At 36.4% G+C, this 144179-nt stretch overlaps 1 protein-coding gene across 4 annotated transcripts; it reads right to left on the minus strand.

Annotated features, from left to right (window-relative positions):
* Positions 1 to 27999: 27999 nt before the first annotated feature.
* LOC131064628 (3-dehydrosphinganine reductase TSC10A) lies at positions 28000 to 89916 on the minus strand. Of its 4 annotated transcripts, none has more exons than XM_057998820.2 (4): positions 89225 to 89916; positions 87735 to 87882; positions 86865 to 87156; positions 28000 to 28345 (listed from the first exon to the last, which is right to left on the minus strand). In XM_057998820.2, the coding sequence occupies exons 1-4, from the start codon at positions 89753 to 89755 to the stop codon at positions 28342 to 28344; spliced, it is 975 nt and encodes a 324-aa protein (XP_057854803.1). In that variant the 5' UTR covers positions 89756 to 89916; the 3' UTR covers positions 28000 to 28341. The 4 variants fall into 4 exon arrangements, with proteins under 4 accessions (XP_057854803.1, XP_057854802.1, XP_057854801.1 ...); XM_057998819.2 differs by lacking the exon at positions 28000 to 28345 and adding an exon at positions 28539 to 28694; XM_057998818.2 differs by lacking the exon at positions 28000 to 28345 and adding an exon at positions 29028 to 29450.
* Between the last annotated feature and the right edge of the window lie 54263 nt (positions 89917 to 144179).

Genomic DNA, 144179 nt, shown 5'->3' on the forward strand with positions numbered 1-144179 from the left:
CGACTCAAGTTTTGACTTCTAGAGTGGATGAAGATGATCTTTGCCACCTTGGCTAGTATCCAATGTTCCTAAGAGAAAGAAGAAAGCCACCTCTCCTGATGACTTTGATTTCAGTCAACTGGTACTAGTTTAGCCCAAGGTCACAAAGAAAGCTAAGACTTTATCCAAGTTGAGGATAGACCCATCCAAAGACAAATATATATAAATGGTCATTCCGCCTCCTAACACAGATTTGGACAAAGTACATGATACTAATTATGTCATCAAGAGGATTGATTTGGGCAAGCAAACACATCAAGGTACAATTGAAGATGATCAAACTTCATTCCAACATATTGTGGCAATGTTCAATGAGGAGGAAGAGAAAAAATATAAGCTAAAGAAACATGTAGATTAGCTTACAAAGGTCCTAATTAAGATTACCAAATTGTCAGAGGTAGTCGAGCCGGTCACTTCTTCAATGGATGAACAAATTTGCAAACAAGTTGAACATATGAATACTCGTGGGAGAACAGTTGGTGAATGGATGGATAGACTGTTGAGTCAAGGAACACATCTCTTATGTTCAACAGTTACTCTAGTCAGCAATCTGGAGGAGGTAAAGATCAAAATTGATAAAAAAATTTGAATTTGTTTTCTAATGAATTAGAAGCACATGAGAAGGACTTTGACTCCTGGTTGAAGTTAGAAGATTTTCAGTTGGATGTTCTAGTTGATAATGGAGTGATCCCTTCAAGGGATATGTATATTAAACAAAGAGAAATTCTAGAACACCAAATGAACACAAGTGAGGTCCTTATCAAAGATTTGAGAAAGACACTAAAGAATTGCAATGACAAAGGGAAATACATCATTGATAAAATATCATCTCTTCCTTGTACTTTCCTTGATGAGAATCAGAAGCCTCTTCATGAAGACATCATCATCAAAGAATTCAATTTGCTAATTGGTGAATAGGTCGACAAACAAGATTTCTCACTATCTAGCTTATGTTGATAAGATGGTAGATATCCAAGTGAATTTGGATGATCTAACCTCACTTCTAAATAAACACAAGAAATATTGCATGAGCCTTGTAGATTCTATCACCAAGATCAAGGTTATCACAAGCCATACCAAAGGACCTGACCAGGAACAAATGAAAGTAGCTCTGCAAAAGTTTAAGGATTTCATGAAGCGAGATCAAAATGGAGTGTCTCATGAAACTTAGTAGTTTTCATAAGTAGATACATTTTTTAATAAGACATTGACACCTTCAGTGTCAATTTTATATTTAGTTTTTGCATGTAGGCAATGCATGAGTCCAAAGTCAACTAGGAGTCTTCTTTGAATTAGTCATAGTTTTTCCTAGATGTTCTCATCATCTCTCTCCTATATATATGAGGTTGCTTTTTGTAATGCATATCTACTATTTTTAATATATATGGTGAAACTCTATCGAAGTGAAGAGAAAAAGTGAAACTTTGTGTTCCTCTTGTGATTTTACAAATTTGATGAAATAAGAAGAAAGATTTTGGCGTCCAGACTTTGTGTTGGATCTATTTGTGTCTATGGTGAGAGTATTCTTATGTCATTTTCATTATAAATTCTTATTTACTCAAGTAAAGGTGTGTTGAGAGAATATCATTAAAGTGTAGAGGCAATTGTTAACTTGTGAAATTTATGTCATATCTTGACTATTGTTGTTAGAATTAGGAATTGGTGATCATATTATCATTTTGAAGACTTTGTGCTTCATTTTGGTATTTTAAGTAGAAATATCTGATAGCCTATACATGTATATTAAGGTTTCACTTTGAAGACTTCAGGCTTGATTGTGTTATCTCAGAAAAGAACAATAACTTGAAGACTTTGAGCTTCATATTACTACTTCAACAAAAGTTTTATCAAAGGTGAAGTTAGGAATCATTTTGAAGACTTTGAGCTTTATTTTGGTTTTCATAGTTAACTCTTTTGGTTACAGAATAAATTACAAAAAAGGTTGATAGGACAATAGTGAATTCAAGACTTTGAGCTTGAGTATTCTTTCCCGTCCCAGAGAAGCAACAGAGGAATTTGTGCCTTTATGGACACTTTGCTTCTTTTCTTATCTATATTATATTGTTCTTGCTTTCCAAGTTAATTTGTAACAAAGAAATTGTAAGAACTATTGATGCTCTATGTTGTAAATTCTTTCTTGAAAAAAGGGGGAAAGAATAACATTTGTCTTAAAAAAAAGAGGATAAGAAGATGTACTGCCCATATTAGGATAGGAGTTAGAACTTTGTTACTTATTTTAGTAGAATAGTATAGTGAATCATACGGGGAGCCTTCCCTTAATAATTAGGAGAGATTAAATATCATTTTGTTGTGGTTGAAACCACAATTTTGTAAACTCTTCTCAAGTTGACAAAAAATTTCACCAACAAAATAAATACATAACACCACATCCTCTTCATTGTTTGGGGGAGAACAAATTACAAAGGTCATTATAGGCACAATTTAAAACATTCAAATCCTTCCCACAAGGGGAACCTATTGAAGTTCGAATGTAAATTAAAAATGCTTCTACTACTGCTCCTACTGAAACTAACTATTTACTCCTAAAAAATTGATTGAGAACCAACTCAAGAAAAAGACTATTTCTTATGAGTTGAAAATAAATATACATAGGTTAGGCCTATCCTTCAATGGAGGGATCTCAAGGAAACAAAATCATTGTCCACCACTTGGACATGTAGCTCCATGATATAAATCATTACAATCATCTCATTGCATGCATTTCCAAACAACGCTTCCCATAAAAAGACAAAAGTGTTTTACTAAAAGACAAAAAATTGTCTTATTTAAAAGGTAATGAAATGATGTGATCAATGTATGAAGAGTTACAGTTTGGATAAGACAAAAGTTTTTAAGAGATAACAAAGAGGTGCAATTAGGTTTAGAGGTGCAATCTAAAAGCGTATTTATTTGTAGTGAAAATATGTGTCTATAAGATGGATCAACTCCCTTGAGAAGAGATAAAAAGAGAGAAGAGTGTATGAATTAAAAAAATGAATAAGATATATTTCTTATATAGAGTAGACATAGGGAAAATAATTATGAAGAGTCCTCCAGACTTGTATTAAAGAATATGTGCAGTTCATCTATGAGGAATAAGTGCAGAATATGTGTACAATGTAGTGTGTGAGAGATGAATAGGTACAATATCACACAAAGGTGGAAGTTGTGGAGCATTAAGTAGATCTTGAAGAATCAGATTTGATTAAAGTTGATTATTTGCAGATGTGATTAACACAAATTTGTTAGTGAAAAACATTATTTTTCAAATGGTTGTATTCAGACTAGATTGTTTAAAATGTCGAGTGTTTTCTTTTGTGTAAGACAAGGGTAGATATACACCGGATTGAGAATAGACATTGTATAAGAATTTCATTTTAGAATTGAGAAACAAATTGTGAAGTAAGTTTTGAGGCAGACTCAAAGGTAATATAAGAGCAAATTTATAACATAATTTGAGAAGATCAAGATCATCCATCATCCATTGTAGAAACAACATAAACAAGGTGGAAATTTGAACTGGTAAAGTCAGTGCTTCATATTGGTGAGGTTGGTACCTCATATTGCTGAATTTGGTGCTTCATAATTGGTAAGGGGTTGGTGCCTCTAGTGGATCTGTGTTGATGAAGTGAATGTAGGGGTTGGTGCCTACAAACATTGTAAAAGAAGAATTATATAAAAGCATTGATTTTTTGTGGTTTTATCCTATTAGATTTTCCACGTAAACATTGTGTTATTGTATTCTTATGTGCATGATTATTGGAAATGGAAAATAACACTATTGTTGTTTATAAAGTTTAAATTTGTAAAAATCATTGTTATACCGATTCACCCTCCCTCCTCAATATAAACATGTTCTCTTCACACAATTGTAACAATATTAATAAATTGAAGTGTTAATACTTGCTCTTCAAAACATGCATCTTCATTTACAAGTACTTGGTTCACATTTATGCTTATATTGTTGCTTACACATAAATATTTGAACTTGAGAAAATTAGAACTTTTGTTTTCTTTGTTGCAAAATAATACTTCAAACCTAGTTACATTTAATCCATTTCCTGCATAACCCATAATAGAAAAGCATGCATACAATCTTACAAAATCACCATTATGAAAAGATCAAATAGACAAGCCACAAGATAACACAAGATATACCCTAGGAAAACCCTCATGAGGGAAAATTTCAGCCTCTAAAAGCATCCATACTCTATCATATTATTCAATAATAAAGAAATACAATGCACTTATGGAGTTACAATGAATAATCTTATCATCAAGCCCTCCAATACATTATCCATGTGTACAAGCACGACTCCACGCATACCATATCATGCTTCACATATGCAACCTTCAAAAAGACTCAATATAACGACAACCCAAAACCACTATCCAACCTCAACCATTAAACATGTGATTGCTTTTATAGAATCAAGCTCACACAAAATACAAATAGTGGTAATGTAAAACCATGTGAATGCAACACCATTGACCCCTCATTTAATAGTGGGTAATGATTTTTCACTTTATTAAATATCTTTCACCAATATTAAATTAATACAATATGATATCCCAATGTTACAATACAACTAATCAGGTGGCCTTGAGAATGGAATCTCTAAGTAATGCACATTCATCTCGGTTCCCCTAGGTGCAACACACATAATAATAAAGTATCAATACAACTATAAATATTATGCAAAGTGTACAACATCTTATCTCAACATTCTACCACTTATTGTATGCATTGCATAAGGGTCAATCAAAGAAATACTTCATCATTTCCATACATGAAACCACATGAATCTCCAACATGCTTTCATGCTCCATCAAGATACCTGCAATAAAACCAAGTGACCACCATCTCAAGCAAGAATTTATCTCATCCTCCAACATGCCACGTATGGAAGAAAAGGAACAAGCCAAAGTGAAGATGCATCAATCCAAGAACACAAGAATCAAATCCAATATGGTAACAAAGGCTCCAAGTTGTTGACATAAAAGAAAAAACCCACATGATCAAAAAAGACATCCACAACACATGCCAATACATCGAACCATATATAACTCCTAGGTATAAACAGCATTAGTAAACTCATGCCAACATCATATCAACTTAGAAATCACAATTGAGCTGCCTATATCAAACCTATAAATGAAGAACATATATATCCAAAAACACCCACTGCATGGGTAATAAAACTATGAAATGAAGCTCAAAGCATGCCAAGTCTACCAATCAATGCTCATATCAAGGTGTGATAAGTAAATCAAACCATGAAGTACCAAGAATAATAACAGTGATCCACACATAATACAAAAGTTGCATACTCTCCAACAATATATCACCATCCTCCCAAATCATATAAACATGAATCACATGGAAGAAAACATAGAATGAAGACAAAAAACTTGTAAATCTTAACTTGTCCTTCTACCAACACTTCAAAGAATCAACTATGTGTAAATTATGATCTCGTCAACAACATCCCAAATGAAAATCTCTAACAACACCCAAAACCTCGTTCAATATCTTAGATAAAACAAACATATTTATCATTTAATGCCAACATGGATGTAAGTCTCTCATAACCAAGAAGATAAAACTCAATATACCATTCCCAAGGAAGGAAATAAGCCCAATAAACCATCTCCTAATATCCTAATTATGAATCATAATACCAAATCAAATGCACAAGGAGATAATCAATGTCAAACAAATCTCTCAAATTGAATAATCCATAACTAACCATCTATCCATAACTCAAGATCTGTATATGTGAAAGATAAGCATAAACATAATGCACTTAAAAAGAACAGTGCGCAATACCTCTCAAGTAGTAAATCATCAAGTAGACCAAGAGTAGGGAATGAGAATGCTCCTCTAGGATAACCAGGTCATCATGACTCACTCCAAGAACAATCTCCTCTCAAGTCCGTACCAAGTGAAATATCCTCAGTCTTGTTGAAACCATTAACCATCTCAACACATGTCTCTCATCACAAGAGAACTCTAGCCTCACCTAAGTCCCCAAGTACCCACGAGCATCTATAACCAATCAATCCATGCCAAACTCCAATTGCTACATAGCACCATCATGAAGTAATCAAGCAAATGATAATGCACTCAATACAAAGAGAAACCACAAAGATCAATGTCAAAGATCCAATCCTAGAATCAGGAACATAAACATGACAATGTGTTCTTACCATCTCTTCCTATGAGATCGCATTCTCAAAGTGAACATAACATAGTCCCAAGAATAATGTCATTCCAAAACTCTAGAATCTAGAATCAAACATGCACCATGACATAATAACAATCATCTTCACTAACTAATAGAAAACATGGGAAAGTCAAGAAGTCAAATAGAAAATTTTACACACAATAATCATATACTCGTACATTCATTCAAATAAATGATACATATTTATAGGATTTTCATATCCTATTATTTAGGAAACTCTCACAACAACTCTACTAAATATATTGAGTTGTTTTAACAACTCAATTCAAACACATGCATACCACTAACATATTACCTATATAAAAAACTATAACAAACATAATAAATAATTATCATGTGTCTCCTAATAATAATATTAATTTGTTTGTTAACAACTTAATATCATTCATAACACTAGAACTCTAATATATAACACCTATGTGAACACTAATTCCCAATACCCCCCATTAGTGTGAACATGTGGTGAAAGTGCAACACAATACTACACTTAGTAGCTCACCAAAATACTATACGATAAGAGTAGGGACAAACACGTCTACTCGTGACAAGCAATAGTGGAACTAGCCTCACTACGCTTAGTACTTTCATCCAAAGATAAGGACAAACGCATCTACCCATGGATCCAAGGATAGGGACTAACACATCTATCCAAGGTCTTACATCAATTTTGGATAGGGACAAACACATCTACCCAAAACAAGGTCATGAACAAGGACATACACTTCTGTTCACAACAATTATGATTGGGGACAAACACATCCAATCATAATCACCAACTCTTATGACTGGGGACAAACACATCTAGTCATCTTGTGAATGGGGAAAAACACATCCATTCACAAACAACCAACAATAGTGATTGGGGAGAAACACATCCAACCACTTACATCATCTTGTGAATGGAAACGAACATGTATCCATCCACAACTTACAAAGCTTGAGAACCAAGTCTTTGTTATCGCGTATGCAACCACCATTTGAGATCATTGCCACTCTAATCACAAATGATATGAGACGGTTGTCGATGTCACTTGGAAACCAATCTTGGCTTTAGTCATTTTGGCACAAGTTGTTTTGTCACTAATGCAGTTTCATGACCCCGTCGCTAGTGACTAATGAGAGGTCGCCAAATTTCCTCCAGCCTCCTATGCCTTCAACCTCTAATAGATTTGCTACTTAATTAGCAAATTTGTCTTTTGAGGCTCATTTCATCACTTGTGAAGAAAGAATATTCATCCCCTCTTGTTGTGATTTTCTCAGGAGTGTCAAGTACCACCGATCATGCACTCCAATTACAATTGAGATAGTTTTTATTTTTTGACACTTTGAATTTTTGACATAGATTTTTTGATGACAATTAATGACTCATACATTTAAGAGGAAAAAATAGACCCTAATCTAAAAATAATGATACAACTTGACTTTGAGTTGTCGATGCACAAGAACCCGACCAACTAGAGATGTGAGCCTACAAGTTATCAATGTTGGCTTGACTAAATTGACAACTTTATTGTACAATATGATCCTCGAGCTCAAAGAATAATGGTACGAGAACTGCTATCCAAATAGTGATCCATGCACGAACCGATGAACACCAATCTTCCCTAAGTAAAAAAAAATAGTCATCGAGATATGCCCAATCTCAAAGCTTAGTAAGAAATTCACCAAAGAAGATCACAACCATTACCAAGCAATACTACAATGTGGAAGTGCCACACATGACAAACCACAAGAAGATGTAAACTTGCAATTTCAGGATCTGCTAAACAAATGATGCTATAACCTCCATAAAAATAGTGGATGTGATTCCAATCATAAATTGAAGAACCAACAATAACAATGCGTCAGATAATAGGAAAATCATCACAGGTAACCTCCAATTAAAATACTTTGGTTGTAATATGGAAACCACCAATCAAATAGTCTGATCACATGACAAGTAATGAGCTCATAGATAATGTGGAAGCCACAAACAATATGCAACTTAACCCGTCCGATCAAGGCAAAAATCGAGCCAACAGAGATAGCCCCGACCAATATATAAAGAGCTCAATCAATCTGATCTAAGAGTTTTGAGTGATCTACTTGAAGAAACTGGTCCTTGGAAGCCACAAGTTGAGTTGTGCATTGCGGGTATGTGAAGGTTCGATCACCAATGTGTAATCAAAATATTGAATGCCTATCTATAAGTCATCACGTCCTTTTGCGCAATAGCAGCTAAAATAAGGCTCAACTTGCAGTGATGAGAAAATATTGTTGTAAATCCAATAATCGACCAGATTCTCACGTGCCTACATTGCCTCTCAACACAGGTCATATAATACACTACACATATGTGAAAGTCTCGGATGAAACTCCCTTATAGCAACCTCTAATGCACCAATCAAATATATCACATAATGCGGCACAAAAAATGACTCCCATCAATAGTGCCTACTCTCATAATACCACCCTCAACTACAATAGGAAAAATCCCACGATATTCTCTACCTTGATTTCATGATAGAAAATATGGGATAGAAAATTTTACACACAATAATCATATACTCATAGATTCAAATAAAGGCTACATATTTATAGGATTTCCATATCCTATTATTTAGGAAACTATCACAACAACTCTATTAAATATATTGAGTTGTTAACTCAATTCAAACACATATATACCACTAACCTATTACCTATATAACAAACTACAACAAACATAATAAATAATTATAATGTTTCCTAACAATAAACAATAGAGAAGTAGTGAACATCTTTTGACCCCCGCAATGTCTCCCACCCAGGCAATTTTGAATTCCCCTCTCAACGACTCCCTTGCAGCATTGGACCCTGTGTTGGGCATTGCTTCTGTTGTTGTCATGGCCGTGGGTAGTGGTAGTGCTACTGCAGACATAAATGGTGATGGACTTTTGTGGCCCTCGGCTTCGCTCGACTCTCTCTCGTTATCCCCTGCTGGCGGCCCTGCCTCCTCCCTGGTGGGTGATGTGGATGCTTCGTCTCGCCCCTCTGCCTCTGTCGCTGGTGGTTTGCAAGGTGTGCATTTTTCTGGTCTCCCTCCCCCTGTGGTTGTTGATGGTAGGTCTCTTCCATCTTCACCCATGCCCTTTGTGCGGGAGTTTCAGGTTGGATCCCCCATGGCTGGTGTCTTTGACCCAGTTTTGGATTTGGAGGCCCTTGCTACTGCTACTGGTGATGCTCAGGGTGAAGATGCTTTGCCCAGGCCCTTTGCTGGAAAGTGTAGCTTTGCCCGTGTGACTAAATTTGCTTCCCAGCCTTCTAAGGGAGTTCGTCCTCTCCCTTGTGCCAAGACCTCTCTTGTTGTGGTCTATGGCCGAGAGGTTATGGAGAATGTTGACTTCTATCAATGCAGCGCTCTGATTTGTAGATTTACTGGGTTTTGGCCTTCCCTCCCGAACCTTCATCGCTAGGTGAGTGATTCTTGGAAGCCCCTTGTTTCTTATGGCATTGAGCTTTTCCCTTGTGCTAAGGGGTTTTTTGTGGCCTCCTTTACCTCTACTCATGAACGTGATTTGATTTTGGGTAAGCTATGGACTTGGGGGGATCACTCCCTCTCTATCAAGCCCTGGACTCCTTCTTTCAACCCTCTTACGGAATCCCTCTATGTTCGTCCGGTTTGGGTCCGCCTCCCCAATCTCCCCCTCCATTTCTGGGAACATTCTTGTTTTGAGGCTATCGGTAACTCCATTGGCAGCTTTTTGAAGGTTGATGATGTCACATTCTCCATGGGTCATTCTACCTTTGTTCACCTTTTAATTGATGTTGACATATCTCTAGCCCTCCCTAGGGATATGGTTCTTATGGTTGGAGATAGGCCTTGGACCCAACTGTTGGATTATGAGGGCCTCCCTTTTTGTTGTCGAAGGTGCTTCTCAATGGGTCACCTTGCTTCTGATTGTTCTCTCTCATCACAAAGGTGCTACTACTTGGTGGAAGGATACTACAGAAGACCACTTGACGATTAATGCTTCAGATTTTGTTTCGGTTGATTCATCTCATGATGAGGTGCCTCTTACTATTGATGAAGGCCTAGTTGATGTTACTATTGCGGCGGACCCTTCCCCCTTGGTTCCTGCACCTGTTGCTCCTGCTCCTCACCTTCACTCTTCTCTTGGTGTCTGTTCTCTTGTTGTTGCTCCGCTGCAACAACCTGTTGTCACTCTGCAACAGCAGTCTGGCAGTGACCCTGCAGGATCTTCCCCGCTCAATTCTTCTTTGAAAGTTTCTAATGATAGTTGCCTAGACGGTTGTTTGTCGTAGGTGGAAAGGAAAATCTAACCCCCTTTCCCAAGCCCCCTGGTCAAGTTCTAGGTTTTTCTCCCCCCTCTTGATTTGGGTTGGGTTGTTGATGGTTTGACAAGTCAGTTTGGCCTGTCTGACTTTGTTCTTTTGGGATTTGCACCCCTACTTGGTCTTTTTAATTTTGATAGCCTTTGGCTTTGTAAAGGGCCAGTGCCCTAATTAATGTTGCTTTTTTAATCAAAAACAATAATATTAAGTTGTTTGTTAACAACTTAATATCATTCATAACACTAGAACTCTAATATATAACACCTATATGAACACTAATTCCCAACACTAACAAGAATAACATGTCAAATGAATGCATAAACCACATCTCAACCAAAGACTCCATGAGTCCTCCATGGCTCCAAGATGTCAACATCCCCAAACAACATGAATATAACCATCTCCTATTAGTGAACTTGCAAATGTGAAAGAACCTTTTGCAGCAATAGGATGTAAGGACTCTTCCAAACATTTGCAACACTAGAGAAGATCATCCAATATCAAATGGTAAATCTAAATCATTGCCAACAACTCTCTCTAAACTGTGACATCGAGTCACATATGGCATCGTGAAAACCATCTCCTAAATGAAGGTTGTCTAGGTCTACACACATACAACTAAAAATTCAATAACATCAAGTGTAATCATGATCTCCAAGCCAAGAAGATACATACAATCACCAATTAACCAAAAATCAAGAATCAATCCCACACCACCAATACATTTCTATAAAAAGCTCCCACTAAAAACTGTAACCAATGAATAACCAAGATACCATGACATTGTGATAAAACCACATGCTACAAGTCCCAATCAACCAACTATACATGTACTAAAAACATTGTCCATCCTCTCATCTCAAAGAAAACATACCAATGTACAAATGATGACTAACAAGGCCAACTAACAAAGTCTACATCAACACCGAATCAATCACATGGATATAGTCAGTCCACAACGAGTCGTCCAACTACAAGTGAATGGGTAGCTAATCCACAACTTGTATAACTCAAAGATCTAAGCAATGAAACATGTAAACTCATCATCACATCAATAACTTGCAAACCGAGATATTAAAGAAAATATTCATGTAGACCAAATGACTCAAATACCAAATCAACATCTGATCTAAATTTACAAACATGTCCACATCCAAGTACCATAGTCAAGGAACCAAATAAGCATCCAGGAGATAAGAAACAACCTCCTAGCTTAAAACCAAATCACCACCAAAACATCACAAACATGATCATGTCATGCCAATGCAAAAATTGTACCCGCATAATCATGACACCATAATCATTAGCAATGTTGTACCTACACTCAACTATCATCCATACAAGACTATAAGTCTCAAACCATGTCCAACCATGTCCTCAAAACAAAGACAAACTATGTACCAATCACCATCACAGTCCAACTCTAAAAAACACCTATAAAGATATACTAGGAAGCACCAAATTGTAGAAGTTGGTGATCAACCATAGGAGCCAAAAATAATTTGCAAGCAAAACACCTATCACACCAAAGAGATCAAGCAAAGATAATATGCTCTATAACAAGCAGAGAATTCTATATTATGCATAAAGAATGATTGAAGATACAATATTAAAGATATGCAATATTAGAGGTACAATTATAATGAATGAATGAATCCTTATAAACGATGAATGAAACCCTAGGTGCAAAACCTAAAACTAAAATTATGAGAACTAAACCAATGCAAAGTAGGAGCTAAATTAAGCTCATCTACATCTAGAACTAAAAATAGAAAAACAAACTATAGATAATAAAAGGCACCTAAGTTTATCTTAATGGAAAAAGAAATTAAAGGAACTAATTAATAAATAATTAGATAATTAACCTAAAATTACTCCAACACCTCGCGTTAAGATTAACTTGGGGATAAGCTAAAGAGTTGGTGATGAATGCAAAATGCATGCATGACGGAGTCCTAACAACTAGGCTTCATTGGGTACTCATGTAAAAACCAATACAAAGAAATGCAACTCACACTAATGAGGCCTCTCTAAATGGAGAAAAGGAGAAAAACCACATGGGAGAAAGCCCCTCTTCAAAAGTGAGAGATGCAATGAAATGAAAAAGGTACTAAATGTGACTACGATGAAGGACTCCAAGTGGCTCCCCAAGTACCGAATCGCTCACATAAGTATAATCAATATTTCCCCCATAGGACAGAAAAGAAGAGACAATGTATCCCCCCAATAATGAAGAAGCTCCAATGTTGAAGATGAAGGCTTGAGGATGAATACTAAAGATGATCAAAGAGCGGAAAACCACATGTCTCATTACTCCTTCCATCTCCATTCGTGGAGTCTCAATATGAGGAGTGAGAACTGAGAGACAAACCTCAAATCCATTTGGACATTAAAGACTCGTCATATACTCCAACATCTCAAAAGTACCACTATAATAGGGTATATGATCTATATGTGCAAGGGGAATGACACAATCTACTGCAAGATCCTCTAAAAATGGAGAGATGTGAGGGTCTCCAAAGATCTCCTAAAGGCGAGTCCAAAGTGTGTGGGGACATTCAATGTCAATCAAAGCACATGACATAGTATCAAGATCAACACTAGAACCAATCACTCCTACAAAATGGTCATTAATGATCCTCCAAGCATACTGACCCCTCTTTGAATCTGGTTGAGGGACAAGTCCATAGAGATAGGGCAAAAAATCAAGCCACCAAAGATGTATTAGGATGTCCTTTTCCTAAGACACATAATTGCCCTTTGTCGGGCTAATAACAAAAGGGTGAATATAAAGGCCCATGATACCCCCTCAAATGAAAATATCGAACCCCGAGAATCTCAGAACATGTAGAGAACATCAAATACAACCCTCTCCAACAAACAGATCCATCCTAAGTACAAAAGCATTCAAGTAATTGATCAAATAGTGAAAACAAAAATTTGAATAAAATGTACCTAGAGTAGAATTTAGAAAAATGGACCTAATATATAGATAGGGGACTCTAAGAAATTTCTGACAATATTTGGTTTTTGAAAAATGGAGTTTGGATGTGCAAGATATGACTCCCAAAGCACAAAACTTTAGCCTAACTTTGGAGGCCTGGTATGAAAATTGGTTTAAAATCTAATCATACCACATGCAGAATTGGATTGATGCTAGAATCAGCTTTCCAACGATATCTCGTTTGCTCAATTTTAATTTTCTATGGTGAAGTTATGGGCAAAAAACCAACTGTTACTTTTTATGATATGGAAGGCTTAAAGGGTTCCTAAAATTGGGAAATTTTTGAAAATAGAAAGTTTTCAAAAATAGTAAGTTTTGAAAAAAAGAAACTTTTTGAAATAGAAAATTTTGAAAACTTTTTGAAATAGAAAACTTGCTAAAAACAAACACATGTCGAAAACGAAAACTTTTAAAAAATGGAAACTTTCTGAAAATTTTTACAAGAATTCCCCAATCTCTAATTTCGACAAATTGACAGGCGATTTAGGGTTCTTAGGCCTCTTGAGCACGATGGTGACCTCTATTTTGCACGAAAGTGGCTTGATTTTTCAGCTATCCCCAATTTTTGCCTCAATTTTTTGTGCTCATAATTTGACCTACTTTTTCAACTGCTCTAATTTTGATGAAATGAAACTCAATCTTAGGTGTTTTGATGCTATGAACCTCTGTTTTGCACGAAAGTGGCTTGATTTTTCAACTACCCCCAATTTTTGCCTTGATTTTTTGTGCTCATAGCTAATTTGACCTACTTTTTAAACTACTCTAATTTTTTATGAAACAAAACTCAATCTTAGGTGTTTTGATGCTATGGGCGTAATGGCAACCTTCGTTTGAACTCAATCTACACAAAAAAATTACCTTGGGTTGGATCTGTCAAGCATGCAGACAAGAACTTGACAAATTTGATGCTTTGATACCATGTAGAAGTTGATGATCAAACACATGAGCCAAGAATCATCTGCAAGAAAAACACCTATCACACAAAAGAGATCAAGCAAAGAAAATATTCTCTATAACAACCAGATAATTATATATTATGCACAAATAATGATTGGATACAATATTGGAGTACGCAATATTAGAGGTACAATTACAATGAATGAATGAATCCTTATAAAGGATGAATGAAACCCTAGGTGCAAACCTAATGCTAAAATTAGGAGAACTAAAGCAATGCAAAGTAGGAGCTAAATTAAGCTCAACTACATCTAGAACTAAAACTAGAAAAGCAAACTCTAGATAATAAAAAGCACCTAAATTTAGCTTAAGTTAAAAATAGTTAAAGGACCAAATTAATAAATAATTAGATAATTGTCATAAAATTACTCCAACACAAATTTGATAATCAATTATAGCATTATAAATATCTCATAAAAACATTCACTCCCTCAAGGTTTTGCCTCTCAACTCATCCAGATGCTCACACAATCACACCCCAAATCATAGGAACCTAAAATTGATCAAACAATTACACACCTCTCCATACTCATCAAACTAATAAAATAACACTCTCTCCAATGCATATTTGAGATCAAAAATTAAGTTTCATATGCAAAAGTTATTACCAAAACCGTGTAAAGGAGAAAAAAATGGCTTCTACGCACCCAAAACTTATCAAAACAACAAAATAATGAGACCAAACTTATATCTTCATAGTGCTTAGAACCAACTTTCCAACAAGCCTAAGAAGTCCAAAATTTGACATCTCGGGTGAAAGTTATACCAATTGGAAGAAAATGTCCAATTTCGCTATATAGGGCACATTTTGTGGATTTAAATTTTTTCTCCAATTGAACTTAAATTCTGATTCTAAAGTTTTAAAAATAAAAATTAAAGAGGGGTTCTAGCCCAGATTTGACCTCTTATACATTCCAACATGATCACATTTGAAGATCTTTACCCAAAAAAGTGATTTTAAATTAATAATATAAGTAGTGAGATTCAGTATTATTATGAAAATTATGCTAGTTTGAAAAAAACAACCAGTTTTACTATATGGGCAAATTCAAAGTGGGCCCCACTAACATTAAAAAGAAATTAAATTTTCCAATAAATTCAAAATTTCCCAAAAGGACCCAATTACCTTTTCAAATTTCATCAATTTTACAAATATTAAAGTTTCCTTTAAAAAAGGTGGTGCTTATTTTTTTTAAGGTAAGTGCTATCATTATGGTGATAGCTCCCTCTATTAAGATCAAAAGTACAAATTACATAGCACTTTGTAAAGTAAGATCCATCCCTAACAATCACTCAACTATCCAAACACCTAAAAAGATTATTGAAGACAACTACAAAAGTAAGCAAAGCCCATTCCCAACTTCAAGATTCTAGTGCAGTGTTCTCGCAAAAGGGAGATGAATCTGCTTCCAAAATCTTGGTCACCTACAAAATCAATATCATTCACTCCTTCCTAGAATGCGCCCATGCTGCCATCACATGATCCTCCTCCATTCTTCCCTTATTTTCCTCCTCTTCAAACTCCTCTCCATTGTATTCATGTTCCTCTTCTAAAATAACTTCATGAAAATAGATGGAAAGAGGTATAGACAGTATCCCCACGTAAATATCAAAGATAATGTTGGCACTGTTGGCTAGTTGTAATCCACCACAAAACCATCCCCTATTTGAAATCCTTTCTCGTGAGACCCCATTGTCTAGACAATCGAGTTAAAAAAGGCTTAGTAAATATGCCCATCATTAATATGATCCTCCTCACCAAAGCTGCTATTCAGAATTGATTTGATCCCCTTCATGACACTTTCATCCTCTATCTTGAATAACCTATGGCACTATTCTTCCCTTGATTCCTCTCTACACAAACACAAAGTTCCAAAGCAATACGACATCACAACTCTAAATGGATGCCTTCTACGCAAAACTTCCCTTTCGGCTTGAACTTATGAAGATTCCAACGTGCACCTAATCTTTCCCCTTCTCATCAAGATAGATAACACAATCTTGGTAAAGTCTCAAAAATTTTGTTCAATCGTCCTAAATCCTAGAATATGCAAGCATTGGTTCCCAGATTTCAACTTCCTCAAATCAGTTCCCTACACCAAATCTGCATAGGACTACATATTTAATTTTTCTGTCCTATAATAATTATTAACATTCTGCTCAATGCTAATATACCTCTCTTGACATCGCTTAGAAGTGACAGTTCCAAACCCATGCCCAATACTTTGAAACATGACTACTCTTTTATCCAATACCCATGCACTGAAAACTTGGAACTTCTCTATTGTCATAATCCACAATTACTTTCAACTCTGGCAATATACTCGATGCATCTACAATGCTTTCATCGGTTCTATTGTCCACCCCCTATTAGCTAGGCAATTTTGCTGCCCTATTTGACTCTCTGAACACATGAGATATGTTGTATTCTAAAAGCATCTCCAGCTAGTGCATGATTCTTGGAGTCCACTGCTTTAATTACCAATTTGTTATATGTCCCTTGCTAATAGCATTTATAGAAATTTGAGAGTCTCCCTCGATGTCCACTTTCATAAAGCCTTTATTTACACACAATCTTAATTACCTTGTCAATTCTTCCATCTCCATCTTATTGTTCGTAACCTCCCCAAAATAGTTGTAAGAATCCCAAATATATTTCCCTTAATTATTATAAATAATGCATCCAACTCTAGCCTCTCCCAAGTTGCCTTTAGCAGCCCCATCAAAATTAAGCTTGACCTGATCCACCTCAAGTGAAATCCAAAGGGCATCCTTCCTCTTGTTTAATTTTTTAGACCCATCCCCAATCAAAGGTTTTAAGGAAGTCCATAGTGCTTGCATGCTCCTATCCAAATTTGAACAATGGGATACACTCTTGTGTAATATTTTAGTGTTAATTACCTCACCAATATTGTACTTAATATCGACGATTATATGTTCTAAAGCCATTTCCTTTTCACAAAATATCCTCGGATTCCTCTCTTTCCATATTGAGTAGGTCACCATAAAAGGACCAGCCATCCAAATATCTCCCCACAGAGATTTCCTACCTACAATCGGTCATCCACACAGAAAGTCAATCAAACCTTCGTTCCTAACTGGTTGTCATCCAATTGATTCCATGAACCATTCCCAACAAGCTACATCTAATGGACACCAAAAAAGAAGATGGTTCATGGTTTCCTCATTATTTAAACACAAAGGACGGATGTTAGGGCCTTTGATTCCTATAATTTTGTGCCTATCCCCAGTCAATACACGACCATGGAGAGAAACCTATAGGAAAGCCCCTACGCAAGGGGCAATGCTCTTGTGCCAACATAGCATCATTAGCCACTCTATATTTCCAATGCTTTTTCATTGCATTTTATATCCCAAACTTGACACTATATTCACTAGATTCAGCAGTGCACCATACAATAACATCCTCCTCTTGCAAAAGCAAAATCTTATGCTTGCTAAGGTCATCTTTGAGGGCCAACCCATCCATGTGTAAAGGTACACATTCCTCTATCGATCTCCATTTGAATACAAACTTCTCCCTATATGGCATAATCATATAATTTGTGACAAAGATCCCATACTTCCTTTCAACTTCCTCCAACCAATCTAGATTTTCAAATTTGTGTGCCAAAGTTATTTCTTGGTTCTAAGAATCTCTCCAAAATGTCCCCTTTCTTCCATTGCCTACTTTCCATGTTAGATGATTGGTGACGATACCATGACACTCCCAAATGAATCTCCATATTGCATACCCTCCTTCTGAATTGGCCAATGTGAGTATTCTCGTAGGATCATCAAAATCTATATATTTTTTGTGCATCATTCTACATAATGGCTTATTAGGGAACTTGAACATTTTCCATGTTAATTTGGCATGCAGGGCTAGATTTTGTAGTTCCATTCTTCTTAAGCGCACACCTCCTTCTACCTTAGAAAGACATACAGTTTCCCAATTAATTAACAGGATCTTCCTATCCTCATTGGCTCTGGCCCACAAAAATTTATTCAAAAACTTTTTAAAGAGGATATAACCTTGCGAGATAACTTGAAACAAGATATCACATAGATAGGGGCTGCCAACAAAACCGATTTAATCATGAGGATTCTACCAGCCTGTGACAACCATTTGTTTTTAAAGGACACTGCTTTGGAATGACATCTATTAATAACCTCTTACCAATGAATAGATCTGCTTGGTCCCCCCACAAAAAGAGGGGCCCCTAAGTATTTGGAAGGGGGATTGGAAATCTGAAAACCTAGTACCTTAGCTATCCTCCTTTGAACAATTTTATTGGTGTTGAAGAAAAAGAATTATAACTTTTCATTTTGCATCCTTTGCCTCGAGACTGCTGCATATTCCTCCAAAGTGCTTTTTATAACCTCGGCTTCTTTGATCGAAGCCTCTCCAAACAGGATAGTGTCATCTGCGAAGTGGGAGTGGGAAATTGGACCTATCCCTTCATCCACCACAATGTCTTTCTAGATTCTCGATTCCCTTCTAGATATGATTTGCCTACTTAAAACTTCAAGCATAATGACAACTAAAAAGGGAGAGATCGAATCCCCTTGACGGAGACCATTGGAAGCTTCAAAGAAACCAAAAAGTGAACCATTCACCACAATAGAATACCTCGGAGATGAAATACAAGATCGGATCCTAACAAACATTGTCATATGCTTTTTACACGTCTAATTTAATGACCATGCCTTTTAGATGATCTACTTTAATCAAATGGATGGTTTTTGAAACAAGAATGATGCTATCCACTATGTCTCGCCCTGGAGTGAACCCATTATGTTCTTCAGAGATTAATTTATCCAAAAACCTTTTTAGCTTGTTCACTAATGCCTTTGAAACAATTTTATAAATAGAATTGCATATTGAAATTGGCCTAAAGTCTCTCATAGTTTCACACACATCTTTTTTTTGGAATGAGTACAATCACAATGTTATTCATATCATGCACAAATCTACGCCCTTTTCTAATATATTCTACCAACCATAAAACATGCTTACCAATGAAATGCCAACAACACTGATAAAATTTAGCTAGAATTTCATTTGGGCCTGGTCCTTTATTAGGGTGAAGCTGAAAAGAAGCCACCTTCATTTCTTCTAGATAAAAAGGTTCAATCAACATTTCATTATCTTCTTCTGGAACAATTGAATGGATCACATTCAAAATATCCCCCCATTTTGTACTATCTAGGTAATCAACATTGCCCAGAATAGATGGAAAATAATGAGCGACCTCCTCACCAATGTTGTCTTTGTCTTCGCACCATCCACCCTCAACCATTTTTACTCTCTCAATATGGTTCAAATCTCTTCTCGCTTTCACAAAGGCATGGAAAAATTTTGAGTTTGTGTCTCCATCCCTAATCCAAACTTCCCTTGCCTTATCCTTCCAATACAACTCCTCTCTTGCCAATAATTCAAACAACTTATCTTTCAACTCCCTCTCTTTCAAATAATCTTCTTTAAACATATCACTCATAATAATTTCTTCATAAAGTTCTGATTCCACTAAAAAATTTCTATGCAAAAATATTTTTAGAACACTCCTTATTCCAAACTTTCAACTTCTTTTTAACCTAGCTCAACCTCTGCATAAAACATAAACTTATTGCACATCCGAAGACATCACTTTCCTTCTACCACTTTTCCAATTTACCTATGAGTGAATCATCTCTCCACCACATAGATTCAAATTTAAAATAACTTTTATTTGATTTTTTATTTATACCAATTTCCAGAAGCACCAAAAAGTGATCAGAGAGAGAGATAGGTAAAATGGAAGAAACAAGGGCAAAATTATTTACCATCCAAGATTGTCCTATTAAAAAGTAATCCAATCTTTCAACAATATCAGTGAACCCAATCCTCCTATTCATCTAGGTAAACTACCCATTTTTAGGAACAATATCTATAAGCTTGCTTGAATCCACAAAGTCACCAATATTTGTCATAATTTTATTGATCTTATTGACGCTACCACTCTTTTCCCTTGAATTCAGGATAGCATTAAAATCCCCTTCTAATATGATCTTATTTTTCTCCTCTTTGTTCACTTTCTCTTTAAAAATGGCTCATAATTCAGCTTTCTTCTTTGTACGTGTGGGACCATAAATATTGATGATCTAGAAATCCAAATTTGAATCCCAACACCAAACTGTACACATTATCCAATAATTATGTGATTCTTCTAATAAAACTTTAACATCGTTAGGATTCCATAGAACACCCAAGCCCCTCGATTAGCCACACACATCCTAGAAATATCCATCCCATCTTCTGCTATATTTTAGGAAAAGATTAATAGCCTCCTGGTTGCTCTTGGTCTCTTGTGAAATTGTAACTTATGCACCTTCCTTTTCTAGATAGCGCTTGACCAAATGTGTTTTGTCAGGGGCCAAAAGGCCCCTGCCATTCCATGTTATGACCTTCATTGAGCACCAAGGGAGGCGCTAGCTCCCTTGGTCTTCTTCAGAAAGTCAATAACATTGATTGTACCCTTTCTCAGAAGCTTATTCTTCCCTCTTCTGAGGGATATATTTTCTACCCTTGCTTGTCTTGGATTTCCCTAGGAGTTTAGTCATTGATTGACTTAAAAAACAAGGATCAACAATGTCCAATTCATCTTCTCCAAAAAAATCTTCCTCGGAAGACAAAACATTGTCCATTTGATCTTCTAATACATTCATTTAAACAATCCCTTCCCCCACCTGAATCGCCTTCTCCTTTGTATTCTCTATCACTTCCCTCATTGTCACTTGAGGGAATCTTAGTACCTTAGCCTTGTCCACTAACCCCCTGCCAAAATTTTTGACATCAATCTCTTTCCCCATCATAGAGCTCCCCTTTAGACAAGAATTAGTTTTGTTCTCATTTTCTGCCTCCTTGCATCCCTGACCATCTTGTATATTCACAGTTTCTAAAATATTTGTTGGTAAAGAACCAAAACATTCCCCCTCTTTATTCAATAATGTCAAGACACTTTTGTTCTTTCCCATAACTATCACATTTGTAACTTATTTTCTTTTACCCAGGCTAGTATCCAGATTACCTTTCTTTAGAATCCATCTCTATTCCTTTCTCAAACTCCACTTGCAATCAAGTTCTCTATGGTCCCTACGACAACATCTCAAACAATAAAAAGTTTCTTCCTCGACATCAATTTGTTGGATCCAATGTTTTATCTGCATGCATAACCTAATCTCCTTGGGAACTTCTCTGATTGATGCAAATCTTAATTCTGGCATAGAAATAAGTGTCTCCATTTGCAAGTTTTGCATCAGAATCTATTATATCGCCTAACCATCTTCCATTATTCTCCAGGAACTCTTCCAACCAATGTTCTATAGGTAAATTATATAGCCCAATCCACACTACAGATTCATATGGATTCAAGTTGACCGGATTAAAGTTAGGTTACCACTTTTGCATGTATAAAGGATCTTCTTTCATCATCCATAAACCTCCTTGCAAAATATTTTCCCTCTCTTCTTCATTGGCAAATATTACCATAAAAAAAAAATTAAGCATGAATTTCAAAATAAATTTTGTTCTCCATGATTCTTTAATCCATTTCCTAATTGTTTCTCTATCCTTCTTTGCTCCTATGAACCTGCAAAAACTATCAAGTCCTTCAATAATTCTTTGTCTATCGAAACTTCCTTCGATAGGTCTATGGTTTGTATGCCTTTATGATCTTCTTCATCACAGCGTTCCTCCTCTTCCATATTGTTTTTGTCATCTTTAGAATTTTCTTTTCCTTCTGTGAATTCCTTCCACTCTGTAACTTCCCTTCTGTCATTATCCCTTTATTTTGGATGTTATCATTAAAGGTGGTGCTTATTATTTAATAAAGAGGGGGGACTTTTTTATTTAATTTTTTAAGAACATTATAATTTTTTTTTCAAAGTTCTTCAAACAAACTCTAGTCGGCCTTTTAATTTAATATTCAAAGTTTTTAATAGATCTTCATACAGTTAAAAACAATGGCAGTGACATGGGTGGTATGAGCCCACAATGTTTGAAGTGCGATTAGGGAAGGTCTATAGACCACCTTGGCCCTCGCCTACATTTTTACTATATGTTTTATTTTTTTGAAACAATAAAATCACCTCAATAAGCTTTTTTCATTTGCTTTAATTTTTTAAAAAAAATCTACAAACTAAATTTGACGATCGTTGGGTCGTCTACATAAAAATTTTGCATTTTTTTAATTGTGGCCAAAATAGATCGAATTATATATCAAAATTCATTGTTTGTCCAACTTAGATCCAATGGTGAAGTCTTTTTTTTTAGGAGGTCATCTCTGAAAACTCCCCCAAAAAACCCATTTGACCCAAATTTTTCCAAATTTCAAATCTACAAACAACCCATCACAATAGAGAACGCAAAACCCTCGGATCTGCATTAAAACAACCTACAAGTGTATTTCATACCTTGTAATGTCCCAAATCTTTTTGTGCATAGCCATGGCTCCAACTTCACACCTTCTCCACTCAAACTAGGGTTATAACTCCAAATCCAACCATGAAAACTTTGATACCACTTATTAGGAAACAACGCTTCAAACCCAGATACATTTAATTCATTTTTCACATAAATCATGAGAGAAAAGCATGCATACAAACTTACATAATTATCGTTATGAAAAGATCAAATAAACAAGCCACAAGATAACACGAGATATACCTTGGAAAACCCTCGTGAGGGAAAAACTCAACCTCCAAAAGCATCCATACTCCATCATAGTATTAAGCAATAAATCAATACAATGTACTTATGCAATTACAATGAATACTCCTAAATAATCAAGCCCCCCAATGCATTCTATGTGTGTTCAAGTATAAATCCACACATGTCATGCCATGCTTCACATATACAACCTTCTAAAAGACTCAATACAATGATAGCCCATAACCATGAGCCAACCATAACCACTAAACATGTGCTTGTTTTTATAGAACCAAGGTGACATAACATACAACTAGTGGTAAAGAAAAATCAAATGCCACAAAACCATGTGAACACAAAACCATTGCCCCTCATTTAACATTGGGTACTAAGTTTTCACTTTATTAAATGTCTTTCCCCAATATTAAATAAATACAATATATTGTCTCAATGTTACAATATAGTTCATCTAGTGGCCCTAAGAATGGAATTTCAATGCAATGCACATCCATCTAGGTTCCCCTAGGTCCAACACACATAATAATAAAATAATACAATTATAAACATTATGCAAGGTGTACAACTCCTTATCCCAACATTCTTCATGTTTAAAATCTATTATCCTAAATTGCGAACATATATCTATCCAAATAAGTTTGTCCAATCCATCAAAAATATGAGCATAAGACATTGAAAGTTTGGTTATAATTCTAAGGAAGAGAAAGTTTGATGACTAGGAGCACTCAATTTTAATGTTGATTTGGGGCCCATTTTTTCTCAAAAGGATAAAGATTCTTATTTTTCAACTAAATGCAAAGTCTGTAGCCATTTTAAAAGATTGAATCCTATTTCTTCACATATGGATGGGATTTCTCGGTTATGATCAAATTCAAAAGTCTTTTATTCAATAATCAAGAGCAATTGAGCATGGAAAATTTGAATACAAAAATATCAACTCTACTAAAATACAGTTATCATAAATTTAGCTTCAAAATGAAAATGAAGAAAGCTAAAATTTATATTAAGAAAAGATCTACATAATTAAGAAAATGTGGGCTTAATGTTTGACCTCTCACTCTAGTGATCAATGGAGCTACAACTTTGATAATAAATAGGTTACACTCTATTTAACATTTTTTTCTATTAATATAGGTCTAAGTTGCCAATTATGATATGAGAATGGATATGGGTTCAAGGATCGGCTATATAACATTTCTTTTAGTACAAGTTATAAAGGTAATACTCAATATAACTATAGTTTATATATTATCAATATAACTATAGTTTATATATTAAAATATATATATAAATAATAACAATCATTGTTATCAATAAATAGAATACCTCATAACTTGTAAAAAATGAATACTCATAACTTCACAATTCATTGATTTATACAAAATAAAAATTATAAGTAATAATCTTCAAATTGTTTTTCATCAAGAGAATGAAAGTTAGCATTTAGTTCATTTGAACCACAAAGCTACAATGTCACTACCACGAGCCATGACATACGTAAGAGTTGTATCATTTAAAGAAAAAGAGACAAGATGTGCAACAATATCGTTTAGGGAGCAAACTCAAAAGTTAAATCCCAATTTCTCCTTACCCCTTGTTCATTATCAAGTTTACTATGTGATAGGAGATGAATAAGAGTCCACCTAGATAAAATCAACTTTATTGTGCACACAATCGAGTGTGCTTAATTAAATGAATAAGAGCATGTATTTCAATTCTGCTCACTAGGAAAACTTGCAACCTATTGAAATTTCATACAAATTAAATTATAAAACACAAATCATAACTATATAGCAATTTTAAAAAGTGAGTTAGTTAAAAAATATAAGTGTGCATATTTGAGATATATTTATTATTACAAGAGAACAATTAAATAGAATCTTGGCCATGTATGTGCTACCATTCATAAGTATTTTTCTTGTAGTCATCTTGAACAAGGCAAACATTATGTTTCTTTCAAGATAAAAAGTGTGATCATCTTGTTCCAACAATCTGCAATGATCTTTTTGCACTCTTGAAAAATATTTCTATGTTGTCATATTTTTTAGTTTAGAACCCACACATCATAAATTTCATTGAAACATGATCGATTCATATCAATAGACCTAAACAAAGCCACGACCTAGACCATTTGGTGGGTTCGTTCCGGTTACTAAGGCCATATCTCTAAAAGATGATACGACAGAAGAAATTGTTTATAATGCTTCTATCCTCTCTTTACATGGTGCTATCTACCGCTTTAGGGGGTTTTTGGCCTTCTCTTCCTCTTGGATATCTGAACACTGGGAGCCTCTTATCACGAGTAAAGTTCATATTTTCCCCATGGCTAAGGGGGTTTTCGTTGCAAAGTTTGATAATGCCCAGGACAGAGACAAAATTTCATGTGATCACTTTTTTAGCTGGGAGCATAATTTTTTGTTGATGATTAAGCCTTGGCACTTTGATTTTAACCCTTCTACTGAAATGTTTAATAAGATTTCGACCTGGGTTCGGCTTCCTAATCTCCCACTTCATTTATGGAATGATTCTCTTTTAGAGGAAGTGGGAGATGCCCTTGGTGATTTTCTGATGGTAAATGTTGAATCCTCTAATATTTTCCACTCCACATTTGCCCGCATACTTGTTGACCTGGATATCTCAAATGGGTTGTCAGCTGAAATTTTACTTAATTCTTCAAAAGGTTCTTGGGTCCAATCTTTGGACTATGAAGGGATTCCCTTTCGCTGCAACTAAGGCTACATGGTGGAAAGGTGCATCGATACAACATTATACAGTGTCGAAGTTACCCAATCAACCTAGGAGTTTTTCTGAGGTGGTTGCTTTGGAACCACGGGATCCTGAGGCATCCCCTTTGGTTGTCTCTCTTGGTGGGTTTGTTGAAACTGTGCATGTGTCTCCTAATGTCTCCCGTGTGAAGGAGACTCGGGAGGCTTCTTCTGGTGATAATGATTTGGCTAGTACTCTTGATTTTACCAAATCTGTTGACTTGCCTGTTGATGTTGGGGTTTTGTCATTTGCTAGTTTTGGTGAGGCTATGTCTGTCGGATTGCAGCGGACCGGTGATGTTGGGGTTTTGCCTTTGTTGTCTGTTGGTTCTGGTGAGGCTGAGACAATGGTTGTTGGCTCTCTCTCTCAAAATTTTGGTGCGTTGGATTGGCATGTTAAGGCAACGCAAGTGGAAGAGGGATGGAGTTCTATTAAAGGCAAAAAAGCTAAGTCCTTTAAGCCTTCTTTCGATATGATCCTCTAATCCCATAAGAGCAGTTCTAAATGTAAACCTTGATGGTTCTTGGGTAGGGGATGGTTTTTGGTTGGCTGTAGGTTGTTCTTTCTACAGCTTTGTTGTTTTTGGTGATGGGTGTCTTTTTTACCCATTGTTCTTTGGTGCTTTCCTGTTCCTTTTATTCGAACAACTTTTTGGTTGAGGTTTCCAGATCCTATCTTTTTCTAGTTGTAAAGGGTTTCGGGTCCCTTCAAAACCTGTTTTTCCCCTAATCAAAAACACAGACATGATTGGCTAAATAAAAAACAAAGCATATTCCACACAAACCCACCTCTCATCACCTAAGATCAATGCTTTGACTTTCTAAACTCTATATTTTTTATTTCGTTCATAGAGACCATTGTGCTCAACTTCAAAAGTCATCCCACAACAATTGTTTGCAATACAAATTCAATCTAAGTAACCTAACAAGATGTAAAAAATTATAATACATTAAAATATTAAAATATATTCAATATATCAAAAGAAGAAAAATGTAAAAATAAATTAAAAAATTACTTAAAACAACTCCAAGTTAGATGTGATCCTAAAAATGGCTTGTCACGTGATGATTTGCCATAGACATTTAAATATCCTCAAACTCCATGTTACAATATCAAGTTGACGAAAAGGACAACACGTGTTCAAAACAATGCTCATAAATACTTTCCACTGTTGAACCAATCATCTTGCAATTTTTAGTGTTGAAAATTATGACTTGGCAACATTTTTGTAGCCCACCAGATCAATGGATTCTATGAAGATATTGGCAATAAAGGTTGCATCTTTCACTTCCCCCTCACAATCAATTGCCTTTAAAAACAGCATTCATTTAAGAGACATTAACAAAGGCATTAATTAATGGTCTTTTTCTACAATCCTCCCATCCATCAAAATCAATAAACACTCATGTTTTGAATCATGTATCCTTGATTGCCACTAATGATGTTTGTACGAAAGTTTTTTTCTTGGCCAATAAAATGATGTGCACCTTTTCCTACCTAAGATTATTGTAATCAACAAGAGCGAGCATTGACAAAATTGAAAGGAACTCCATTGCTATAAAAGCAACAAGAAATGCTCTCACATGCAACCTCCCTCACCTTATTTTTGAAGGCCTTTTCTAATGGACTTCTTTTAGGAGAGAAAAAAGAGGTATCAACTTTTTGAAGAGACTATATTAAAATGAAAGATATGAAACAATCATTATTAAGCCACTTGGTAGTTTTTGTTATCTTATATCAAAAGACAAGATGTATTATTTCCTCTATTATATACTATACAGTATAAAACATCCTATTGATCTTCGATAAATCCCATAATTTATTCTAAAAAGACATTTTTTTGAATTAAAAATAAAAAATAAATTCACCCTGGATAGATAAATCTTGTAGGTGCAACTCTTTGTCACCCGTAGGTCTTCAATGAAGCATCCAACAAATTTTAAAATAAAAAATGACATTTGGAGGCAACAAAATTGTTTTTACTAAGACAAAATATACATTTTAGACAAAAGAAATGAGTATCACTTTATCACAAAATTAGGGCTTCGAAATGTCTTGTTTTAAAAAAAAATTAAAAAGTATTGTCATGGGTCCATCTAGGTACACCCAAGGCACCTAAACACCTTCCGGGTCTACTCAAGGTGCCCATGGTTAAAAATGGGGCTTTGTCTTTCCAATGCATGGGGACCTTTCCAAAGGAACCCAATACCACATAGGCACACTATTCCCGGTCAAGGTTGGGTGCAATCCTATGTAATTTTTTTGGCAAAATACAAAAAAATCCCTCGAACCACGAGTCTTGCAGCTTACCTATCAAGTAAAAGCAGATTCATTCTCATGCTTCCTTCACAAAAATCCAATAAAGACTATATAAATTAAATATACAACTAAAAATGAAACTACATAAATCTCAAGATATTTGTTACTTTTCTAATTCTTGAGAATGTTGAAAGATTTAAATAGAGTTAGTTAAGAGGTCATCTTATGAATATATAGAAATTAATATTATGGTTTACAACATCTGCTCCGCTGCTGTATCTGTTATAATTTTTAACCCATCATTAAATATCTAATAACTTCCCAGAAAAGTTTCGTGAATGAAATTCTTATAGTAGCGCAATACTTCAAGTATGACAACAGCTTGTGACTTCAAGGAAACCTGACAATTATAAAAAGGAAATTTCAAACCCAAGATTGTAATATGGATTCTATTTTTCACCTTATTTATCTTCTAGCTAGCATTAAATGTCTCAGTATAACACTTTCAATATAAAAAAATCGACCTGCACATTGCTCTAAGGTTTGTAACTAATGCCATCTAAATACGTGTCATTACAATATCTCTTTCAAAGGAGAATCTATTTTATAATTAAAATCATAACACAGATAAAATACAATTGAATGAATTTGCTAGAATTTTTAGGTTAGTGATAATCTTTGGACTTTGCAACTAGGGTAATAAATATTAACAAACAGTTATTACCATCCACAGTTATGAAAATTGAATGCTATAGGATGAATCGTGTCCTCCATGAAATCATCATTCTCTCCAGTTTTTAACAGAGTACAGAAACCCCCTTAAGAAAATATTCCATTTTCCTACTCCAAAAAGGAAAACTCCCAATTTAAAAACAACTCATATGAGAACTCCCAAAACTGGCAGTTTATACTAACTGATAATATCATCACAAAGAAATCTTACGTGGAACACATTTCAGATATAAAATATGATAACGGTCAGGAGAAATTGAAGATCACCAAGAAGTTATAAACTTATAACTATACATAGAATTTCTTGCAAATCATGAAAGGGGAATTCTTTATTCGAAGTAGCTGTTGCTTTACCCTAAAAAACTGGTTACTTGATCTGTTCTCAAAGAGCTGGGTAGAATATCCTCCTGTTTCTTACTTGAACCTGAAACAACAGCTTCAAAGTTACTAACAAGGCAACTATGAAGCTTTACAGTAATGTTGTATCAATTACTGAATAGTAACGGAACAAGTATTTTCCATCAGGAGACAAAACATGGAATATTACTCTACTAGAATGTAACAAGGAAAATGAAATCAGAATATACGTGGATTTCCAAACAAAAAGTTGGGAACTGCAAATATAAAAAGCTATGGAATAAGACAAGGAAGCTTTTTTATGCCATTTGCTAAATGGGAAACCATTTATTTAAATTATTTTACAACAACTGGCAGTTTTTCTTTTATTTGCAGAACAAAAAGTGATTACTAGAGGCATCTGAACAGAAAATCACAATACGGCTTGTGTTTAATAAATTGGTTAGAACTTAGAAGCTATTGAATTATGTCGTTGATGTCAATAGTTCATTCTCAGTTATTTAATCTCCTTTTTGTGTGCTCAAATGTTTTATTCAGCTCTCTTAGTTTCATGTGTTAGAGTCTTGACACTTTGCTAGTTCGCTGACTTGCTTTCAGTCTGTTCGGATGAGTTTGCAGAGTAAGGGGGCGTAAGGGGGCGTTTTTGTTCAGATGTCAGTTGCCAGTTCAGAGGACGGTTTTCAGTTGGATAACGCCTAGTACTCTGTCTTTTTCAGTTGGTTGCATGGAATTAAATCATTTGAATGTCATTATCTGGGCGCCAGTTACTATGCGATCTCTGCAGAATGTTTTTCTTGGTGGTTTTCTTTACTTGCTGAATGTATCGGTTTTTAGTGCCAGCGATTTCATTGCCTTTTAGGCTATGAATCTCCTGACATAGAAGGCGTTAAAAGTCTATTTCTTCTGTCTGGCGTTAAAAAATTATTGATTCTGGAACATTATGCAGACTACTGCAGAGTGCATTGTGGGTATTCTTTTTGAGTTCGGTCATTTGTTGATTTTGTGTGTGCAACAAAGAAAATGTATGTTGCAAATGAAAGAAGATTTCGAGTTTGATGAAGGCTGAAAAAGTGTAACGTTTTTCTTCAAAAGGAAGAAATTGTTCTTTGCCAGTTGTGATAACGTCTGCAGAAAGATTTGTATGATTAAAAAAACAATGGTTGGATTCTGGTTGCGGATGTATGAGGGTGTTGCGTGGGTGTTAAAAGTTTTTAAAAAATGGATTATTGAAGAATATAGTAATATACAGCAGCTGTTATCAAAAGTATTATGTATATCAAGCAGTTGTGTTTGAGCTGAAAAATAATGAGCTTCAGATAGCTTACTTTCTGTGCAATCACTTCAAATCCATATTGACAGTTGCAGATGAGCTTGGGAGCAGATATCGTACCTGCATTTGCTGTATTGGTTTTGTGTCTTCTTAAAATAAGTCAACAATGTGATGAGTTTCGTCTTGGAGAAGACTGCGCTTGAAAAAGGGTGTTAAGAATGAAGATAATAGTCATTGAGACAGTTGTGTGAAAATTTTCCAGAGAAGTTACTGTGTTCATGAAAGTTGTGTGTTTTCTTTTGTAAATTTTTTTTGCGTGTGCAGTCACAGCTTAGTCAATGTATATACTTATCTGAATTAGAGCATGTTGCTGTGTTATGTATAAAACAGTGAGCTCTCAATTGTAATTCTCATAAAAATTGTAATTACAATTGAGAGCTCACTGTTTTAAATACTATTTCCTGCATATTAAAAGTTCCACTAGACCAATCTTTGAAATGTTTATGGCACTAGTATTGCCACAGAGTATAGTTACTGGCTCGGTAACTTTCTCATTTATGCCTTCCAACAGTTGTTTGATCCATGCTATATTGGTACAATTCAACACTGTAGTAACATATTCAGCTTCTGTTGTTGACTGTGAAATACATCCTTGTTTCTTGCTAAGCCAACTCACTAGTCTTTCTCCTAAAAAGAAAGCTCCTCAACTTGTGCTTTTCCTGTCATCAATGTTGCCTGCCCAATCAACGTCGGTATAAACTTTTAAATCAAAAAAATTTCCTTTCTTATATACTAAGCCATAATCCTCAGTGCCTTTCAAGTATCTATTGGAACTTTTAACAAGATTCTTTGAAATGTTTATGGCACTAGTATTGCCACAGAATATAGTTACTGGCTCGGTAACTTTCTCATTTATGCCTTCCAACAATTGTTTGATCCATGTTATATTGGTACAATTCAACATTGTAGTAACATATTCAGCTTCTGCTGTTGACTGTGAAATACATCCTTGTTTCTTGCTAAGCCAACTCACTGGTCTTTCTCCTAAAAAGAAAGCTCCTCAACTTGTGCTTTTCCTGTCATCAATGTTGCCTGCCCAATCAGCATCAGTATAAACTTTTAAATCAAAAAAATTTCTTTTTTTATATACTAAGCCATAATCCTTAGTGCCTTTCAAGTATCTAAAAATTCTCTTGATTGCTGTGATATGTGTTTCCTTAGGATCTGCAGAAAATCTTGCAACTATACCTACTGCATGTGCTATATCTGGCCTACTATGAACAACATATTGCAACTTTCCAATCATAGATCGGTAAAGTGTCTCATCAATAGATGCAGATTCATCATTCTTTGATAGTTTATAATTGGTAGTCATAGGAGTACTTATTGGTTTTGAATCCTCCATTCCAAATTGCTTCAAGATTTCCTTTATGTACTTGGATTGAGTAATGAAAATCTCATCTTTCATTTGCAGTATCTGTAGACCTATAAAATACTTTATTTCACTGATTAATGACATCTCAAATTCTTTTCACATTTCATTTCCAAAGTTCTTGCATAAAGAGTTATTTCCACAAAAGATAATATCATCAACAAATATGGCTGAGATTAGTATTCCATTATCTTCATCATTCTTCATGTACATATTACTGTTTTCACTAGTTCTTATAAAACCAATCTTGATTAAATAAGAATGCAATCTCTCATACCATGCTCTTGGTGCTTGCTTTAGACCATATAAAGCTTTGTTCAGTTTACATACCTGATCTTTATTCTCTCCTTCAACAAATCCTTCAGGTTGTTTAATGTAAACTTCTTCTTCTAGTATACCATTCAAAAATGTAGATTTAACATCCATTTGATATACCTTGAAATTTTTGAAAGTAGCATATGCCAACAATGTTCTTACTCCCTCAAGTCTTGCTACAGGTGCAAAAGTCTCACCATAATCTATTTCTTCTTCTTGAGCATAACCTTTGCAAACTAGTCTTGCTTTGTTGCGAATGACCTCACCTTTTTCATTTAGCTTGTTTTTGAAAATCCCCTTTGTATCGATTACATTTTTGTCCTTCGGTCTTGGGACCAGTGTCCATGTGTCATTCTTCTTGATTTGATCAATCTCTTCTGTCATAGCATTTATCCAATCTTCACTGTTAAATGCCTCTTTCACTATCCTTGGTTCAAATTCAGATATCAGACATGTGTTCTGTCTCAGTTTGTTCCTTGTCATCTTTGGATCATTCTTATCTCCTATAATCTGACTGGATGCATGATTCCTTCTGACATACTTGGCTAATATAGGCTCAATAGATTCTGTATGATCTTCTTCATCACTTGGTAACTGGATATTCTCTTCATTTCCTTCAGCAGTTTTCTCGGTAAGACTTCTCAGTTGAACATATACAAATCCTTCATATTCTTCTAGTTCTTTGGAGTCCCCTTCATCATTTCTTTCTGCAAATTCATCAATTTTCATATTTGCACTTTCTACTATTTTGTTAGATGATTTAATCAAACATTTAAATGCTTTGCTTCTAGAAGAATAACCAAGAAATGTTCCTTCCTTACTTTTTTGATCAAAATTTCTATTTCTACCATCTTTGTGTACATAGCATCTACTTCCAAAGATTTTAAAATAACTTACATTAGGTTTCTTGTCATACCAAATTTCATATGGTGTCCTCAAAGTTCCTTTCTTCAGTTGTACTCGGTTCAAGGTGTAAACATCACTGCTTATTGCTTCTCTCCAAAATTTTTGGGGTACTTTCTTTTCAATCATCAGGGTTCTGGCACAATCCACAATAGATCTATTTCTTCTCTCAGCAATTCCATTTTGTTGTGGAGTTCTCGGTGCAGAGACTTGTCTTTTAATACCACGATTATTGTAGAATAAGTTGAACTCATCAGAAGTGAACTCTCCTCCTCTATCAGATCTAAAACATTTCAGTTGTCTTCCTATTTCATTTTCAACTCTTGCCTTGTACCATTTAAACATTTGAAAAGCTTCTGATTTGTCTTTTAAAAACATTATTGACATAATCCTTGAGTAATCATCCACAAATAATATGAAATACTTATCACCATAATAACTCTGAACTTTCATAGGACCACAAAGATCAGTATGCACAAGATCTAAAATTCCCTTAGAAGTGTAGGACTTACTTGTAAAGTTTGATCTTGTCATATTACCCATTTGGCATCCTCGGCACATAGCATTCTCAGGTTTCTTAAGACTCGGTAGACCTCTTACTCGGTGCTTCTTGCTTATTTTGATCAGATTATCAAAATTTACATGACAAAACCTTTTATGCCATAACCAGGTATCATCTATCTTTGCATATAGACACTTATTCCGAGTTGAGTCAAGGTGAAATGTGTTACCTTTTGTTTGTGTCCGGGTAGCTGCTAACTTTCCATGCTTGTCATGAACTTTGACAATTCCTTTCTGAAACTCTATTCAGTATCCTGTATTGTTTAGCTGTGCTACACTCAACAAATTGTATTTCAAACCTTCAACCCAATAAACATCATTACATTTAGCATTGTCAAGAAGTGTTATAGATCCTTTACCTCTTACTGGACATGGTGCATCATTACCAAATCTTACATAACCTCCATCATAATCTTCTAATATAATAAACTTGTGTTTATCACCTGTCATGTGATGTGAGAATCCACTATCTATGATCCAAGAATCATTAGTATTTATGTGAGATATTAAAGCTTTTTCTTCATCTGATCCATCTTTGATAGCCACATAAACAACTTCCTCTATATCAGTTTCATCTAATTTATCATCATTAGATTCCTCATCAGCTATTAGGCATGTCTTTTTATCTCTTCTTCTGATAATCTCGGTAATCTCTCTTTTCACTGGATTCTTTGTCAGGATAGTTAGAAGCCATATGTCCTATTCTATCACAGTTAAAACATTTCAAAGGCAACTTTCCTTTGTACTTACCTTTTCCTCTCGGTAGCTTTCTGGCTAATAGTGCTTCAAACTCTTCTTGCTTTCTGATTTCTTCATAAAGTTTGTGTACCTCCTCCATGTTTTTGCGAAATCTTTCACTTGCTCCACTGTGATTCCCTTCAGAATACTTATACTTTCTATCATTGTAATCATTAGATTCATCAAGATGAAGAGAACTAAATGCAGACTCAACTTTATTTACCGAAGACCCACTGTTATCAAAGTTACTTAACTCAAATGCATGTAGCTTACCAATAGTAGCATCCAAAGAAACTGGCATATGGGGTACAGACCTCAATTCATTGATTGCAGAGACTCGAATTGCATAAGCAGGTAGAAGGGTTCTTAATAACTTACTTGTGACATCCTTCTCTTCAATGGTTCCTCATGCTCCTTTGATTTGATTGACAATCTCCTTTAATCTTGTACTATACTGGGTTATGTTCTCACCTTCATTCATTCTCATAGATTCAAGTTGTCCTCTTAGACTGTCCACTTTTGCTCTTTGAACATGTTCATCACCACCATACACAAATATGAGCTTGTCCCACATTTGGTATTGTCATTGGTGTCACAATATGTTGTATGGTTGTTTCTATTGATCCAGAATTGAGTGTTTTGATGTTGTTATAATGATATTGAGAAAACTTGATGTGTTTTTGAAAGATTGGTCTAGTGGAACTTTTAATATGCAGGAAATAGTATTTAAAACAGTGAGCTCTCAATTGTAATTCTCATAAAACTGCAGCATAAAACAGTGAGCTCTCAATTGTAATTCTCATAAAAATTCAGAAAGTAGTCCTTAGTGTGTCGATTCTCAGTTTGAGGTAGTAGCCTGTTAAGTCTTGAGTTGGTGCTCAATCAAGAGTTGGTGCTTTTTTTGTAATTCAGGGTTGGAGCCCGTTCATCTTTAATGAAGTTTATTTGTACTGTAGATTTTTACCCGAAAGGGTTTTACACGAGATAATCTTTTTGTCTTCCTAGTTTGTTATGTGTTTGAAAGTTTATCAAATTTGCTTAACGATATTAAGGTACTGATTCACCCCCTCCCCCTCTCAGTACCTTTGTTTTGATTTTCAGAAGCTGCATGCTGTGCTGACCCTGCTATCATCAAGCTGTACCTCAAGCAAACCAAACTTACAGCTTATAATAATTGGCAGCACCACACAGATCAGTAATCGTACCATTAAAAAGGATCTTACAAATAGTCCACTTCAGACATGTAACGTTGCAATAGCTAGGAAAGATGAGCATGTTGAAGCTTTCAAAATTGAAGTTCTTGATATCAGACACACAAAAGGGGAAATTAGAAAAAGCAACAACCACAAAAGCAGGTTTTAATTGGTGAAAATTTATTTCCTTTGAGTACATAGTGGCTTACCCAAGACTTAATGGGAAATGCCAGGACAATTTAAGACAGGCAAGATTCTAGCTAGTCATCTTTGCTAGCCAAGTGAACAATTTAAGTTCCAGTGAAACAATAATAGCAACACCAAAAATGGTGCCCAATTCATCTCCAATAATCAAAATTGCTCTTTTTTTCCTTTAGTTAACCTAGACAAATCTAAAATGTGCATTTACTCGTGCAGGATGAATATTATGACTTCCATATAATTCAAAACTGCCTTGAAGCACAAATGAGGTTTGTAACTATGCATCTTTAGTCAAAATTTTATGTTACACATTTTTCAAGATGTATCGTCTCTTCTGAGCTTATCAGACCAAAACATTCAATATTTTATCCAATCATTGTAGTTCACGGTTGCAACCAATCTTAGTAGTGAGACCCAAATTATGCAGTATTGTAAGCTTGTAAACTTAGTTTTTGTTTATGTCTTATCGTTATCAGGATGACATTTGAGACTTGGAAAAAAATGGTAGCTCGCAATTGTCATATTTAAAGCAATTCATTTGAGAACAAATGCATGGTAACAAACAAGACTAACAGTACTGTCAAACTCACACCACATTGGACTGCAATCCTACTTAAAACTTTAACTCCTCTAGGTTCAAAAAAGCCCAACTTTGATTCAATTTCGAAAAAAATCTCGGACAAGCTAAACATTCAGGTGATATCACTAAACATGTAATGCAGGTTTATCCTGCTGTGATCCTAGATGCACCAAAGGATGGAGTCAAATTTATAGGTTTAGTTCTAAAATTGGCTATGTACTTAAAAACAGAAGCCATGGGCTGAAGCATGGGCAATTCAATACATAAATGTTAGCATTATTTTTTGGCACTGAAGCCTTTTCATTAGATTGCTCACTCACACCCAATGGACAAAAGACATAGCAAGATCACCATGAAGTGAGATGACTTCCCTCAGTGTTTAAAAGGGGCAGCTCCCTTGTATGAAGTATTTTTTCTATCTTATGTATTTTTAACCAAAATATACATAGGAGGTAAAAACATGCAAACCATAAAGAGAAAGAAATCCTGGGAAATGAAAAAAAGCAATAAGTGGAAACTACTCCCCGAATGCAAATGGAATAACTTTTAATGTATTTGTTAAGGAAACAACAGAAATCATCATCAGGAAGAATTAAGTCCTCAATATTTCTAACTACATACAGGGGATCCAAATCTCACTGTTCAAATCCTAAAAACACAAAACCTGTCAAGGCATGAAGAAAAGAGAACCGTATTACATTCATTTTTCCATTTTTATTGCATTGCTCAAGTATTTGGGTATCTTCCTCTAACCCCAACCAAGACAACTTACTTTTCAGTCAATACTTCTTAAAATTACATCAAATATTTGCACCTTTTAATGTCAAATTAATCATATTGAATTAAATATATGCAAATATTATTGATATGAGGCCTATTATAACCACTTGACTTAAACAATTTACGCTCATCCTTCATCACATCTTTGAAAGCTGTAGCACATGTTTATATTAATTAATCCCAAAAAGAAATACATAAATTTTTATTGTATGAAAGCTAATTATACGTTTAGCTATGGACCTAAATGACAATAAAGTACCTGGCCCTTTGACACATTAGACAGAGTCATGTATGTTCAACTACATTAACATGGTATTGAAACCACGAGACATTTTTAACAACACAAGACCATAAACAAATATGACACATGAACTAGAACACATGACTGGCAAGTCTTAACCATCAGACATTAGAGTCCATGATCCTGTTGATAGAATTTTCAATGCAAAAGGAAATACTTGAATAATGTATGTGTAAAGAAAACAACAGAAATCATCGTCAGGAAGTATGAAGTCCTCAACATTTCTAACTGAATGCAGGAGATCCAAATCTCACCATTCAAATCTTAAAAACAGTATGTCAAGACAAGAAGAAAAGAGAATCCTATTATGTTCATTTTTCCATTTTATTTAGATATCTACCTCTAACTTCAACTTTAACCCCAACCAAGACAACTTACTTTTTCAGTCAACATTTCTTACAATTACATCAAATATTTGCACCTTTTAATGTCAAATTTATTCATAATGAATTAAATATGTGCAAATATTAAATTGACACGAGGCCTATTATATACACTTGAGTTGGGCAGTCTACACTCATCGTTCTTTGCATCTTTAAAAACTGTTACACATGGCATATAATAATTAATCCCAAATGGAATGACATAGAATATTATTATATGAAAGCTAATTATAAGTTAACTATGGACCTATATGACATAAATAACCTAGCCCTTTGACACATTAGACACACCCATGTACCTTCAACTACATTAACATGGTACTTAAACCACAAGACCTTTTTAACAGAACAAGACCATAAACAAATATGCCACATGAAAGAGAACACGAGATCAGCAAGTCTTTACCATTGGACAATAGAGTCCATGATCCTGTTGATAGAATTTTCAATGCAAAAGAGGAATCATAGCGTCACCAAATGTCTGATGTAGAAAAATTAAATATAAAACCAATTATTTTGAAAATTTTCATTTCTGATGTGTTATCCACCATTGGAAAAATGGGGGTGATAATGACACATCCATTTAATCAAAAGGTAAATGAAGAATCAACTTCAAAAACAGAAGGATTTTTTGGAGTCAGTCGAACAATTCACAAAAAAAGTTAAAAATAAATTCAATCTGAAAAAGGCAAACCAAACTGAGAGAAACAAAATGATCAATAGGAATGCACGCAGACACTCCCAACTTTGATTGACAATTATAATCATAAGCAAATTACAATACAAAATTTGATAGGAAAAATCCTTGTGTTTATTAGGGAATGACTAATCATTATTATCACATCTTTCCGAGAAACAAAATAATAGCAAGTACATCAAAATGAGCATTAACTGATCTAAAGATATGATCAATGATGATAATCAAAATGCATATTGAGAAGAATACGAAAATAGTAATACATAACACAATGATAATCATAAATTTAGTTATTTGTTACGTGTTGGTTTCTGGTGTAAAAGCGGTTAGTCTTAAAGTTGGGCAACTTATTTAGTGTTACCTTCTCTCAATTTAAGAGGATGGTTACAGATTGGTCATAACAGTAATCACTCTACACTGGTATTCAAGGCCATGGATTCCATTGATCATATCTTCTGTTTTCAGTTTTGTAAAACATAAATGCTTTGAGAGAGTTCCATGGGATAATTTACAGAGGAAGCAAATTAAAGTACAGTAGTTGGACACCTTCATTTAGTGTTACCTTTTCTCAATTTAGGAAGTTATATTTAGTATTATCTTTCCTATATTTAGGAGCAGGTGTCTAAACTCTTCGACATTTTTTAATTGGTTTATCTGTTTTTATTTATTTTTTAATTATGTGTGCAGGACCAGTTTTTGTCCTATTTTTAGAGAGATGGAAAATGTAATACTCCAGCTTTAATTAGTACTTTAGTTCTGTTTTTGTGCACCCAAGTCAGCACGTTTATTTAATGACCATGAGCAATCACTTTTGTAAGACATAAAATCCAGAATAAAAAGAATATTTAGATAGCAAATCATATAATTCTGATTTCATCTTATTATTTGTTTTTGTAGTCAGCAAATTAGTTTTGGAAGGTAACATACTCATAGACAGCAATTAAGACTGCTATTTCAATTTACTGATTCATTTACTAAGTGCAGAATCTGCTTACCATGGCCAAAATTTTAACACATTTATGACGTTTGTCATGGTGTTTGGTTAGATGGACCCATCATCATTGACCACAAAAACAAACATCAACAAGCTTGCAAAAAAATGATGGGAGAGATGTTTGTGTTCTTCATAAATCTCCAAAAGTGGATGACAAAATGGCATGAATGAAGAGGTTCCATCAATGCTTCAAGACAATGGTCAATTTACACTGCTTTAGTGATTCTGATCTGTTAATTTAACAGTCTTCTCCTTTGGAGCCAGTATTCTGTCATGCCCCGCTTTGACAGTAAATATCCTAACAAAAGAAAATTGTCTTCTCAAAGACTTCACAATTTTCTTATCTCCTAGATCGAACTCAGACAAGAAAGAAAGAAAAATTTAATGGCCAACTCATCAAAAGATGGAAATGATATTAGATAGAATTAATAACGAAATTATTATTATTATAGCTGACTTCCTCAAAGAACATATAGTTGGAGTACATAGACCATCCATATAATCTAGTATCATGACTTGAGTAAAAGAGATCATAAGTTCGAGCCCAAGAAGTAAGACAAAGCACAGATTATGGATGATGGCATAAGGAATTTGATAATAATGCTAGCTGATTCATTACGAATCTCAAGACATATGTAATTCATACTATGGCCGATTCAATAAGATTCATTTGATCGACCATTCTATGGGCAAAGATAAGTTTAATAGGATGTGTTTACATGATGTGTCACACAGCCAGTATTCACTTTATTCTGATAGCCGAATTCTATGTTTAAGATATTATAACCGACTATACAAAAGTGGTCAATATGGTAAGCAAGCATTGAAGTCAGTGACTTAATTATAGTGGCAGCGATTCATGTGATAAATAGCAATCCATATTAGGTGATAAACTAAAACAAAAGGTATTTGTTTGCAGCGATTAACATTAAAAAAAGGTGCAAGTACATATAGAAATGATATTATATGCAGCGATTACAATCACATTATATGCACCGATCACATTATAGGTAGTGATTAATAAAGAAAGAGAAGATTAGTAAGGAAATAAGACAGCAGGGCAGCGATTAAGTATGAAGGGTTGCAACCCTTGTAAAGGCAATAGACTCAATGAAAAGATGTGTTCTCCTCACTTGAAGATATAAGAGGAAGGATAAATCACTTGGAAAATCGATCCATGGGGGGATCAATCGAAGAAGATCAACCAGCACTCAAGCTAATAAAAGTTACAAACTCAGAAATTAACATTATATATCACACAGCAGTTACATAACTAACAGATATTGTGGTATGAATATAATGCATTGTCATATGATTTAGATAATTCATTATATGTCTTCATCTGGTAAGAAGAATTTCTATTGCTTCTAACATATGATTAATAATAGGAATGTATGATTAATGTGGATAAGATTCCTTTAAGCTTATAGCCAATCCACCATCCCATTATGGAGGGGAGGTAGGACATATGAGGAGAGCAAGTAGCAAAAGGTCCATTCAAGTAGTGGTAACCCCGAATGGGGCTGGGAGGCAGAATGGCAGATGCCATTTATGAGCTCCTGAGCTTGATGGATAGACTCAATGTGCCTTGTATGATCTCCCAGGTGCTTCATAGTGTGGATGGAATGTTGGGAAAAGCCCTAAGGGAATCTCATGTACATTAAGAGTATTATAATGATAAGTAGAATTCCCTTTGGAACATTGTTGAAATATATGTTTATTTTTCTATTGATGACTAACCTTGTTGCAGGATCTAAATCAAGGCATTAATCCAGGCTTCAATTAGGAATTCTAGGGCAAATTAAGTTGAGTCTTAATATGGGACATTACATATTCACTAAAAAAGGGTAATCATCATCTTTATCTCCCACATCATCCAATCCAAAAGATCCCACTCTAATAATTGAAGTCATATTTCACAACAGGACAAATAATCTTCATGCAAAGTCTATAATTCATTAGATACAAAGTATCTGACCTTCTGGTCTCAATGTCCCATAAAGTACAGGCTTTGTAAGAGTGGGTTTCCTAATTATGATGTCTATAATGATGTCTAGTCAAATGAATCCATCCTCATTGACCACAAAAACAAACATTGACAGGCTTGCAAAACAGTTGATGAGAGAACTGCTAATGCTCATACATCTCCAAGAGTGGATCACAAAAAGGGCAATTTCAATCTCTTCATTTTTAAAGTTTTCTCTGAAGCTAGTATTCACTACACAGGAATCATCATCTTTATGTCCCAAACCATCCAATCCAAAAGACCCTACAATCATTCACAACAACCCATATGTAACTCTCATGTAAAGCCCATAAATCTTCACATAGTATGATTTCCTTGACATTATTATCGTTGATGCATTGGTCATCCTCAAACGTCTCTCAAACATTAACTTTTGTTACTGCTATTCCTCGCACATAAATTTTATAAATAATTTTTTAATAACTTTTTTGCCAAAGACTTAAGGGGTCTCCAAGTCTCCAATCCATCATATCATCCCCCAAACGATTACCACTGTGTATGAGTGCATCTTCATATATTATAATCAAAGACATAATATAATTTATTCTCATTTCTGAAAACTTGTGCCAAAATGTTCATCCCTATTACGAACAAGTAATTGGTAAAAAAATTAATAATTATTTACAAAGATCGAAAAGATCTTATAGAGTTACAAAGACGATGTTTCTAAATAAGAAACAATCGTAAATAGAAAGAATCAAATTATTTACAATATAATACATAATTGACCATTAATTAATAATAAACAATATTAATCTAATACCCTCCCTTAATGGTCAATCTATCAACAACACCAAGCTGCCCCCTGAATTTAGCAAACTTATCTGGGCTGAGAGACTTGGTGAGAATGTCTGCAATCTGATCCACAATTGGAACATACTGCAACTGAACTAAGCCGTCTTCAACAAGCTTCCGAATAAAATGACAATGAGTTTCCACATGCTTGGATCTTTCATGGAAGACGAGATTCTTGGCAAGTTTGAGAACTCCCTAATTATCACAGAACAAGGGAGTCGGACCTACTTGAGATATTTGCATATCTACAAGCATCCGACGAAGCCAAACTGCCTCACAAGATGCCTTAACTGCTCCTCGATACTCTGCTTCTATCGAGGAGAGAGCCATTGCTTGCAGCTTTTTACTAGTCCATGTGACTGCACCAAATTCCAAACTGAACACATACCCAGATGTTGATTTCCTGTCATCAACCGAACCTACCCAATCTGAATCTATGTAACCACTAAGTCTAGGATTGTGAAAAGAAGTCCATAATCAGAAGTGCCCTTCACATAACGCAGCACACACTTCATTGCTACCCAATGATCAGCCTTGGGGGCTGTCATGAAGCGTGAAATGTAGCTCGCTACAAAACTGAGATCAAGTCTAGTGGAAGTGAGATAGATGAGACTGCCCACTAGTTGCCTCAATGTTGTTTCATCTACAGGAGGAGAATCAGACTTGGCTGACAACTTCAATCCTATCTCCATAGGCGTGGAAGCAGGTTTACAATCCTGCATTCGAAACCTATCAAGCAAGTTCCTGACTGAGAAATAAAAATGCTACCATCAGTCTGCCAAACCTCAACACCTAAACAATAGTGGAGAAGACCCAGATCTGTCATGTCAAAAGCCTTGCACAAGTCTTGTTTGATTTCTGCAATCAAATGTGCTGAACTACCAACAATGATCAAGTCATCAACATAGACAACAAGAAAGAGAACATCATCACCAGAGTGTTTGATATACAGATTACTGTCAAAAGGGCTACGCTAAAAACCATGAGCAACCAAGTACTAATCAATCTTGATGTACCACACTCGAGAAGCCTGTTTGAGTCCATAGAGTGCTTTCATGAGTCTACATACTTGATGTTCTTTGTCGGCAACCTTGAAACCAGGAGGTGCCATGTAGAATTCTTCCTACAACTCATCATTGAGGAAGGCACTCTTAACATCCATCTGATGGACTTTCCATCCAAACTGAGCTGCAATAGCGAGAAGAAGAGGAACTGTACTCATCTTGCCAGGAGAAAAAGTCTCCTCATAATCAATACCCTCCCGCTATGTGAATCCTTGAGCAACCAATCTAGCCTTGTATTTATCCAAGGTACCATCTACATGATACTTGACCTTATACACCCATTTGCAGCTAATGGGCTTCTTCCCTGGAGGGAGATCAGAGAGAACCCAGGTCTTGTTTTTCAGAAGGCTCTGGTATTCTGCATCCATTGCATGTTCCCACTTTGGAATCCCTTTTGCCTCTGCATATGTCTGAGGCTCACAAATACTGTGAATGTTGGCCATAAGAGCAAAATTGACTGTATTTTGTTGCTTGCTCTTGTTTCTAGAAGATCTACGCTCAATGAGCTCATCAGGACAAAGATCACTAATGGTCTTAGCCCACCATTTAGGTCAGAGAGTAGAAGAACCAACATCAGAAGCAAGAGGAACAACTGGAACTAGAGGTGGAACTGGAGGAGGAACAAGATCTGGAACAGGTGGAAGATTAGCATCATTCAAAGGAAATTCAGGCAGTGCATCATCAAATTCAGAATCTGCATCATCCCTCCCATCAGGTGAACCAAATGGAAGGCGAACACCCAAATCAGAAGCCTTCAAAGGTTGATCCTCAGAATTATGCTCAGACGAGGAAAGTTGAAATGGTCCTCATTCTTCATCAAGGACAACATCACAACTGAAGATAAGACAATCAATGTCTACATCAATCAACCGGTAAGCCTTGTGGTTGTCATTGTACCCTATAAACATAAGCTTCTGACTCTTGGAATCCAACTTGGAGCGCTTGGCATCTAGAATCCATACATATGCTAAAGAGCCAAAAACTTTCAAATTACTGATCTTGGGTTTGCGACCAGTCCAAGCTTCCTCAAGAGTCTTCCCCTTAACAGCATGTGTGGGAGACTGATTAAGGAGATAGACTGCAGTAAACACTGCTTGTGCCCAATATTTCTTAGGAACATTTTTGTGTTCCAACATAGACCTAGCCATTTCTGTAATGGTGCAATTGCGACGTTCTACAATGTCGTTTTGTTGAGGGGTGTATGGTGTAGTTAACTGATGTTTTATGCCATGCGTATCACAGAAAGTGGAGAAAGTAGTAGAACAAAACTCCCCCCCCCCATTATCAGACCTAAGAGTAATAATAGAACAACCAAACTCTTTTTCTACTAAGGCCTTAAATTTCTGAAATACAGGAAACACATCTAAATTATGTTTAAGAAAGTACACCCACATCTTACGACTAAAATCATCAACAAAAAGTAAGAAACACCTGCACCCAGTAACAAAAGGTGTATTCATTGGACCACATACATCAGCGTGAACCAACTGTAGTACCTTAGAGGCTTGCCATGAGTCACCATCCTTGAATGGTGTCCTGTGCTGCTTCCCAGCCTAACAAGCTTCACAAACTCGTTGCTTCTAAGTTTGAATTTCAAGTAGGCCATGTAGTAAATCTTCCCAAACAAGCTGAGCAAGGTAGTGAATGTTTAGGTGACCATATCGTTGATGCCAAAGACTGGTGATAGAGGAGGATTTAGCTGCAAAAGTGTGCTCAAGAGAATCACCTGTATCCACAAGTCTGTATAGACCATGACCCTCAATGCCAACAACTACAGTAGTGGGTGTCGCATGATCAACAATCAAACACTTGTGGGAACTGAAGATCACATCAAGCTAAGAAGAATGTCGCATAATCTGACTCACAGAGAGAAGGTTCAGTTCCATGCTAGGAACGTAGTATACATAGAGGAATATGAGATTCCTCCCTCCAGACTGTATCTGAACGTTGCCCTTGCCAACAATAGTATACTCTTCACCTCCTCCAAAAACGACTGAATCAGTATAGGGAGAGAATTTTGTAAACCAATCACGCCTGTGAGTGAAATGTCAAGATGCACTCGAATCTATATACCAAGCAAAAGACTTCACATGGTCTGCAGGTCTTTTAGCCATTAAGGCGTAAAAGGCAGACTCTTTATGCTCTGTGTGCTCAGCAGCATTGGCTTTAGGTTGAGACCCTCCCTGCTTCCGTTGTTTGGAAGTTATCCGATTGCGACAATCCTTGATCATATGGCCATATTTATGACACTAGTTGCATTGAACCTTCTTTTTCTTCAAACAATCCTGAGAGTGACTAGAGCCCTTCTGACAGCAGTGGGCTATGTAAATCCATTGTTCACATTTACTAGTGAAGAAATTCCACATATTGCAGACCACATAACCATTGATTGTTGTTGGTGAACAAATGGTTGACAAAGCAGCAAATGAATTCAATTTTGTGCCATATGTAACAAGAGGGATAGAAGGCATGGTTTGCAAAATCCATAAGAAACCCAAGTTCTTTCCATACACAGACAATTGGGAGATGAAATTTCATGCATCTATTTTGGATACAAGGTTGAAAATCATCTTTATTATACAGAATGGGTCAATAAAGAAAGCCATTAGGGAGGTCCTAGATTCCGACTAGTTGGAAGCTGAAGATCACAGCCAAATCATTCAGAAGTTGCCTCTATGATCATTTCCAACCCCCTAACCTTCTTGACTGATAAGCTAGTAATGCAAGCATTGGCTTTGAACTTGTGAGATCAGACTTCAGAAGTGGTTTGGAGATAGCAATAGAATATTCAAACATTCTTCCTGCTGTAATTATGCTAGTTGTGAAATCCAAGTTTTAGATTTTAGTCTCTATGGTGACATTTAAGGAGATCAAGAAGATATTTCATTCCTTGGTTGGCTAGGTTGAGAGACTGCACCCCATTGTCACAGAATGCCAAGTGCAAGGGGATTCTTGTGTTTGGTTTCAAGTCCCTGCAAGACCCGTTCAAAACCTCATTGCTACACCAGGATAAGGAAAAGGGAAGGACAGGTTCATCAAGCAATTAAATTGCTTCTTCAAGTTGCTGGTGTGAATTTGGTTTGGAGTTTGGGTGGAGGTTGCAGCGAGGGCCCTTAATTTGGAAGGGAATGAAATCATATCACTTTGGGCTGCAACAACTGATTCTGAACATTGTGTTTTTAGTCCATAAACAGCACATGGCGACCCCGTTTTACCTACAGAATCGTCTTTTTGCATGGATTGCCCTAGTTAGTATAGGTACAGGCAACCACAGTATAAGTAGAAAGTTTGTATTAGGGATAGTATCGGTTCCTTGGGTTGTGGGTAAGGACTGGAATGTGATGTTCTTATTACTGAAGTCAATACAAAGGGTGAGGAACAAATATCCCTCACTTTACATAAAAGAAAATAAAATATAATATTAATAAAAGATCATTCAACTTCAAAATATAAGAGGAGATATAAGAATGGCTTTCATTCCCACTTCACAACGTGAATACACTTCTATTGCTTTCCATCCCATTAAAATAGCTCCTGGCAATTTTCCTTTTCTAGCTCAAAATCACATTGGCAAAAATCTTTTAGTAAGGTTTCTCCAACTCATTTGAAAAAATTCAAAGGATGTCTTAAGGATTTAGGATCTAGTTTTTCTGCAATTAGTGTCTTACTTCCAACTCAATATTTTGGGCATGTACAAATTGCAGAGGATCTTGATCTTGTCACATCTTTATAGGTGAAGACAGATTATTTTCACTTTAGATTGAGAAAACAGATAGTTTCCTCAAATAGCTCCTGGCAATTTTCCCTTTTCTAGCTCAATATCACATTGGCAAAAATCTTTTAGTAAGGTTTCTCCAACTCATTTGAAAAAATTCAAAGGATGTCTTAAGGATTTAGGGTCTAGTTTTTCTGCAATTAGTGTCTTACTTCCAACTCAAACTATTTTGGGCATGTACAAATTGCAGAGGATCTTGATCTTGTCACATCTTTATAGATGAAGACAGATTATTTTCACTTTAGATTGAGAATACAGATAGTTTCCTCAAGACACACTCAAAAGATTTGCGCCACTTGGATTGGAAGTGGCTATCTTGTCTGATGGGCAGTTTGCATCAATTTCAAGAGCTTCATCAGAGATGGGTTCTGAGGACTCCCCTTCTTAATCTTTGACTTCACCATAGATGGGTTCCCCATCCACCTTTGGGGCTCAAACAAAGTTGTTTAAAATCTTGAAATTTGGGGCACACATTGTGGAGGAATATTATATAGATCATGCTTTAATTTGTGAGTTTCATAAATTGTGGCTTAGCTTGGTTGACCTTAATAAGTGGACATCAAGAACCAAAAAATGCAAGGGAACTCTTCATTAGTCCTCGTGACAAAGGTTTCTTCATAGTTATTTGATGTTCCATTAAGGGCAGAGATTTAATGGTTCAATGCGACCTATGAATATGGAGGTAAGGCACCCTTATGTATAATCTCAATTGCCCAAAGCTCAGCAAAAGGAATTACATCCCTAAATGATTTAGGAGCATCCTATGGTATAAGAGAAATCTTGCATCACCCAAAAAGAACTTCTTTTACTTATTTGTTTGCAAGCTTTCAATAATATTCCAGTCGCCATCCAAGCACCACAAATTCTTCTGTAGTCCACTGGAATTGCATATTTCATCTTGTGGTTGGGAAAACATGATCTATTTGGAGCTAATAATATCCTATACAACTTTCAGGAGATTTGAGTCACCACCTTCCAAGCTTATTACAAAGCTAAACAACAATACACCCGGTTTCACTGTTCACAGTTTGCCGCAGCTTTTTGAGGCATGTGGCAACAAAAGAACACTTTTTAAGATTAACAGGACCCAAGGGAGCTTATGGTATGAACCACATGGAGATTTGAGGATCCATCATCACTACATTTATTCTAGAAGATTCCATCTACACATTTGGTTGACTACATGTTACACTTGGCATCAAGCTTTACACCTACTTGCAGCCAACTGAGATCATTCCCAAGGCTAGGAGCTGCTATATAAACATCACTCATAGTATTTGAAAGCAGCCAAGTTGGAGATTGGAGTTGTATGCGAAATTTGAGCATTGTATTGCAATATCATTTGAATTCTGTAATCAAATTGTTGAGGCCTAATGATATAACTCTATTTTTTTATTATTATTTATATCTGAAGCTAGATTGTTGTCACAAAGCATGAATTGGTTTTGTGTGTTAATGTGCACAGAGCGTATATTTGTAAGGTTGCATGCTTGGACAGTCCTTTAAGCCCAACTATAAGACTAGGGGTGATATATGCCTTTGTGATGTACCAAATCGCCTGAAAGTTGGATAGGATGTTATCAACTCCAAATAGATAATGTGTTCTCAACCACAAGATGAAATGTGCAATTACGGTGAACAATGGTAGGATCTATGGTGCCTAGATGATGACTAGAATATTATTGGAAACCTATAAACAAACAAGTAAAAGAAAAAAAAAATGGATGATGCAAGGTTGCTCTTACACCTTGGGATGCTCCTGCATCACTAAACAAATAACTTGGTGAAAAAACGCAGATTTGCAGCATCAACATGCTGTTCTTGATATCTCATTGATCCCTTCCACTAAGGTTCTCAATTTTGCTTTTGAGGACTCTCTTTGTCCATCCAAAGATTCTATGGCTAATTCTCCAAAAGCCCCTATTGGGAAGGATAAATCACCCTCTTCCCTCATCTTACAAATCAAAAAAATAAAATAACATTTAAATATTCTTATTTTTTATATTTATAAATTCATTGACATTGAAATTAAATATTATTAAATAAATATTAATATTAATCAATTTTCAAAAAGTTAAATATTTTCTTAGTTTTAAATTTAATTATTATATTATATAAATAGATAAAATGAACTAAAAATATATTAAAAATGAATAGAAGCATAGGTGACGTTGATGTGGAGTGTTCTAATGGGGAAGACGAAAAGTCACCCTGGATTGTTCTCTCCATGCTAGCTGGTTGCTACTTCTTGGTTGTCTCTGTGTCTAAGCCTCGGTGTTTGGTTTTGGTTTTCTTTTTGTTTGTATTCTTTTTGCTTGGTTAGGTACTCTATTGTCTTGTCTCAATTATTTTGTCTTTGGCTGGTCTTTTTTTATACTGAATTCTTCCATTGTGTCAAGTGTCGGGGTTTTGGTTTGTAGAGTTTAATGTTGAAGCATGTAAGGCCATTTGAGCAGGTGGCAAATTGCTTGAATTTGTTCTCAGTAAGATGGTGGCAAAAGTCCATTTAATATGGAAGGCATATCGAATAAAAATAGTAATAGCTCAAATTCTTTCAGAGATGCAATGCTTGTACAGGATAATACTATCATTAGTGAAGATGTTATAGAATAGAGGGTCCATTCCAGCATTGTCCAAAGATGAAAGCCTACAAGGTCAGTGCACTATTCTTAGCTTGAAGCCAGATGTTGAAATGTGTGTGAGATAATTGGAAAGGAAACAGAAAAATTGAAATTTGTTGGCAATTTTTTTGTCTGCTTAATATTGGAAGTTTTCTTGTGAGGAAGCTTTTAGATGATTGGTTTGCTTCAGTTTGGGGTAAGAAGAAAGCGTTGTTCTTTGTTTGCTTAAAGATCAATGGCATGCAGAAAAAATCTTGTCCAAGGCCTTTTGGAATGTGGGTAGGTCATTATTCAAGGCTTTTGCTTGGGACCCAATTGTTAATCCTGAAGATATTAATTCTCAACTCTTCTAAATGGATTGAGGTATGTAACATACCTCAAGTCTTTGGTTTCTGCTACATCATGTCTCAAAGCCATTAGGTGAAGTTATTAAATTCTAAGACACTCGATCGACCCTCCCATATATGAATGTAAGATTTTTGATATCTTTGAATCATAATGTTTCTCTACCTAACTATACATCCATCTCTTACCATGGGTCTACAAAAAACTGTAAAATAGTGGGTTTGGGTTGTCTTAATGCATTGTTTTTTGCAAGCAAGATGATCACTTAAAAATGGTGTGCCCTGTGCTAAAAAAGAATGGTGCCAATTGTTTGGAATAAACTGAGATTAATTTAGTGAAATAAATTTAACTTTGTCTGTGGTAACAATTGATGCTCAAGGTTTTAGGTCCAATACAATCATATGTCAATCCAAGGCATTAACTTGTAAAAGGCGTAATGGTTATTTCCTCAAGGGATAAGGTAGTAAATTTGAGTGGAATCCAATGCAACTATCTCAACAAAGAATAAGTAAGGACTAATATAATTCCCAAGTAACTATGTAGAAACTGCTACGGGAACTTTATATGCAAGCTACAGCAACTGTAGTTTTATTTCAATCAAGCTGGAAATTAAAATACTTAAAGAACAAACAATATAACCAAAAATTACTTTATAACTAAATATGTTAAAATTATCATATTGCCAAAGCAATAGATAGTATAAATGTATGTGAATTGATATAAATTGCTATAATCACTCTTCATACAAACTACTATTATCACTCTTCTCGTATGGAAACCAGTCCAGCAATTTTACAAATTACAATCTCACATCAATCATATAGAATAAAACCATAGAAAAGAACAGAAAATAATGTTACCGGCACTAAAACCAAAATATCATCAATTACAACAGAATAATACATTGAGTTGTTTCTGGCCTATGGTCATTCTAAATCGCATTCTAAATCGTAAAAGTACAAAACTAAGACTATATGAGTTGTAACAAGAGTTATTATTCAACAAGTATAACTTGAGCAAACTAATTAGCAGCTGAAATTAGATTTGTTGACAATGTATCCACATTGCATTCGTGGCTATAGGAAGTTTTATTCTCCATCCTGTTTGATCACACAGAAACCAAGTAAATCAATACTTCCTAAATCAATTTTCCAAAGTCTATTTTATTCCCTTGAACATATCAAAAACCTTCATTTTCAAATAAATTATTTGTGGCAAAAGATAAGAGGTAAAGCTAAGTTGGTATATAAATCGGACAGACAAATTGAATTCTTATGGCAATAAAAAACTAAAACTTGTGCAAAAGCACATAGATTTTTGACTCAAACACTAATAACATTATTTTCTCAAATAATAAACAAATTGAGAATGGTCAAGTTGGTTATATGATGGTTTCAGCAATGCCTAATGATATTGAGATGGTGCCTTCCAAATTCCAAAAGAAGATTTTGAGCATTATTTGATGATTCCTAATGCTTTCAGTATTCAAACTTGCAGATATATTGCTCCAATTGCCTCTAACCAACCTTGTTTATCTACCAAAGCATGTTTTACTTTGTGGTGATTCAAAGGTGTAGTTATCAATAGAGGTTTGTTCTTCCAATCTTAGTCTCTTGTTATCCTGTAAATTTGCAGCTGATTGTGTGTTTTTTTGTTCGAATATTTTCCTAATTGCTTCAATTTGACCAACAAATCCTTTTGTTATGCTAAGGAAGCCAACATCTCCAATGTAAGCACTTCTCTGAAAAGCATCCAATTTCTTCATTTTACTGCTAAAGAATGGCTCGTTTGGTGTCCACTATTCTGTCATTTCACTTGGTGGGCCGGAAGTATCCATAGTCATCTTCTTCGAACCTGATTCTTCACTCAGCTCCTTGGCAAGTAAGTACTATAGCTTTGTTCTTCTGATTATTTGATTTTTTATTTTTCTGAGGTTTTATCTCCTTTTGATATATTCTTCTATGGAATTTTCCTCATTGGTGGATGTGTCTTTTTGTGATGTTTTCACACATCGCTCCATTGCAAATGGGGACCCCCTCTTTTTGCTGAATAAGTCTTTTGTAGTCTACGTCGTCTCCCAACCCTAAGGAATGAGTTACAAGGTCTTGATGGTCTGAATTTTGGCCTTTGAAGGTGATGAAATGCCTAAGTACGGAATGGATTTTAAAGAGTATAGAGCCTTGATAGTTGTCGAGACGAGAATTAGGGTTTTTAAAGTATTTTACAACTGCATTGTGTTTATTGATTATCCTTTGAACTTTGCATTTTATTAACTTATGGCTTGATTGATACTTGTAAGATTACAGCGTTTTCTTGTCTTTTCAAGACTGATGCGAGAACAAGACTTTGGATGCAAAGAAGAGGACTTCGTTGAGTGGATGATATCATCGTCCAAGGAAGAGATTGCAATGATAGAACAAGGAATCCACCAGCATGAAGGAATGAAATTGAATAGCCAAAATTTGGCAAGTTTGGAAAAAATCCTTCACAGAGGTGGATTTGTGCTCATGGAAAATTCCTCCTCCACCCCTAAATTGCAAGCAGTTCAGTACATCAGCAAGATTTTGTCCCCAAGAACAACATCCTCCTCAGGGTCTTATTTGCACTCAAGGAGGCAGTTTGTGGCAGTGTCAAGATTCTCTCCCAATGACAATATTCTTCCTCAACCTCTAATTTGTGCTTTGAAAGTCAGTACAAGGCAGGAAGCAAGAATTTCATCCAAAGTGTGGAAAAGAAAATCTTTTAAAGGTGTTGGTGTGTAAATAAATATCCACTATGGATATTATTACACTTTACTTAAGTTAACTTACGATAATGCATCTCTTCGTAGTTTGGATTTGAGACACTTAGGGAAGTGTGCACATAGGGATATAGCTTGTAGGAGAAATTCCACCTTTTGTGGTCTTATTTTGTTGTTACACTCCACATTCGGTGGGTCATCCACCTCTTGTGGAATATTATATTATTTCTCCTACCTAACCCTAGTATTTCTTACCTACCCTTGTTTCTCATTGAGCCACATGTCATGATTGTGTGCTCGTACATCCATATGGCCTTGCCTATATAAGCAGGCCTATATTCATTGTATTGGTTAATCCAGTTGATCATTTTGCATATTGATAAGAATACAGTTTGTTTTTGTCATTCTTTTGTCTCTCTTTTATACTTTTTATCGTGCCCTTGATCTTGGCAAAATCTCACAAAAGGGCCTTCCAATGAAATTCGAGTGTTTCACTGTGGCCCCGATTGGCCTAATTTTGAGTTTGAACAAACTTACTATTTTTAGCAATGTCTATTTTTAGTAAGTTTCACTATGTCTCCGTTTGCCTTAATTTTGTGTTTGGAAGAACTTACTATTTTTAGTAAGTCTATTCTTAGAAGTTCTATCCGTGGCAACAAGTGAAGCACTGACTGCAAAAAGATCCAGAGCATCCAGTTCCAAATCCGGAAAGTGAATGAAGCAAGCAAATGGTCGTCGAATTTTGGCTAAGTCAGGGAATTCTCCTTCAAAATTAGAATCACCAAGGAACTATTCTTGGGCGCAAATCCCAAGAAGAGAAATCTTCCAAAAACCCAAAAATCCTTCTCTGCCACTCCAATGTGCCAAGAGGACCTCCTTGGGTGCAAATTCCAAGGAGAGGAGGAATTTTCCAAAAATCCTTCTTTGGGTCCAGAATGTGCCCAAGCATGCCAAGAGTCTTGGAAAGTGTGAAAAATGGCTAAGTGTGGAAAAAAATATTCCTATCCCTCAGAATGCGCCCATGTTTGAATGGGATCTTGGAAATGGTGAAAATGGTGAAAAATCCTCTTTCCTTCTCCATAGGCACCCAAGCATTCTCAAGGCATGGAAACTCAAAAATTTGACTAAAGTATGGACAAATTCCTTCTCCAAGCTCCAAATGTGCCCATCTCCAAAATGGCAAGAAATGATGAAATTTGACAAAGTCTGGAGAAAATCTTTATGCATGTCTAAAGTGCGGCCAAGGTGGAGAAATTACATGAGACATGGAATTTAATGTCTTTGATAAAATATGGCATTTGGCAAGACAAAGGGCGAAAAAGGGGCATCAAAGATTCATCTCTCGAGTTCAAGGGCATCATTAGAAGGAAGTTCGAAAAGCATAAAGGAATTCCAATTCCAAAGAATGCCAGTTCAAACACCTCAAGATTCAAGCAAGTACAAATGAGAAGAATTTACAACTATCTTGAATTCCCTCCGGAAGTACAAGATCCCAGTCAAGAAAGAACAAGGACGAAGAATTCCAGTTCTAGATGTTCAAGGAAGACATTCAAAGTTCTTGAGATCCAGTTCAAGTATGAAAGACTTTAAGAACGATAGAATCGTCGACAAGGAAAGATATTCCAAGAAGGTGAATTCCCAAGCAAGTACATGGAAGGAAGAAAATGATCAAGGATAATTTTAGAAGAGTTGATCAAAGTTGGAACCTTGGTCCAAATGACGCAATTTCGGAATATACTCCATCACAATCAATCGAAATGGAATATTCTTCGTAATGAGTTACCGAGTCCACATGGCGTCCAACATAATGAGGTGGCACCTATCACCTTTTGCGGCAAATCAGATGACTCCTAACAGTCATGACCAGATTCATTACATTTTCCGCAAGGAAAGGGATATTGGGCGCCCTATTTTAGGCAATGAGCTATTTAATGGTTAGTGGGCATGCTATTCTAAGTGATGGCTATCAAATGCTTAGTGGGCGTGCTATTCTGAGTGATGGTCTATTAAATGCATAGTGGGCATAATGCCTCATTGATGACTAAGACCCACTACCTAGCGCCACATATTAGGGTTCAATCTTGTAATCTTGTCCCTTGATTTCAAAATCAATCTTGGTCATTCATTTGTGGGGGGATCTCTATAAAAGGCCCATGCCTTCCCATTTGTAATTCATTAGATAACTCATTAGTTCAAGTAGAGATCTCTTAGAGTAGAAGTAGAGTAGGAGAAGGAGAAGACATTGTTGTAAGACTTGGAGACATAAAATTTGATTTCATTGAAGATATGGTGGATTCATGTTTATTTCAACTTGTTGCATGGTGTTCTTCCAATTTCTCAATTGTTAGATGAAGTACTTTGGTTCTAATGGAGTATGTGATGGTGTTTGATGAATTTCCATGGCTCATACTTTTTGCACTTAACTGATTTCTATTTGCAGTGTAAAGTTAGCCTAAGTCTTTTTATATGGATGCTTAACTTCGATCATTGAATGTACATTGTTCATTATGATGGTGTTCATTATGATATGAAAATTCTTTGTATAACCCTTGGAAGATTGCACCAATTCTTGTGGAGTTGTAGTTGATCTTGGCAAAGCAGAACTTGGTTTATTTGGAATTCGTCCCTTAGAGCACTATCCTTTGATATCATTGTCCTTGGGATTAGAATTAGGTTTCTCTAACCCGTTCCCCTTTTAATTTCACTTCATTCTAGTTCAGTTCATTCAAAGCAGAAGCATCACAGAATTGCTATATCCAATGATGAAGTTCCAGCCACAACAAAGAAGTGAAAGAATGATCCAAACGTAGGTCCCTTTGTGTTACCAGCATATCACAACAACCATTGAGTTTATCCACACGTCAGGACCTGACAGAGAAGAACCTTGAAGTCACCTGTATGATCTTTCGCAATCTTAGCATACACGAGATTTTGCTCAAGAGAGGATAAGATACCTTGGTATTTTATTTTGTGTTGGTGTAGTCATAAAACACCCATCAACATGTCTAATGACCAATTATCAACTCTTTGACATCCTCTGACGCCTTGAGGAGGTATTCTCCTAATAAACCTAGCTCCCATATTTGGCCCTTGAAGGTCATCACTCTTAGATTTAGATGGAGCATTCTGAAAGTATTGTTGTGCCCTTTCATAATTAATAGATCATGATCTTCATTACCACAAAATGCACAATTTTTCCTTTTGTCCAACCAGAATTTTGTGGCATAATGGCCAAGTTTACCATATTTAAAGCACCTTGCATCATCTCTTTGGTGGTTGCCCCTTCCATGTCCTTGACCTCCTCTATAATTGAATGGTCTCTTATTCCAACATAATTGACCTTCTAGTAATTTTGTGGAGGGGTATTTTGCAATAGGTTGGCATTTATTTTGTTCCTCCATGGTAACTGTCTATACCCAGCATCTTGTGTATTGCAAGCCCCTTGACATAGACCATGTTCCAGTCTACTTCTCTATCATATCCCTAGCTTAGCAGAATCTAGGGTCTAGATGATCTTCCACATTTCTTAAGTGGAATGCTTGGATGGCCAATTGGCTGTCTCATTGTCATCCCATTCTCTACATATTCTACAAAATACTGATTGATACAATTGAAGTATTGTTTAAAGTTCTACCTTTATTGTTGCTCACCCTTTTCACCTTGTGCCTTTGGACAATCATTTCTCAAATGACCTTCTCTCAAGCAATAAGAGCACCATATGTTCTACTTTGCCTTATTGTCTTCTTCTCTTGCCATTATGTCCTCACACAAGGTGAGTTGTTCAACTGCTAATTGTAGCTTCTCTACTACCTCACTTTCTTTTTCTTTATCTACTTTCCTCCATGGTTGTGCCTATATGCGGCAAGCCATGGTTACCACGTTTAAATATGTATCAAATATTCTTCCATCCAAGGCTACTCTAATACCTTTTTGTAGTCCAAATATGAATCGTTCTACCTTCTGCTTCTCTATTAGTGGTTCCTCCAATTTGCGGGATACTTCTTCAAATCTTTTATCCATAGATAGAATACTCGTAGAGTACTCTCCGAGTTTTGAAAAAATTGCAGCTGGGCAAGTATTTATGCCATTGACTTGCAGAAGAAACTCACCAAGTTTTTGGCAAGTTTTTCCCAAAAACTCGGCTACATTAAAAAAGGAGGCCCAAACATGTCAAAAAATTATCTAAATTTTATTTTTCAAGTCAATCTCATTGTCTTCATTAGAATATATACATGAAATATAACATTTAAGTATAAGAAAGGAAAAGACATATTGAAATTCTTAAGTTATATTTCATGTATATATTGGCAGGATGTTTGAGAGTGGTTTCAAATCTCTAGGAGTTATAATGCAAATTCTAGGTATTTAAATGATCTTCTATATTTTCAGACTTAGTCAAATTTCAGTAATCAATAGGCTCCTATCAGCATTCTTCTCTCTATCTCACTCACTTTATCTGCCCCGAATTCTGGACCTATCAATCTCCCTATCACTCTTCCTCTATCCCCTCTACCACTCTCGCCTCTCTCCCCCAAAATCTAGACCTATCTCTCTACCCCTCTCTCACTCACCCTCGGACCCTTGTGAGGGGTGCGACCCTCAACCTCATTTTGGCGAGGTGGAGAAGCCACATCGGACTCCTAGGACTAGACCCTATAGTTCTATCTCTCACCTAGTTTTCACTAGAGCTGGGTAGAGGAAGACATAAATGTTTTGATGTAGTATTTACTTTTAGTTTTACAAAAACAATTTGCTATTTCGTTTTGTTTCAGTCTATCGGCCATCAGCATTCCACAAGAGGATGCCATTTTGTACCCGATTTACATTTAAATCAATCAAATATATCTAGACTCAGCTGGTTTCTTTTGAGTACTCATTTATTGACTCATTGGATGCATCTCCTCACTGAATTTTGCAAAAAAAAATGTATTTCTAATTAAATTTAAGCAAATTTTTAAGTTGCCGAGTTTTGCCGAGTTTTGCCGAGTTTTTTTTGGGCCTTGGCGAGTTTTTGTTTTTGGCAAGTAGTTCAACTATGCTTTTATCATACTCTTTTACTGATTCTCCTTTTCCTTGTACCAATTCTCTCATCTTGCTTACACCTACAAATGGTACATCCAAAGTGTCAAAGTTTGCTAGAAAGTCGTCTTTTACTTCTTCCCAATCCTTATCATGTTTGGGATATGTCTTCTTATACCAATCTAATGTACTCGTTCCTCAAGTATGCCACAAAGGCTAATAGTTTGATCTTATCTTCCTCAATGTCTTTTCTCTACCATAATGATTATAAAAGGAATACATGTTTTGTGGTCTCTATAGTGTCTTTTCCAAACACAGGAAGTTTGATTCAAGGCTCCATTTCATATTTTTTTCTCTCCTGTTTTGGTTTGTGGGGAGGTTGAGTTTATTTCTTCTCCTTCTTTGTACTCCTTAATGTTGCAAATTTATTTTCTCGACCCTTATCTCTTGCTAATTTGGTCTCAAAACATCTCTTCCCAATCTGCTATGTCTTGCTCTTGCGAACTCTTTTCTTCTTTCTATGAAATCTCTTCCATCAATATTCTTCTTGTTTTATAGGGCATAGGGGATGGGTCATGGTCCGAGGGTTCTAACTCTTCATAACATCGTTTCATTTTTCCATCTCCTCTCCTTGACTTCCTCACACTTTCATTAACTAATTCTTCCAAATATTCTTCTTTAATGGATAGAATCTTCTCTACGGTTTTGAGGAATTCAAGAAACCTATCGTCCAACTTGATTGTAATGTTTGATAGATCCAACTTGATCATTGGCTTTTTGGAGAGCTACGATAGGGTTGGAGCCTCATTGCTTCTATAGTCCTCTACGAATAACCTCTTGGATTTCCCATATTCTTCTATGCTTTTTTCCAAATCTACCAAGATCTGTCCTACTTTTTCCCAATGTGAATTTAATTATTTTGGAATTTTCCATCCTTCCCTTTCAATCCCTTTCTTTTTTTTCTCTTCCAGCAACACCCACCTTAGCACACTCAACAATGCCCATATTGGACCACCCAATCCTTCTCTTCTCTACATTCTTCAATCTCCTACGGTATCTTTCTTCCCACTTACTATTCAACCTATGTCTTCTTTCTTAGCCATTTGGGCTTGCCATGTTAACTCTATCTATGATCTCAATTTCTTCCTTAAGCTCTCTTGATTTCTTATTAACTCCTTTAGTCGTGGGTGTTTTGGTTTGGTGTTACATTACTCCTTTATCTCATCACATGGTAGTTATTTTGTAACTTCTTTTTATACGTCACATCCTTTCAAGGATTCCTTTTGGAGATCTCCCCCACACCTTTCCATTCTCCATCTCCTTGATGCCTAGCCCCCTCTCATGAGGCTGACACCATGGTAATAGTGTCGCAATTTACAAGAAAAAATTCATCTCTTTCTCTAGTACTCCTGTGCAGATCAAAATTTTAGATTTCTCTTTATTCTTCTCTATACTACTTAACCAAGGTCCTAGAAACAAAATCAATATTAGCAAGAAAATGGGGTAACGCAAACCGAAGTACTAAGCCCCAAGTAATTTCTGTGTGTTGTATTTATACCCCATACTAGTAGTACAAGAGGGTTGAAGAGTAGGTGCGGACTATGAATAACTAGTTAATAGAATGAAATATAAACAGAAAACTAATTGCCATATACCATGACGCATCTCAGACATAACTATATATATATATATATGCTTATCCATCATGTACATATGCCGTATGATTTGTCCTTCTTACAATTCCTCCTCCTTCTACTTATTCCACACTATTCTTCTATTTCTCTATCTACATCTACATCTACCACTATCTTTGTTAATGGGACGTGTCCCTTAAATTCTACTAATTTCATGGGGGTGTCTCTTCAGCTGGTAGCTCCGCAACCACTTTGTGGTGGTTTGCAGTAGGATCTCTGTCACTGATCTGGCTTCAGCTGACCCTCTGCTAACAGACAAGCAGATGCTGATGAGGTGACTCAAAGATGCTAACAAAGTGCACAACAAACTAACAAAATGTAATGTCCCCTTTTGGATTACCTTGTAGTTTGCCCTTTTTCCTTTATCCTGATCAGATCATTCATTTATTTTCTGATCTCTTACTATATTCTTTCCTATTCTATATCTTGATCTGATCTCCTTATATCAGATTCAGGCCTTGGTTGATCTACTTGTTTTTTTCCTTTTTTTCCATCATGATCCTCCTTATATAACATTCCCATGAAGGTAGACGTCTTTTGGAGGTTGCTGACTTTTCACAAGGGATCGTGTCTCCTTGGGCTGTCTTTTTAGTGACGCCTCTTCATAAGTATTAGTTATGACAATAATTCCTTAAGTTGCACCTCCTCATTATTTATCACTGCTTTATGTTGCATATTTGCTGTCTAATGAAGGATCGCTGTTCCTTCAATATAATAATGCTGCTGCTTATTGCTTACTGCCTTAAGCATTTATCTCTACTTAAATCTGCTTCTGCACTTATGAATAATTTTCCATTATGTTCTCCCTTTGATTCTCATTCTTATTCTTCTTAAATACCTCCTCACATGCCCTTTCACCCAAAGAAGGCAACCATTCATAAAGGGTCAGCCATTATTAAGAGAAATTAATTTATTTTTTTCTTTCACCAAAGTGGCGCATATATGAATAGAGATCGGCCAAAAAATATTTATTTATTTTAAACTTTCGTTACCCTTTCAGGTCAGCCACTTTGACTAAACATTTATTTATTTTAAACTGATTTTCATTATAAATAATGCCCACATGGCGGGAGGACATTATTTATAACGCCCCCCCCCCCCTCCCCCGCGAGATTGCTTGTCCTCAAGCGATGATCAAGGATATAGAGATTCAGCTGTATTACTCTAATACTATATTAAGTTGTTAGTTTGAACAACTTATTGAAGGTATTGGAAATTTGCTAGGTTTGTCATTTAAGACAAGTCTTTTGTCATCTTTCTTTCCCCGTCACTTGAAAATGTACAAGATTGATTTGAATTGACCCAACGTATATCGGATACCTCTTTGTGTTAACACAAGAACTTACCATATATTAAGACACACATCTATGACCTTAAATGCAATGTTCTTTTCTAGATAAACTCGTTGCTCTAGCTATTCTCATATCCTAGATCAACCAAAAATGTAAATCTTGTGATGATAGGGTTAAACCATAATCATAGACACTCATGAAATACACATATTGGAAACACATCAGGTATGAACCAGACACAGAGCATACACATAAAAACACGAAGCATACACATGAATATATGTAGACATAGTGAACAAGAAGATTGCAATAAACATTATGACTAGCTAATTAAGCTATGACCAATCATTGCTTGGTTTGATAGGAAACTAGAAAGGGCACCAATAAACGGCCCAACCCAACTAAGCTCGAGAGCGAGTCACATCCATATCATGGCCATTCGCCTCACATCCCACAAGGGGCAGGAGTGTCCAACTATGACCAATTCCATCCCTTGGGGTAATCAATTCATCACTTAGCCCACAAGATGTAGGAACATTCAACCAGGACTAGATCCATTCCTTGGGGTAATCAATTCATCGCTTGGCCCACATGAGGCAAGAACGTCCAACTAAGACCAGATCCATCCCTTCGGGTAATCAATTCATCACTTGGCCCATGAGAGGTAGGAACGTCCAACCAGGTTAGATGTATCCCTTGGGGCAATCAATTCATCCCTTGGCCCACAAGAGGCAAGAACGTCCAACTATGACCAGTTCCATCCCTTGGGGTAATCAATTCATCACTTGGCCAACAAGAGGTAGGAAAGTCCAACTTTGACCGGTTCCATCCCTTGGGATAATCAATTCATTATTGGGCCCACAAGATGCAAGAACGTCCAACTAGGACCAGATCCATCGCTTGGGGTAATCAATTCATCACTTGGCCCACAAGAGGTAGGAACATCCAACCAGGACCAAATCCATCCCTTGGGGTAGTCAATTCATTACTTGGCCCACAAGATGCAAGAACGTCCAACTATGACTAGTTCCATCCCTTGGGGTAATCAAACATGCTTCTTATCTAAAGATCTTCATATAGATTCTATCCATTCCATTATCTTTTTGTGAATGTCCACATCAATGGATGATGAAAAATCACATTTGAATCAACAAGCTCTTCTTTTAAAATCTGCTTATATAAATGATCTTGTAGATATAATACTCCTAGCTGTCCTCATAAATCTGCCATAGACTTCTCAAAATGCTTCAGAAATCTGCTCCAATGTCTTCTTTATCTTTGCATCAAATCCTCTTCACGAGATATCTCTAATATTCTTGATCTGCTCTTAGATCTATTCTTCTTTAAATAATATTTGCTGCATTCTCACATATATTTTCTTGTTTAGAAATCTCCTCATAAGTCCTCTGCTCTAAAGAGGCTTATATGTCTGTTCTAATTGTGCTGTATATTTTCTTTAGATCTGCATATGAACATCCCTTCATTCTTGTTTTCACAAATTAATACTCAATAACTCTTCCATAGCTCTGTTCATATATATTTATTTTTCTTCAGATGCCTATGTATTTCATTCATCTCTTCCACTCAACGCTCGCAAGCACACATCTCAATCATACTCGTTAATCTCTTTATATCTCTTCTTCCTTTATCTTGAAAAGAGTGTGACTCTTTAGAAGAAACATACGTTTCTATATATTTTTAATTTAATAAACAAATTACACCATTCTAAAATAAATCATAACTCTTGAAGAAATTCTGTTTAACAAGTCTTTTATTATATTGCCAACATATTAATAGATCTCATAGATCGCACCCTTTCTTCGCTTTATGAATCAAATAAATCTTTAATTACTTTGATATAAATCGCACTCTTCGGACTTGACTCTTATGTTTATTGTTGAATTTAAATTTTGTTTATTAATCAAAGTGCTGCTTTTACGAGATGTAGTCGCTGCTCTTAACAAATGTTTTGGCATCCCTTCAATCATGAGCACCACCTTAATATATGTTGCTGCCTTTAATAATGTTTATTAACATAAGTCACTCTATGTCTATTTCAAATCGCTGCTATTACTGTATTTCAATCTGTGATTGTTCTTTAACTTCCATCGCTGGTAAACTCCTTGTAATTGCTTCTAATAATTACAGCACTAGCTGAGTATAATAAAGTCGGCATTCCTTATAAATTCACCAATCCTTACAATATGAATGACTTATACCAATCCTTAATATATATTGCTGCCTTTAATAATGTTTATTAACATAAGTCACTTTATGCCTATTTCAAATCGCCGCTATTACCATATTTAAATTTGTATTTGTTCTTTAACTTCCATCACTGTAAAACTCCTTGTAATTGCTTCTAGTAATTACAGCACTAGCTGAGTAATATAAAGTCGCCATTCCTTATAAATTCACCAATCCTTATGAAATGAATCACTTACTTACACCATTCGCTGTTTACATAAGCATAATCCTTTCCTTGATACAAGTTGCTTCTGTTGTTTGTATGATCGTTGTAAGTTGTAATTATTGTTCAAGTATTTCCCTTGCTAAAGCCCTTAAAGCACTTTGACTAAGTTGCATCTCCCAGACTCATAGAGGATCCCTCACCTTGGAACTCACCAAGTCTAAGCAAGTCGAGGTGAGTCTTGTAACTCTGCAATACACTAAGGAACTATTTGTTTGAAATGGATAATACACTGAAGCATAAGCATTTGAACCCTCTCAACCCAAGCCCTAATCATAAAAAGCCAAGCAAGCACCCAAAACCTCAAAACTATAGTGTTGTTTGACTTACCAAAACCTCAAAACTATAGTGTTGTTTGACTTAACCATTGTGCTGCAAAAGCGCATGTTAGAAGGGAAATCCTAGAAGTGCATCAAGAAACATTTGCACTCAAGAATAGAAAGTGAGGTGTGTCCTTGCAAAGACAACATTAAAATATTGGCCAAAATCAAGGACCTAAAAACTTAACTCCCAAATAAGTAGAATTAGTGACTATCTCCACAAGTACTACCATCCCAAAACACTAAAATATAAAAAACAATAAATAAAATTAGTGGTTTTCCCTATTAGAATGTACAAGGTACTACCATCCCAAAACATGCAGGACCAAAACCATTCACGAGTATGAGATTGCATAGCTTGGTCTCAAGTTCTTTAAATGCATGCCAACAATTCCAAAAGAAGTTGTCAAAGTGAGTCTTGAAGACTTGATGCACACCTTCAATGCTAAAATCAATGATAATTGTCGGTTCATAAATAAAACATAGATCTGCAAACAAAGAACCATTCCAAAATATAACTCTTCGTGTACATATATACCATCTTGCCCCTTAGCAAAACTGCCAAAGAACTGGATGTTAGCTCTTCCATTCATGAATGGTCTTTTTCATGAAGTAGCTAAAACAATGCGAAAACACGCAATGGATTTCAAAGAATTGATTGAATAAACAGAATGAGCAAAACGCTCATAAATAATACAAGTTATTTACAAGAATAGCAAGTTTCTAAAAAGAAACTGCTGAGAAGATCGAAGACGATCTTTCTAAAATAGAATGTACACTGAATGAGCATTAATACTAAAATTAACATATTTTAATATTCTATTACCCTCCCTTAATGCTCAATCTATTAACTACACCTATAGTCCCCCTGAATTTTACAAATTTATCAGGACCAAGGGGCTTGGTGAATATGTCTGCTGGCTGCTCCGAGGTAGGAACATACAGCAACTGGATGGATCCGTCTTCAACCAGCTGTCGAATATAGTGACAATGCGTTTCCACATGCTTGGTTCTTTCATGGAAGACTGGATTTTTGGCGAGTTTGAGCACTCCCTGATTATCACAGAACAAGGGAGTAGGACCTGCCTGGGAGACATGCATATCCGCAAGCATTCGCCGAAGCCAAACCGCCTCACAAGATGCCTTAACTGCTCCCCGATACTCTGCTTCCGTCGAGGAGAGAGCCACTGCCTGCTGCTTCTTACTAGTCCATGTGACAGCACCAGATCCCAAACTAAACACATACCCTGCTGTAGACTTACGGTCATCAACCGAACCTGCCCAGTCAGAATCTGTGTAACCACTGAGTATAGGATCAGAACTCCGAGTGTACAGAAGTCCATAATCAAAAGTGCCACTCACATAACGCAGCACACGCTTCGCTGCTAACCAATGATCAGCCTTGGGAGCTGTCATGAAGCGTGAAATGTAGCTCACTGCAAAACTGATGTCAGGTCTAGTAGCAGTAAGATAGATGAGACTGCCCACTAGTTGCCTGAACAGAGATTCATCCACAACTGGTGAGGATGACTGAGCTGAAAGTTTGAGCCCGAGTTCCATAGGAGTAGAGGCAGGTTTGCAATCCTGCATTCTGAACCTGTCCACAAGACTTTTGGCATACTTGGACTGAGAGAGAAAGATACTGGTCTCAGTCTGCCAAACTTCAACTCCTAAGCAGTAATGTAGAAGTCCCAAATCTGTCATATCAAAAGTGCGGCACAAATCCTGTTTGATCCCAGTGATCAAATGTGCTGAACTGCCAGTAATGATTAAGTCATCCACATAGACAACCACAAACAGAATATCATTACTAGTATGCTTGATATACAGGTTTGCATCAGATGGACTCCGCTGAAAGCCATGATCTGTCAGGTACTTATCAATTTTCATGTACCAAGCTCGAGGAGCTTGTTTCAGACCATAGAGTGCTTTGACTAGTCTACAGACCTTCTGTTCTTGACCAGCAACCTTGAATCCTGGGGGTTGCGTCATGTAGACTTCTTCCTGTAAGTCACCATTCAAAAAAGCACTCTTTACGTCCATCTGATGGACTTTCCAACTGAACTGGGCTGCCAAGGCAAGAACGAGCCGTATGGTACTCATTTTGGCTGTAGGAGCAAAAGTCTCCTCGTAGTCAATGCCTTCTTTCTGTGAAAACCCACGAGCAACAAGACGAGCCTTATACTTGTCTAGGGTTCCATCAGTTTTGTATTTTACTTTGTACACCCATTTGCAGCTAATGGGCTTCTTCCCTGAAGGAAGATCAGAAAGGGCCCAAGTGTGATTCTTCTGAAGACTCTGGAACTCAGCTTCCATAGCCTGTTCCCACTCAGGTATACCTTTAGCCTCTGAATATGTCTGAGGTTCAAAAACACTGTGTATGTTAGCCATGAGAGCAAAATTGACTGTATGCTGCTGTTTGCTCTTATTACGGGAGGTTCTACCCTCAATGAGCTCAGTATCCCTGAGATCACCAATGGTTTTGGCCCACCATTTAGGCCAAAGAGTAGAAGTGCTAACATCTGGAGGAGCTGGAAGAGGCTCAGGATCAGGAACAGGAGCAGCAAGAGGAGGATTATTCTCCGGAGGGAACTCAGGTAGTGCATCATCGAAAATAGATTCTGCATCATCCCTCCCATCAGGCGAACCTAATGGAATAAGAACACTGTGAGGCTGACCCTCAGAATTCTGCTCAGAAGAAGGGGACTGAAAGAATCCTCTGTCTTCATCAAATACAACATCACGACTGAAGATAAGACGTTCAGTGTCTATATCTATCAGTCTGTAGGCCTTATGGTGATCACTGTATCCTGTCATCATGAGTTTCTGACTTTTGGAATCCAACTTGGAGCGCTTAGCATCGGGAATCCAAACATAGGCAACAGAGCCAAAAACCTTCAGGTGGCTGATCTGAGGCTTCCGACCAGACCAAACCTCTTCTGGAGTCTTCCCCTTAACAGCCTGAGTAGGAGAGCGGTTAAGAAGGTAGACAGCAGTAAATACTGCTTCAGCCCAATACTTATTCGGAACACTCCTATGTTGTAACATAGAACGGGCCATCTCAACAACCGTACGATTGCGACGCTCGACAACACTATTTTGCTGAGGAGTGTAGGGTGTAGTCAACTGGCGTTTGATGCCATGGGTATCACAGAAGTTGGAGAATGCAGAAGAACAAAATTCCCCCCCGTTATCTGTCCTAAGAGTAATGATACTTTGTCCAGACTCTTTTTCAACAAAGGACTTAAACTTCTGAAAGATACTAAATACATTTGATTTATGTTTAAGAAAGTACACCCACATCTTTCTACTAAAATCATCTACAATAAGCAAAAAATATTTGCAACCAGTAACAGAAGATGTATTCATAGGACCACAAATATCAGCATGAAGTAATTGAAGTACCTTAGATGCGCGCCAAGACTTTCCATGTGGGAATGAAGTCCGATGTTGTTTGCCAGCTTGACAGGCGCCGCATACTCCAAGATGCTGAGTCTGAATATCAGGTAACCCTGAAACAAGTCCCTCCCGAGACAGCTGAGAGAGATACTGAATGTTGAGATGTCCATATCTCTGATGCCACAAAGTGCTAAGAGGAGAAACACGAGCTGCCAGAGCCACTTCAGGAGAATCACCAGTGTCAAGGAGCCTATATAGGCCATGATCCTCTAGACCAACAGCAACAGTAAGACGAGTCTCCCTATCAATGATGGAGCACTTGTGAGCACTGAACACCACATCTAGTTGAGGAGAATTCCTCATAATCTGGCTGACAGAGAGCAGATTAAGTTCCATTCCAGGAACATAATACACATTCAGAAAAAGGAGAGTCCTGCCACCAGACTGTATCTGAACAGTGCCTCTGCCAACAACAGTATACTCCTCACCTCCGCCAAATACAACGGAATCACTGAAAGGTGAGAAGTCTGTAAACCAGTCACGCCGATGAGAAAAGTGACGTGATGCACCAGAATCGATGTACCAAGCAGAAGACCTGGCATGATCTGAAGACCTCTTAGCCATAAAAGCATAAAAGGCGGACTCCTTCTGCTCGGAATGTTCCGCAACATGCGCCTTCTGGTGTGACCCTCCCTGCTTCTTTTGTTCAGAAGCGAGCCTCTGACGGCAATCTTTCTTCATATGGTCGTACTTGTGACAGTAATTGCACTGCACATTTTTCTTCTTAGCTCCATCCTGAGAAGAGCCTTTCTGCTGAGAAGACTGAGAGGACTGAAATTTGCCTTTATCCTTCTGAAAGGATTGAGCTGTGAAGGCATTTTCCGAGGAGGCTGATGTAGTACTACTACCAAATTGCTGTTTCCAGCGATCCTGCTGTAGAAGTTTGGTGCACAGTTCTGAAAACTTCAGATCAACATTAGTGGAAGTAATATTGAGAGTTTCAATGAAGTGTTCATACGATTTCGGAAGACTTTTTAAAGTGATTACAACCATGTCTTCTTCCTCCATAGTCCGACCAATAGCTTCGAGTTGATCGCGAATGTCCTTAATCCTCGTGAGGTGCTCCTGTAAGGACATACGTTCGTCCATCATAATGGAGAACAACTGATTCTTCAGAAAGAATGCTCGGCTCTTGTCGGATGTCTCATGCAATTCCTTCAGATGCTTCCAGATGTCAGAAGCTGTCTTGCCGGAAGGAATCTGCGGTAACTGATCATCAGTTACTGAGAGTTTGAGAAGCATGACTGCCTCCCGATTGCGTTCATCAAACTTATCTTGATCTGCACCAGGTGTACCAGGACTGAGTTCTTTGCCCAAAACAAGCTGGTCAAGACGCCTATATTCAAAAATGGTCAACATACGCTGTTTCCAGATGTTGTAGTTGTGACCATTAAAGCGTTGACTGCCTTCTAACATCAAATTGGTGAGAGAAGCCATTTGCACGTTTCCCAAGAAAAATTCCTGGCTGACCCAGAAAAATCCAACAACCCAGAAAAATGTGCAAAAAACCCAGAAGGATTCTCCTGTCAAAATCTGGATTCGCGGGCTCGAAAATCGAGGCACGAAAATCGAGGCACCCAGAAGAAATGGACAACAACCCAGATGAGAGTTTGAAAAACCCACCACGATTCTGCAAGAAAAACTTAACTGCGATGAAAACTGAAGGTAAGAACTTCAATCGAAGTTTGCAGACGGCGATGCCATTGTTTGCAGACAGAAGGTATAATGCAAAAAGGACGAGTTGCAGGTCGCCGAGCAGTCATCGAGCCGAGCAGAAAAAAACGAGTTCGTTTCCCTGCAACCAGTCACGACGCGACCAGATCGCGCGAACAGACGCGGGTGACGTTGCAGGCGGAGGTCGCGGGTGACGTTGCAGGCGGAGGGCACGGCGCCGAGGTCAGAAACGCGCCCAGTTTTTGCACAGAGCCTGCGAACACCACCAGAAACAGTGCGGACGCCGGAAAAAAAACGACGATTTCACCGCGAACACCACCAGAAACAGTGCGAACGCCGGAAAAAAAAAATCGACGATTCCGCCCCAGCCAAGAAAAACAGTGAGAAAATTTTCAAAAAAATAATTTCGAAAATTTCCACTAATTGGAAATTAGGATTAAAAAATTTTCGAAAAAATTCCTGTGGCTCTGATACCATAAAACAATGCGAAAACACGCAATGGATTTCAAAGAATTGATTGAATAAACAGAATGAGCAAAACGCTCATAAATAATACAAGTTATTTACAAGAATAGCAAGTTTCTAAAAAGAAACTGCTGAGAAGATCGAAGACGATCTTTCTAAAATAGAATGTACACTGAATGAGCATTAATACTAAAATTAACATATTTCAACAATTCCAAAAGAAGTTGTCAAAGTGAGTCTTGAAGACTTGATGCACACCTTCAATGCTAAAATCAATGATAATTGTCGGTTCATAAATAAAACATAGATCTGCAAACAAAGAACCATTCCAAAATATAACTCTTCGTGTACATATATACCATCTTGCCCCTTAGCAAAACTGCCAAAGAACTGGATGTTAGCTCTTCCATTCATGAATGGTCTTTTTCATGAAGTAGCTTTCTAGGAAAATTAAGTGTTTAAATGGGCAAGAATAATCAATGATGTGGTTCATTGGCAGCAGCTAAAAGCTACAAAGAAGTCCTTCTACGTGACTCCTTTTTTGGTTAGCACACTTTTGCATTTAGTGACAAAAAGATGACATGTGAAAATTTCCTAATCTATCTCTTGCTTTGAGGCACTTGATACATCCCACCAAGCATTGACTAGGGTTTATATTACAAAAGCAAAAGCAGTGATAGATACACATCAAGGGTCATCCAACAACAAGGTGACCAAAGCGAGCAATATTGAAGAAACTACCCACCAAGGGTGTTGAAGAAGTGGGAGATGATTGTAATGGTGATGATCCAATTCAAATAAAGAAGAATAGAAATCTCTCCCTCATAGTCCCTTCAAGATCCAAAGAAAAATTAAATGGGAAGATAGAAACGAGGTTGCCCCTGATAGAGATCAATCCAATGAATTGATTGTGCCCAGTGCAAAGATGGCCAAGACTTCTCAACCAATCCCTAACTAACCATTAACCCGTCAATATTTTATCTAGACTGCAGTGCAAAGAAGAATCACCCAAGACAAATGCCATAATTCAAAGATTTGAAGCTCATATGGGCCAAATGACGATTGATACAATTGTTCTTAGGGATGAAATAAGCTTGGATAAGGCACAAGTTGAAGATTTTGAAGTTCATTGCCATGCTTTTCTACAAATTGATCAACAAGTATTCCTAGCATGGGTGGGAAGGTAATGAATTTTGGCAATGCACATTTTAGATAGCTTTTTAAAGAAGTAGCTTGTCTTAAAGCTGAAAAAGGAGACTTGATTGAAAATATTGACAAAGTTTGTGCATCAAGAGTGAGTTGTCAAGGTCCTATTGTTGTTAAAATGCCTACCACGTACAATGAACAACAAGAGAAACTCACTCACAAGAGCAAATAGGTGGCCTATAGTGTAACATTCAAAGCGATACCTTTGAAAACCATCAACTTGCTTAGGGATTGATTTTGTCTTTGTGGGATGCAACTTGGACATTTCAATAAAGCTTGCAAAAGATGGTCTCTATGCATTGGTACTTCCTCCAAATCTTGGGATCATGTAGTCAAATGAGAGATTCTCTAAGGGGATAGTGAATTCCCTCAATTGCATTTTTTATACAATCAAAATGTGAATCAGCGTTTAGGCAACATTGGAATGGTTCTTCACCCTCAAATATGTTGCAGTGTTCTTACAAGATTATGTCAACTCTCCACCACTCTCACTTGGGAAATTCATCAAGGTTTGAGAAAAGTCTCCTTGATGTTCCAACTCTAAGGCACAACCTTTCTTGAAGATTATTCAAGGAATATTTTTCCATCAGATAGTAGAGTTCCTATGTTCCTTCAAATCGACAAAATATACATCAATGAGGCATGTGATCTCTCTTCAAGCAGCGCCAACATATAGACTTGCATGGAACAGCTAGGAATGAAGAGGGTGTGCAAATCAACCTTCTCATCCTTCAACAAGGTCTTCATTCAAGAGTGTTTGGGCAACTTGATGTTTCCATCATGGGCAAAATTATATATAAATGAAAGTCTTACTCTTCAACAAGTAGACCATCACCTTGATGAAGGATTTAAGCCATTGTCAACTTAGATGAGGAATGAAATCCAAATCACATTCTATTTTTGTTTTAAGGTCATCGACTAATCCACGAGGATCAAGAAAATCTAAGTATGATCGGTCAGTTGAATCCTAAACAATATCTAAGTTGTTGATTGAGTATAGGTGCGGGTACAAGAATTGGAACCCGATAAGGCAATTGTTTTCACTTGGGCATGGGTGAATATATATATATATATATATATATTCACAAAAAATTGCTATATATATCAAGAAAAAAGAGATATAAAACAATGAGGATTCGGCTTTGCAACTTCGCTCCTAGGGTTTGTACACAGGTGGCCGCTTGCTCCTGTGCGGTCGGCCTCGCTCGAACCCTGCTCTAAGTCGCATTTATTTGCATTGATTTCCCACGTGCTGGCTGGTTTATGGGCTCACCGCCTCCACCCAATGGCAATTCATCAGTTGTTTCTTCGCAAGACTCTGGCGCCAAATCTTTCAAGCAAGCGGTCAAGGGCAAAGCGACAGTTCCTGAAGGGGCAAAGTTTCTCACTCGGGAAGACCTTCCAGAAGATGGCAAAGGAAGAAGAGGTAAAGAAGAGGTAAGGAATCCTCTGTCGAATCCCTAATTAGCTTTCCGAACACTCAAATGGCTGGCACTATAGTTTCAGAAAAAGCAAGACTTAGACAATGTGCCATTTTTTAGCAGCTTTGGATATTAACCAAATACCCTCTAGAAATTTCATTAATTTGTGGCTTCAGTCTGTCTGGGTCAAGAAGTTAGGGATTGCATTTTCCTTTTGCCGCATGATACAAAGAGGTTTGTTTTTTATTTTCTTCAATAATGCTAGTTCTCAAGCAGAAGTTGTGCAGAGGCAATACAGGTCTATAGGCTCTAGTTGTTTCAGAGCTTTATCCTAGGATGCTAAAGCTAATTTTGATGAAATATTGGCTCTGTCGAGCCCTAGATGGATAACTGTTAAAAGTGTCCCCCCATACCTATGGAATGTTATTCTGAAAGCGATGGAACCGCTTGGTAGGGTGATTAGGGTTGATGAAACTACATCCCTCTCCCACACATGGATGCTCGTCTATTGGTTGCTCTCAATCAGGAGCAAGATCTCCTGAAGGACCTCAAAATTGAGCTCATCACAGAATCCATTTCCTGCCCTATTGAGTACCTTGGAGGCATCAATGCATGTTTTCTTTGCAAAAGAGAAGGGCATATTAGAAAAAACTATCCTATTTTCAAAAGGCATGCTAAGAACAAAAGCCCTAACAATCCTCCTAAGGAGTCTACTACTTCTACCGCTGATAATGTGAAGGATTCCGCTCCTTCCTGTTGTGACGTTTTCACACATCACCCCATTGCAAATGGGGACCCCCTTCTTTTTAGGCCCTCCCGGTTTTTTTGGCTTGCGTTTTTGTGGTCTTTTCACAGCAGTTTCGTTAGTCTATCTGCTTTGCAAGTGTTTGGGGGTCATATTGATTAAATCTGCTTTTTGTTTGAGCAAATTCGGCTAAGTCTAGGACTCGTTTTGTGAATTTTAGGGTTTTTGCCTTCTGTCCTAGATTTTAGGGGTTCCTATTAGGGTTTCGAGAAAACTAAGCATACGACTGGAATCGGGACCCTTCAAGGGACCTCCCAGTAAAATTTGAGCCCAAACGGAGCAACTTTCTATTTTTAGAAAGTCCCTATTTTTTAGGGATTTTTCCGAGTCCTGGAATGTCGCCATTTTGCCAAAAATCAAACTTACTATTTTTAGTAAGTTTCTATTTATAGTAACTCATTCCTGCGTCCTGTTTTAGGCTCCAACTCTGACATTTTGGAAAGTTTCTATTTCGGGAAAGTCTATTTGTGGCAGGATCAAGCTAGCAGACAGCGAAGAATCAACATGCACAATCACTTCTAAATCTGGAAAGTTGAAAGCAGACAGGCAGGGGTCTAAAATGGCTAAGTATGAGAATCATCCCTGAAGTGGAAGGCACAAAATTATTCTGAGTCTGGAAAATCCACCTTCAAAATCCCAAAGTGGCATCTCAGCAAAGACAGTGGTCAAAATTTGGCTAAGTTTGGATCTCCTATTCCAGAAGAGGAAAGCAAGCATGATCATCCAAGTCCAGAAATTCACATCAATCCACCAATGTCATCCTGATCCGAAAATGGCTTGAAATTTGACTAAGTCTGGAAATTTGGAAGATCTTCCAAAATCCAGAATTTGCATTATAATTCCTATGGACCTGAAACCACTCTCAAACATCCTGAAAGTATATATGAAATATAACTTAAAGTATAAGAATATATATATCCTGACGAAGAGCCTGAAATAGTGGAAAAATCCACCTCTCCATGGACATCTCCAAAATTCGCCCAGGTATGGGCTAGGGCACTAAAACCAAGAAGTAATTCACAAGTGCAATTTTCCGCCTCTCCATGGACATCTCCAAAATGCGCCCAGGTATGGGCTGGGGCGCTAAAACCAAGAATGAATTCACAAGTGCAATAATCCACCTCTCCATGGACAGAGCCAAAATGCGCCCAAGTCTGGGCTGGAGCGCTGAATCCAAGAAGTCATGCACAAAGAGAAAATTCATGAATCCTTGGCGTGGTAAAAAAAATTTCGTCCAAGCAAAGAATTCAAAATTCTGCCTAAGGCACGGAATCCAAGGAGTCAAGGAGGAATAAAAAGAAGAATTCCCCTCAGGCGAATTTTCAGTTATGCTATTTTTAGACATCAAATCCTGGCCAAATATGGAAATTTTTATAGATTCAGAATCGGGGTGAAATTCTTCATCCAATGAACCTGGCTCCTAAATTTTAGGAGGATCCCCAAAATAGGGATGTTGAAAAGGAGACATGTGAAAATTTGGCTAAGTGATGGAAATTCCTTCCTTCAGGACATAATTCCAGGAAAGGTAAAAAATTGACTAAGTGTTGGAAATTCCTTCCTTCATGACAGAGTTCCTGAAAAAGGTGAAAATTTGGCTAAGTATTGGAAATTCCTTCCTTCAGGGCAGAATTCCAAGAAAGATGAAAATTTGGCTAAGTATTGGAAATTCCTTCCTTCGGGACAAAATTCCAAGCAAGGAAGAAATACACCCAAGGATGAATTGAACATAAAATTTCTAAGGCAAGGAAGGAATCAGGGATGAATTGAACAAGAAATTTCCCCTCCAGGGAAAAAATTGAAAAATCCATTCTCGGGCATCAAATCACATCCAAATTTCAAAAGCTTTATAGATTTGGATTCGTAGGAGAATTTTCTCTCTCCTGGACCGTGGAACCCTAATTTGGAAATTTTCCTAAAAAATAGGAAATGTGCAGAATTGATAAAAAAACCTTCTTCAAGCAAGGAAAGTTGAGGAGACTTCAAGAAAATTCTTCCTAAATCGAATTTTCCCTCCAACAATTCCAGATGTGCAGGAGCAGATATACAACGGCAGAGTCCATTTGCATGGCGAGGATCTATTGAACGCATGGCAGTATGGTGGCACATTCATTGCCGGAATATTTGACCAATGGCAACCTGGTCATTGCATGTTGAATTTATGGCAGATTCCTTTTGCATGCAGCTGCCGCATGTGGAAATGATGGAGCATTTATGACATAATGGGGTGATTTTTGCATGGATGAATATTCAACGCATGTTGGGCGAATTTGAAGGAGGTGGTGCATTTAATGCGCAGTGGATGCTATTTTGGGTACTTTTGAATTTATTGTATATGGGCATGATGGGTTATTAATTGGAGATTCCCACCTTGTTGCATCATGTGTGGAGAATCTTTTAGGGAAAACCCTAATTAGGGTTTGCATGTAATCATGGCCCGAGGCCTATATAAAGGGGTGACCCCCTCATTTGTAAAGGAGGGAGCTTTGTATGAAATTGTTGCGATAAGTTTTTGAAAAAATAATAGTGAAACATTGTTCTCTGATGGTGTCCACTTAAATTATTTTTTCAAAGCTTGCATGGTTTCACCTTCCTCGCTTAGATTAGAAATAGTAAAGTGCTTTGATTTCAATGGAGAATGTAATGGTGTTTGATGAATTTCCATGGTTCATACTTTTTGCATCTTGCTGATTGTAAGTTGCAGTGTAAAGTTAGTCTGAGCCCCCTAAATTCGTGCTAAGTTCGATTGTGGATAGTCATTTGGATTGCGCCGTGTTGGGTATTCAAATGTACTTTCTCGATATGAAAATCCTCCAACATCCTCAGAAGATTGCACCGGTTCCCGCAGAGTTGTAGTTTATCTTGGCGAAGCAGAGCTTGGTTTATTTGGAATTTGTCCACCAGAGCACTATTCATTGTTATCACTGCCCTTAGGAATAGATTTAGATCCTTCTGAACCCTTTCCCTTTTACTTTCAGTTCATTTTATTTCATTCGAAGCAGCAGCATCGCAAAATTGCCATATCTGATGATGGAGTTCCAGCCACAACAAAGAAGTGAAAGAACGATGCACACGTAAGGCCCCTTGGATTACCAGCAATCACATCAGCCAACTGAGTCACGTCCACGCATCGAAGGAACCTTGGGGTCGATTGTTTGAACTTCTTGCAATCTTAGCATGCAATCGTACTTTGATCAAGAGAGAGTGAAGTGACCGTTAGGCAACTTTATTCTGTGTTCGACGCTGTCATAAAAAACACGTCAACACTTCCTCTTCTGACCTTCATTCCCCTTCCTCCTCCCTTGTTGTCCCCACTCACGAGGTTGAGGCTACCTCCCCTGTGGTCGATTCCACTCCCTCTGATGCTTCTCCTATTCGTTCTTCAAGGGTGTCTAGTGTTGTGGAGAAACTCTACGCTCTAAGTGCTGAAATTAAGAGAGCTTCATTTGTTGATCCTGTCAGCCATAGGCCCCCTCCACCTTCGGATGTCACCTTGAAGACTCCTCCTAAGGGCAAACTTAATGCTCAGCAAATTATTCTGGAAAAATTTAAAAAGCTTAATGCGACCAGAGATAGCGTTCAACAGTTGCATTCCCAACACTCAGACACCCCCCTCTGATGGAGTATACAAGCATAGTGACTCCCCTACCACACTTGATATGGGGGATGTTGTGAATATTGGCTCCTCCTCTTCCATGAATAGCCCTGCCTCCACTGATGCATGGGAGAACTGTAGTGATGACTGGGTTATGAACTCTCGGTGCTCCTCCAATACTCCCCCCTTCAAGTATGGTTTGGGAGCCACTAGGGAGAGTGGATTGCCACTGTTGAGTCTAGGCCCCTCTATTGTGGAAGAGAGGGGGGACAATATGGAAGTAGACATGGGAAGTGTAGGCCTAAATGAGGATGAGAAAGCTATCAAATGGGCCATTGTCCCCTTTGAAGGAAAGCAAGTTGTTAACAATATGGATGATATTATGGAAAAAATTGGGGTCAAGAAGGCTACCAACAAAAAACCTAAAAAACAGAAAAAGAGCAAGAAACCTGAGGGTAATCCACACCCTAGGGCAGATCAACCCTTTGTGTTCAAACAGAGAAGAGGGAGACCTGGTAAAGCTATAGCTTTGCAATCTCCCAGCAATGCCTCCACAGGCCAATTGCCTAAGTGCATTAACAGCTTTAGACCCCCTATGGAATCTACCTCTTTACCCTTCTCATGGATTTTCACATAGCATCTTGGAATGTGAGGGGGTTGGAGTCCCCGGACAGAAAATATGTTGTTAAAAGATTCCTCAGACTGTATAAAAAGTATAGATATTTTGCTTATTCAGGAGTTCAAGGCTGTGAACTTTTGGTTGGACATTAATTTGAAGTGTATTTGGAGAGAGGCAGGATTCTTTACAACACATCACACGAAGGGTAAAGGGGGGGTTGCTATCCTGTTGAGCCCTAAATGGTCTAAATTTGTCTCAAGGTGGGGATGCTCTCCATGCAATAGATTGGTTTGGGTGGTTTTGAAAATCAAGGATGTGGAATTTGGAATTGCTCCATATATGCAGCTAATGACTACAGAGAAAGGACAAAGATGTGGAATTGGATAACAAAATTGGAAGACTTGTCTTGGCTGATTGGGGGGGATTTCAATATGGTGGAGTGTCAGAGAGACAAACTGGGAGGGTCTAGGATGGATTGGAAAGGAGAGGAGAGATTTTTCTAGAGAAGGATGGTTGGAAAGCTTGGTCTTATAGACCCTCTTGCAGAATGTTGATGGTTGGAAAGCTTGGCCTTATAGACCCTCTTGTGGAATGCCCCAAAGAAGACCACAATATTTGGTTCACTTGGTGTAACTATCAGAAAGGCAACAAGAGGTTATATTGCAAATTGGATAGATTCTACTTCAATAAGGACTTTTTCATAATTGTCAAAGGCCATGATGGCTCCCTTGTGAGGACTACCCCCTATACCCTCTCTGATCACCACCCTATTCAAGCCCTTATTTCCTACTCCACTCTACCACCTAGGAGATTCTGTCCTTCAGAGAGTTTTGCTCTTAATTCCAGCCTGCTGGAAAAAGAGGAGGTTATTCAAGCTGCTTTCCTAATTAGTCAGTTCAATAAGCATATCAATAGATGTAACAACCCCATCAGCGAATGGGTGCAGAACATCCAAAGCTGGAAAAACCTTTTTCAGACCATTGGTAAGAAACTAGCTAAAGATGCAAGGAGGGAAGAGGCTAGAGCTCATCAAGTCCTTCAGAGAGCGGAGAGGGCAGTCCAAATGGAACCACATAACTTGGAGGCACAGCAGGCCATAAGTTTAGCTAAAGATTCGATGAGAAGAATTCAGAATAAGAGGATCCAAGGGGCTAGAACCAGAGCCAAAATTAATTGGATTGACCAAGGTGACAAAGGATCTAAATACTTCTTCCAAATTCTCAAAGCCAAAGAGGCTAGAATTGGCATTGACAGTGTATGTGAGGAGGGCACTATCTTGACTGATCAAGACATGATTCTAAAGGTATTTGCTAGATATTACAAGAATCTATTTTCCTCAGAAGATAACCCCTAGGAGAAAGCCAAAGCTAGAGACTATATTAAGAGCATCATTCCTAAGAGAGTCAATGATGAAGATGCTAGAAGGCTGGATGAAGAAATTACCCTGAATGAGGTCAAGGAGGCTATCCAATCCCTTAACAATGGAAAAGCTCCGAGCCCAAATGGATTGACAATAGAGTTTTATAAATCTTGCTTGGATTGGATTTCCAAAGACTTGTTGTTGGTATACTAAGAGGCCATCTGTAGAGGAACACTAGGAAAAGGGATTAATAAAGGGCTCATCAAACTAATCCCTCAGGAGGGAAACAGAACTCAGATTAGAAACTGGAGGCCAATAACTCTCTTGAATGTTTCATATAAGATTCTAGCCAAAAGAATTGACGATATTCTACCTAAGGTGATTAGCCCCTCCCAAACTGGATTTGTCAAAGTCGGATATATTCTAGAGAATCTGCTTACATGCTAGGAGTCTATGCAATGGGCCAGGGAGTCTAACCAAGATACTGCTCTATTACTCTTAGACTTGAGAAGGCATACGATAGAATTGAATGGACTTTTGTGGGCATGATGATGGAAAGTTTTGGATTCCCAAGAAAATTATGCAACATGGTTAAAGTGTTGATGAAGGATGCCATTGCCTGTGTTGAAGTTAATGGCAAGTCTGAACCTTTTGATCTTTCTTGTTCTATAAGATAGGTGTGCCCCCTTGCACCAGCCCTATTTGTTATCTCAGCAGATGCCTTGTACTACTTGATGAGGGATGGGGGATTATCAAATATGGTTCAAGGTCTCTCTCTTCCCAATGGTGACAATCTTTGCAACATCCAATTTGCAAATGACACGACCATCCTCACTAAATTGGAACAGAAAAATATGGATTCACTTATGTCAAAATTGAATATCTTCTGTGATGTCTTTGGAAGTAAAGTCTCTCTACCAAAATCAATCCTCCTTGGTTGGAATGCGCATCCTCCTCAGTAGTGTAGTAAGTACTCTATGGCATGGGGAGGCCCTAATCATACTGTGAGGTACCTAGGGATCTCGTTTGCTAGTGAACCAGATCTCAAAGCTATGTGGGAATGGATCGGGGAAAAGATAGATAAGAAGCTAAGCAGATGGAATAAACGTTATCTCTCTTTGGCTGGAAGAGTTCAGGTCTGCCAAAAAGTGCTCTCCTCATTCAATATTTACTTCACCTCCTCTTGGTTGTTCAATAACTATCAATTTTGTCACCCTCAAAAGAAAATTAGAAACTTCCTATGGTCAGATGGCAAAGGGGGGAAAAAGAAACATGCAGTTAAGTGGCAGTGGTGTGTGGTTAGCAAGGAGTTTGGGGGCTTAGGTCTTAGAGACCTTAGGTGGCAAGGAATCTCTCTGGCCTCTAAATGGATCTTTAAATCCCTTAAGGGGGATGAATCCTGGAAAGTGCTTGTCAGACACAATCTGATTCGCTCCATACCCAAGAAAGGCCCAGCAAGGAAAGGTCTACCTCTTTGTGACATTGTGGCAGGACACTTTGACATTAGGCCGGCAGGATCCACAGTCTTCAGATCTATCTGGAAGGCCTGGGAGATAGTGAGGAAATATATTTATAACAGTGATCTTTATGGCATGAATGGAGAAATTAGTGGGGAACACTCAATATGGTGGAACTTGAAATATAAGGACAAACCTCTTGCTTTGGTGCAAGGGTGTTCTGCAAAAATATGGGCGGCTAAGGGCATTAGCACCATGGCAAACATCCTTGAGAATGAGCAGCTTATGAGCTGGCAGGCACTTGCGGACAGATTCAATATCCCCCCCTCACCGTAAAACTTATTCCATCTTGAAAGAGGCATGCTCCTCCCTCAACCTCCCTAATCCCAGTTCCACTGATTCTTCCAGATTCCTGTTGTATAAATGGACTGATGGCTCTTTCCTGCACAATGCCAAAGCTAATGTTGTCTATTCTACCCTTACCAATAATGGTTCCATCCTTTCTCATACCGAGTCTTGCTGGGGTCTGGGTCTTGAGTCTAAGGACTGGCAGAAGGTCTTTGTGAATATGTGGAAAAGGCCAAATGAACCAAAGAAGAAAGCTTTCTTATGGATGTTCCTCCTTCATAAACTCCCTATCAGGAATCAAGATGGTGACATTTCTATGTGCTCTTGTTGCAAGCTCCCTGAGTCTGTTACTCACAACTTTTTTGACTGCCTTTTTGCTAGAGAAATCTGGAGCCTTTTTGGCATTTCCCTGGGGTATAATGTTATGATTTCAGAGGTTGTCATGGGTGGTATCCAAAGCCTCTCTAAAATTGCTAAATTGTTTTGGTCTATCTTTTCTCTTGAAATTTTATGGCTAATTTGGACTTTCAGGAATGATAATCTTTTTAATGGCAGAGACGGATTCCTTATTGAGTCTCTGAGGAGACTCATTATTTTCAGAATTGAACTGCAGGTTACTGTGACTATGAGGCTGGCCAGGAGGAAATTTGACAGATTCCTGCAGGACGGACATGCTCACGTCTTCACATGGGAAGTATCTCACGGATTCTCTTGGACCAGAACCACTGAGCACAGATCCCCTTTTGAAGAAGGGCTGGACAACTTCATCAGAGAGCTACGGTCTCAGGATAGGCATCTACATGCTCCAGATATACCAGTTGCTGCTCCAGTGGTGCACCCCTATGTAGATCCCATCCTATGGGGTAGAGAGCTTAGATGGGCAGAGGGTCCATTAGGATGGACTGCTTGGATAGATATTGTAGGAGACTCTTCATCCCCAATAGGTGAAGTCATTTTCTGATCTTGTCTATACTATACTGGACTGTCCAAGACTTCTCTACTTTGTATTCGGCATATGTATATGACGTAATCACTGTAATATCCGGGGACTGACTCTTATTTTTGCTATTATGGGCTAGGTGGATCTTGATACACTGGTAATTTTTTGACTACTGGATGTAATTGCTTCCCTTATTATATTTAATAGAAAAAAAAAAATTGCTATATATATATATATATATATATAGCCGAAAAATTGAATATTTAAACACCTCATAATTTGTGAAAATGAAAATACTCAAGTCTCAAAATGTCATTACACAATAAAAATTCATCAGAAGCATCATACAAAATCCTGGGTACTTCATATTTTGCTTCTATATATTTAAAGGCTTCATACAGAGATTTGATGAGAATTTAAAAGTATTGCATATTTTATTTCATATGCATGCACATACTTTGGTATATCCGCTTGGGTATGGCCCTTGGGTACTTCCTGGGTGCCTAGGTTTGCTATGGGTCCTTCACAGGACCCACAGCAAACCTAGGCACCCAGGATGTATCCAAGCCATAACCAGGGTTGTACTCTAACCGTACATGTACCCAAAACGTACCTGTACCAAAACCCAGGCTTTACCAGCAATACCCGATAACATAGAAAAATATAAATGATATACACAGCTAGGTCATATCCACATTTTCAAGGAGAGATCCACGCATGCAAGGTCTGATCTACACAAGGTCAGGTCTGCAGATTTGACATCCAACTGTTGAACACCAGAGTTTGAAACAAAGAAGCATCCTTTCCATTTCCAGCTTTGAAAGGATTCCTCTAGGGCTTGGGAAGGATGCTCCAGCACTACCAATAACAATAAATAGTGGTGGAGAGTACATGTTAATGAATTGGAGGAAAATCTGAATGTTGTATTGATGAAAAAAAGGAGAATTCAGCAATCCATATTTTGATAGAGCCTTTTGGAATAGTTAAAGAACAACCTGACTTGTACCATATGAAATTGTTCTTGATCATAAATGATATCAAGGTAGATGAGCAATTGCTGCTACCAAGCTGGTTTTTCCTATTTCTACGTTGTCTGGGTTTTGTGTTGAATTCTTTCATTTCTAGTATGCTATTTTCTGATTTTTCAACAACATTCATCCATCTTTGAAGTTGTCATGTGTCAATACAAGTAGAACAGTAGTAAATAAATTTCTGATTCATTTACTATACTACGTTGTGAAAGTTTAAACACCATGAACCCTGCCACATGCGAAAGCAAATTTAAGTCATCACTTAAGTCACCTGGTCCCACTTTGTATTTTCAAAGTGACTTAAGTCACTTTAGAGTTTCCTAGGCAGTTATAAGTCGGTTCTTTATTAGTTATACGTTGGTTATAACTTATTAACCCTCAAGCTGTTTGAAATAGGAGTCCCTTGTCATGGTGTAGCATCTTTTGCAATCAACAAAGAGAAGATATTGAGAGCTTTCAAGTTTTTCAAAGGAAAGCAAAAAATAGCAATATAGTGAGGACATCTTGCAAGGTTTTTACATTGTGAAAGAGGTATATCGTTTGAAAGTTAATCTTGTAGATTCTTTGGCTTATTTCTTCATGGTTATATTGTATGTGGATTGATATAACAGGCCTACCTCCAATCGGTTCTCTATGTTACTCCAAGTGAGTCTACAGCATAGCACTAAAGGAGAAAAATTGTCATCATTTGTTTGCACAATGTTATTTTCTAAAGATTGAGTTTTACTGAATGATTTCTGTATGTGCATACACTTGTATGTTCTGCCACTTATAAATTTTCCACAAACTTGAAATAAAGGGAAACCTCTCCTGATAATGGAAGAGGAACTTAGTCTCATACACTGACACCGATCAATGTGTGCAGTCAAATGTTAGGGATAACAAGATGCACATCCACATATGGCTGCTTTTGTCTCCACAAAACTTTAATTACATCTCTATGTTGATAATATGATATTTGCTTTGCATGATGATCATTGATTATGTGCTCTCCCACAATGATTGTGATATGACCCCCCAGATCTCACATTGTGCTTCAAGAATTTTAATTTCAGCCTTGGTTTTTCTTCTCAAGTTTTGTAGATCAGGGTTTTATTTGTTTTCAATTTACATCTTGGACTACTTCAGTTTTTGGCAGAGTTGTTATTGTTAGTAATTTGTTTTTCTTGTTCTCAATGTCAACTGACTAGTCTAGCTACATATAATAAGTTAATAACTTAAGTCAAGATTTGCAAGTTTTTTGTGCAGCTTAGTCATAGCTTCTGCCTCACACTTGTTCATAATCCTTATGCTCTCTTCAGACTGAATTTCTGGATCATTTAAAGACATTTGCTGAAGATTTTAATTGCTAATTCTGCTATGAACTGGAATCTAAACAAAGATGTAGGAGGCTCAGACATCACCCCTCCACAGTAATCATCTCTAAAATCCTTCAGTATCCATATATTCAGTCCTCAATGTGTTGCAAGTATGTTTTTATCACTGGTTTGGTGCCTCTCTACATTGAGTTTGTTTGCACAAGTGTTTGACAAAATATCTTAGTTTCTCCTTCAGTTTGTTATGTTTGAGTGAAGTTTGTTTTTTCTTTGTTAATTTCAAGCAATCAGATGTTAATCTAACCAATTAATTATAATCAGACTGTGAATAAACAGTAATAGTAATAAAACACAAGACACAAGACGCCAATACCCTGGGAAAACCTCCCTCTTGGAGGTGAAAAACCCAGCCTTAATTATGATATGTATTATCTCAATTGTAGGCAATTACAATATAGCAAACTTATCTCAGATTGCTGTCCAAACAGCAAGTTGACAAGGTAATGAAGGATGCAGCCCTAATCAACAGTAGATGACCAAAAGAGAGGATCAGCAGCAGATGACAACAATAGGCTGGAGCAGAGTTGCAGAAGATCTTGACAACTTCGCCCAACAATATCCTTGACTGAATTCGCACAAGTGAAGAGTTCGCTAAAATGTAGGAGAGCAGATTGCATTTTCTAAGGATGATTGTGTAAATGACTTCATCTTCAAGTGGATTATATACCATCCTTTTTGGCGCTAAACATCCTCAAGTCGGCTTGCAAGATATTATACATTTTCCCACGTTAGGTATTGGGTCCAGCCCAATAGCCACCACGTTACAATTGAGCCCAGCCCAAAACATAGTTAATTGTTACATTTAGGTCTACCCTATCTACAAGTTACATTCAATATAGGACCACAAGTTACATCGCCCAATTAGGGTCAGACCAAATTGCAAGTTACATTTATAGGGCCTGTCCTATCCACAAGTTACATTATATATAGGTCTTGCCCAAACAAGACATAATTACAAGTTACATGTAGTTACATGTATTTGGGCCCAGCCCTAAGTTCAATTTACATAATAGATAATACATGTGTATTTTAATTGTTATTGACAACATTAAAATACAATAGATATGTATCCGAGCTAGCTACTATTTCAACATTCTTCACACTACCATCTTCATTTTCACTCAATCAGCTGATGTATTCCTTCATAGCACATCTTCTATCATTCCCACATTTGTGCAACTTTACAATATTTACAGTTTCTGCGAACATCATGACAATATTTACAATTTTGGCAGCATTTGCAAGATTCATCTATTTGTTGTGTTTTTATCAACATCTACTATTTTTGTTGGCTTTATTACACATGTTGTCCCAATTCTTGTCTATATTGGTCATTTTCTAGTGTCTAAGTCAAGTGATGCTCATTCTTGCATAATTTGACAGCTTTGATGCAACATTGTCGTTGGCATCATAATTTAAATTTTTAAGAGCTTTCTTTAGAAACTAGAGATTGCTTAGAGGATTTTAGAGTTTTTCATGAGCAAACTTGCAGTGCTTTGCATTGGACTGACTACAAGAACTCACAAAAGTAAAAATGAAAAATCGGGAGCTTTTCTCCAATACTCTCTTGACAATTCTGCAATTAGAATTAGGTCTTGTGTTTTGCTTGACTTATATTAGTTTAATCACACCTTGTGCTTGTTTCTATTCCATTGATTTCTTCAGATATTCAAGATCTTGGTTAAAGTTTGTATTTACTTTCCTATACATTTGTTTGATCAAATTATCCACATACAAAACAAGAATCAAAAGATCCTCCTCATGTCTCTATGTGTGATTTGCAATAGCTTGGCCTTTACTTTTTGCACATTTAGACTAGATGGGAGGATGAGCTCCTTTCCCTTTCTTTCCTAATCATCCCAACCGACAGAATCCCTGAGCACATCTTTCCCCATTTGATTGGCTATTGGGTAGTCTAGCGTGTGAGGTGAAAAGGGTTAGAAATGTATCTTGGTTGCATATAGGTAGCTGGGAGCTCTTCAAGATATTTTTACACCAAAAGAAAATATCTGAAATAATATTTCCATTTTTTACAAGGAATTTCCTACATCATTCCTTCTAAAATATACTCAACAGAAAAAAATATATGCTTTTATTAATACTGAATACTGTCATCCAAAAGAGATGCAGCAACTCTTGAACAAATTTTACAAGGGATTTCCTACATCATTCCTTCTAAAGTATACCCAACAGAAAAAAGACATGCTTTTATTAATAATGGATATTGTCATCCAAAAGAGAGGCATCAACTCTTGAACATTTGATGGGCATCGGACCCTGAAGTAATACGAGATCAAGACTTGTGGATTTTTGTCTTTTTAGGATTACTCGCTAGATTTGAGGGATATATGAGACTACAAATAAAATCCACATTCCATCTCCTCCATTTGACCACAAGTGTCTCAGCCACATCATTTGAATTCTAGCCTATACAATCACAAAACTACTCCTGTATTTCCTTCAAGATCCAAAAAATAACTCCACATCTAGGACCGAATTTGGACATGACATCTGAATTAGCTTAACAAAGGGGAACCTTAGGAGAACCTTAGGAAGGGTCAGGCTCTGCTCCTTGCCAAATATATGATTCACTCGGCCTACTCAATTATCAGAGGAAATATAATCCCCTATTTGTTTACACAAATTAAATTTAATTATAATGAAGTTCATCCAAGCATACCACCCCTCACATTTAAAAATATTTTGAAGGTATCAATTTTTAGATTAAAATTCTCCGTGATCCAATGAAACTTCTACAGTTGAAGCATTTGAGTCCCAGAAAATTTTGGCCAAATAGATATCTCCCTCCCATGGTTACTTAAACAACTATATCTGATACTTGTAAATGGTTTATTGTTCTAGGGCCAATATGGGCATTTAAGTCTCAGCAGACAGTTCAGTATACAAAATGCTGTTGGTAATTCTAAAATAGGAAAAACTAATCACATGTAATGAATACCATTACTAGGTATAACATAGTAGCAAATGCTTGGCAGTTAAAATTGGAATATCGATCAAATCAAAATTCCTTGAGCTGTATGATTGAAATGATCAAGATTTAAACAATTCACTCCAGTTTGTTTGGGGAATGGGTTTATTTCCTAACCAAATTACTGACATGCAACTATTCATTGTGGTCCCAAAAGCAGTGTAATTTCTACAGAAATTTCAAACAGAGATAATAAAGTACATTAATGGAATACAAGTGCAAGGGCCTACTTTCTTTGATTATTATGCCATCTCTGCACAGTACTGTACCAACCCCACAGTATACATAGTGCAACAATCCGCATAAGGCCTGCAGCAACGACTTCAAGAAATGCCATGGTAGCTGATGGCTGAGGAGACATCCCTGCAGTTGCAATAGACAGCATGAATCCATCAAAGTTGCATGTGATCATGAACTTCCCTGACTTGATGCCATTTAAAGTTATCTCGGCAACCTCTTTAGCATCCATGGAACTGGAAGAAGCTGCTATTAGTTTTGTTATCTCTGGCCTCATTTTGTTTTCTGCAGTCAAACAACCATATCACTCTTCATATCTGACAGATGCAAAAGACTCCATATGATAAGGTTTTAACAAAAATAATGAAACAAAAGATATCGCTAATTGTTAAAAGGTATGGAAATGGCATTTTGTTGAATCGAAATAAATCTCAGTTATATTTAATATAGTTTCCAGTATTCAAAGAAATCTCAGCTATACATATAGTTTAGACTTTAGAGAATCACACAAATATTATTTAACATAACCTCCACACAATGAACACAGAAAGTAATAGCGGTCACTCTTCGTTGCTCACACACTCGATGGTCTGGTATATACCCAGTTGATAAATAATTAAAAGTTCAGCCATTCTGATGAGATAGAAATTTGCAACAAGTAAAAAACAATATTTGTATTAAAGCCCAGCAGTGTTAGAATACAAGTATTTATCAGCAAAGAGTTTGAACTTGGAAAATGAAACCAAGCTGAAAAGAATAAGAAATGTTTTAATATTTAGTTTCGGTACGTCTCATGAAAATTTTGCCAGTAACTCTGTGTATGAGAATACTATGTATTCATGAAAGTCTAAAACGTTAATTACCTTCCACTAGACCAGGAGTATCTGTATCTGGAGGAAAAATAAGTGAGACACGAATGTTATGTGGTATAACCTCCTGCTGCAGAGCCTCGGCCAGACCACGAAGAGCAAACTTACTTGCAGAATATGCCGTATATCCATACACGCCCACCTTTTTCATTGACAAGTCACAGTGATTAATCTCAGAAAGATCAACAGCCTTTGACCATCATTAAATCACAATCTAATTTTTGACAGTGCAGAGTAGAAGTAAAAATTAGAACCATGCTCAATGGTTATTAGTAAACAGAACCATAAGCGATTTTGAAGAATATCAGTCTTGATGGTTATTAAAGCCATCTCTTAAAGTTAAAAATCATAATGGTTAAGAGGCAAATTTGCATGTTTTCATTAAGTCATCAGAGGGGAAGCACTCGAGGATCAGTGTTTACAGCATCCGATGACTTTCAACAAGAATGCATCTTTCCATATGTTTGTGCAAAATTAAAAGTTGAACACCACTTCAATCGCTTTCAGAATTGAACCTAAACAGAAAGCGTGGATTACTCTGTTCCAAAAGAGCTATTAAGGACGGAACTTCCTGCTGACCCAATAAAAGGAAGAGCTTAGATGCCTCTACTTGCCTTTTTTTCTAATATATTTCATGACTGGCCTTGCGTACAAGAAGTAGAGAAAGAACCGAATTCAGGAGAAACTATGACAATAAAAGATGGCTCACTGACACACCAGAAAATATTCGAACCACATAGGCATATTATGACAATGAAAAAAAAAAAAAATTTCCAGTCAAATGACTGTTCCCATGCCATGCTAGTCAAAGCGAGTTTTGTTTTGTGTGGCATTGTTTTTCAAGGTCAGTTCTGATATTAATTTATGCGTAATCAAATATGGACTTCTGCAAAGGATGCTCAGAGGCCACTACATACTGCCCAATTGTATTTACATTTTATGTAATGTTGGACTATCAATAAACTATATATCAAATATGGACTTTTGCAAAGGATGCTCAGAGGCCACTACATACTGCCCAATTGTATTTACATTTTATGTAATGTTGGACTATCAATAAACTATATTGGGAAAGAGTACACTACATTTATAACTCAAACAGGAAATGTAGGAAAATCCATTGTCATGTCTGATGCCAAGGCCAAAATCGGGGAGAGAGAGAGACAGAGAGAGACGTGTCAGTCAATTGGGGGCCATCTTGGAAGAAGCCGTCCTAATAAGTTTTTGAAAAGAATAGTCTTGTGAACTATTCCCTTGGAAAAGTCAAAATATTAAATGTAAAGGTAGTTTCCAATTATGTATGACCCACTCTTCCAGGGCTAGGGGACTCGTAACATTTATACCATCTCCCTGTCAACAGCTTAGCCAACTAGAGAGATATTGAGCAATTTCTTCCCTAGTTTCTATCAAGAGATATTTTTTTCAAAAGAGCCTCGTATGAAGCGACTGAATGCAGGCAGTTTTCATGAAATTTGCAGAAGTACCTGGCCAGCCTGACTGGACATCAAAGCAATCGAACAAGGCACCCCATCCGTCCTGTCTTTCATGCGAGGAAGGGCAGCTTTAATCAGATGAACAGTCCCCATAAAATTGATGTCCATCATGGCCTGCATTGTCGCCAGAGGCTGAAGCTCCAACTCTTGCGGCGTATAAACGCCGTGATTGCAAATAAGGACATCTACGGGCCCTGCTTCGCCCAATGCTTCCTTCACCTGTTCAAAATCCCTCACATCCGCGCTGAAAATGCTAATTTGTTGCCCCGTGGATTCCAGTATTTCTTGCCTGGCTCTCTCCAGCTTTTCCTGATTGCGTGCGAGGATCGAAACCCTGGCGCCCTCCTTTGCAGCGGCGTGGGCTAGAGCCAAGCCGATTCCGCTCGATCCTCCCGTTATGAACACGTGGCGGCCATTGATCGGGACCTTTACCGACCGTGGTTGAACTATGAACCACAGAACAGCGAGAAGGATAACCGGAATAAGTAATATTAGCAGCGCCAGGAGACTCAAGGTCGCCATTGGTTTACAGTGTGCGAGCTATGCTTCCATGGTTTTTAGATACCCAAATATAAATGTCAACGCAACGGCACCGAAACCATAAAAGCTGCTATTTAAGTAGATGAAGATCATAACAAAACGCTCCTCGTGGGAGAGTTTAGTTGGAACTTGTTGAATGAATGAATGTATGTTTTTAATAATGTTCATGAGGCTGAATAGTTTAGTACATTATGGTTAGGTAACTCTTAATTTTAGGAATGAATAAAAAGGAAAGGAAAGGGAAAGGGAAAGGGAAAGGGTCTTTTAGAGTCTATGATGCCAGCCATTTATGTATGGGTCTACAGATGGGTTAGAGCTTTATGGGACTACCTCATACTCTGTGTGAAGTACCTAACTGCACTACAAATGAGGCATGCATACATTACGTCCTTGTGGGATTTGAACTTGTGAAATGAATGAATGATCGAATTCAAAGTCGAGTACATTACTATTATATGATTAGGTAATTGTTAATTTTAGGGGAGGGATCTAACCCTTCATGTTTTCTAATTTTGGGTTTCTCAAAATTATACCAAAATTTTAAATTATTTTTTATTTTTTATAATAATTTAGTTGGTAAGTTTTTTGCTTATAATTAAGGTACTAAGGTCACATCATCATATTTGATGTCACATTAACATGATTTTTGTTAAAGTGTTAAAAAAAATTACTAGAAAAAGTTAGACCATTAATTGTGTAAGTCATGTTTTATTGGTGTACTAATGTGGCATCACATGATTTGTTGGTTTTTAGATCTAACCAATGTTAGGATTGTAGGACACGTGTAAGGTGTTGTTAGTGCATATACGGCAGTTATGACAGATGTCATAGGTTATCTCAAATCACTATGAATGCATTTATGATAAATGACTACTACATTGGTCTAGTTTGGTGAGATGTCTTATGTCAACTATAAGAGCTTTTGTAAGTGGTTATTTTGAACTATATGTATGACTCCAAGGTGGGTCGTATGGATTTTTACCATGATATTTTGGAACCATGTTTTGACCCATGGTAATGTTCTATAGTAGTAGTTTGGGCCTCCATAAGCCTATATTTAAAGTTTGAGATGGCGACATTATAGCATTTCATTTTTGTACATAGGTGTTGTTGGATTGAACATTGAAGAGGAGAAGGAATGAAGGATTGTAGGTAAACTCTATTTTATTAAAATAATATAATCATAGGCCTCTTTTCTTAGTGGAGTTTTTTTCAAGAGTGTTTCTCCACGTAAATCTTGCATTGTGAGATGTTCTTCTTATGTTGTTGATTTATGCTTCCTTATTGTTGTTATCTTATGATGAAGTAATGTTCATTTCCTTGATGTTTTATGTTCATCTAATATAGGTTTATTAAGCATGTTAAAGTGGTGGCTTTTGGCATAACAAGTAAGATTAATATCTCCATGGTTTTCCATATTAAGACAACTTAATTTTTCAGATTTGCTTACAATCACAAATGTTCATTGGGTATAGTCTAAGCAATAAATCTTATCAATATCATTATTAAATTAGAGATTGTATAAATTTCCAACAATTTCCCGATAAATGGATATTATAACAACTATTGGAGCATGTGATGAGAACAAATTATGTTTCATTTTATCCCATATTTTAGCCTATTTCATGCATGTTCATATCCATTTCATATCATTCTACCATTTACGTTGCCTATGATTAAATATTAATAAGTGATATTTAATTTAGTTTTGAAGTAAAATATGGAAATTAATCATTGATTGTTTTTACTAATAAGTATTGTTATTGTGAGCCTTAGAAATATATTTTGTAGCTACAGATCTTCTTGTCACTTTCTGGTCAGGAACTGTTGTGTATTACTTTTTAATTAGCAAGTTATTTCTATCATCTTTTCAACAGATGATGTCAGCTTCCACGATGGTGTTGATGTTGACTTTGTACCAGATTCTAAATAAGCATAGAGAACCCATGATGTGGATATATTCACAAAATACTGCCTATTTCTATTTATAACTGAACAATTTGTGATCACTATGGATTTTTGTCATTTTGCTAACTGTGTGATTCTCTCCACGTCCGCAATATCATTTCAAGAAGATTTGTGATAAAGGATTACACGTGTAAAAGAAACCGAAATTGTCATTTCCTATTTACTATTTGTTGTTGTAACAGAAGCGTCTTTAATCTATGGCCCGTAAACAAGGTTGTACATAAGCCATTGTTTTATTTGTTGTAAGCAAAAACAAATTGTGCTAATTTATACCTCCTTAGCTAGCAGTTGTTAGAGGTGTGAGCTATATATGTACTAAGTAATAGCAACTTCAGGGGGCAGATTTTTGTACACAGATTGTTGTAAGCAATTTGATCATTCTGTAATAAATAAAATAGTATTTTCATGATCGAAGTAATAGCGTAGAGAAGCTCTCTGCTTCATCACCGGATTCACTAAGGAGGCAGGGCCCACTTCTTGGGAGGTCTGGTGACTGTAGTTTAGCAATTTGTTTATTTTTATTTTTTAATGTTATTTTCAAGTGTGTTTTGTTATTGTTTAAATTATGTAATCGTTATAAGTTGTTGCTATTCATGTCACCGGGTAGTGGCAGTTCATGTCGCTAGGATCATTTTCATTTGTTGTAGGTTATTTTCTAGTTGCATTTCATCCCCACACGGCTTGCTACCTACAGCCCTTGTGGAGATAGTCACGACACCTTTCGCAAGCTTATGATCCCTGGATTGACACGTATAGACCAAGCTGAATCTAGTGATTAATTCCTCTTATTTTTTACCCCAGTTTTGGCCTATCATTTTGGCGTCGTTGTCGGGGAGAGGTGTCAAAGGCTTGTTAGCTCGATGAGTTGAGTTAGGACCAATGCGTTAGGAATAAATCTTGTGCGATAGTCGACCTCGCATGGGTGACTACTCCTAATTTGTGTTGCTTAAGTCATATAGATGCATTGTTTTATTTTTTAGGTAGATCTTAGAAGCTAGTTCACCATCCATATACATATCGCATTGTTGTGAGTCAATCAATAAAAAGTAGCAAGTGTGAAGAAATAGCACAAAAAATGTTAAAAATGCATTTTCAAGGGAGTTCAAATAGGTCAATTTTGGGTCAAAAGTGCTTCAAAAATGAAGAATTCAAAGGGCACACAAAAGGGAAAATGTGTTTGGCGATAGGGGCATGCCCTAGTCACTGTCCCAGACCCCCACTTTTGCATTTAAAAACCAAAAAGGAAATTGGTGGGGAAATCACGTCAAACCAAGGTGATGTTTTTATACCCCCTCTATCTAATGAATGCAACATAAACTATCCTAATCTTCCATTACCACTATCACATGCATCTACAAATTTTATTTCTATAGAGGAGCAAGAACAGATAATTGATGAATTTTTAGGACAATGGAATTTTGAAAATGAATATTTAACCATGTGTTGTTCTTATTGTTGTAAGGAGGAAGGTAAGTGCACATGCCACGTTGATCAAGAGGATGTACTAATGAATATACAAGCTATAAGTGAGCCTCATCAAAACAAGAGTGGGAGTGAACAAGTCCTCTCTGAAACTCAATGACAACTTCATACATCAAATTGGAAAGATCAAGGTATTCTTGATAATGTTAACATGTCTTATCATTTCATTGGATTAAACATACAATATGTTTCTTCACACTCTACTTCTTCACCTACTATGTATGGTGAATGGAAAAATGCATGCTCACAACAATCACAATACATATTATTACCATCTCCATCATATGCAATACCATCTTCATCATGCACGTCCTACTTAAGCCCGCCCGCTTTATATCTAAAACATCTTTTACCATTATCGCATTCATGTCACCAACTATCCACTTCCACATATCCACCAAAGGCAACCATGATGCCTAATAAACAATTACATAATAAGGTGGTTGAACTTGCATATAATAATGACATTTCAATGGTTCCTTCATATTCTACTAATGAGCTTGAAATTGGTGAATTGTAATTGAAATGTGTCTCTACAATTAAAGGATGTGATTTTGGTTTAATTGAGTTAGAAGAGCAACATGATCTATTGAAGGGTGCTCCACTTATATCTTCTTTTTCACTTGGCCAATCACAACAATCACAAGATATTCACACATATAAAGAAGCATTTCAATTTTAATCTATTTTGGTCATTGAAATCATAAGTTTGTGTTCTATTTTGGTCATTGAATTAATAAGTGTGTGTGTGTGTGTTGAAATTTATCGTACACTAAGAAGAGTTATAATGGATACACTAATCATTCAAGAAATGTTTGATAAAAGCTTCCAAGATTTATCTTTTATTATTTTTATACTCAAATATCTAGATCTTTGGATGCCTGTGGTCAAAATCTGTATTCCTCACACACTTATTGATTTAGGCCCACCAATAATTGAGTTTATGATTATGCACAATTAGATGGGCTTGAATGCATTAATGACCATACTAAAATACATGTTTTCCAAGATGACCATTTATCACACAAGGATCAAGGTATTAATATATATCCTTGTCAATATTTATTGTTTACCATACGATGACCACTCATTGAACAAGCTCTGTTAGGACTCGGAGGCAACTGAGGGGGGGGTGAATCAGTTGTCTATTAATTTCAACCCAAATATAACTTAATCAAACTTGATGCATAATACCGGTAAACCAAACTTAATGCCAGTTGATGGTTTAACAGTTAATAACAATATCGATGAAGCTTAATGCATGAAACGGAAAGAGAAATAACACCCACAACACAACACAAATATGTGTACGTGGAAACCCTGTAAGGGGAAAAATGATAGTTATGATACTTAATATAAGTACAGATCCAATAGCCAACAAGATGAGAGGGGGGGGTGAATCATACAAACTTAATCTTCCATAAAAAATCAAATTCAACTTCGGTAACATATACTTCAGTAATATAACAAAATTGTTAAACATGCAAACTCAAAAGCATATAAACATCATAAACCTCATAACACCAGATTTAATGTGGAAACCCAAATAGGGAAAAACCACTGTGGGATTTCGGACCCACTAAGAAATATACTCTTCTAGATTATGCTCGGTTAAAAGCAAATCATGTTAAAGATTACAAACACATTGCTAGGTGTGACTTGGTTAAGGGATTTCCCTCAGATCTACTAGGATCTTCACCTTGTTAGAAGTGACCTTGTTAAAGGATTTCAAACACTCAATCAGAATGTAACCTTGCTAGAGGGTTTTACAAATAAGACTATTAAGTCCACTTGGTTAAGAGATTTTCTGTCACTTTCACAAAATAACAGTAATAAAAATCTATCTCAACTTCACATCTAAAATGCTAAAGTAGATTCTTATTTGTTTAATACAATCTAGACATAGAACTAATCTTGTCCATCTGTTGGGCTTCTATGCTCTGTTATTCAAACAGGTCTTCAAGCTTCTGTGCTCGGTAATCACTATGTAGCATCCCTGTGCATACACTTGTCCGCATATATTGTTTATCAACAGTTTCCTATTTATAAACAATTAACTAACCTCTTAATCTCCTTGATCACATTTCCCATGATCAATCATAGCCATCAAATCTTCAATCTTGTCCAGGTTCAATGCATCTTTCGATCTGAAAACATTTTACCCTGCCTTGGAACTTGTGCTAGGGTATTGCGGTTCAATATGAACTGTAGATCTTCCTATCGACTTTCCTTTGCCATAGATTCATTAACAAACTTCATTTAGGACATACCAATCATTTAATCAGTTCCGGCTCATCAGCTTCCTTCATTAAATAACGCATGTTAACATTTAATGCATTCTGTTACAGCTCGGTTACAACTCGGTAAATACTAAACTTCACTCGGTAGACATTCTACCTTCATTAACCGATAGTGATAACCTTAGGGTTTACCGACTAAGTTCTTTGCTCGATAACATAGTATAGTATTAACCTTACAATTTACAACATATGTATGATGTTAAAACAATCTAAACATCATGATCTCATCATTGTCTGACTCGGTAATAGTTGCCCATTGAATACCTTATTCATCCCCTTATTCATCATAATCTTTCCTGTGTCTTTTACTGACATCTTTATACTCTTTAAATCATACTTCTCAAGATATGGCAACATCATACTGAGCTAGAAAATGAATTTCTTGACATCAATGACAAAATAATAATATCAAGATAGTAAACATCCTTAATCAATTATGTCCATAGTCATCAACAACTTTCTCAATATCCTTATTGAAATGTCAATAATCCTTCATTGTCTGTTACAGTGCCAAATGCTAAACCACGATGGGAAACCTTACCCACAATCAGATGATGCTACTGCAAATAGTATGTGTATACAAATGGGGTCTGCACATGCAGGCACATGCAAAAAGACCAATTGCCTAGAGCTCACTACTCAACCACAAAATGAGAGTCACACTGACTACAATAGGATGGTTAAATCCTAGATAATGTACTGCTCAAAATAGCATCTTCATATGTTGGATTCAGCACCGGTTAGGCTCAAATCATCCCCTTCATACCTTCCTTGAATCTTCAAATGATGTCTATGTGAGTAGCTCTGCTTATATTCGCATATACCAAATATCACAACCTTATTTCATCTCATATCCTCTATCATGTTAATCTCACAATTGAGATCTTACATATATACCAAAACCTAAGAACAAATGTGTAGGTCGACTCACTAAGAATATTACAATTAAATCAATTACAAATGAATCAATATGTGATACATCATGTCAACTCAATGCATTTATAATAATAACCAATCAATAAATCATCTCCATAACGTGTCATGTTGATCTGGAATAGATAACACATGTCAGTCCATAACCTAGACCAATTTATCGGTAACAACAAATATGCCAACTCGATTAGACCAATAACCAAATCACCAAAACCAAGTGTCCAAACCATGTCTTCGACATAACCAAGTAATCTCTAGATGATAACAAGTCATCCTTTGTTCCGGTGAACAATATAACCTGTCGGTGAACCAGATACCGGTGACTGTGCATAAGTCACTGAACATGTCGGTGAACATAATCAAAGATCTCCGGAAAGATAAGTGTTGATAAGTGTTGACATCAATGACAAAACCAATGCAACACATCCATAATACCAACAATCTCCCCCTTTGGCATTGATGGCAACACAAGATGGAAAAACCATCTAAGTGCCAAAGCAGAAATGCCAATAAACCAAAAACCAACAATCTCCCGAAGAGATCAATTACCATAAATCAAAATACGGATGCAGAGAGTAACAATCTCTCTCCCTATGAGTAATCTCTCCCCAAAAGATAATGTGTTTTTCCATAGATATCTCTCCCCCCTTGACATCAAATGCCAAAGAAATACAAAAACCAGACACAACCAGTTCATAGAACTAATTACAAATACCAACTACTCCCCTGAGAAGTAGCTCTCCTTCATCAAAGTTGGAAAAAGGTTTCTCTATAAATTTTGTTGGTTTGATGCCAATCATCAGCTGTCTAAGTCTCTATTGGTGAGGGTATTACCCCAAGTTACTCTTTGAGATATTCAAAAGTTTCCTTAGGTAAAGGCTTAGTAAAGATATCTGCAATCTTCTCTTTAGTATTCACATAAACGAATTTCACTTTTTTTGCTTCAACATTTTCTTTCAGAAAATTAAATTTTATAGAAACATGTTTGGTTTTGGAGTGAAATACTGGATTCTTAGATATATCAATTGCTGCCATATTATCACAATAAATAATTATAGGCTCTTTGCATTTTAACTTTATGTCCTTCAACATTTGTTTAATCCATAATACCTGAGTACAATTAGTTGTTGTTGCAACATATTCTGATTCTATTGTTGATAATGATGTACAACTTCGTTTCTTGCTCAACCATGAAATCAATCTGCTACCAAGAAAGAATGCCCTGCTGGTGGTGCTCTTTCTATCATCTACATCTCCTGCCCAATTAGCATAGGTGTATGCACATAAATCAAAATTTTCATCTTTAGGATACCATAAACCAAGATTTGTCGTGCCTTGTAGATACCGGAAAATCCTTTTCACTGCTGATTCATGATTTTCTTTAGGATTACTCTGAAATCTTGAAATAATAGATACTGCATTCATAATATCAAGTCTTGTTTGTGTCAAATACAATAAACCTCCAATCATGGATTTATATATTGTTGGATTAGCAGGTGTTGAATCATCCTTCAATGATAGTTTATCAGTTGTAGTCATAGGAGTACTTACCGGTTTAGAGTTTTCCATACCAAATTTCTTCAGTAATTCCTTCAAGTACTTTGATTGACATATGAATATACCTTTATCAGTCTGTGAAATCTGCAATCCTAAAAAGAATTTTATCTCCCCAATCATAGACATTTCAAATTCTTCCTGCATCTTATTAGAAAAGTTTTTACACAATCCATCTTCTCCTCCAAAAATGATATCATCAACAAAAACTTCAATAACCAAGATGTCATCATTAGTCACTTTGAAATATAAGTTGTTGTCAGCATCACCTTTAGTGTAACCAAGCTTCAAAAGATATTTGTCCAATCTAGCATACCAAGCTCTAGGAGCTTGCTTCAATCCATATAAAGCTTTCCTTAACCTGCAAACCATATCTTTGTCATTTGTCAAAGAAAATCCATCAAGTTGTTCAATGTACACTTCCTCTTCAAGATCACCATTCAGAAATGCACATTTAACATCCATTTGATATAATTTATAGTTCTTGTGTGTTGCAAATGCTAGGAATAGTCTAATTGCCTCAATTCTAGCTATCGGTGCAAAGGTTTCATTGTAATTAATTCCCTCTTTCTGTGAATATCCCTTACACACTAATCTTGCTTTGTTTCTGATTACCTTACCATCTTCATTAAGTTTATTTCTGAATACCCATTTAGTTCCAATTACATTTTTATTTTTAGGTCAGGGAACCAATGTCCATGTGTTATTCTTTTCAATTTGTTCCAATTCATCTTCCATAGCCTTAATCCAATGTTTATCTTCACATGCCTCATTAACTGATGCTGGTTCAATTTGAGAAATTAAACATACCTCTTCATTTTCCAATCTTCCTCTTGTCATAACTCCTTGATACTTATTCCCAATTATTCGACTTTCAGAGTGATTCAATCTTACATACCTATGTGTATTCACTTGTTGTTGTTGTTCAGTCACTGTGGAATTTTCTGATGATGTCGGTGTGACTGGATCAACATTTTGTACCAGTGCACTCTATATAGGTTCATTTGTGATTATCTCAATTGCTAGTTCAGAGTCCATAGATTTTGAATCTCTTCTAAAATGTTCATCAATCTTCACATTTGCACTCTCAATGATTTTCTACAATCTTTTATTAAAACATCTATATTCCTTGCTCTTAGATGAATAACCAAGAAATATTCCTTCATCACTTCTAGGATCAAATTTACCAATATACTCATCTCTCCTAATATAACATTCACTTCCAAATATTCTTAACTATTTAAGAGTAGGAGTATTAACAAACCATAGTTCATGAGGGGTCTTATCGGTGTCACCTTTGATGTGAACTCTGTTGAATGTGTAAACCATTGTATTTACTGCTTCTCTCCAATATACATGAGGTACGTTTGCTTCCGATATCATGCTTCTAGCTGCATCTAGAATAGTTATGTTTTTCTTTTCCACAACTCCATTCTGTTGGGGTGTATAAGGTGTTGATAGTTGTCTTCTGATTCCATTCACTTCACAGAATGTATTAAATTCCTTAGATGTGAATTCACCTCCTTAATTTGATCTTAAGCATTTGATTTTCTTACCGGTTTCATTCTCTACCATTGCCTTGAATAGTTTGAATTTCCCAAAAGCTTCTGATTTCTCCCTGAGAAAAGTAAACCAACACATTTTAGAATAATCATCAATGATTAGCATAAAATGTCTATCTCCTTGTAGACTTCTAGTTCTTGTTGGACCACATAAATCAGTATGAATTAAATCAAGAACATTATTGGATTTCTTTGGAATACTTTTAAAAGTTGTTATAACTTGCTTTCCAAATTGACATTCCTTGCATACTGGATTGTGAGGTTTTACAATCTTAGGCAAATCCCTTACTGCCTTAGTTGTGCTGATCTTTACAATGCAATCAAAATTCACATGACAAAGTCTCTTATGCCATAACCAACTTTCATCAATATTTGAAATCAAGCATGTTTTCTCATTGTTATTCAAATGAAAGATATTACCTCTAGTCTAATTATCGGTTGCAATTTCCAAACCGGTTTTATTCATGATTTTGCATTTACCATTCTTGAATTGTAACTGAAATCCCTTTTCAACTAATTGACCAACACTCAAAAGATTATGCTTCAAACCTTCAACATAATAAGCGTTGTCAGTATTATGCTTACCATCAAAAGATATAGTACCTTTTCCTCTAATCAAACAAGCTTTGTCATCCCCAAATCTTACTAGACTCCATTATATTCCTGAAAAGTTAGGAATTTACTTGTATCGCTAGTCATATGATGTGAACATCCGAAATCAACGATCCATTCATCCTTTTCTTCAACTTTAGCTGCTAGGGCTTACTCTACCAGTTGTACAGTAGGTGTCAGTTGATCTTCTGTTATTGCAACAAAAGCCCATCCATTGTCTATCGGTTCTTCATCAGAATCATCAGTAACTCCTTCATCAACATAGTAACATGATTTGTCTTTATTCTTCTTAAATCTCTATCTTTGACATTTAGGGTTAGGTTTGTATGTTCTTTTAGCTTCTTCTCTCAATCTTGCATGTCTATTCAAACATCTAGATGCCATATGACCAATTTTATTGCAGTTCAAACATTTAAATGGTGCTTTACGTTCATACTTACTTCCAACTGGACCTTTAGGCATTTTTCTTGCAAATAGTGCTTCAAGCTCTTCAGGTTCTTCATTTTCTCTTATGATGTCTACAAGTTTTTTTCATAAAGTGCTTTCCAATCAGATTTCTTAGATGATGATGATGATGCTACAGATGATGATGATGCTTTGAAAGCTAAATTTGTCTTAATTGTAGCAACATGACCAAATTCCTCAAGTTCAAAAGCTAAAAGTTTTCCAACCAAAGTATCTCTAGATACTGATGTATTAGGCATTGTTCTTAATTCATTAATAGCAGTTACTTTCATTTTGTATGCCGGTGGCAATGCTCTTAAAACTTTAGAAACAGTCTCATCTTCACTCAAGGATCCTCCACAACATTGTATACCCAAAACAATTTCATTAACTCTTTCCATAAAAGCATAAATTCTTTCATCTTCTTCCATTTTTCAGATTTTTATACCTGACTTAGAAGCATTCTAGTTTTGCAATTTTGACAATGGTATCACCTTCATTTAAAGTCTCCAATTTATCCCAAATAGCTTTAGCAGTAGACCAGTCTGATAATCCCATAATTTGTTGATTTGACAATGCGCTCAAAAGTGCTTCTCTTGCTTTGCAATCATTCTCTTGATCTTTAGCCAAGTTTGGTGGATTAGGTTGACTATGTGTAGGACCAACATAGTCATTCTTTGTAACATATCATATGTCTCTTCCAATGTAATTTAGATGTGTCTCCATTCTGATCTTCCATATACCATAGTTAGTTCCATCAAGTTTCAGACTATCCTTCCTGAAATAGTTAGTTGCCATAGAATCTCCTCGAGTTGTTAAACTTCTGCAAAAAGAGGACTTGGCTTTGATACCAATTGTTAGGACCCAGAGGCAACTTGGGGGGGGGGGGGGGGGTTAATCAGTTGTCTATTAATTTCAACCCAAATATAACTTAATCAAACTTGATACATAATACTGGTAAACCAAACTTAATGTCGATTGACAGTTTAACAATTAATAACAATACCGGTGAAGCTTAATGCATGAAACAGAAAGAGAAATAATACCCACAACACATAACACAGATATTTGTACGTGGAAACCCTATAAGGGGAAAAACCACGGTGGGAAACCTTACCCACAATCAGATGATACTACTGCAAATAGTATGTGTATACAAACTATCTACACATGCAGAAAGGCCAACTACCTAGAGCTCACTGCTCAATCACAAAATGAGAGTCACACTGACTACGATAGGATGGTTAAATCCTAGATAATGTACTGCTCAAAATAGCATCTTCATATGCTGGATTTAGTACCGGTTAGGCTCAGATTATCTCCTTCATACCTTCCTTGAATCTTCAAATGATGTCTATGTGAGTAGCTCTTCTTATATTCGCATATACCGAATATCACAACCTTATTTCATCTCCTATCCTCTATCATGTTACTCTCACAATTGAGATCTTACATATATACCAAAACTTAAGACCAAATATGTAGGTCGGCTCACTAAGAATATTACAATTAAATCAATTACAAATGAATCAATATGTGATGCATCATGTCGGCTCAATGCATTTACAATAATAACCGATCAATAAATCATCTCCATAACATATCGTGCTGATCTGGAATAGATAACGCATGTCGGTCCATAACCTAGACCAATTTGCTAGTAACAACAAATATGCCAACTCAATTAGACCACTAGCCAAATCACCAAAACCAAGTGTCAAAACCATGTCTTAGACATAACCAAGTAATCTCCAGATGATAACAAGTCATCCTCTGTGCTGGTGAACCAGATACCGGTGACTGTGCATAAGTCATTGAACATGTAGGTGAACATAATCAAAGATCTACAGAAAGATAAGTGTTGATAAGTGTTGACATCAATGACAAAACCAATGCAACACATCCATAATACCAACAAGCTCAAGACCTATTATTTATATTTCTCAATTCCTTGGATTTTCCTAACACCCTCGTGTTCTTGTAGTATGAAATTAAGTTTGGGGGGAAGGAAATCCCTTGAATTTTGGAAATCATTGATATATTTTTTTATAATTCTTAATTAATTGGTACCTCTAATGAAACCTGATGTGTGAGCTTTGGACTAAATCAAGGTATGAATTCTTGTGTTAGTGAACATTGAATTTATATTATGTTTACACAATAATTAATGGAAATTCATGCATTTTATTATTATCAAGTATTTATCCATATTAATCACTCAACCCTTCATTTCAACAAATGAACTACTTATTAATGGTAGAGTTATTAAATGGATAAATATTGGACATTACTATACTTGATATGCTTGGTCATAAGAATATGGTTACGGGTTTCTTATGGTGATTACTTGACACTTTTGCACCAATTAATGATGCTTCTCTTCATGAGCTTTCAAAGATGAATTTTGTTAGCCTTGCTAACTAAATGATGAAGTTTCTTTTATGCTTCACTCTTGGAGAATTTTGTGCCAAGTGTTCAACACTTATGGGCGTAAAATTATATTTTTCACCACCCTTGATGCTTCATCATGTGGCGGATAAAATGTAAATTGATGAATCTTGCATCACCGTCTTCTTGGCTAATTCTTCACAAGCCACACATCCAGAGACAACTTGAAGATACATGGAGGCCTTACAAGGAGCTTGAGCATATTTTAATGTGGATCATTTTGCTTCATCACAAGGATTGATTCATCTTCCCATCTAAATCTATATGGGTTAGTTGAGAGACTACCATTGGCCATTCACTACATTGCCTTCTCTTTGGAAAATTGCTTCTCTTGCGAGTAATTCTTTCAACCAAGTGCTTGGGCATGTATTTCAAACTTATATAGACAACTTTTAGATATGGTGGCATGAGCTAAATGGGATCCAGAATTTTTGTAGCAATCGTGTTATGAGAATATTCTTGGTCACTCTTGATGAGGTATATTTCTTGCTTTTGTTTATCATTTCATGTTCCAAATGCTACCAATTTCAACAATGACTTTCATCGTAGGGGGCTTCAAAAGAAACTCCAAGTTTGGATGGTATCACTTCAACATCCACATAAGAGTTTCATTTGCTCTGGTCATTATATGATTTTTTTTCAAAAATGGAAAAAATGAAAAAAAAAAATGCAATAAATTCTAACAATGAAAACCTTCAGCCGTTGTTAGACAACTACAATTTGAAAACCAGTTTCTGGTGGATTGTGGTTGAAATAAATTCTTAGTGGTGAAAACTGTTTTTACAACACCACTTAGCGGTGAGTGATTGAAAACTGGTTTATCAACAGTCACTTGTCATTATCAAAAATGAAAAAAAGAAGAAAAAAACAAAAGCTAAAAAAAAATGAAAAAAAAAACCAACAAGAAAAAGAAAAACTGCAATGTTTGGTGTCCTTCCTCCAGGCTTATCCTTTTTCTAGTACACTCTAATGCTTCTATGGAGTTTCACTCTTTGGGTGTTTCTAGCATCTCTTGTCATTCACGTGTAGCTATACCTCAGTTTCTGGTGGTTCCCATGACATTGATCACCTGTAGCAAGTGCTACACATTCAGTTGAGGTGTTATGGAAAGTGGATTCAGCTCACATCAATTTGTTGGAGATATTTCCAGGTGTTGCAGTGCTAGCCACAATTTTTAGTTCTTTCCATGCTAGCAGTTCACAGTTGATGTGTTCTTTTGGCTACCATACCTTGGCATAACTGAACATGCAAGTTGGTAAACCAATCAGTTTTATTTTTCATGGTTTTATCTCTTAACTTTATTAATATTTCTTATTATATTGATCATATATACAACATCCCTACCTGTCCTCTCCTCATTTCTCACGGGCGATCAACCCTTTAAGTTGGGGGGGAGGTATACCATCCTTATTCCCTATCTTTTCACCCATTATTTCACTTTATCCTTAATCATGTTTCATAGTTCGCCATGCATGATCATTTCACATTGCTTATCATTTCACCCTTCATATTCCTTATCGTTTCATCCTTCATGTTGCCTATCATTTCACCCGTTTCACATAGCTAGAAGAAGTGGAGATAATTTTCTATGATGCCTCCTATATACAACATTTGAAAAAATTGATGTTGTGTAGAAAACAAAATAAAATATATATATTGAAAAGTTAAAAAATGAAGAGAAATTGCAAAGGAAAAAGAAAAATGGAGGAAACATGAAAAAATTGAAACAAGAAGCTTGTTATGAAGAGATGGTAAAACATAATTGAAAATAAATCCATGAAGCTTTCTACGAAGAGGAATTGATAGAAAATTTGAAAAAAAACAATAAAAAAATGTAATGAGGTATAATAGTCAAGGGTGAAGAAGAAGGCCCAGGCTATAAGGCCACCAGTTCAAATCAAAGACCTCTTGATCTTAATGATTTCTTGAGGACATGCAATAAGCTAAGTTGGGGGGAATGATGAGAGCAAATTATGTTCCATTTTATCTCATATTTTAGCCTATTTCATGCATGTTCATATGCATTTCTATATTCCATTTCCATTCCATTTTCATATCATTCTAAAATTTGCGTTGCCTATGATTAAATATTAATAAGTGATATTTAATTTAGTTTTGAGGTAAAATATGGAAATTAATCATTGATTTTTTTTACTATTAAGTATTGTTATTGTGAGCCTTGGAAATATATTTTGCAGGTGCAGATCTTCTTGTCACTTTCTGGTCAAGAACTATTGAGTATTACTTTTTAATCAGCAAGTTATTTCTATCATATTTTCAGCAGATGATGTCAACTTCCATGGTGGCATTGGTGTTGACTTTGTACCCAATTCTAAATAAGCATAAAGAACCCGTGATGAAGATGTATTCACAAAATACTGCCTATTTCTATTTATAATTGAATAGTTTGTGATCACTATGGATTTTTGTCTTGTTTCTTACTGTGTGATTCTCTCCACATCCACACTATCATTTCAAGAAGATTCGTGATAAAGGATTTCACATGTTAAAGAAACCAAAAATGTCATTTCCTATTTTCTATTTGTTGTTGTAACGGAAGTGTCTTTAATTTGTGGCCCGTAAACAAGGTTGTACGTAAGCCATTGTTTTATTTATAGTAAGAAAAAATAGATTGTGATAATTTATACCTCCTTAGCTAGTGGTTTTTAGAGGTGTGAGTTATATATGTACTAAGTAATAGCAACTTCAAGAGGCAGTTTTTTTGATGGGGTTCACCTAGTTTGCTAATAGTTCACCTAGTTGGTGTTGCTCAATTCCACCAACTCTCCAGGCCTAGTTGCACTCTATACCTCCAAGTCCTTCTCAATCTCTTCTAGGTATTTCTTCTTATCCATATCAAGATGTTTTCTTCAAGTGTTTTAGCTAGGAACCCTACCAATTCACAATGCTTTCCATGTGCTCATTTATGGTTGTCTTGGCTTCAACTTGTCAAATTGACCTTCTATTATTGTGAGTTGATGCAGAGGTGTGGAGGTGGCTTCTAACATGTTTTTAATATATTTTTGGTCCATTTGAGGTTTGTAACCATTTTCCTTCTTACCGATTTCACCATTTTGCCTGGAAAAGGGCTACAAGGAATTAGCCCTATTAGGCCTCCAAAGTCCAGTTTTCTAGGGCTTGAGAGAAAACGGTCCAAAATACCTCATACAAAGTTTGGATTTTCTTCAAATACTCACCTAACCTCGATTTATTTTTTTGGTTTTGGTTCCTTATCCCACCATACAATGCCCTAACCCCAAAATGAGGGTTTTGAAGGGTTTCTAGGCCTTCTAACTGGCAGTGACTGGTCTAGTTTGGAAAATGAGCATCAAGAGGTTTTGTTATGGCTTCCCCTTGCATAGGTAACTCTTTACTAACTTCATGGACCCACCCAAAAGTTTATATTGTGATCTTGCATCCACCCTTGCACTTTACACTCCAAATCCACCCTATCTCCTCTAGCTGGGTTGCTCCTGGACTCGCCCGGAACGAGGTGATAGTCATATAAAATTTCATCTCCAGCACTTTTCCATGCATATGTACACTATTAAAGTGGTTTCCCTCCATTTCCCAACAGGCCGTGATGGTAGCACAGATGGAATTCATGGGGCAACCATTTTACATAAAATTGCTATGTACAAGCCAAAACTGGCTGTTTGCAAACCAAAACAAGTAAACACTAATACAATCTAACTAGAAAGCTTGAAATGGAACAAATAATGCAGTAACACACTAAAGAAACTCAATCCATTTCTGGATTAATGGATTCTGTAGTCACATAAATCTGTCCAAATTAATTAAATGAATATTCCCTATTTATTTGATTAAAAATCCACTAGCCATCAGTTAATTAAATTAATATTTAATTAATTCATCTCCAAACATTCTCCTATTAATTAAATAAATTATTCAATTTATTTTAATTAATTCATTATACCAAATTCAAATCAATTAAATGAATAAATTCTATTTATTTAATTAAATCCTCTTTCCTCTTTTAAATAAATTAAATTAAACATTTATTTAAATCATTATCCCCCCCCCCCACTTGCATTTCCCTACAAATGCAACTTGCACACATTTATTGAAATAAATGAATTTTTATTTTAATAAAATCCTATTTTCCCTCACCCACCAAATCCACTTGCATTCCTAAACCCCCTTCTAGATTCTTCTAACCCCTTCCTAATTAGCCTAATCCATTCCCTAATTATTGTTACATTCCTAAGCAGCTTGAAGTCACTTCTCAAAAACTTCAAAGTCTTTGAAAAACATTTAATGCTTTGTGTGTTCAACAATTTAACTTCCAAAGTCTTCCAAAACCACTAATGGCTCTTACATGGCCATTAATGGCTCTTACATAACCATTTATGGTTATTTCAACTTGCACTCATGTGTCTCCTCAAGCATTTATTGTTTTGACCATGTTTATCCCTTTTGCCTTTTGCACAAGAGTTTATCCATTGGATCAAAACTTTATTCTTTGAATAAAGAGTTTATTCATTCAACTAACCTTAACCTTAACTCCTAGGTCATGTCAAGCATTTAATGCTTATTCCCTCTCCTCTCAACCTATCTCACATTGACACTTGTCATCCTGGGATTGGTTTGAAAGCCCTCGCATGGATCTCAAATCATTCAATCCTAACCCTTGTTGAGACTACTCAATCTCAACCATCCATTGCTCCATTTTTCCTATAAATAGAGCCCATTTCTTCATAATCTAGATCCTGAAAACTTGTATGCATTTAAGCTATGGTGAATTTTAGAGAGCATTTTAGCATAATAAACTCATATATTGTCATTTTGGTTAAAATAAATCATTTTAGTATCAATAGCATAGTATTAACTTTTTATTCACATTTAGAGCAAATACTTCAATCTCAAACCTCCATAAGCATCCATAGTGCAAAAAGTTGTTGAGAGCTACACTAGTTTGAAACTTGGAGAGGAGAGGAACAAAGGAGAAGGAGCCAAGAGTGTGGTAGAAGGCATTTGGAGATGTCTTCTTGCATTTACATTCGTAGTTAAATGTTTTACTTTGTTCTTGGTGTCTCTTTTGATATGCCTGCTTAGGTCGATCTTTGGTTGAATAACACTAGCCTTAACACTTGTTTCTTGTTTTTTGTGTGTTATACTACCACAGGTTTTGATCTAACACCTTGCCCTTTTTGCAGAGCATCAGATTCAATCCATTTGTATTCACAAAATGAGCAAATAAAGCCAAAATGTTGTCAAACAGTCCGAAAATGAGTAGTTTTAGATTGTTGAACTTACAAAACAAAGACTCTAACCTTAGTAACCATTCAAGAGAGGGTTTTTATAGTATTCCCCACGTGTGTATTCATTCTAGGGCGTTGGACAATCCCTAACTTCATCGCTAATCAATTTAGGACAAAAGTTGTCATGACAACTTTTTGCAACTTTGCACTTTTTGCATTTTTGGCCTTCTCAACCTATGAGACCTATTCTAAGTCATCACTCATGACTTTTAAATAATTTCTAAGACTAATTTAACCCTTCCTAATGCTTATACCAAGTTTTGACACTTTTGACCATCAAGAAGGTCAACTACTTACTCAAACCACTACTTATGCACAAAATGCAAACCTAAGAAGAACTAACTCAATCTAGGCCTACATTTTACTCATCTCACTCACTCTTGGACCCTCCCAGAGTCCTTATTCACTACTTGACTTGGCTAGGGTGAGTACAAGCCAAAATTGAGCAAAAAAATAATAGCCTAAGTCTTAGGTGCTCCTGCACCATTCTCCCAAACAAAAAAAATCATGTCACCTCCTTGGGAATCAGATTCTGATCAATGCCTAACTTCTTAAACTCTGTCTCAAGCACCCATGTAGCTTCAGCGTCATTCATACCCTGCCACTTGATTAGGTGGTCCCAATAGATTTGTTGCTTTGTCTTCTTGGCGATCCTTGAACTCAACACCTTCTCGGCCTTTGGATTTGGTTTGGCTGGTAGTTGAAGATTGTTCATATCATTTGATACCTCTGAGTGACTGCAATTTGAACCTTGCATTGGTCCTTTGTAGGCAACTAAGTCTGCTATGTTAAAAACCGGTGACAATCCTATGTCACTAGGTAGGTCCACCTTGTATGCATTTTCTCCATACTTGGCTAGAATGGCACATGGACCCAACCTTCTCATTTGAAGCTTGTTAGGCACTCTTTGTTGTAGCCTTGTTTTGTTTAGGTGCACCATGACAAGATATCCCACTTTAAATTGGAGGTTCTTCCTTCTTTCATCAACGTTTTGTTTGGTTTTGTTTGTGTTCTCCATCAATGCTTTCTTGACTAATTCATGTACCTCCTTCATTGATTGAGCAAAGTCTTCTGCATATCCACTTCTTGCTGCTGCACTACCTAAGTCTCTCAACTCCAAAACACCTCTTGGGTGAACACCATAGACCACTTCAAAGGGCTCTTTCCAGTACTCCTATTCATGGTGTCATTATATGCATATTCAGCTTGTGAAAGTATTTGATCCCATGTTTGACCATACTCTTTAGCAAGACACCTCAATAAGTTTCCCAAGCTTCTATTCACCACTTCGGTCTGCCCATTTGTTTGTGGATGGTAGGCTGGTCCAAAAGAGAGGTTGGTGCCAAGTTTTTGCCAAAGTGTCTTCCAAAAATGACTCATGAACTTTGAGTCCCTATCTGAAACAATGCTTATAGGTAAACCACGTATCCTTACTACTTCTTTGAAAAACAAATGAGCTATTTGGCATGCATCATGAGTAGTCTTGCAAGGTACAAAGTGGGCCATCTTACTAAATTTGTCCACAATGACATAATTGTTGTCAAATCTCTGCTTTGTCCTTGGTAAACCTACTACAAAGTTCATACTAATGCATTCCCAAGGTCTATTTGGTATGGGAAGAGGTTGGTATAAACCGATATTTGAAGAAGTACCTTTGGCCTTTTGGCAAACTATGCAAGTCTCCACATACCTTTTCACATCTTGATTCATCCTTGGCCAATAGTAATACCTCTGAACCAACTCTTGAGTATTATTGACTCCAAAATGTCCACTAAGGCTGCCATTATGCTTCTCTTGTATGAGATTTTCTCTCATTGAGCCTCTAGGCACACAGAGTTGCCCACCTCTAAACAATAGTCCATTTTGCAAAGTAAAATCAGAATACTCACTATGGAAGTGATTTTGATACTCCTTACATGCCTTGTAGGCATTTTAGAAGTTTTCATCCTCTAGGTACAAGTCTCTAAAACTGTCAACACCTATGCTCCTAAATTGGATTTCTTGGACTGTCAAAAGTCTCCTGCTTAATGCATCAGCAACCCGGTTTAACTGCCCTTTCTTGTGATTAATTGTGAATGTGTAGGCTTGTATGTACTCCACCCATTTCATGTGTTTATGATTGAGTTTGTCTTGTGAGTTTAGAAAACTCAATGCTTGGTTGTTCGTATAGACTATAGATTCCATAGGAAGGAGATAGTGTCTCCACTTCCTCAAAGCCTGCACTAAAGCATATATTTCCAAGTCATAAGAGGAGTACTTCCTCTTTGCATCACTTAGCTTCTCACTATGGAAAGCTACTAGTCTTTCTTCTTCGCTTAGGACAACACCTACTGCAACATTGCTTGCATCACATTCTACTATGAAAATTTTCTCAAAACTAGGCAATACTAGCACCGATTAAGTAACTATCTTCTCCTTCGAGGTTTAAAAACCTTTGTTTGCTTGTTCACCCCACTGAAACTTTGCCTTCATTCCACCTCTAATGGTGTCTAACATTGGTGCACATGTAGCACTGAATTGCCTAATGAATTTCCTATAGTACTGAGCTAGTCCATGGAAGCTTCTCACCTCTGTTGTTGACTTAGGAGTAGGCCAATTTACAATGGCTTCAACCTTGTTGGGATCCATCTTGAGGTTTCCTTGAGACAACACAAACCCAAGGTAAACCAACTCCTGCTTAACAAATTCACACTTATCCAAGTTTATGGTTAGCTTCTCATCATACAATCTTTCTAGTACATCTTACAAATGATTAATATGATCCGCCCTATCCTTACTAAAAATGAGAATATCATCTAGGTATACCACCACAAATTTACCTATGAAGTCCTTCATCACCTCATTCACGAGTCTCATGAAAGTTCTTGGAGCATTGGATAAGCTAAATGGCATTACAAGCCACTCATAAAGACCCTCAGTAGTCTTAAATGCAGTTTTCCACTCGTCACCCTCCTTAATCCTAATTTGATGGTATCCACTTTTAAGGTCAATCTTGGTAAAGTACTTGGCTTCTTCTAAACAATCCATTAGGTCTTCTATTTTAGGAATTAGAAACCTATACCTGATGGTGATCCTATTTATAGCTCTACAATCAGTACACAATCTCCAAGTACCACCTTTCTTTGGGGCTAACACGGTAGGGACAGCACAAGGGCTAATGCTTTTCCTAATTAGGCCTTGGTATAAGAGCTCTTGGATTTGCTTGACAATCTCAACATTTTGTTGGGGAGTCATTTTATAAGCTACCTTGTTGGGTAAGGATGCTTCGAGAATGAAGTCTATTTGATGGCTTATGGTTCTTTTAGGAGGTAAGGTGGCTAGTTGTCCATCACTCACTATGCCTTTGAACTTCTTCAACAAGTCTCAAACTTCTTTTGGCAAATATGGCTGCTCTTTCTTGTCTTCCTCTTTAGGTTTCATTACTAGTGCAAACCCTACACCTTCACCTTCCTCAAGTGTCTTCAAGAAATGTTTCTCACTCACCAAAAGAACATTAGGACCTGCTGCCCTCTTCTCACTTTCCTCAAGGATAGACTGAATCTTGAATGTGACTCCATCTTTCTTGAATGAGTATGCATTCTTGGCTCCATCATGAATAGCTTGTCTATCAAATTGCCATGGTCTTCCCAAAAGAAGATGGCATGTATCCATGGGTAGGACATCACATAACACCTTGTCCTTAAACCTCCCAATGGTAAAATCCACCCATGCCTTCTCATTGACTAGGACATGTTGGCCTTTGTTCAACCAAGTGACTCTATATGGGTTGTTGTGAGGTATCCTTTACAATTTGAGCTTACTCACTACCTCTTCTCACATGATGTTGTCTATTGACCCTGAATCAATGATCACTTTGCAAACTTTGTCCATAATATTGCATTTGATCCTAAATAAGGACCCTCTTTGGCTTGGCTCTTCTCTGACCGGTTCTTTGATCAAAGTTCTCCTTATCATCAAGTTGTCACCTACCTCTGACTCTAAGGCAACCTCTAAAGTCTTTATGCTTGAAGACTCTTCTTGAAGATAGTTCACTCTCCTTTCACCACCTTGTGATGATGATCCCTTCTCTAGACACCTATATGCTAGATGACCAAGTTGGTTGCAATGGTAACACTTCATTCTTACAAAATATGAGGAACCTCTACCTTGTCCACTAGATCTTCCTCTAAAACCACTATTTGATCCCCTTCCTCTATTAAATCCCCCTTTACTAGTGCCACACTCTTGTTGCTTAGTGAGTTTAGTCTCTCCTTGTGTTCTTTGTTCAAAACTTCTTCCTCCAAAGCCTCCCCTGTGGCCTCTATTGTCTTTTCCTCTACCTCTGCCCCTATTGTTGCTTGAGTCATGTCTTCTTTTCAAATTTTCCTCCACTTTAAGGGAAAGTTGATAGGTTTGATGGCCTGTCTTTGGGCTCATTAGACTGATTTCTTCTTGAATGTTCCACCGTAGACCATTTAGGTACCTAGCAACTTTGAGACTCTCTTCTTCCACCGCATGAGATCTATGGCTAAGTTTGTGAAAATCCTCCGTATAACTACTAACATCAAGGTCTTTTTGTCTTAATTTTTGTATCTTTCTATGAATTTGCACTTCATAGTCATCAGGGAGATAGACTTCTTTGATTTTGACTAACATCCCTTTCCAAGAAGAGATGGGTGCTTTGCCCATTTTCTCCCTCTCATATTGCACAAATTTCCACCACGTGAGAGAGGATCCTCTCATCCTTGACTTGACTACTTTGACTCTCTGGGCTTCAGTTATGCCTTCCATTCAAAATGGTTCTCTATACCTTCTATCCATTCTAGGACCACTTCTGCCTCCATCCTACCAGTGAATAGTGGCAATATTTATAGTGATTTACCACTCAAGGCCTTCAATGCCTTTAGGAAAGGTTCTTGTTCTAGGATAGGATCAGGTTAAGGCACTTTGTCTATCTCTGACACTTCTTTATCCTTCCCTTCTGCTCCTTCAACCTTTACCAACACTTCATCTGCCTTGGTTTCAACCTCACCAAGCTTACTCTCCAATTCAAGCAACTTCTCCTTCAAGATTCTATTCTCTTCCTCTTGATCATCCGATTTCTTTGCCAACTCTACATTGGTCACCATTTTGTTATCTCCTACAAATTCCACTAAGGACATCTACTCACCTAGCCCAAATCTTACAGGCTCTGATACCAATTTGATGGGGTTCACCTAGTTTGCTAACACTTCACCTAGTTGGTGTTGCTCAATTCCACCAACTCCCCAGGCCTAGTTACACTCTAGACCTCCAAGTACTTCTCAATCTCTCATAGGGCTTTCTTCTTATCCATCTCAAGATGTCTACTCCAAGTGTTTTAGCTAGGAACCCTACCAATTCACAGTGCTTCCCATGTGCTCATTTACTGTTGTCTTGGCTTCAACTTATCAAATTGACCTCCTACCGTTGTGAGTTGATGCAGAGGTGTGGAGGTGGCTTCTAACATGTTTTGAATATATTTTTGGTCCATTTGAGGTTTGCAACCATTTCCCTTCTTATCGATTTCACCATTTCGCCTGGAAAAGGGCTATAAGGAATTAGCCCTATTAGGCCTCCAAAGTTCGGTTTTCTAGGGCTTGAGAGAAAATGGTCCAAAAGACCCCATAGAAAGTTTGGATTTTCTTCAAAGAATCACCTAACCTCAAGTTATTTTTGTGGTTTTGGTTCCTTGTCCCATCGTACAATGCCCTAACCCCAAAATGAGGGTTTTGAAGGGTTTCTAGGCCTTCTAACTGGCAGTGACTAGTCTAGTTTGGAAAATGAGAATCAAAAGGTTTTTTTATGGCTTCCCTTTGCATATGAAACTTTGTATTAACTTCATGGACCCCTCCAAAAGGTTAGATTGTGATCTTGCATCCACCCCTGCACTTTACACTCCAAATTCACCTTGTCTCCTCTAGTTGGGTTGCTCCTGGACTCGCCTGGAACAAGGTGATAGTCATATAAAATTTCATCTCCAGAACTTGTCCCTACATATGTACACTATACAAGTGGTTTCCCTCCATGTCCCAACAGGCCGTGATGGTAACACAAATGGAATTCATGGGGCAACCATTTTACATAAAACTGCTATGTACAAGCCAAAACTGGTTGTTTGCAAACCAAAACAAGTAAACACTAATACAATCTAACTACAAAGCTTGAAATGGAACAAATAACTCGGTAACACACTAAGGAAACTCAATCCATTTTTGGATTAATGGATTCAATCCATTTGTATTCACAAAATGAGCAAATAAAACCAAAATGTTGTCAAACAGTCCGAAAATGAGTAGTTTCAGATTGTTGAACTTACAAAACAAAGACTCTAACCTTGGTAACCATGCAAGAGAGGGTTTTTATATTATTCCCCACATGTGGAGTCATTATAGGGCATTGGACAATCCTTAACTCCATCGCTGATCAATTTAGGACAAAAGTTGTCATGACAACTTTCAAAAGTTATCATGACAACTTTTTGCATTTTTGGCCTTCTCAACCTATGAGACCTATTCTAAGTCATCACTCATGAATTTTAAAGCATTTCAAAGAATAATTTAACCCTCCCTAATGCTTATACCAAGTTTTGACACTTTTGACCATCAAGAAGGTCAACTACCTACTCAAACCACTACTTATGCACAAAATGCAAACCTAAGAAGAACTAACTCAATCTAGGCCTACATTTTACTCATCTCACTCACTCTTGGACCCTCCTGGAGTCCTTATTCACTACCTGACTTGGCTAGGGTTAGTATAAGCCAAAATTGAGCAAAAAACTAATAGCCTAAGTCCTAGGTGCTCCTGCACCATTTTTGTACGAAAAATGTGATCATTCTATAATAAATTAAATACTATTTTCATGATTGAAGCAGCACTAAGGAGGTAGGGCCCACTTCTTGGGACGTCTGGTGACTATAGTTTAGTATTGTGTTTACTTTTATTTTTTAATGTTATTTGCAAGTGTGATTTGTTATTGTTTAAATTATGTAATTGTTAAAAGTAGTTGTTGCTCCCATCACCAGGAAGTGACAATTCCTGTCGCTAGGATCATTTTCATTTGTTGTAGGTTTATTTTCTAGCTGCATTTCATCCCCACCCATCTTGCTACCTACATCCCTTGTGCAGATAGCCATGACGCCTTTCACAAGCTTACGATCCCTGGATTGACACGTATAGACCAAGCCGAATCTAGTGATTAATTCCTCTTATTTGTCTACCCCAGTGTTTGCCTATCAACATGCTCAACCAAAGTCCTTTCCCTCTTACGATTTTGTTAAAATGCAATGGCTATGCCATCCATATTGATAATTTAGGGGGGAGGATTTAGTGGTTAAGCATGCTTAATAGTTGTGACGACATAATTTATGTTCAATATTTTTAATAATATAGCATTAGTAGTTGTGGCTTAAAAATTGTTAATGTTGATCATGATTACTCATAATTGAATGAAATATATTCCTTAGATCTAAAAAGCAATAAAATATGTGACGTCACATACACATCGACTCACAATAAAACATGACTTAATGTAGAACTACCATATTAACATTTTGGGGATCTTTTGGACGTTGAACAACAAAAAGCATGATGAGGTGGACCTAAAACTATTGTAAAAATTTGAGTGATTTAGAATGTCATGTTTGAGAGGTGCAAAATTATGGTACTCAACTATTGGGTCCTCTCCCTTATTTGATTTTATTAGTATTTTAATAATTTTATGAAAATCATCTTAAATAAAATTCATAGTGTCTATTTTCTTTTAAGGATCTATATTTATATTGTTGAAGTTTGAATATCACTTTTGTTGTCTTTTGAAGATGTAAATTTGTGTATTCAAAATATTATAATTAAGAAGTAAGGTTAGTTAAAATTAACTTTTCGATAGTTGAAATAATTTATAAAATATAAATATATAGCTTTGATGTGATTTATATTATTTACTACTCCTATATCTTGGAGGCCTATGAATCGTACTTGAATTTACCCTATCTTAATCATTAATTAATTAAATAAATATTTTTATTTAATTAATTTACCTTCCATTCTTTATCCTACCCTATCTTGGCCAGTAATTAAGTAATGTTTATTATTTATTTAATTAATTTATCCTTCACCTTTTATCCCACCTTGTCCTAGTTAATAATTAGATAAATATTTATTATTTATTTAATTAAATTAACCTTCACCTTTGTGTCTCAATTCTTGTTAAATTACGATCATTGGATTTGTGTACATGGATCACAATCTAAATTTGTCCACATGTGACAAGTGTCTCTTTCATGTGTCTAACTAAGACTATGTCTAGATTCATTGAATATAGACACTTGTCAAAAGTCAAACTAACTTCCATCTTATCCATTCATTCTATATCACACCTATTAATCCCAATCATTCACGTAAGAATGTTTCCCAACCCTTATCCCTTATGTGACACTTGTAACATGACTACAACTTTGATCGAAAGCTTTAGTCATGATTTAATCATAGTCATCCGTTATCAATCTATCTTGCCCCTTGATTTTTCTATTGAAAATTTTATAAATGAGAGGCCTCTCATCCCATTTCAACATATTTATTTTTTGGCAAAAGGGGTAAAAGTTTATTAATCAAAATAAACCTTAGTTCATATAAACTAAATCCACCAACCAACAAAGAACACCGAAAAATTTACCATCGGACAACCCCAACCAACATGAGAAATAGGAAGCCAACAATAACATAGCCAAAAACACCCTACAAAAGAGTTGGTTATCCTCAAGAATAAAACTTTCAAACCTTTGAGAACACTTTAAAGGGGGATGCTTTCATCCTCCAACATTTTATTTGCCCCTATAATTTGGGGTCCATTTGGCCAAACAATAAACAACATTATTTCATTCTCTTGAGATATGAACAAATGAAACAAAATCCAGATATCTATATAGAAACAAGATTTGTCTAACCACAAAATCCAAATACCAATTCACCTCATCAAAAATTTGTTTGTTTAGCATATTAACCAAAAATTGAGTCTATCACACAAAATACCTATAGCCAACCCAACTCACAACACCTATCTAGGGCAATGATAATCGCCAAAGCTTTCATGGTATTGTTGGCCTCATGATCAGGTTACAAATGGAGAAAAGAAGAGAAACAATCTTAGATTATCTCTCCCAATGCCTCCCACACCAATATGTTTAGGATTACCCCTATAAGAACCATTTGTATTGTATCTACAGAAAAAAAATTCCATTAAAATGTCCTCTTATTTAATCTCAATTTTCCAATCATTATCAAGTGGATCCAAATTAAATAATATATTATTACCCCATTATTCTCCATTATCTTATGATATTCATTTTTCATCATTCCATTGTTCTTCACTATATTATTATATTCATATTATAAAATATATTAAATAAAAACATTTAATAACACTATTCTCAATTAAATCCATTTTTCCATCCATTTACTAAATCTCTTTCATATCTCTTTCATCTCCTATTTTTCATCTTTCACTCCTATCAATTACACTCACTTGATGCATGTGGGACAAACATCTCACACTAATCTTTTATCCCACATTTGTCTTGAAACATGGATTCCACCCTAAGAACATTATAAATACGTTGCTCCTCCTCATTTCTAAGCCTAGCGAATCTCTCTATCATTTACGCACTTTCATTTTCAAATCTTTTCTTTTGCATGCTTGCATTTTCAAATCACTTTTTGTGCATTCTAGTTCATCATATCTTTGATTTTTAGAGCTTTCAAATAATTTACATTAATCTCTCAAATCTCCATTCTTCATAGCATCTTGTGTAGTGCTTTCGGGAGCATCCATTTTAGTCACAAGACCTTGATAAATAGGAGTGTAATGGACGCTAATTACTGAAATGCATGTATATGCATATTGTTTATTTTGTTTTGCATGTATTTTTTTCCTGCAGATACTTCATTGTTTGGTGTTAAATCATCTGGATCTTCTCCCATAGATCTCAAATTCAATTTTCTCCATCTCCATATATTAATCTTAACAAATCCATGGGAGGGTGGGTTCCATTTGCCAGCTCTCTAAGTTTTCCTGCGAAAATCTCACCTCCTCCTCACCAATGACGCCTTCAACCTACTCTCAAATAAACCCAAACCATTCATCATCTCCACCTCCCTTGGCTCTAAAGGGGCATCCACCTCACATTTAGCCTGAGTAGTTTCTTAGATCATACCAACAATAAACTATCAAATTTGTTGCACCACCATCTTCCTATCTTGAAAGATTATGTGGTTCCTTTCAAGCCAAATTTGCCAAAGGATGCAAGTCAGGATAATACCCAAGTTCATTTGAAGAAAGAAAGACTCGGTAGGTTGTGTTAATGTTGAATTAGAACACTATTTTTAAACCCTAACTAAGCCAACCACTAACCTAGATCTACAAAATAATTCAACACAACATCAATAGAGATCTACAAATGCATGCAAATAACATAAAATAAATAAAGTTATACCTTCACATGCAAGAGAGTCTTGTCTCCATTGTTCTCATATCCTCCATGATCTTGTATCCACTTGCACAAAATCTTGAGGAAGAACGAATGTGGTTGTGATGATGTATTGTTGGAGTGATTTTGACAATTTGTAGGTGTGCTCAAGACATGCTATCTAAAGTGAGAGGATGAAGCCTCTTTTATAAATATCATCCTAAAAAAATGAGGGTTTAGATTAAGAGGTTAAATGATGAATGACCAAGATCACATAGATGAAAGAGACTCAATAATATTTGAGGGTAGGTAAAGATGAAGGGAGGAGATAAAGCGGTGGAAAGGTAAAAGATAAGGATGAATAAGATTAATAGGTTATATTAAAATGAAGGGTTAAAATTAAAGAGTAGGTAATTTAGGGAGTCATGTTATCATGTGGATAAGAAGAAAAAGGTAAATGAATTAATTAGGTGAATAAAAGTATTTATTTAAAGGCTAGATAAATTAAATAAATAAAGTATTTATTTAATTTGGGAGACAAGTGGAAGGATGAAATAAATATTAATAGAAAGAAAATGATAATGAATTAATTAAATAAATAAAAATATTTATTTAATTTTAATAGAAGACTTTGGGATAAAAATAAGTAAATAAATAATAAGTTTATTTAATCAAAGGACAATTTAGGTGTCTACGGGTTGTTTCCCTAAGCTCCTCCAAAAATAGTCAGAGAGGAAGAATTGACACAATCCTTATTCCAAATACTCCACCATAAATGCCAAAGGTACCTTGAGAATGGACACCGGAGAAATATATGGGGGCACTTTATCCTTCCCACAAAGAACACAAATCAATAGCCCCTGAAATCCCCACTTCTAGAGATTCTCCCAAGTAAGGCACCTGTAGTGGGTTGCAAACCAAAGGAAGAGGTTACATTTTGGTCAAGCAAACTTACTTCATACTGCTTTCCACCAAGGGACTTCATTAGTCCCATACTTATTTCTAAAAACTTCCTAATATCCCACAACTATAGAGTAAATCCCTATAGGATCTGAATTCGACGCTAATAGATAGGGAACTACAAACTCTTCCCACAAGAATTATAGAAATATTAGCATGGTCCTCTAAAGATCCTCCCAATGGCCATTCATGAGGATCATTTCATATTTACACCTCCACCTGAACCATTCTTTGAACAAACTTAAAGTCATCCACCCTCTTTGAAGCAACCTCTATGAATCTTTTGGAAAGAGAATAGAAATGAGGATACATAGTCAAAATATGGGGTAACCATCCTAAGAATCAAACCAAAAGAGATCCTTCGATCCCCTATAGCAAATATAGAAAAGACTCTGCTTAAATAAATCAACTCCTCTCTTCCAAGTGTCCTGAATCAAAGATTATTTTCTTGTCAAGTAAATTCTTGGCACATCCTTAGGATCCACCCCCCTCAAGTACTTCAAGGAAATAATTTTGGCCCAATTTTATCTTTCTTGGTGCACAAACGGTAATGCAACTTAGTAGCTAAAACTTGTCTTGAAAGTAAAACCTAACGCAACCCAAGCCCCCTTTCTTGAACTAGCCTACAAATGATATATAACTTGACCAGACATTACTTAGAAATATTTCTAGACCATAAGAATTGTTGATAGAGAGTCTTTAGCTCCTTGATAAAAGTGGTAGGGGCCACTTGGACCATGAATCTATAAATGGGAAGAGCGTAGACCATAGATTTCAATAACACAACTTTACCAACAAAGGAAAGTCATATGAGGGTCCAATGACTTACTTTATCATGAAACTTATCCAACATTTTTTACCAAGTCCCTCTAGGTAATGAGCCAGGAGCAAGGGGAATACCCAAATACACCAAGGAAATAGATCTTGGTTGAAACCTAAGGATCCAAACATTCCTAGCCTAGATTAGAGATGTATTAAAGAATAAAATAGATAACTTACTTTCATTAATTTGCTAACCAGAAGCAACAAGATAAATGTCTAGCACATGACTAAAAATAGATCTCTCAAAATCCAGTCACTCCAATAAGAATAATATCATCCACAAATTATAAGTGATAATGAGGAGAGATATCGTTACCCCAACCTTATCCAGAAATTAGCCCTTGCTTAACACGAGCTTTGAGAAATTGACCCAATCCTTTAGCCAATAAGTTAAATAGATAAGGGTATAGTCAATCACCATGTTGGAGGCCCCCCGTAGCACCAAACAAATATGTGGGCTCAATATTAATCAAAGTTAGAAAAACTCACAACGCAACTGATCCAAGCATGATCAAACCCAAAAGCATTAAGAATTTATTGGGGAAAAGACCACTTGACCCTATCATATACTTTGTCCATATCAAGTTTGATAAATATTGCCTTTTCCTTATGTTGGAACCCTAAAATTTGCAATTTTTAGAATTCCAAATTCCAAGACAAGGAGCAAGAAAAATGATATCTATATATATATATTGAATAGGTACAAGTAATATATTTTATATTTGTTGCACAATATATAAACACAATAATGGGCATAAAAAATGGAGTGTGAAGCACCAAAGGGGGTATTTACATCATTTAAAGACCATTTATCCATTATATACCCATAAAATAGCCTTAAAATACCTCTAATATGCCCAAACAACTTGTAAAGTGACAATTAATTACATAAACTAAGGCAATTTCGGGATTTGGAATTATTTTTATTTAAAAGGGGGGTGTCTTTTCATCCAAAGGGGTATGAAAACCATTCAAACACATATATATGTGTGATATAAAATGTGAAAAAAAAAAGAGAGAATAGAGATACAAGAGGTGGAGGCAATTTTGTACTTTAAAACTTTTTATCAAAAATAACCAGTTGCATTTTCTTTCTCATATGTGTTGAGCGTTAACATGTTTTTAGAAGGCAGTTGCTTGTGATATTATCTAAAGGAGATAAGGTTATTTGTGTTCTTCCAGTGAAATTTTGTGTTTCATATTGTAGATTTGGATAAAAAAAGATTTACTTGTGAATTGTAATTGTTCCATGTATTTCTTCCTTGGATGGTCTCTTAAAGTTAGGGTTAAATTCATCCAAGCGGTTTACAATATAGACATTGAAGTAGAGCTCTTAAGAAACAATAACTGACAGACTCGTCGAGAGGGGGTGGGTTTAAAAACTGTCTCATAAATTTAGACAATAAGTCCTGACGAAATATAAGACTCTGTAGCCCAAATAAGAGGAAAGGCACTGATCATTTGTAAACAAACCCTTTAACCATACCAGTTACCCTTTAATTTTAAGCATTAGGATTAGTAGAGTAGGTATAGTAGGTAATTTAGCCAAAGTGTAATATATATACTTTTGTAAGATACATAGATCAATACACACATCTGAAATCGGTCTATTTAAGAAACTTATGCCATTCTGAGACAAGGAGATATCAGATTAAGACACTAAATCTGCTATAAAAAGCATTGGTTGAAGGAACAACTAGTGAGTAGGTATACCCGCCTAGGTCCTACAGAGCCTAAAGTGAGAGAGTTAGTAACCAAATAGGTTCACTCTATAAGTTGGCCATGTCAATTGGAGGGTTTGATCATAGGAGTTGACCTTTCCTTTGAACCTATCCAATCTGTTGATTTGAGACCCAACAGATTGGCGACTCTGCTGGGGAAGAATTATAAAAACTCTATTGTGGGAGAGAACTCAAAAGAAAGAAATAACTTATGTCCTCTATGAAAGAGGTGGCGACTCTGTAAAAATGAAAATTAAATGAAAAAGATCAGTAGCATTTAGTATGTTTCAATATCCATATTTTTATGAAGAAGCATCTTCAGAAAAGAAATATGCACAGTGGAAACCACAACCACAAAGAGACAGGAATATTCCAAGAAGATTTAAGCCATTGGATTTCGGTAACATCCTTGAGTATCCAAATTCATTTCCCTGCGAGTTGAAGATCTATATGCCGAGGTTCCATGGAGATGAAAGGGAATCACCAATTGGGCATCTAAAATCATTATATTGGTTTATTGAGACCTTCAGAATCTACTCAGGAGAAACGATCATGAAATGGTTTGTGCTAACATTGGAGGATGTTGCAGAGCAGTCATTCAGCTTGTTACCCCCACAAAGTATCTCATCATGGGAAGAACTTGAGTGGTGGTTCATGGAAGAATTCTACGGTGTAATCGAGGACAACACTTCAGTCGCTAGCCCTTCAATTGGTTATCCATACCAAAATCAGATTCAATCGGATTATGATTGCGGCAATGCAATCTACAACATAAGAAGAAAGGAAGGTGAATCTATAGAAAAATTGATTGGCAGAATAATGGTGACTTATTTCCAAATGCTTGATAATACACAACTCAATTCAGCTATACTGGAGGAATTGATCGTGAGAGAATGTGGGTCTGACAGTTTGGAATCGGCATGTTCAATTCTTGAAGAATTGAATAAAAAAATGCATGATTTGCATGAGACGAGTAACATCAACATAAGAGATGCAAATGAAGACGATTATATAGAAGAATCAGTTATCCCTTTGGAAGTCCCATCTGATGAAGAAACAATCGATGATGTTTGTGAGTACAAGTCAGAACTTGAAGAAATTGTTGCTAACATTGATGAAGCATATTGTACCAGTCATGAGGAGAGTGAATCCATACCTGAGTACCTTGATGATACAATTGATAAAGAGGAGGTATGCGAATTTGAAAATGGCTTTCAAATATTTTCAAACCCCTTACGTGATGAAGTGATAGAGGAAAATCATATTCCCTACTGCCATGGTATGTGTGAAAAGGATTTTCATGTATTCTCAAATCCTTTATATGATGAAGAAATTTTTTTAGACAGTATGGACAATACAAACATGTATGAAGACAACATGGGTAATAATATGACTAAGTCACGTGATAAAAGGACCACAAAAGTAAGAGAGTTACAAAAGGAAGGTACATCACATAGAGATAAAATAAAAGGTGAAAAGAAGTACCGGTTAGATAATATGCAGCATTCCAATAAAATAGAGATGAAGAATATGCGGATGCCACAAGAAGCAAACTTTTGTAAAAGTATAAATATCATTTCCTATGGAATAGGGGATAATGGTAATCCAGGTGAAATAAAGAATTCTTATAAAATAAGGATGGATAATGCATCTTATGACAGGAATTGCCAATCAGGTGAGATCACTAATTTCAAAAATTTTATACTACTTCATGATGAGAATCAGATGTTTGATAGAGGAAAGAATTGGTGTTCAGTTTTTGGGCTTGAGGCCACCAAAACAAGTCAATGAATTAGGCACATGGTCTGCTCTACCAAAGATCTGAATTCTTGCTATGCCCACAAGGGGCATCCATCCCCAGATAGAGCCACTGTTGGAACCCTAAAATTTGCAATTTTTAGAATTCCAAATTCCCAGACAAGGAGCAAGAAAAATTCTAAATATATATATATTGAATAGGTACAAGTAATATATTTTATATTTGTTGCACAATATATAAACACAATAATGGGCATAAAAAATGGAGTGTGAAGCACCAAAGGGGGTATTTACATCATTTAAAGACCATTTATCCATTATATACCCATAAAATAGCCTTAAAATACCTCTAATATGCCCAAACAACTTGTAAAGTGACAATTAATTACATAAACTAAGGCAATTTCGGGATTTGGAATTATTTTTATTTAAAAGGGGGGTGTCTTTTCACCCAAAGGGGTATGAAAACCATTCAAACACATATATATGTGTGAGGTAAATTGTAAAAAAAAAAAGAGAGAATAGAGATACAAGAGGTGGAGGCAATTTTGTACTTTAAAACTTTTTATGAAAAATAACAAGTTGCATTTTCTTTCTCATATGTGTTGAGCGTTAACATATTTTTAGAAGGCAGTTGCTTGTGATATTATCTAAAGGAGATAAGGTTATTTGTGTTTCATATTGTAGATTTGGATAAAAAAAGATTTACTTGTGAATTGTAATTGTTCCATGTATTTCTTCCTTGGATGGTCTCTTAAAGTTAGGGTTAAATTCATCCAAGCGGTTTACAATATAGACATTGAAGTAGAGCTCATAAGAAACAGTAACTGACAGACTTGCCGAGAGGGGGTGGGTTTAAAAACTGTCTCATAAATTTACACAATAAGTCCTGACGAAATATAAGACTCTGTAGCCCAAATAAGAGGAAAGGCACTGATAATTTGTAAACAAACCCTTTAACCATACCAGTTACCCTTTAATTTTAAGCATTAGGACTAGTAGATTAGGTATAGTAGGTAATTTAGCCAAAGTGTAATATATATACTTTTGTAAGATACATAGATCAATACACACATTTGAAATCGGTCTATTTAAGAAACTTATGCCATTCTGAGACTAGGAGATATCAAATTAAGACACTAAATCTGCTATAAAAAGCATTGGTTGAAGGAACAACTAGTGAGTAGGTATACCCGCCTAGGTCCTACAGAGCCTAAAGTGAGAGAGTTAGTAACCAAATAGGTTCACTCTATAAGTTGGCCAAGTCAATTGGAGGGTTTGATCATAGGAGTTGGCATTTCCTTAGAACCTATCCAATCTGTTGATTTGAGACCCAACACCTTAGACATCTCCATGTAGTGTAAAGCCTCTGCAACAATCACGACCCATCCAAAATTTGCCTTCCAAACACAAAGCCACCCTATTCCTCTAAGGCAAGCCTATCAATAATATTCTTAAGTCTCAACAATTTGTTTGGAGATGATCTTGTACATTACATTAGAGAGAGCGATTGGTCTAAACATATCTAAGGAATTAGCTCCTTCTCCTTTAAGAACAAGTTCCAAGAAAGTAGAATTCATTGCTTGTAGCATCTATTTGCTACTTCTTGATTCTTGCACCACATCCATTAAATTTTCTCGAACAATGTCCTAAAATTATTGAAGGAATTCAATTAGAATGTCATCCGGACTAGGAGCTTTGTCTTTTTTATATTTGAAAAATAAACCCTTCTAGTTCCTCAATAGTAATTGAGCTATCAAGTTTCTCGTTCATCTCTTTGGTGACTAGAGAAGGAATGCACTCCAAAATTTGATTTTATTCCACAACAAATGGGGGAGAAACTTTTGTAAACAAGGGAGAGAAATATTGAATAACCTCCTTGGCAATATCTAACGATGAAGATATTTGAGCTCCTTAAGATGAAGTGATTGTAAAAATTGAACTCGTGCCTCTTGGCTTTGACAAAGTTGAAAAAGAGGGTTGTAATCCGTCTCCCTCCTGTAACCAATCAATTTGAGACTTTTGTTTCTAGAAAATCTCTTCACGAAGCTCTCATTTTACAACCTCTTTCATAGCCCCAATTTATTCCTTACGGGACTCCACAATAAGTCCAACTTCCCTAATTTTCTTGGTGATGCCATCTAATTAGTTCTAAGCCACTTTCTTAGCCTTAAAAATACTACCAAAAGACTATCTATTCCACCTCTTGAGCTGAAGCTTAATATACAAAAGTTTTTTGACAAAAAAATACACAGTTATACCATACATTAGTTTATCCCTCAACTACCAATATACCATAAGATCTTCTAGCGATGGCTCAAGAAACCACAAAAGTTGTCATTTAAAAGAGGGGTTTTTGGTCACTCCAAAATGAAAAGTCAAAAACTCAATGGGCTAATGATCAAAACCTCTCCAATCTCATAGATGTAGAATATTTACCACACCCATTGCTCCAAGTGAATCAACCTTTGCCTAGATTAATGTCAATCAAATGTAAAAGGAGTATATTATCCTTAATCATCTATGAGTATGAATCAAGTTTTTCAATTTCCTCAGCCAAAATCCATGGGTAAAAAGGGTTCAAAGATCTCACATGTATATGTAATGTGACTCCACAAACTAATATTTCCAGAAAATTCAAACAAAGTATAAACATTGGTCAACAAAAGGATTCATCCAATGTCAAAACTAGAATCAACTATTGAGAGATAATACTAGCTAGAAATCTACCAACGAGGGGTGAGCTTAAGTGAGTCCCATAAGTAAGCAATCCCTCCAACAATTCCTTAAGAACCAATGCACTACAAATGTCCCCCACACCAAAGATTCGAAGCAATGTTAGCCATACTTTTCATAGATAGCTTCAACTCCTAAATAAATATCATGTCAAGAGAGTGGACTCTATCTAGCTTGAAATTCTACATGAACAAATCATCAAAGGAAAACCACCAATTCCTCTAATCTATGCTAAAATCAAACTATCCTATGAAGAGCACGAAGAGGAAAGTGTATAATGAAGATATAACAAATCAAAACAAAGATCCATCAAATAAATAGTTCCTTGATCTCTCCATAGTTCTTGAGTCTCTTTCCAAATTGTAATGATAATGGTCCTAAGAAATATGCAACCACAAACAATTAGATAAAAAGAAAACTCTAAAGTGGTGGTTAAAAAGAAAATGGAGGCAAAGGCTTGAATTTATAGATTTCAAGGAGGGAAGATCGATGGTGGAGTTTAAATTCATCCCAGAAGAGATAAATGGTCAAGATCACATAGGAGAAAATTCGTCGAAGATAGGAGGAGAGTGGAAAGATGCTTGGAAGGAATCCAAAGGCAAGTAGCAAGGCTGGAAGAAGAAGAAGGACAAGTGGCAAAGACTGTAAGAGAGTGGAGAAGTGGAGGAAAAAGGAAATTAAATAATAAAATTATTTAATTTCTTTAGCAAGAGTAATAGTAAATAGATCTTTCATCCATTTACCTAGTTGAAAAGGGAAAAGGGGGGAATAGAAGGATAAATTAAAGATATTGTTCAACTATAGAAGAATAAAATTAGATAATAAAAAATTAAAATTATTTGATTATAAAATGATAGAGGAATATGGTAAGATTTAATTAATTAATTGAAAAGTAATTAATTAAAGGGAAATTATTAGTTGATTAAATGATAGAATTATTTAATTATTGAAGAGAATTGGTAACTAGAAGAAGTGTTAATTTTTGGTGTCTACATTTTGCCCCTCTTTGAGATAGTTTGATTTTGAGAGTTGTTTCAAATAAAAAGAAAGGGTTTCATAGAAACATGCCCTAGTATGCCCAATTATGCCCCGAAGGACCAAGATAAGGATGTATGATGCCCCCTCAAGAGATTGGTTGAAAAATAAAATTTGAGGTTAATCTATTAAAAGAAAAAAAATGTTATATGAAAAACAAAAGACCGGTTAGCTTGATGACATGCATGGGTTTGATTGTATTGAAAAAATGGTTGGAGTGATTTGTAGATTGATTTGTTTGATTTCATTAATTTGGATTGATTGGTAAAGATCAAGTATGGTTTTAGGAAGGGCACATCTTGTATGAGACAAAGGATAGATGATTAGATGGAAACAATTGATAAGAAATGCAAGTGAGTAGAAGAAGAGTTGGTAATAATAGAATAAAGTTAGGTTGGTTATGGGAAATGGATAGATTAAGAAATAGAAAGAATGGATTATAATAAAAGAGAGAATCGATAGATAGATTAGAGAGATATGAGCTAGATTTGGAAGATGAGGATTGTGCGCTTTCTTTATAAAAGTACTTTTTTTCATCATTAAGCATTTTGGATTTTTGTAAATAGATAGATGAGCTGGATTTGGAAGATGATCCATGTGCAAAGATAAGGGATATGGGATTGAAGGGTGTGGATAAGGTGAAGCCAATAGGATACATGATGCTTTTGGAGACCTTAGCCTTATCAAGATCAGAGATGGAAAATGGAAGATGGATGTGGGTGTTAGTGCAGGTTCTTTATTTTTCCTTATGTTAGGGGATATTTATTTTCCTAACACATATTATTTAAGCTTGCTCAGGTTGTTAGGAGTGGTTAATATGAGGACATGTGGTGAAATACTTCAGCTACATGTGTAACTCCCACCTACTCATGGGTAGTTGAGTTACATACCCTCTTTTGGCTTATTGTGACACCTTGAATAACCATTATTTTGTCATTTTCTAAGTGGATTATGAGGTAGTTGGGTTTCTCTCCTTCTTTCAGCTTTATGTGCCACCTTTATAACTCCTTATTTATTTTCATGTAAGGAGATCATGCCACGTGTTTTGGCATTTACCAAATACTTAAAACCTCCCACTATAATAGGGAGTGGGAGTTAATGTACCGCTTGGATGAATATGCTATTATTTTTTTATATAATAAGCATTATACTCTCACCTAGTTACTAGTTCAGTGATAACTCGATGAGAGTTTTCTCAAAAATCTTTTTCTCTTGTCTCTATTTTATCTCATTTTAAATTTCTCTTCATTTAGCTATTTTGATGTTCGATCATCTATTGCTTGGAGTTGCATGTGATCTGCGATCGACATCATATCCTGGCTTGGTTCTTGCTTTTTGCAAAATCTAACATTGTATAAGAGTTGTGTTGTATGTTTTGGTGTAATTAATTTATTTTATTTATCTATGGGATATAATTACACTTTACTTAAGCTTACTTAGGGAATTGCATAGGATTAGTTGCAGTATTTCCACTTTAGGTGGAATTGTCCTTTCCTAGGATGCATAGCTATTTGTGTTGAGTGTTTGATTTCTAATTAACTCTTACCTAACCTTACATCTCATTGGGTCACATGTCACTATTGTGTGTTCTCATTCCCTTTTTCCATGCCTATATAAGAAGGTTTATGTACATTGTATGTTGATCAAGCTTTTTGCATCTTGATGAGAATACAGTTTGTTCTTGTTTATATTCTTGTCTCTTGTTTGTATTATTCAATCGGCCTATAGATCTTGGGTTTCTAGTCAATATTTACATGGTATCACAACCTATAGGGTGACATTGTGTAATATTTTTGGAGAGATTTAAGTGCATTTGAAGGTTCATATATTGTTAGATATGGGGAGCAGCGAATTTCTGGAGCATCATATGCAAAATCCAAGCTCACCATCACAATCGAGAGGTTGTTTCCATAAACTTTGACTATAAATTTGCCTATATTGGACAAAAGTTGTTTATGGGGCAAAAAAAAATTAACAAGTAGGTCGTACGGCCATACGTACGCAGGCAATATGAATTTGTAAAAAATTAATGTTTTTTTCCTACAAATTTTCTATTTCAAAATTATTTTTTATCAGTTTTTTTATATATAAAAAAAGAGGTTTTATTTAAAATAAAAAAGGGGGGATTCATTTTTTGTGTGTGGGGATTTTAATTGTTTTGCAAGTGTTGCACCCTATGTCTGCAAACTGGCAGGGTGCAACCTCATTGTATCCCCCACCGTTGGTCACTTCCTATACTTTTGGTTGCCATGATCTCAACACTGGCAACCTGCTCCCCTCCCACTTATTGGTTCCCGGTAACGGCATCACCCTAGTCAACCACAATCATGGATGAGTGGCGATGATGACAATAAATCCCTCTTAATGGAAGCAACTCCGATGACTCCCCTTTGCGATCTCCTCCAATTCTATTCTTCCTATCATAGGTTAATATGTAGGAGTTCAATGCATAGTCAACCTTACCTCTTGCCATGTCACCAACATGTAATGCCAACTCACGCAATATGAACTAATCAAGTTGTACCACATGCTACACTTTCATTTATTGTCTGCCACACAGTCAACATGCCATGCAAGAACCATATTGCACAGTTAGGAGTACACATAGCAACTTCGTATGCCACGTTAACTCCCAACCAACACCCAATCAACAGTACATGTTAGCTATCTATATGGTCCAGACAACCTGCCACATCAATTGTCTATATGGTCCAATTAGTATGCCACATCGTCCTTTGTGCTGCCATACAATCTGCCACATTACTACCACATGTCAAAGTCATATAATGACACAATAGTTTTCGTGCATTGCCACATCATCTGTATGTATAGTATGGACAGTCCATGTGGGTAGGGGGATTTTTGTGATGGTCAAATGGTCGTTAGATTTAAGTTCATAAATTTTTTACGTTAGTGATTTAAAAAAAAAATTACCCCTCTCCATTGTGCATTTTGATTTTCTAGTCCAACTTTTGAGGCTCATATCTCAGTCATTTTGAGTCCTTTTTTAGTGCAATTTTTTTTTAATTGGACAAATTTTTTGTGTACTTCGCTATAGTGTGGTTAGCTTCTAATTTAGGTGGACAGATTTTTCAAAAATCTTAGTTTTTCTCGGTTGTAACCATCCAATCCTCATTTCTACAACTTCCCAGGCTCCGTTCAAGCTCATACAACCCCTTTTCAAGTGTCATTTTTTTTAAAGTGCATAATTTTTTGTCTACTTTCTCGTTGTGCCATAAGTTTTACATCATTATGAGTAGAAATTTCACTTTTAAAACTTGGTCCTTTTGCCCTATTTTGGCACATGTAATGCTTATAACTCAGTTAAGGTCTATGTAGATTCACAAAGTTGAGTCCACTTAGAGTGGAAGTTTCAGATTTAGTCAAAAAAATAAAAAACGTGTCTAACGAAACATGATTTTGTTAATGCCAAAATTTGAAAAGAGATCTCGTTTCACGACAGGATCCTAAGCCTAAATCTATGCAATAGGATTGTGTTTCTTTTTATATTAATTTTTTTATATTAAAAATATTATATATACATGAAATATAACATTTAAGTACAAGTATTTCATGTATGTATTAGCAAGATGTTTGAGAGTAATTTAAGATCTCTAGGAGTTATAATGCGAATTCCAGATTTTAGAAGATCATATAAATTTTTCAGATGGTTAAATTTTGGTAATCAACAAGCTCCTATCAAAATTTTCTACCTCTCTTTATCTCAATCTCTTTATCTTATTTGAGCTCTAGACTCATATCTCCATATCACTCTTCCTCTATACCCTCTCTATTTCACTCTCTTTTCTCTCTCCCAAAATGTAGACCTATCTCTCTATCTCTCTCACACATCCTTATCTCTCTACTCTCTATCTCCTATCTCTCTACACACCTCCCCTCACTTCCTGCCTACCTCTATTTCTCTACATATAACTATCTTTCTATTATGTATCTTTCTCACCCTCCCTACCAACTTATCTTTTGAGCTACATATATCTCTCTTCTACTCTAGATCTCTCTCTATCTCTCTATCTCTATCTCTCCACCCCTCCTTCCTTCCCTCTCTACTTTTATCTCCCCTCTATCCCCTCTCTACCTCTCTATCTCACTCTCTCCTTTCTCTCCTAAAATTTGGACCTATCTCTACCTCTCTCGCATCATTAACTCTCTCTCTCTCTCTCTCTCTCTCTCTCTCTCTCTCTCTCTCTCTCTCTCTCTCTCTATATATATATATATATATATATACTTTTATCTCCATTCTATGCCCTCTCTACCTCTTTATCTCACTTTGTCTCCTCTCTCCCAGAATCTAGAACTATGTCTCTCCCTCTCTCTCACATCCTTGACTCTCTACTATGTCTCCTCTCTCTCTCTACATGCCTCCCCTCACTCCCTACCTACCTATATTTCTCTATATATACCTCTCTATCTATCTCTACATGTACCTTCTCTCTATCCCTACCAACTTATCTTTCTCTACATACATCTCTCTTGCACCCTCTCTTTAATTCTCCATCTCACCCCCTCTCTCTCTCACTCACACACAACACCCCTCCTTCCTCCCCTCTCTAATTTTATCTCCCCTCTATCCACTCTCCACCTCTCTATCTTACTCTCTCCTCTCTCTCCAAAAATCTAGACCTATCTCTCTACCTCTCTCTCTCACATCCTTAACTCTCTATGCTATGTCTCCTTTCTCTCTACACACCTTCCCTCACTCCCTACCTACCTATATTTCTCTACATACGTTTCTCTCCCTCCCTACCAACTTATCTTTCTCTACATACATCTCTCCTCTACACTTTGTTTCTTTCTCCATCTCACGTTCTTTGTCTCTCTCTCACACACCACCCCTCCTTCCTTTCCTCTCTACTTTTATCTACCCTATATCCCCTCTCCACCTCTCCCTCTAACTTTCTCCTCTCTCTCCCAAAATCTAGACCTATCTCTCTACCTCTCCCTCTCACATCCTTAACTCTCTACTCTCTATCTCCTTTCTCTCTACACACCTCCCCTCACTCCCTACATACCTCTATTTCTCTATATATACATCTTGATTCTCTCTCTGTATACCTTTCTCTCACTCCCTACCAACTTATCTTTCTCTACATGCATCTCTCTTCCATCCTCTCTCTCTCTCTCTCTCTCTCTCTCTCTACTTATTTCTATCTCCCCTCTCCATCTCTTTATATCCATCAATCTCCTGATCACTCTTTATCTCCCCTCTCACTCTCTCTACCTACCTCTCCCTCCCTCCATCTCTACTTTTATCTCACCTCTATCCCCTCTCTACCTCTCTATCTCACTCTCTCCCAAAATCTATACCTATTTGTCTACCTCTCTCTCACATCCTTAGCTCTCTACTCTCTATCCTCCCCCCTCTCTCTCTCCATCTCTACCTCTCCACCCCTCCCTCCTTCCCTCTCCCCCCCTCTGCTTATACATATCTCTCTACTTATTTCTATCTCCACTATACCTTTCTTTATATCCATCTATCTTCCCAATCACTCTCTTTGTGTCCCTCTCGCTCTCTCTCCCTACCCCTCCTTTTGTAATGTCCCCCTTTTAGCAGACATGGATTTTTGGAGGATTAGCCTATTATATGGCCCTTGTAGGCTAATGAGGCTGGTTAGAGGGTCTCCTGAGAATTGTTTCATCTCTAGCATTCAAAGATTTATGGATTTGGCCTTCGTTCGATATCATTTGGACTCTATTGATCAGGATTAAATTGGGAAAATATTGAAATCTAATTTTCAAAATTTTCTATGTTTTAGTAAATTGCAATTTTGAGGGTCTTCGGTGCATTTTTGGACAAATGTTGTTCTTCCGAAATTTGGTTCTAGATTATTTGAATACCTTTCCAACGCATCAAACGGTTTGTAATTCGGAGCTAGGATGAGAAAGTTGTGCCTTCTCAAAGTGGACTAAAATTTTATATTTAGTTTTTTGATAATTTTGATAGTTTTAGTAGTTTAATTGTAATAAACATTATGGTGACTCTTCGTTTCAATTCCAAGGGATTTGTGTGACCCTTGGGATACATTCGACTTGTATAAACTCCAATTTTGAATAGAATGGAGACAGTTTTTGGTTTGCAATCTTCTTGTTGTCAATTTTTGTGTTGAATTCTACAATACCGCAGGTATCACACCAGGTATTGTAATCTGGTTTTCATAAATCAGATCATCTATTTTCCATACTTACTACTTATAGTAAGTCAGAAGTAATAGAGATGGACCCTTTCTATTTTTCAAAAGTGTATTTGGTCACATGGGGAATTATGAGGAAAGACTACTACTTTAGATGACCCGTTAATATGTTGTGTATTTAGGGAGATATGAATATTAATATGGCCAAATTAATATTAATTCATTAAATGGTTAATTATAAAGTTACAAATCAACTTTATAAAAAAATCACTTAAGATGAGGGTCTAATCATCATAAAGAGGGGGCCAAATTATATAATTAATTCATGAGCACAATTTCCTAAGTTGGGGGTGGATTATTAAATAAAGTGAAAGATATAATATTTTTAAGAGTATTAAATATGCTTTATGAATAAAATCAAACTTTCTTGAAGAAGTATTTATTTGGCATTGGAGTTCGAACTTGGATTCTATTAGCATTTGATAAATTCATTTTTTGGAGAGCACGAAGACAAGGGTTTCTGAGTTTTAGTTTTCAAACAACCATTGGAGAACGATGCTTCTTCATTATTGCAACCATTTGAGTTGGTGAAATATCTAGCGAATTTAGCATCGAGGAGAGCTTCATTTAGAAGTTCTATTTGGGCATATTGAGGAGACTATTCAAAGGGTTTCAGTGCACAATTCATTCAAAGTAATTTAAGGACAAGTGCATATCATTCTTAGGGGTTTATTTAATTGTTTGCACACTTATTTGAGAGGGATAGCTTGCTTTTTATTAGCAGCCATAACAACAGCCAAGGCGGTCAGCATATACTGGGTGAATCTCGTCAAGAAAGCATTAAAATTTTTATAGAATATTGTAGGAAGGGTGCCTCACTGTGGAGAAGCCTTCCATGCCATTATTTCAGTCAAGTCTTCATCAAACTTGCTGGTTCAAACTATTTTTGGATGCTTTTTGGACTCCACCAGCCATTGTTGTCTCTATTTTTGGGTATGTTTGTAATGTGTGAGTTATTCTGAAAGGACTAATAAATAAATAATTCTATTGTAGCCGAATTTCATATCAGTACTCTAATCATTAGAGTGTTCTTAGTATGCATGTCAATTGTTCAACAAAATGACCATTGGCTGTAGGTGTGCATTTTACTTGTAAAATTCATTTATATGCATTTGGAAAGTCAAAGGAAAGGTAGTTTTGCATACACCTCGTTTCTTAGACATTGTATTGTTACTTGCAAGCATTCAAATTGTATTCAATATCAATTCCTACAAGGTTTAGACAACAAATTCATACCGGGATAACTAAGGGGTTCTCACAGTGGTATCAAAGCCAAGATCCTGCCATCCTGTGAATAGTTTGATGCAGTTGTTAGATGAGTGAAAAGGGATAACAAATACTATAACAGAGAACAAAGAAGACAACAATATCAAAATCCATAGGTGCTTGAAATTGAAACTTTTTCAGAGGCTTTGAGAGTAAGAGATATCGGTAAAACACTACAAAACATGGCAGAAGATGATAGGGATGCTAGAGCTGAAAGGAAGATTGATACCATGATTGATATGATGTCACACTTATTGGAAAAATGGACCAGCATGCTAATCAAAATCAAAATCAAAATCAACAAAACAATGTGGGAGAAAATAGTGGTGTTTGTGGGAATGATAGTTGTTGGCATTTTTGATGATTGATGTTGTGATTGTCATTGTTGGACACACACTTGACTTGAGATCGCTTTTTGTATGTATAAGTTAAAGCTCAACCGGTATTTGTTCCAACCGGTATGATGTATTATAGTCTTTAGACTATCGGTGTTTTGTAGAAAGTGTTTACCGATCTGAAGTGGTATGAAGACCACAAGCGGCTCGAGGATCTCAAGCGGTATGAAGGAACAAAGCGACACAACTCATATTTCCCAGTCTTCATTTTGTCTAACCGACAACCGGTATTTTGCTTAAACCGGTATTCTGTATGAACCGGTAATACTATGTGATGAGTTACCAACTGACATTTTGTGATGAGTTACCATCCATCAATTGTTTGGCGGTGCCGACACTTTAACAGTGCTTTTTGTGTCGTGTTACAGAATATGTCTAGATGCATTGAACCTAGGAAATTATATTGTAATCCTATTGGACCAACATGAAATCAGATTCCTTTATAAGGACATCATGTCTAGGGTTTTAGGTTGTTTCTAGGGTTTAAGGTGGTTGAAGAGTTTTTGTAAGTGAGAATATAGAAGAGAAGTTCAGGTCTGTGAGAAGAGGTAGAGTGTGAATGTGTTGAAGACTGAAGTGATGCTGGAATGCATTAGGAATGAGCTATCAAGGATCTAACTAAGCAATTTGTGCTATTTCCTAGATCACTCACTTGTTGATTACTCACATCTTCGACAAGTCTGAAGCCCTTAACCGGGTAGGCCCAAAAGCCTTTTGTAAATCCTCTAACAAGGTGGTTCACATCTGTGGATCTAAAATCCTCTAGCAAGGTAGTCTTTAATCAAACTTATCTCCTAACAGAGATTGAGATTCCTAACAAGATCTCTTATGGTAAAGAACATTGTATGACCTTAACCAGTTTGACCTTAACCGGTCTGGTTCCTATTCTGCAGATAGTTACTTGTGAGTTTCATCTCACCGTGGTTTTTCCCATTTGGGTTTCCACGTCAAAATCTCGTGTTATGGTGTTTGTGCTTTTGTGGGTGAATGTATTATTTGCTATTTGGTTTACACGTGTGGTAACCGGTTTGTTTGCTAAACTGTTTTACCGGTTTACTGCTAGACTAGTAAAGTGTTTAAGTATAGTGATTTTTGGCATACTAATTCACCCCCCCCTCTTAGTATTCATTAATAGTAACAATGATATGGAGGGTATTGGAAGGGGTAGAATAGGGAATCAACGTGATGCATACTCTAGAGAATCAACCTCTAGACCTCTTTTCCCACCTTTACACCACAAGAAGAACAACCATAAGCCGCTGCCCCTGTACCTTATGCATATGAAGCACGATAGGCATACTTAGAATATACCACCTTGCCACCTGATTTAAGAGAGAAATGGACCTTTGATCAGTTCATGAATCAAAGGAGTAGGAGAAATGGTGGAAGGAATGAGTATCATACTCTGGCACAAAATGATTACCAGCAAGCTCTTGGGAAAGTAACAATGCTATTTTTTTATGGAAGTGATAAGTGCACAGCTAGAGCATGGGTACAGAAGCTAGATAACTACATGTCATTGAGACCGATGCTAGAAGAGGATGCCATTCATTTTGCCACACTACACCTAGAGGGAGCTTCTCATGAGTGGTGGTATCACGGTTTGATTATCCTAGGCCATAATCTCATTACCACTTATGTTGGGTTTACTAACAGGCTGATAGAGCGATTTGATCGCAAGGATCCTGAGATGTATTTCAAAGAGTTGGCAAAGCAGAAATAGGTGGGTAACCTGGAGACCTATATTGGTGATTTTCAAAGGCTTACATATATGGTGCCAAGCATTTCAAAGAGGAGACTTGTCATTTTATTCATGGAGGGATTGATGGAGCCTATGAGAGGTTGGATTAAGGCTTTTGATCCACGAACATTGCATGAGGCAATGAAGAAGGCAAGGAACATGGAGTTCACAACCCCAAAAAGAAAAAGTGTGCATAAAGATGCTCCTTCTACCGGCAATGAGAGGTCTCCACAACTTGTTGATAAGATAAAGAAATTAGTAACTCTGATGGATGAGGAGACACGAGAGGAATTGAGAAAAAAAAAACTATTCTTTTGGTGCAAAGAACCCTACAACATAGAGCATGGTTTCCCTTTGAGGCCTAAGGGCAAAGAAAATCGCGCAATGTGGGTGTCTTATAAGGATTCAGATGCTGAAATCCCAGATCGACAAGCTGTTGCAAGAGATGATCTAGGAGGGAAGGCCTCAGTAGAGTTAGAGCCTGATGGGAATCTATCCCCTTTGGCAGTATTTGCAAACGAGAAGGTTGAGTACTTTTTGATTCAGAGGAACATTTAGTGGGCAACATTGCATCGCTTTGCTTGACACTAGGGCAACACGTAATTTTATTGATGAGGGATTTGTGGCCAGATGCAACTTGCAAACAGAGGATTTTGAGTCAGAGTTACAGATGGATATACCCTCATGTGCACCAAACGGATAGGTAATCTCACCTTACGACTGGATGATTATGAGCTACAAGCTGATTTTTATGTGGTCAATATGGGTGCAATAGATGTACTATTGGGCATGAAATGGCTTCAAGACATAAAATAATTTACCCTCAATGTACCCAAGTTGGAAATGAAATTTACAATGAACAACAAGAGTTATGTGTTGAGGGGAATTACAGATGGGAGTTTAAATTCTATCTCTCTTTGTGGGAAGGGGAGCAGGAAGAAAGAACAAATGGTTATTCAAGAGGAGTGTTATATGGTGGACAATCCATTGTATGAATTTGATGCTACATGGTTGTTGGATAATCCACTCTATGATACAAATGTGGATCACTTCCATGATAGTGACATTTGGGAACCTTCTAGTGCATCAGGATTTCACACAAGTTTCATAGAAGGAAATTCAAAGGTGTATATAGTGAGGAGTTTATACAACTTCACCTTCAATCCTCCTGCTTATGACGTATTTTAGATGTACAATTCAAGGTCACGTGTGATGGGTGGTTTATTTGATGGCTCACTTTCTATAGAGATTGGGAGAAAGAATGGTCAATCACTTGATTTTCTTTCTCATGAGGCTTATACTCCTATAGCACGAGATGAGGTGTTTGACTTGGTTCAACAAAATCAGCTGGTGGTGTTAGTGCTAGTTTTGCAGGAGTTATGTGGTAAACTTAGCGACATTGTACAGGTCTTCACTCGGGATCCAGGTGGAGGAGTTTATTTGCAATCGAGATTGCTTGGGGACAATCAATTTCAAGAGGGGTGGACTGTAATGTCCCTTTTTTAGCAAACATGGATTTTTGGAGGATTAGCCTATTATATGGCCCTTGTAGGCTAATGACGTTGGTTAGAGGGTCTCCCGAGGATTGTTTCATCTCCAGCATTCAAAGATTTATGGATTTGGCCTACGTTTGATATCATTTGGACTCTGTTTGCTATACTATCTATAGTAAGCCATAAGTAATAAAGATGGACCCTTTCTATTTTTAGAAAGTGTATTTGGTCACATGGGGAATTATGAGGAGAGACTACTACTTTAGACGACATGTTAATATGTTGTGTATTTAGGGAGATATTAATATTATTGTGGTCAAATTAATAATAATTCATTAAATGGTTAATTATAAAGTTATAAATTAACTTTATAAAAAAATCACTTAAGTTGAGGGTCTAATCATCATAAAGAGGGGGCCAAATTATATAATTAATTCATGAGCACATTTTCCTAAGTTGGGGGCGATTATTAAATAAAGTGAAAGATATAATATTTTTTAAGAGTATTAAATGTGCTTTATGAAGAAAATCAAACTCTCTTGAAGAAGTATTTATTTGGCATTGGAGTTGGAACTTGGATTCTAGTGGCATTTGATAAATTCATTTTTTGGAGAGCACGAAGACAAGGGTTTATAAGTTTCAGTTTTCAAACAACCATTGGAGAATGATAACCATTTAAGTTGGTGAAATATCCAGTGAGTTTGGCACTTAGGAGAGCATCATTCATAAGTTCTAATTAGGCATATTGAGGAGACTATTCAAAGGGTTTCAGTGCATAATTCATTCAAAGGAATTCAAGGACAAGTGCAGATCATTCTCAGGGGTTTATTTAATTGTTTGCACACTTATTTGAGAGGGATAGCATATTTTTTATTAGAAGCCAAGGCGGTCAACATATATCGGGTGAATCTTGTCAAGAAAGCATTCGAAAATTTCTAGAATATTCTAGGAAGGGCACCTTACTATGGAGAAGCCTGCCATGCCATTATTTCAGTCAATTTTTCATCAAACTTGTTGGTTCGAACTGTTTTTGGATGCTTTTTGGACTCCAACAGCCATTGTTGTCTATATTTTTGAGTATGATTGTAATGTGCGAGTTATTATGAAAGGACTAATAAATTTATAATTCTATTGCAACCAAATTTCATATCAGTACTCTGATCATTAGAGTGTTCTTAGTATGCATGCCAATTATTCGATAAAATGACCATTGGCTATAGGTGTGCATTTTACTTGTAAAATTCATTTATATGCATTTGGAAAGTCAAGGGAAAGGTATTTTTGCATACAGCTCATTGCTTAGACATTGTAGTGCTAATAGAAAGCATTCAAATTGTATTCAATGTCCATTTAAGGAAGCAAATCAGATTGAAAACTTCTGACCAACACATGTAGAGGTTGCATAAAAAGTGTTTGACAAAATTCCTACAAGGTTTAGACAACAAATTCATACCTGGATAACTAAGGGGCTCTTACAACTTTCCTCTTTACTTATATCTCCTCTCTATCCCGTCTTTCCTCTTTACTTATATCTCCTCTCTATCCCCTCTCTGCCTCTTTATCTCACTCTCTCCTCTCTCTAGATCCCAAAATATAGACTTATCTCTCTACCTCTCTCTAACATACCTAATTCTCTAATATTTGTCTTCTCTATCCATTCACTCCCCACCTACCTCTATTTCTCTACATATACCTATCTCCCTCTCTACATACCTATCTCCCTCTCTACATACATTTCTCTCCTTCCCTATCAACTTCTCATTCTTTACATGCATCTCTCTTCCACCCTCTCTCTTTATTCCTCCCATGCTCTCTCTCTCTCTCTCTCTCTCTCTCTCTCTCTCTTCACCCCTCCCACTCTTCCCCACTCTACCTGGCCATCTCTCTCTTCTTATTTCTATCTCCCCTCTCCCTCTCTTTCTATCCATCTATGTACCCAATCACTCTCTTTATCTCCCCTCTCACGTACTCTACCCACCTCTTCCTCCCTCCCTCCCTCCCTCTCTAATTTTATAAAAATGGAGTGGGTGGTGAGTTAGATGGATAGAGAGAGGAGGAGAAGAGATAGGAAGAAGTAGAGAGAGATGTATAGGTAGAGAGTGGGGGAGATGGAAAGAGGGAGGGGTTAAGATGGAGAGAGAGAGAGAGAGAGAGAGAGAGAGAGAGAGAGGGAGGTATGTGTAGAGAAAAAGAGGGATGTAGGGAGTGAGGGGAGGCATATAGAGAGAGAGAGAGGAGACAAAGAGTAGAGACTTAAGATGTGAGAGAGAGGTGGAGAGATAGATTTGGATTTGTTGAGAGAGAAGAGAGAGTGGGATAGAGAGAGGTTGAGAGGGGATAGAGGAAGAATAATATGGAGAGAGATAGGTCTAGAGCTTGAGGGAGATAAAGAGAGTGATATAAAGAGAGCGATAAAATGATGATAGGATCCTGCTAGTTACTAAAATTTGACTGTCTAAAAATTTCTAGGATATTCTAAAATCTAGAATTTGCATTATAACTCCTAGACATCTAAAACCACTCTCAAACATCCTACTGATATATACATGAAATATAACTTAGAGTATAAGAAAAATATGTTATATTTCATGTATATATAAGTTAATTTTAATATAAAAAATAAACAATATAAAAAAAGTTTATTTTCTATATTTATATGTCATTTTCAATATAAAAAATAAATAATATAAAAAGAAACATGATCCTATTTTGTTTTTGAAATGGGATCTCATTTTTTACTAAATGGGATCCTACTTAAAATTGAATTCCAAGATTGTTTTTTGCTTCAGAAAAAGGCTTTGGGAGTCGACCCTTAGCCTTGGACTAGTTTGACCTGCAACTTGAAGGCCATGTCAGTGTCCATAAAAAATACTGACTTTGGACATATATCTAAAGACCTTTTCTATATAATTTTTTGAAGAAATTAAAACCCATTACAAAAGAGCCTATCTAGATTCCAAATATATAATTTAAAAAAAAATAAATTACATTTTTTATTTTTAAAATAATTTCTAATGAAAGAGGTCCATAAACTTGAAATTACAGGGTTTCTTTTTTTTTAATAACTTTTTTGTTTTTTTAGCTTTTTTTAATTACATGGCACAAAACTAGAGACAATTCTATACGGTTTCAAAAAAAATAAAAATGTTTAGGTCAATTTATGCTTGTTATACACAAGGGTTTTTCAAAACAACAATTATACATGTATATGGTGAAAATGGATAGCAATAAACAACAATATTGAAAGACTAAAATGGATTCAACCACCAAACCCTAGCCTAACAATGAACAAAGATCCACCATAACATATGAAGATAACCTAAGACAATGCAAAATAACTCAAAAATCACAAAGATTATACCATCACATGTCCACTAGGGTTTTGATCTCCATTCTTCCTATCTCCATTGATCTTGTTTGATATGCTTGCTCTCAGATTTTTATGTGCACAAGAGCTCAATAAAGAACGGAATGTGGTTGCAAGTAGAATTGTAGTGTAGCTAAGTCCTCCAAAATTAGTCATTAGTCATTAGCAATTAGGGTTTGTCAATGAAGAAAGCATCTCCTTAAATAGAAGACACAATAAGAAATGGAGGGTTAAGATTGAGAGGTGTAAAAAGAGAGGTCGGCTAGGATTAGAGGGTAGGTATAAGAAATACCAAAATAATGAAAGAGGTAGGTAGTGTAGGAAATAAGAGATGAATGACATGTGTCATGTGTAGAAAAAGATAATGAATTAATTAAATAAATAAAGATTTATTTAATTAATAGAAGAAGTAGGACAATTAAATAAATAAAATATTTATTTAATTTAGGAAAGGGATAATTTAAATAAATAAATGTATTTATTTAAATGAGAAATAAGGCTAGAAGAGGATAAATGAATTAATTAAATAAATAAAAATTTATTTAATTAATAGAAGAATTAGGCTTAGATAATTAAATAAATAAAATATTTATTTAATTAGACATGACAATTTTGGGTGTCTACATTTTGCCCCTCTTTGAGACAATGCGGCTTGTCGCGTTGTTTCAAAGAAAATAAGATGAACTGATACAGAGTTGCCCCAGGATGGGAATGATATGCCCCCTCGAGAGATTGGATGAAAATGTCTGAAAAGATTGCAGACAATCTCTCGATAAGAAAGATGGGATAGAATGGGTTGAGTGAATAGAGTGACAAAGTCACGGGATGAGGAAGACTGACTCGGGAAATGAGGGCGAGGGCTAGGGTAGGCTATAAGATAGACCACGGGCAAAAGACATCCTCATTGTCATCCACACCCTTACGAGATCACAGTGCAGAGCGAGAAAAGAGCAGCAGCAGTCAGCAGCGATGGCATTCGTTCATAGATTCGACCGTGTCCGCCGATTCCAGCGACCAGCCGATGCAGGAGAGCCGGTAAGTACCCGAAAACCTCCTCGTACTTTCACGCATTTCGAGTTTTGTCATAAATGCATGTTTTAGGAGCAATAAATGCGCTAGGAATAGGATAGTGTAAAAGTGCAAAAACGCGCAACCGCGTCTGTGTCAGCGCCAGGCGCGTCTGTGTCCAACAGGCGCGTCTGTGTCGGGTCCAGGCGCGTCTGTGCCTGGAACCGCGTTTGTGTTGAATGCGGACGCGTTTGTGAAATGTAGTAGCGTCTGTGCTTCTGAATAGCGTTTATGTCATGCAGGGACGTCTGTGTTCCCTGGTCGCGTTTGTGTCTGGCATAGGCACGTTTGTGTTCAGAAAGCGCGTCTGTGTTGCAGAGGCGCGTTTATGCAGTCTATAAGCGCGTTTATGAGTTAAAAGCGCGTGTGTGTTGAAACATTGCGTTTGTGTGTTTAAATGCATGGTTTTAGTCCTTTAGGTCAAATCGGCAGTTCTGTGATGAACATACGCTGTCGATTGGATAAGCTGCTGAGAGGATACACTCAAGCAGGTCCTCTAGGAAGATTAGGATAGATCAAGGCACTTTGTGATGAACAGGGAGCACCAGGATAGACAACACTTTGTGATGAACAGGGAGTGCGAATGTGAGTGACACTTTGTGATGAACAGGGAATGTCACACACGTAGTACTTTGTGATGAACAGTGAGCACTACTAGGATAAATAGCAACACTTTGTGATGAACAGTGAGTGTCACTAGGATAAATAGCTATATGCATTTAGATAGCTAGTAGCATTTTGTGATAAACAGTGAATGCCGCTATAACTGACAAGATTGATTTGCTTG

The sequence above is a fragment of the Cryptomeria japonica genome, chromosome 9, assembly GCF_030272615.1.
Source record: "Cryptomeria japonica chromosome 9, Sugi_1.0, whole genome shotgun sequence".
In the NCBI taxonomy this organism is placed as follows: domain Eukaryota; kingdom Viridiplantae; phylum Streptophyta; class Pinopsida; order Cupressales; family Cupressaceae; genus Cryptomeria; species Cryptomeria japonica.

Bases quoted from the DNA above. Each gene is read 5' to 3' on its own strand.
- LOC131064628 (XM_057998817.2), bottom strand. From the start codon at position 89,755: ATGGCGACCTTGAGTCTCCTGGCGCTGCTAATATTACTTATTCCGGTT. The intron at 87,157-87,734 runs GTAATTAACGTT...GTTTGACTGCAG, and splicing joins TACTCCTGGTCTAGTGGAAG to AAAACAAAATGAGGCCAGAG. The intron at 51,458-86,864 runs GTAGGCCCTTGC...GTGATCAAACAG, and splicing joins TGGCATAATAATCAAAGAAA to GATGGAGAATAAAACTTCCT.